Here is a 144,179-nt window from a genome sequence, read left to right on the forward strand (position 1 = left end):
AACCAACAATTTTGGGTTCTAGCATTCCGCAAGCAGAATTCCCCATTTAGTCACCAAGAAATGTTTATATTATTTTGGGATTGTTCATAGGTGGCATTTTGGTCAAGTGGCAATGACTTCTTTTGATTTTCAATAATTTTCTTGTTTGTTAGCATGCGTGCCAAGTGGTGTCTTGACATTGTTCTAAGTTGCTCTCTTTTATTGCTCAAAGTTGAGAGAATGTGGAGCTACCGCGTGGCTCAAGTTTTTATCTCGGTGTATGCTTCTTAGCCCCACCATCCATCATGTAAAGATGGTGGCACTTGGTGCCCCTGTGTTGCATGATCCGGTTCTCTTTTCACGCTCGACTTCGGGTCTCCTTCGAGTTGCTGCATGTCTTCCATGGTAGTTCATGAACCAAAATGCGGTTTGCATCGCAGTTTTCTTGTTGGGTAGGTGCAGGGGCCACCATGACATGGTTGGGATAACAACTTCGAAGGTCATTTCGCTAGGTAGCGTCTCGTAGAGTGCCACACTGGGAGTTTCCTGTCAGAAGTGGTCGCTAGGATGTTGTTAATGTTGCATACTGTTGGTTAAGAGCCAAGGGCTCTATATATGCTTTCTTTTCCTTGCTTTAAGGGGTTCATAATTTTAGAGAGATTTTTAGACTTTGGCTCATTGAAGAGGCCTTTATGTTAATTAAATTTGGTGAATAATAGACATGTCAGATTGTGCCTATGGCCTTTGTGATTGTTTTATTTGAAGCTTAATATACTGACTTCTGTGTTGTTTTCAAATTCAATAACTTCTATGGTATTTGTTGTGAGACTGCACAGATTAAACTATTTTTGGAGACTTGTTATCTATTGGATGAATGGTTAATGTCATTTTATGTTGAATGAGCTTTGTTGAATTACTCTATCAAATGGTTCTGAGCATGTAGATTGTTGAATAAGCTTTAAAGCCACATGTACCTTGGTTTTATATGTTGTTAATGCTTTTCCAAAATATTTCGGTGTATCACCTAAGTAGTGTAGATCATTTTTTTAAAGTTTCCTTCTTCCCCCTTTCTCCCCCCAATTGTATGAAGAGCCGACTTCTCAAACCCGAAAGTCATTTAGTGAGTTTTGTGCAAAAGGTTCCCCATCAGTATACTCATAAGGCTGTTAGCATTTAAGGTAAAATTAAGAGTCAACAGAAACCAAAACATCAAATCAAGTTTTCTATCCTTGTTCTATTATTATTCATTTTATATGACTTCAAAACTTGTTAAGGTGTACCATTGGGAATACCCTTTTGAATCTAAGTTGAGCTCAAAGTGTAAGAGATATTCTCCACTCTTATAGAGTTGGTCTTCAATCCTCCATGGTCTATTGATGAGCTGATTTCACTTTCATGATGACAACGCTATTCTTGTGAGTGAGGTTTTGTTCTGGGGTAAGTGCAAAAATATGGGGGACCAAACTTTGGCCATGCCACCTTTTGGCCCCTATTAAACATAATGTGATCATGCTATAAAACACTCATGTTAATTAAGGTCTCTTTAAAAGAAAAAATAGTTGAGGTTGAGACCCTAAAGTCCATTAGCTTTCTCACTCACACCCTTTTATAACACACTAGGAATCTAGCATAGGGTGATGTGGGAAAGTCTACTAGGCCTTGAAGTTCACTTCAAATTTGTCAAATTGTAGGTCTCTTTGTGTTTATGGGTCTGAGGATGATTAGGATGCATATGGTCAGTATGAGACACATCTATATTGCATTGGATGGCCACGAGAGATGAGATTCCAAATCAAACAAATGACATTGATAGCTAGATAAATTTGAATAAGATCAAATATAATTTATTATATTTCATTTTAAATGTAAGATTAACTACATTATTATATTGATTATATGAAATAACCCCCTTAGTTTTTTCCATTTTTTTAACACAACACTAGCCCCCATCAGCGTTAGCAATAAGCAAAGTATACCATCTCAACCACTTGTGTAGTGGGAGGATAAGATATAACATGGAAATAGCACTACATTTGGTAGTATGACTAGTTACTTCCACTTATTTAGTGAGGACTACAAGATTAACTGAAGGCTTATTGAAAGCAAGACTTTGTGGTGTAACCAACCACTTTCGCTTCTCAGTGGGAAAAACAAAAACTAAACTCAACCACTTATTCAGCGAGAGTGCTAATAACAAATGTTGGAAAGTAATGAAATTAGAAATTGGCAGTGAACCAACCACTTCCACTTGTTTAGTGGGTAACAATATTAGCTTCAAAATCTGAAAATCAAAGAAAGTTGTTTAGTACTACTAAATCAATGAATAACAATAAGGCTATCATTGAAGCATCATGGAAAAACATTGCTACTATGATTTAAGAAGTTAGAGAAACAAATCCAAACTCAATGCTAATAAATTATGATGATAAACAAGAGTTTAGAACAATGATACCCAATCTGATATGCAATAGCTGCAACCTGATTTTTTCAACTAGCAATCTAAGAAAGCTTCAAATGATCATATCTCCCTTGATTCTTCTCTGAAAGAGCTCAAACTGAAAGAAAAGACACCATAAAGGCTAGGTGTCCAACCTCCAAACAATCCCAAGTTCCAACCAACAACTATGGAGATGGAATGAATCCCAATGCAACCTAGGTAAGATGGTATGGCTAGCTAAAAGGTACGACCAACAACAAAATCAATGTCCTCATAACAAATCATGAAACCTTGGTCATAGGAGCACCCAAATCTTTGGAAACGAATGAGCCAGTACCCACAAAAATCAGGCCAAACCTCAAGACAATATGAATACAAACTTGAATCAACAACTAGGGTTTTTACACTCCAAAATCAAACGCCACTCACACACCAACTAAAAAATATCAAATCCACTCAAACTAAAATCTCCATTAGAATACCCTGACAACCTCTAGATGAAGCTACACCATAATCAGCTAGGATTTATCTTTCGAACTCAAAATTGGAAGAAGCTAGGAGGCACACAACCTCGAAGCAAGAGTTTCTAAAAATATTTTAGTAGCACTTCGTTATCAAAATAATAGCATACCAAATGAGCCTCTCAAACTTTCTTTTATAGCTTTTCTTAAGGAATCAACCCTCTTCTCTGGGCCATGTGGGATTAAAAGTTTTAACTTTATTATATTTCCCTTTTTGCGTGCACCAATAACTTAATAAAAATTATTAATAATTCCCAACTAGGAGGACCACATGAGAACATATTTTAAAAACAACTTAAAGTCATTGAGCCTAGGCATGGGGGTCAAAAAGCAAGTTGGAATTATAAAATCACTTTAGATATTACCTTCCAAAAATGGACTCCAAGAGAACCGAATGAGCCACTCCTCAAACTGAACTGCAAGAAATTGAAACCAAGTGATGTATTGTATTGCTAAAAATAGTAAGTGATTCCAAACACCTTTTAAGCATAATTCGGGTAGCCCTCAAAATTTACTAAAAATAGTAAGTTAAAATATATCCTCTGATGGAAATGCATGTCATATCACTTTGAAGCTCTCAAGAAACCTAGAAAAACCCAGAAGGCAAACTTCCAAACTCCTACAAACACCCTTCTAAAATCCAATTAGAAAGAAATATCCTGTAATGGGAATGCATGCCATACCACTCTGAAGCTATAGTGTCTCTCCTAGACTTATATTTTGATTCATGATTCAATAGACTTATCTAGACTTATGATGATGGCTATGAATTTATTCCTATGCAGTAGACATTTATGATGCTATATGGACATATGATATATTGATGACTTTTGATGATCTATGTGATGGGTGACATGTTATGATTACTCGATGGATAATATTTCTTGATGGCTTATATGTATTCAAGATTCTTATGCGATTTATATGATTTCATGATATATGATGATGATACTAACCCTACTTCATGATGATGATTTTCTGAGATGTGTTTTTATTGGGTGACTGTCTTTGTGAAAGGGATGATGCCTTATCACTCATTGCGAGCATGATAAGGTGTTGTGATTCTCTTTCACTTGCCTTCTACTATGATGTTGTATATATATATGCTTTGTTGTGTTTATCGGTGGATGCAGGATTGCAGGTACCATACATCGACTTCACCTGGTCTCACAGGTCTGAGCATGTCCTAATCCCAATGGTAATTGTTGGAGATGACTTGGTTTTCCCTCACCTACTCATGGTCTATTATGTTCACCTTGTCAGTCTTGTCGGGTATAAGTGTTGTCCAGTCTTGAGTCGGTATCTCATTCTATCTTTGTGCAGTTGGTTATGTATGTGTATGGTTTATCATGGATTGGATTAATTATCCTTTGGTTGGATAATGCCTATTTAATTAATTAGTTAATAATGAGTAATAATTAATAAAGTTATAATTAATTAATTAATAGAGATTTGATTTATTATTATTGAATTTATTAATGTTTGTTACTAATCAATTGTTTTATTTTGGATTTAATTGATTGATTATTTATTTACTTGATTTATTGGCTATTGTTTTATTTCATCATTTTAATCCTTTGGTTCATTGATGATTGTTTAATTTTTATTTAGTTTAGACATTGTTATAAAGCTGATTTTATTATTAATAATAATAAAGGTATAAGCCTATTTCTTTTCTTACACTCCTAAAATAATAACAATATCATTATTATTGTTTTTACTATATAGGGAAATGTAAAAATAAAATAGATTTATTTTTACCTACCCTCTTATTTGATTGGGTGAAATTGAAATTGTTGGTAGGAAATATATTGAATATTCTACCTTGGAACTATACAAGGTAGGTAGGAAATTGTTGGGAAAAATGATGTCTCAACCTTGCATTTATGTGAGGTTACTATTTATAGTAAGTTTTCATTTGAGCATGAAATGGTGCGAAACTCTCCCTGAAGCTTCTGGTTGGCTAGATAAGCATTCCGGTAAAGTTGCGTCGCAAGGTCACAGCTAGTTTTGAAGATATTAAAGTTTTCGTCTTGGAGGGGTACAATAAAATGTTTAAACTTAATTTTGGGGACTTTAGAGGCTCCGAAACGCCTTGAAAAGTGGCCGTAACCGGCGAAGCGGGTTACGAGGTGATAGAGCACTTCGCGAGCTTTTCGGCGCTTCAAACGGTTCGTCAATCGGACACCCGGTTCTCAAGTTATGGCCTCCGAAAGTTTGTACTCCTGAAATAGGAAAAATAATTTGTATCGAACACATAAATGAGCTGTAAAAGGGAGCGACACGTGTTGATGTGTGCTTTAACATGTCATAGGGCATCTAGAAGGGAGATAAGGTCGGCTACACCTTATTGGGTGGTTTTAGCCCATGGTTTTGTAATACTGTTTGACGGTTTCTTGTATTGTATCTCCTATTTATGAGGTGTGTGAGATAGAGGTTGTGTGTAAGAGTCTTATGGCTATTGAGTTGCCTCTGAATCTCTGATTAGTGGTACTCCTGCGAAGAGCTTGCTCTGCAAGTATTTTGTAATCTGTTTTTGATTGCTGAATAAAATATTGAGCTGCTTTTGGAGGGTGGGGTTTTTCTCCCGAAAGGGTTTTCCCCACGTAAATCATTGTGTTGTGGTATGAATGCTATTATATCTATTTCTATTTTCTGTAACTGTTGTAATGATCTGAAAAAGTTTTGCATTACCCTCCTCTCAAGGTTAGTGTAGGAAGTTGTTTCCGCTACTTAACTTCCTTACAAGTGGTATCAGAGCCTGATCACCTTTGGTTTCAATTGTGGGCAGTTGGGTTTTTTGAACTAATCTAGATTTGAGTGGGAGCTTGTGCAGAAGACACTTTTTGATCTTGTTGCAGGAATATTCAGATGGCGAGTTCGTCAGGGAGAATAGAGGTGGAGAAATTTAATGGAAGTAATTTTGAGATGTGGAAGCTGAAGATGAAAGATCTGCTAATAGATCGAGATCTTTGGGATGCTGTTGATGCGAATGTCCAAAGACCCTCAGATCCTACTGCAGCAGCTCAGTATGATGTTATGGACCGAAAAGCCAAGGGTCTAATCAGACTGTGCCTGGCCGACTCTGTTCTAATCAATGTCCATGAAGAGAACTCTGCAAAGAAGCTATGGACTAAGCTTGGTGAGATGTATCAAGTGAAATCTTTATTAAATCAAATTTTCTTAAGAAAGAAATTGTATTCCTTGAAGATGGAAGAGGGTGGATGAATTGCAGACCACCTAGAAGCATTCAATATGATTGTGGCTCAATTAGTATCCGTCGGTGTTAAGATGGACGAGGAGGAGAAATGTCAGATCTTGCTTTGTTCTTTGCCTGATTCGTGGGATTCTCTTGTTATGGCTATCGGTAGTACTTCTGTTGTTTTGAAATCTGAAGACGTGGTGGGTGCCCTACTCGGTGAAGAGATGCGAAGGAAGGTATCCATCAGTTCAAAGGAAGCCCTAACCGTTCGTGGAAGACCTAAGGAGAAAGGCAAGAAGAATGAGAAGCGCGGCAAGTCCAAATCCAAAGGAAGATCGAAATCTCCTGGAAAGTCCAAAGTCATTTGCTGGAATTGCGGTAAACCGGGTCACATCCGTAAGGACTGCAAAGAAGAAAAGAAGAAGAAAAAGAAAAAGTTCGATTCTGATTCTGAGTCCGACAAGGAAGATGGCGATGCATTTATTGCGGCTTTGGCGACTCATGCAGGTAATGATGCCTGGCTAATTGACTCAGGTGCATCTTTTCATATGACTTCCAATAAAGATTGGTTTTCTGAATATGAAGGATTTAATGGAGGTAAGGTGTACTTGGGTGATGATTCACATCTAGACATTGTTGGTCGAGGTAAAGTTAGAATCAGGTTTTCTGATGGTAGAATAAAAAGGATTAATGGTGTGCTGCATATCCCTGGATTAAAACGAAACCTGTTATCTGTGAGCAAACTAATAGATGCAGGTGTGCAGGTAGTCTTTTCTGAAACAGGATGTAAGATGATTAAGGGTGCTATGGTAGTTGCTAGAGGTGTCAGGTTTGGCACTTTGTATAAGCTTGAAGCATACACTATTGAGTGTAATAGCACTTCTGTAAAAAGTAAATCTGCGGATACTTCACTAGAAGATTTGAAGGTTTCACCTTCAGCAGATGGAAATGGTTTTTGGGTACCTAAGGGTGCACTTTCATCTGAAGCAAAGTTACCTGCAGAGAAGACTATGTTATGGCACCAGAGACTCGGCCACATTGGAGAAAAGGGTCTAAGGACCTTGAAAAATAAAAATCTTGTTGAAGGTTTGAATGATTGTAATCTTGACTTTGATTTCTGTGAGCATTGCATTTATGGAAAACAAAACCGCGTTCAGTTTTACTCGAGTTCTCATAAAACTTGTGGTGTTTTGGACCTTATCCATTCTGATGTGTTTGGTCCAGTAGATGTCTCTTCGATTGGAAAATCCACATATTATGTTTCATTTATTGATGATTTTAGTAGAAGGACATGGGTATATTTTCTAAAGAGTAAATCTGAAGTTTTTAGTCGTTTTAAAGAATTTAAAGCAATGGTTGAGTTGCAGACTGGAAAGAAAATAAAATGTTTGAGAACTGATAATGGCGGTGAGTTTTGCTCTAATGATTTTGATAGATTCTGTAAAGACTGTGGAATTAACAGGCAGAAGACAACTCCGTATTCTCCACAGGAGAATGGAGTTGCAGAAAGAATGAATAGGACACTGATGGAGAAGGCTAGGAGTATGTTGAGTGGTGCTAGTCTTGAACAAAAGTTTTGGGCTGAAGCTGTTGCCACTGCTTGCTACCTGATTAACAAGTCTCCTACATCAGCTCTTGTTGATAAAACGCCTATGGAAGCATGGTCAGGTCACAAGCCTTCATTGAGACATCTTAGAGTTTTTGGTTGCGAGGCATATGCACATGTGCCAAAGGAGAAGCGAACAAAGTTGGAGAACAAGGCTGTGAAATGTATCTTCATCGGGTATAGTTATGGTGTGAAAGGATACAAGCTTTGGGATCCTGTTGCACAAAAGGTAATTCACAGTAGAAGTGTTATTTTTAGAGAAATTAAGTCTCCTTCTGTTACATTGCAGCCAGAACAGACTAAAAAAGAAGATGTGATTCAACTTCCTTCTACACCTGAAAGAGTTGAATCGAGACCCCTAGATAGGCAAGAATTTGAGGAGAGCTCGTCTAGCTCTGAATCTTCAGAAGAGGAGGAAGAACCTCCAACTCACCTTGTTCGAAGGTCTACAAGACATAGACAACCACCTGAAAGGTATTCACCTGATGATTGGAGATGTATTTTTGCTCTGAATACTAGTGTGGATGAACCAAAATCTATAGAAGAGGCATTAGGTATGAATGATGCAGAATCTTGGAAGATTGCTATGGAGGAAGAAATGGCAGCTTTGAGAAAGAATGATACATGGGATCTTGTACCATTGCCTGAAGGACGAAAACCTGTTGGTTGTAAATGGGTGTTCAAGAAAAAGATTGGTTCAGATGGAAGCATTGAGAAGTATAAAGCAAGGTTGGTTGCAAAAGGCTACTCTCAGGTTGAGGGTGTTGATTACGGTGAGATATTTTCTCCTGTTGCAAAAATGACGTCCATTAGATTTTTGCTTTCTATTGCTACTGCTTATGATTTAGAGGTTGAGCAAATGGATGTGAAAACTGCTTTCCTTCATGGTGATTTGGAGGAAGATATTTATATGACACAGCCGGAGCACTATGTGGTGAAAGGCAAAAGTAATTTGGTCTGTAAATTGAAGAAATCTTTGTATGGCCTCAAACAAAGTTCTAGGATGTGGTACCAGAAATTTGATACATATGTGTTGAGTTTGGGATTTGAACGTTCTAAATCAGATCACTGTGTTTATTATAAATCTTATGGTGATCATTTCTTATTCATTGCATTGTATGTTGATGATATGTTATTCATTGGTAAAGGGAAAGGTATGATTTCAGAACTGAAGTCTCAGCTCGCTGCTAAATTTGAAATGAAAGATCTTGGTGCAGCAAAACACATTCTTGGGATGGAAATTAGAAGAGATAGGGCGAACAGAAAGCTATGGCTAGGCCAGAGTAAGTATGTGAATTCAGTGTTACAGAGGTTCAACATGCAGAATTGTAGACCATTGAGTGTTCCTTTTACAGTTGGAATGAAACTATCTGTTTCAGATTGTCCTACATCCCCATTGGAGATGGAAGACATGAGCAAAGTGCCTTACCAGAGTGCAGTTGGAAGCTTGATGTATGCTATGGTCTGTACTAGACCAGATATTGCCCAAGCAGTGGGAGTACTTTCTAGATATATGTCTAATCCTGGTAGAGTTCATTGGGATGCAATCAAAAGAGTCTTCAGATATTTGAAGGGTACTTCAGAGTATTCTTTGTGTTATCATGGTAATTCAGTTGGAGACATGACTTCCCTTGATATCCATGGTTATGTGGATTCAGATTGGGCAGGTGATATTGATAGCAGAAGATCCACCAGTGCTTATGTGTTTACTTTGTTTGGTGGTGCAATTAGTTGGATGAGTAAGCGACAGGCTGTGGTTGCTTTATCCACTACTGAAGCAGAGTATATGGCAGCTACTCATGCTTGTAAAGAGGCCATTTGGCTTAAGAGACTGTGTTCGGATATTGGAATAAAACAAGGTACAGTGACAGTTTACTGTGACAGTCAGAGTGCAATTAGCCTAGCTAAGAACCCGACATTTCATGCCCGGACCAAACATATTGATGTTCAGTATCATTTTGTTAGAGATATGGTCGAAGATGGTAGGGTGAAGCTGGTTAAGGTGGACACTTTGATGAATGTTGCAGATGCTTTAACTAAGGCTGTGAGCACAGAGAAGTTCAGATGGTGTTCAGAGTCTATGGGCCTTATGGCCCCTAGCAATTGATTCATTGTGTTGACATTCCCTTCCGCTCATGCAAGGTGTTCGACAAGTGGGAGATTTGTTGGGAAAAATGATGTCTCAACCTTGCATTTATGTGAGGTTACTATTTATAGTAAGTTTTCATTTGAGCACGAAATGGTGCGAAACTCTCCCTGAAGCTTCTGGTTGGCTAGATAAGCATTCCGGTAAAGTTGCGTCGCAAGGTCACAGCTAGTTTTGAAGATATTAAAGTTTTCATCTTGGAGGGGTGCAATAAAATGTTTAAACTTAATTTTGGGGACTTTAGAGGCTCCGAAACACCCTGAAAAGTGGCCGTAACCGGCGAAGCGGGTTACGAGGTGATAGAGCACTTCGCGAGCTTTCCGACGCTTCAAACGGTTCGTCAATCGGACACCCGGTTCTCAAGTTATGGCCTCCGAAAGTTTGTACTCCTGAAATAGGAAAAATAATTTGTATCGAACACATAAATGAGCTGTAAAAGGGAGCGACACGTGTTGATGTGTGCTTTAACATGTCATAGGGCATCTAGAAGGGAGATAAGGTCGGCTACACCTTATTGGGTGGTTTTAGCCCATGGTTTTGTAATACCGTTTGACGGTTTCTTGTATTGTATCTCCTATTTATGAGGTGTGTGAGATAGAGGTTGTGTGTAAGAGTCTTATGGCTATTGAGTTGCCTCTGAATCTCTGATTAGTGGTACTCCTGCGAAGAGCTTGCTCTGCAAGTATTTTGTAATCTGTTTTTGATTGCTGAATAAAATATTGAGCTGCTTTTGGAGGGTGGGGTTTTTCTCCCGAAAGGGTTTTCCCCACGTAAATCATTGTGTTGTGGTATGAATGCTATTATATCTATTTCTATTTTCTGTAACTGTTGTAATGATCTGAAAAAGTTTTGCATTACCCTCCTCTCAAGGTTAGTGTAGGAAGTTGTTTCCGCTACTTAACTTCCTTACAGAAATATTATTTCTATGAATTTATTTGATTGATCGAGAGTTTTTGCTGCTTGGGGGTTACCAGGGGGAACTATTTTGGATTTTTTTATTTTATTTTGATTGAAGGTTTTGGAGTGGTTTTGGATTCAAAAATTCTTCCGCTTTGATTAAACTCTTTTGGATTGCGATTTGGAGGTCAGTGGATTTTTTAATTTTTACATTCTTGTTTACAGTGAATGCTTACTTCTTGTGAAAAATTTGTTTTTTGTGTCTCCAACTCAAAGAATTTTTGGTGATTAGTTTATTTTGGTTTGATATGGGAATGGTTAGATTTGTAGGAAAAGATTGATTCTCTTTTATGAATCATTATTGTGAATCTTCTCTGTAAAATTCCCTTGAGTGTGTTTTTCGGGAATGTTACTTTTATGCAATGTTGTTAAAATGAAAATGGATCCCATGCATATGAATGTTGATGTTTCCAATATGTTCTAAGAGTGTTTTGGATACCTATTTGTGTATTGTTCTCTTGTGAACTCCTGGTTGAGATAGGAGTTGTTTACTTTGATTTGAGTGTGTTTGTTGCATTGTAAGAGCTCCTAAAGCTCACAATAAAGTGTCCATGTCATGTTCAGGCATTTTTAATCTTTTTGTTGGAGTATTGGAAGGTTTGGAAATGTTTTGGTTCAGTTATTTTGGCCTATGCAAAGATTAGGTGCTCTCCTTTGCTCTTTGAATCTAAAATGCAGTTTTAGCCAAAATGCTTATCCACTGAGTTGTAAACTCATTTTTGTGAGTTGCATTTGATGCATAAACCTTGTGTACATCCCTTTCAATGCTTATCCAACCTCTTGGTCATGCTCTTGGGGTCGTTTTTGCCTTCCGAGTCAATTTGGGTAGCTACTTTACCTTCAGGATCCCTTAAACTTGTGATATTGCATACTTTACCAAAAACACCACCAAAACAACCAGAAATGCCATAAAAATAACCATGAACGCCAACCTATCTACCAGGAACACTGCTATGCATACCAGAAACACCATTGTTCAGATCTAGAGAGCTGACAAACTGACCAGGAGAGCTAACTTACAGATTGAGAGAGCTAACCTATGGACCCAGAACACTGACCAATGGATCAGAAATGATATGAAATGAACCAAAAATGCTATTCTAGGTACCAAAAATGATCCCCTACAAACCAGGAATGCCATTGTGCATACCAAGAGAGCTAAACTGCTCCAGAAGGCCCAAAAAAGTCAATTATAGTGTTGTAAAGTCCTAGTATGGATGGTGTAAGTTCCCAGAGGCATGTGTATTCTATGTTGAGAAATTTTAATTGGTTCATGATGTTCTATGATGTTTCATGATGTGTTTTATGCTCTGGTAAGTGCGATCATGCCCTACCGTTGAGGATTTTTCTTACATAGAAGTTGCTCCAGCAAGAGGTTGTTGCCTTGTTGTTTGAGGGTTGCTTATATGGCTCAAGTCGGATGTTTTGTACCTCGCTGGTGTGGATTTGCAGTAGTTTATGATGTGATTATGTTTCCTATTTTTTCTTTGGTACGATGCCTATGAGGCATTGGTGAAGGCCCTATGCTTTTGATGGTTCATATGTATGCTCTATGTGTAGTATGTGCTCAATGATGTTATGTGATCTTGGAGGCCTTCTTGTGAACATTCTTTCATGTGTTGTGATGTCATTTAATGTGTTACCCTATGGATTGGCATATGATTAGGGGGAGTGGGCTTCCTAGTGATGACCAAGGTCTCGCGAGTTAGGTTGCTTGGCACCTAGACCACCAGGGCACAATGGGATTTTTCCTTTTTGTAATTCAGTGATAACATTTAATAATTGATTGGGTTGGGTTTCAGCTAATAAGATAATTCTATTTGGTTGGGCCATATGATATGGAAACTCAATCTCCCTTGTACTCACATAGGTTAAGATGGATTCACATGTTTGTTAAGGGATTTTTTTCACCCTTCTTTTGTGAGGGTAGCATGTATGACTATTAGGAGTATGGATTGCTCTTCTTTGTGAGGATAATATACATGTCTACTAAGGGTGCATATTTACCTTCTTTGTGAGGCTAGCACATAGGAGTGTGGCTAGTAAGGATGGCCATATTCCCTTCTATATGAGGACAATATGTGATGACATTCCATTCCTACATGTGACCATGTCCATATGCCATGATTTTATTGTACACCTCTTGGAGAGTCTATTGTTGATTTCAGCCTTGTGTTGTCATGTGATTATTGTTATGTTGGGTTCATTATGTGCTATGTTGAGTCCCATGGTTGTTAGGTGTCATCCTAGGTCATGAGCGAGTATTGGAACCCCATGTTATCTCCTAGCATGGGGGGTGGTTCCTATTTGGTTCCACATGGTTGGGTGGTTTGATGCCTTCTTCCATTGGGATGTTCTTTGGATGTTGTGTGCGTGGACTTGGATTTTTATTATGTCTTCATGTGGACGTAAATTGGAACACAATCTATGTAATTATGATTTTTATCATGCGGTATGTAATTTAAAAGGATGTAATTGTAAAGGAAGCCATGTAACCAATATTTTGGAATATGTGTAATGAGACTTGTAGAAGATTGATTTCAAAAAGAGATACATAGGATAAGATTATTGTAGATGGATATTCATGATGAATGTAATTTCTAACTAGCAGGAATTAAATGATTGCAATGATTGTGTATATCTTGTGGATGGTAGTGAATATAATAATGATGATGTATGTCTTGATTTGAAGAATGTTAATCCTTAGTGTCAATTACTCTTGGGATATGCAAATGAATGATTAGTTTTATATTTGTATGGATTCAATGATTCTCTATTATGTGTTTGAGTTATGGAGCTGTTTTCTATCTATTATGGTTAATATTGTATCATGTTGATTTGCTAAATGTGGATACAAAATATGTGCTCTTGTGATTCATAATATCTTGTAATATGATGTTGAAAGATTATGACCTTGGAATGTATTAAGATAATGTTATGCCATGTGATCCATATTGTTGAAGTGTTCATTAGGAATGGGTTTGAGTTAGATTATTTATGTGTGAATCTTGGTGGTGTCATGTGTTAAGAAGAGTTATTACTTGTTGTTATGATTTGTGTATAAGCATGTGATTAGTAATCTTGATGTGGTGATATTTGTGTTTAACAAATTATCTAGTTCCACTTATAGAGTTGAATATGTGGTTTCATTGCAAGTAAGATGATTCTTGTAAGAATGTGAATGAGAAGCATTGTTAGTGTCATAAATGATCTTAGGGATTGAAGTTGAATGGAAATTGTAATAGTGTGTTGTTGACATTTCATATGGTATGTGCTAAGAGATGCTATTATGTATGGATTAGATGGAAATTATATAGGTATCTTAGGTTGCATCATGCACCTATAATAGTTAAGCATTGATGTTATACTTCATGTACTTGTATATGTTAGTAATCCTTTTGTTAGGCATCGTGAATCTTAGATTATGATCTAGTACTATCTTATGAGGGGATATACGTTTAGATTCATAATGAATAGAACATATGTGTAATGATGGGGATTAGGAACATTTCAATTGGTGTTCTAAAATGAACTTAGTCTATGGGATGTTAATCTTAAAAGTAGTGACATTGAGATACCCTAGGGGAAAGAATGATATGATGTGTTATTCCACTTGCGTAGTTGTGTTATGATGTTCTATGCTTTGTTGTAATTAGAAAAAGATGTAATTTGTAATGATGCATTTAGTAGATGATTATTTGATATGCATTAGATGGATGTTATAAATGTATGTGTTGTTTAGTATATGAGATTTTAAAAAAATGATCTCTATTTGTAGTTAGATTAGGTGTATTTCTCTAGGGTATTTTGGCGGGCAATACAAAATATCTCAAGAAACCCAAAAAAACCCAAGAGGCAAACTTCCAAACTCCTACAAACACCCCTCTAAAATCCACCCGGAAGATGGAAAAACTAATTTAGTCTCTGATTAGCCTATGAGTTTCCATAATAGGCTAAAGATCTATCTAACAGTCTAGAGCTGAGAAGGGGACATTACATTATAATAAAATTTCAAGGTCATGGTGTTCATCCCACATCTAACAGTCCTGCACCTCCCAATTACATAATGTTGTTTAGTCTAGATGAATGTAACTAATAAATAAATAATAAATATAGTGTTGAAATGTGGCGACTGATCAACAAAGTACTGTACACTCAGCACGTATCCTTGCTGGGGTCCGGGGCGGGGCTGGGCCCTGGGCGGGGGTTTGGGGGCGGCAACCCCCAAAGCAGGTGAAGCCCGCTACGGGGGTGGTAGCCCCCGAGAAATTTTTTTTTGCCGTTTTTTGTTGATGAAAACCGACATTATAATAAAACCCTAAAAAGGCCGACTTTGTTTGTTGCCCTAAAAACGCATGTTATAAGCGGCTAGGATGCTTAAGGCATGGTAATGTTGATGTACTATTTTTGCTAGATAATAAGAAAGATTGGACGGCTATGTATGGTGGACGTAACCCATTTTGGGTGAACCACATTAAATCTCTGTGTTATCTATGTCCTATTTTATTTCTTTATCTTTTGTATTTAAATCTGCATATAATTGTTAGTTCATATTTGCTTCAGATCTGCTTGAAACCCTAACATATAGTGAAAGTGAATAGATTAACCTTATATAAATGATAATATTATAACTGACATTGTATTTGAAAAGGTTAATGTTGGGCCTTCAACATTAGCATCTACCAATTAGAGTGGTCATGCAACTTTCAATGAGAAAGATTTGTAGGAAATTTTGTTGCCATTGAAGGCAAAGGGGAATTGATGTCAATATTATTTATTATTGATGTCAAAGGAGGCTTAAAATTAGAAAATATTTATTTATTTGCAAAGATAAATACTTGAGTTTTTAAGTCTAGTCGGCCTAAGTATTAATAACAAAATAAATTTATTGACATAAAAAATTTGGCCGACCTCCTTGGTAAAAATAATAATTGGGGAATTGAAATAAAGTTATTTATGTGCAAAATCTAATAATAAGTAACATATATAATGTTGATTAATCTTTGAAAAATTGATGATTTAAGAGATGTAGATGTTGATTCAATAGAGATTAATGTTGCAAAGTGTGCACCCTTGGTATCCTTGTGTTGTGCAATGCAACACTCATGTTTGCAACATGGCTTAACTGCCTCTCGTGGATTCATTAAGTCTCATGGTTGTATTAGGCATTAGCAGGTCAATCTTTTCGTACAATGACAACCATGTTTATAACAAGTGGTATCAGAGCCTAGGTCATGGGTTCAAAACACTCACTTGCATTGGGGGGATTGTTGCAAGGTGCGTGCCCTTGGTCTTGTGTTGTGCAACACAACACTCAAGTTTACAACATGGCTTAACCGCCTCCTGTGGAATCATTAAGTCTCATGTTTGTAACTAGAATTAATAGGTTGATATTTTGGTACAATGGCAACCATGTTTCTAACAATTAAGTCATCAAAAAATTCATCTAACATATCAAAATCATCACTACTAAGCAACTCATCAAATGCATGAAAACAAAGATCCAACATGGTTGGATAAGCTCACTTTCTCTAAAATATGTGTTGAAAAGGATGTTGTTTTCAAAGTTTTGGTTTTCTAATCTAAGAAAATAACAACTTTCTTTAACCAATGACCTTAAATGATGCAATCTAATGAAATAATAATACATTAAATAATTGAAGCAATTAATAAAACACCATAGAAGACATAAATAATGCATGTTACAAATGAGCTTGTTTCTTTTTAGAATAAAAAAGTATGTAAAAAACATCAAGTTCACCAAAATGTTCGATACGAAAAAGAGACAAACAAATCTAGCTATAATTTAACCAGAACATACCTCTCTTCCATAAATGCAAATGGACCAAAGGTGTTATGCTTGACTAACTCTATTCAAAGAGATTCAAGCAACCTAGGTTGTATTCCTTTGTTGCATAAAGATGGATTAATTGATTTAGATGCAAGCTAATTAGCTCTAAGAGCATCCATAAATGATAATATAAAAGATTGAAATAGAATGAAAAACATACAAAAAACCCTTGAAAGCTACAAAAATGGAGCAAAGACACAAGGGTGCACCTATGATAGTAAGTAGAGATTGAAAGTGTCAAACACAAGTGGAGGGTCCCCTAGTCCTAAGGGTATCCAAACTGATAAAAAGGTTTAGCAATGTAATCAAAAGGTCCTACCTCTATTTTGGGGTTTCCACTTCCATGGATAGCCAAATTTGATTTAAGATAAAAGTGTGTTCTCTAAAACTTAAGTGTGTCTAAGATTGTGGTGAGTAATAATATGCATAAACATAAAATAGAACCCTACTCAAGTGTGTTAGAGTGAACACTAGATGAGGCAATCAAAAGGTGGTGTGCAAACCAACTAAAGAATGCATGAACATGTAAATAACAATAAATGGATGATCTTCTAGTTATGTAAGCGAGTTTCGGGTCCCTTAAAACCTGATTTTCCTTAATCAAAAACAATAAACGGATGACAAATATTGACCCTGAAGACTCAAACTAAAAAATGTGATAATAACATGAAATCATACCAAACCCTTGAGGAAAGGTACAATCTAATGACCAATTAACTCAATTCCCTATCACCTCCACCATTCCTCGAAGCTTCAATCATCTTTGCAATCATAGTGAATGCAAAATGTTGGAGACTTGATGTTGTTGATTATCCTTTAGATTTGTAAACTTGGATGATCAATTTGACAGGTCTTCGCTATCATTAATATTTTATATCCAAATGAAGAAATTTGTTAGATGTTTAATAAACCACAAAGTTATTTTTGATCAAAATCCAACATAAAAAGATCATAAAAAAACATCGAGACTAAATTTTGTAATGTCAAGGTCTATACTTAAAATATTTTTGCGAGACATGGTTGGAGGGTGCCCCTATCCCACCAAAACAATCTCTTTGAAAGGGGGCTGCAAGAATCAAGGCCCGTGATATTAGATCTCATCCTAATTTTGGTTTTGATGACAATTAACTATGAAATAAGATAACTGAGTTTTAAAATGAGATAGGACACATCTCCTTGACTTGGGAGGTAAATTGAAGGCTAGAAATGGTCCTAAAACTATCTAGGGAAGTGGAAACTAAAGAAAGTTCCAAGATGGGTGTGAAACTGGGCTCACAATTAAGGTGTACAATTTACGACACTACAAAGTGAAAATTTCTCATGGTTTTACCATGCCTTTTAAGTGTTATCTAGGTGAAACTTTATAACGATTTAGCTCATTTTAGATGAAAGCAAAACTCTCAAGTGGCTTAAGTGTCATTGCCACATTTTAACAAATGCACGAACATGACAAAACTCCAATTTTTTTTACTATTGACTCAAAGGATGTATTGTTCAATTGAAGATGTGATAATTAAACCATGTCATAATATAAAATAAAGAAGAATGTATTGTTGGAATCCAAGAACACTGAGAGGGGTGGTGAATTAGTGTTCTACCAGAATGATCAATTTTAGCCTTATTAAAACATGCATACACCAACTGGTATACCGATACATACAAAACTGAAAGAAGTAAAGCAACCAATAAGGCAATCACATAAATGAACACCATAACACACAAAATTATATGTGGAAAACCTCAAAGAGGAAAAACCACGGTGGGATTTGTGACCCACAATGTCAATCCACTGGCCATATGAAGAGATATTACAAAATATAGGGGCCTGCACTTGTAGGAAGGCTTATAGCCTAGAGCACACTGCTCAATGACGAAAGGAGTCTTACTGACTACATATAAATCCAAACTACAATCTGGAGAAATAAATGAACTGCTAAGATAACATCTTCTATGCTTGAATACAGTTTTGGTTAAGCTCTGTCTGTTTCGGTCTGAAACCCTAAACCCTCTACCAGAATAACCCTTTACAAAAATATCCTCGCATACATGATCTCTCTGATATATTTCTCATTACTTAACATCCATATTCATATCCATACTGTTACATCGCAAAATGATCTATCCAACTGACCTATATACCCAATATAATTTATCATGCCTTATGTTTGCTTACAAAGATATTTATAATATCAAAATACATGTCGACTATATAACATAAACACATGAATATAAAAAACAATTGCTGATGCCGGATCCAAAAGATGTTGGCCTTCAATACCAATAACCTTATTCTAAACCATGTTAGCCTGCATTGTCGGTAAAAAGAAATCCTGCCAATGTCGATGCCAGTGTTGGTGAAGTGTCTGTCGGTACACAACTAACCCAAAACATGAAGCCAAAACAAGGTATCATGTTGCCATCAATGACAACATAGTGAAACCAACTAATTGAGTGTCAATTGCCAACAATCTCCCCCTTTGGCATTGATGGCAACACTCATGTGAAAAATGATCATGGTTTCATCTGTCGGTTTCATCCTGAACCTGCTCCCCCTGAGTTGAATATCCATCAATACAAAATACTCCATACTTCCATATCTCCATATCTACCCCTAATGTATACACATCCATTTTTATTTTTCACATCTATATCACTCCCCCTTTGACATCAATGCCACCAAAATTTCCAAAAAAGAATACCAAAAATCCAGAACCGGGACGAAGAATGAAATATACTATACAATGAATGTCCCAAAAATACCTTATCGGAGCTTAGTATATTTGAAAATATCCTAATATGCCTTCTCCAATAGCTCAAGATAAGTATCCCAACCAGTTTTGAAAGTGCCAGAAATAGATACAAGTCCATTTAGCATACGTGCAAATGACTCTTTCTCATTTCACTTTGTCGGTGTGGGCTTACCAACCATATCTATACACTCCTCCTTATGTACACTGAGTGAATCCAACTGAGGACTCACCAAACCTCTAAGACTTCTAGCTCTTCTAATGATTTTGTCTTTTTCTTTCTCAAGAACAGAAATTTGGGCTTCCAAAACCAAAATCTGGCCATCAATGGATGTAGTCAATGAATTCAATCCATCAAAAGAATTGGCTATACTTGCAATTTTCTCTTGAGATTCCTTAATCTTCTTATCCAAATTAAATGTAAGAATATTTGTTTTACAACATACTCTGTAAATATTTGTACACCGCTTTAATGAATTGTCTATCAATTTCAACCTTTCATTAATCTTCTTCCTCTCAGACTCAATCACTTGATCAAATGTATCTCTTTTTGCCTTTGTGAACCTCTCCAGTGCTTTCCGATTTGAAATCTACTGCAAGGATTGAAAATCCTTTGAAATGTGCTCTGTAATTGTCTTAAGATTGCCAAATGGGCTCGCTTCTCTATCAAACTTGCACTCCAGGACTAGTCTATGCAAAATAGTGATAGACTGATCAATAATCCCTTTATCCATAGATCCCTCCATCATTTTATATGCAATCATCATCATGAGTTCAGTAGAGCTCATCTCGGTTATGTTTTTATTTTCAACCTGTGAGGTGTCAATTAACAACAATGATGGAATCACTACTGGTTCCCTGCCAGATTCCCCTTTCTTCTCCTCTGGTGATTTATCCTTTATAGCTTCCTCACTTGCACCGGTGGCTTCACCACTTGGTGCAGTCTCAGTAACTGTCGGTTCCTCCCTATATATTTCTTCCAATCACTGGTGAAATCACTCAAGAAGATATCTGATCGCACTAAATCAACCTTAATCTCTCTTAATCTCTCTTAATCGCTTCTGAATGCAAGGTGATAAAAAATGAAGTAGATTCAACCCTTTATCCCCCAAGAAAAAGAAAAACCCTAATCTTTCATTGACATCAATGACTTCCAGTGGAAGATACTCGATCTCGATAAAACATCTCCGTACCGGATAAGCATCTCCAATGTCCGGAACATCTTCCAGAACCTCTTCCTGGGGCATATTCAGTATCTTGATGAATTTTGCCTACCCCTAAGGCATTTGCCTTAGTTAACGGATGAGCTTCCTGTCGGTGCAGGAGCAACTTCCTCTACCAGATAAGTAACCGAAGCATTCCCATCTGCTGATTGTTCTTTAGACTTCCTGACCCATCTCTGGGTATGATCTTGTCGGATTTCATTAACATTTTCTTTCCCTTTCTCATTTGATCCTCCATTACCAACCGATGGATTTATGCTTCTACAGAACTTAGCAATATGTCCAATTTCATTACATGCATAACATGTAACATTGTTCTTTTGAATTGCTTTGCTAAAACCGATATAATTGCTTGACCTGCACTAATTAGCCATATGTCCAAATTTTCCACATGCATAACATTTTACATTCATTCTGCAATCTTTTATCTTATGACCATACTTATTGCATTAGAGCATTGACCGGGAGCAGAATTATTGTTCTGATTTGCTTTATCTCTACATTGCCTAGCCATGTGACCAAATTTATTATAAACAAAACATCTACCATTAAATTTATAAGCATTAAACTGCCTTATGGTTTTGATCTTCATTTGCAGTACCGAAACTTTGTCCTTGTTCAAATCCAAGTCCACTGGAATCTCCATTCTGCCTTTGTCTCTTCAATAACTCGTCTAGTTGTGTTGAACTAATCTTGAATTTTTATTTATACTCACTTGCAATAGTCAGATCATCTCTCAAAATTATCATTTGTCTCTCAAGCTCTTGTTCATTACTCTGGGATTGTACTAAATCAGTTCTCAACATATCATTCTCATGAACCAACCTACCACATTCTTCAAATTTGTTCTTCAGAGATAGAACAAGATTTTCTTCCTTTTATTTCTGGTCCTCAATCTCTTTAGACATTCTCATAGTTATATCTTGCATTTCATTTCTCATAACCATGTTCTCTTTACTCAACTTCTGACAATGTTCCTTTAGTGCATCTTTCTCTTCATCATCCCGATTTTGCAAAAGTTCCTTCCTCCTAGCTTGAATAGATGACAACCTCTCCTGTAGGACAAGAATAAATTCCTTAGCATAATTAAATTCATCTTGTAGCTTTAATTTCTTCATCCTTTCAACATCATAATCTTCAAGTGCCATCTCAAGTTGCTTTTCCAAACCCATATCCATGGATTCTAGATTCAGGATCTTCCTCAAGCTGTTAAACTTCCTCCGAGGCACAAGGATCTGATACCAATTGTTGGAATCCAAGACCACTGAGTGGGAGGGGGGGGGGGGTAAATCAGTGTTCTATCAGAATGATCAATTTTAGCCTTATTAAAATATGCATACACCAACCGGTATACCAGTACATATAAAATTGAAAGAAGTAAAGCAACCAATAAGCCAGTAACATAAATGAACACCATAACACACATAATTATATGTGGAAAACCTCAAAGAGGAAAAACCATGGTGGGATTTGTGACCCACAATATCAATCCATTGGCCATATGAAGAGATATTACAATATATGGGGGCCTACACTTCCAGGAAGGCTTACAACCTAGAGCACACTGCTCAATCACAAAAGGAGCCTCACTGACTACATATAAATCCATATTACAATCTGGAGAAATGAATGAACTGCTAAGATAGCATCTTCTATGCCTGAATACAATTCTGATTAAGCTCTGTCTGTTCCGGTTTGAAACCCTAAACCCTTTACCAGAATAACCCTTTACAAAAATATCCTCACATACATGATCTCTCTGATATATTTCACATTACTTAACATCCATATTTGCATCCATATCGTTACATCACAAAATGATCTATCCAGCTGACCTATATACCCTATATAATTTATCATGCCTTATGTCAGCTTACAAAGATATTTACAATATCAAAATACATGTCAGGTAGATAACATAAACACATTAATATCAAAAACAATTGTCGATGTCGGATCCAAAAGATGTCGGCCTTCAATACCGATAACCTTATTCTAAACCATGTCAGCCTGCATTACCGGTAAAAAGAAATCCTTCCATCCTGTCGGTGCCAGTGCCGGTGCCGGTGAAGTGCCTGTTGGTACACAACTAACCCAAAATATGAAGCCAAAACAAGATGTCATGTTGCCATCAATGACAACATAGTGAAACCAACCAATTGAGTGTCAATTGCCAACATGTATTCCATAGTTCCACTCACTAACGTGCACAAAATGGATTTAACCTTTAATTAATCAGAGATATTATTATATGGCTCTGATTAATTAAAGGATAAATCCATTTTGTGCACGTTAGTGAGTGGAACTATAGTATACACTCTTCTTATTTTATATTATGAAGTGGTTTAATTTTCACATCTTCAATTGAACAATACATCGTTTGAGTCAATAGTAAAAAAAATTGGAGTTGTGTCATGTTCACATATGTTAAAATGTGGGCATGACATTAAGCATTTTTTAAATATTGGTTAGACCTTATTATGGTCTCTCTTAATATTAATGCATGTGTTTAGCCATGTTAAGGTGTATTGCATGATTTAGATGAAATTTTTTGAGTAATTAATTTGTTGATTAGATACACGAAAAGATGAATTTTTTAAAAGAATAATCAATGATATCTTTGCGAATGTATTTCTAATTATGTTTTTACTATGCTTGAAAAAATTGATTATAACATGTTGGCTATTTGTTTTGGTTCTTGAAGATGTTTAAATAATTTTGGAGGATATGATGCATTGATTTTTATTTTAAATGCAAGATGATGTATGGATATTTTCTAATTCATGATTATGACTTGAAAAAATTTTATGGGCTAAGTATTGTGTTATAGCCATGACTTGTGGATGCAAGGATAGATTCCCTCTTTTGTCTGAAGAGGAAGAGCATCATCTAAGAGAGAGTGCTAGATAAAAGGTAAGAGACCTTAATACCATGGTTCCAAGTGCACATGTACTATTGCACATACCATATATCATGTGTATTGTGAGTGCATATAATCATTATATATGCATATAAATCTATATAAATATGTATTTAATATATAGCTAAGATTAGTAGTTGTATAGATATGCTTGATAAGTGTTTTAATACTAAACTATGCTAAAGTGAGTGAATGAATTATATATATATTGATGAGTATTCGATGATAATATATATGATGGTATAAAACAACTTATCTATTGTATTTTATATCATTATGTGACTGGATATGTCAAATATATTTTATATAATTGAATATTTACTTCTCATTGCTACATATTCCATTTGATGAGTAAATCATTGAGTTTAAACAACTAAATATATTTAAGAACAACATTATTATATAAAAGATAGATAGTGAAATGTGAAATTGATTATTCAAAATGATTATTTGATTATGCCATGGATTATATTTAAGAAACATATAGGTTGTAACTTGGATATTTTTCAATTTTGTATTCTAGCTAGTTATAATTTGAGGTCATTTTATTTCAAGTGAATATGTCTGTACATCAACATGTTTGTCAAATAAGCTGATGTAGAGTTGTCCACTTCAAATAGATTACTTTTTATGAAATTTTATGTGTCTAAAATGATGAAATTGTGTTATATGCTCAATTGATTGAAAACTAGTTAATATAAATGGGAAAATGAAACTTGTGACATTTTGAAGTGCATTTTATTTGTATTGTCTGGTATCATTTTATGAATATTGTGTGTTTCAAGTCAAGAAAGAGATAATAGTGTGTCAACATATGACACACATATCCATGTTAGGAATGTGATTATATTGAAAACTTTTGCCAATGCAATGCATTGATTGTCAGTTCACAAGTATCTACTAGTTTGCATATCAATCAAATGTCATGTAGCTATAGGGTATCTAGTGGATGCATGACAAATGTTACACCCCTCTTTATGACACTGATAATACTTTTTATTTTCACGGTATTATGTGGTAAAATTACACGTAGATTTTGTTTATTATCAGATGGATGATTTTAAATTAAGCAAATGTGTGTTTGATGCTTATCATTAATGTTCAATGATAATTATTATTATCTTCTTTTGATATATTTGAGCTTGATTAAATGTAATGGGCTAACTATAGTTGTGGTTCTAAGATGGATGAGTGATTATCCACCCTGCCCTCCAAGATAGAGAGGGAGAGCATCATTGGAGAGAGTGATATCGACATGGGAACAAGCAAATGATGTCATTTGAGTTTTGTCACACATACATGTGGGTTCATACCATTATTATCTTATGGTTGAGTCTCTAATTGAACACCTTGCATCATGTTAGGTATGTGTCGGTTGAATCTATGTTGACCTTAGTTGTCAAACCTAGATCTAAGCGTTGGTTGGATTTAACCTATATCTAGATTGTTGCCCTCTTGGTCAATTATTTATATATGTATTAATGTTGCTGATACTATTATTATTGTTAGCACAACATGCAAGTTTAGTTCTCTTGTTGTGTGTGCCTTGATTTACAGAGAACAAGTGCATGCTCCATTTTATCTTATGCTAACTAAGGAAGAGTGTGGTTCGACTCTTGATGTCACTTTTGTTACATTTCTCGTAATTTCAATCAAGACTTACAAATATTTATAAACGCTCATGCATTTCCTCCTTAATTTTTGTTTTTACGGGAGTTCATAATTTGTATAAAATCATGCTCTTCCATAATGTAATTGGTACAATGAATTAATACATTTCATTTTCTTAGCTACTCTTTGTTTTTCTTATGTGCATCAGATCTGCAAGTTTTGTTTAAATTATATTCCTAGCTAGATCTATCTTGTGCTATGCAACCACAACTACAAAAGCTTGCATGGTATCAGAGCAAGGTTGCTAGGAAGAAAAAGATAAACACTTTTATTTGTAGGCACTAAAGATAGAGTTGTTTTAGATTGGAATAACCATTGTATTGAAGGTTTTGTTTTTGTATCTTTTTGGAGATATTTTTAAGGAGTGAATGATGTATATGTATAAGGGTTGCAGATGCATGTATTGTGGGATCAATCAACATGGGCATGAATGGTGTCCCCATTTCTCACATAATGCCTTTCTATTCTTTTTTGGGAATGCATCAAAATCTCAAGCTGTCTCCACCTATAGAAATAGTTGATGTACCTTCACCTTCACTTACCAGTTTGACAAAGATCTTGGCTTCTCCTAAAGCTCCATCAAATTCTCTGTAGCAAGTTAATTCTTGTCTTCTTGATGAGCAAGATATGATTCAATCAGACATTGCCTTCTTGTTTGTAGAATCCCACATTGCAGATTCGGAGGACACCATTGATGATCTTCATATCCTCTTTTCTGATAGCACTTATAGAGTTGATTCAGCTTCATCTGTTGTTATGGGCACATCTTCAAACCCTCTTGCTCTCTCTTTGCCTATATTTGCTTCTATCGTGGCAATACCTGATTCACGTTGGTCCAACTATCACCATACATCCATGATCATTGTACTTGAATCTTCTGTGGTACCTGATTTATCTTATCAGCATTTATCATGCTTTGGCATTGGCTTAGAGACCTTTAAGTAGAATTGGGAGGGATCATCATTGCCTTTGGACTTTGATCTACATTGGTTTTTAGTCCTGAGATATTCCTTTCAAGATTTGGGAGACTCCATTCATACATCTTTGGTTTTGTTTCTTCCTAAGGGGAGGAATGTTGTTCGACGATCATGGACCATCTTTTGCATCCAGTTTCGATCATTCGAGCATCGACCATTGTCTGCATATTGTGGGGGGTACCTGGTCTTCCATGCCCCCTATCGTTACAGTTACACTCTCTTCGAGACCTTCTTGGGTTGAAGAACACGGTAGCATATTAAGTGTCATGCAGAGTTAGCATCTATTTTGAGGGGGGATTTTGTTCCCACTGGGTTTTCCCTCTTTCCTCTTTCCTTTCATTAGACTCTAGTCTCCTTAGTTAGACTTAAGGGGGGTGTTAGCGCAACATGCAAGTTCAGTTCTCTTGTTGTGTGTGCCTTGATTTACGGAGAACAAGTGCATGCTCCGTTTTATCTTACGCTAACTAAGGAAGAGTGTGGTTTGACTCTTGATGCCACTTTTGTTACGTTTCTCGTAATTTCAGTCAAGACTCTTACAATTCTTCAGAAATCCTCATGCATTTCCTCCTTAATTTTTGCTTTGACGGGAGTTCATAATTTGTATAAAATCATGCTTTGCCATAATGTAATTGGTACAATGAATTAATGTACATTTCATTTTCTTAGCTGCTCTTTCTTTTTCTTATGTGCATTAGATCTGCAAGTTTTGTTTTTATTTTCCTAGCTAGATCTATCCTATGCTATGCAGCCACAACTAAATTTTTTTACAATTATTAATACATATATATAGATGTATAGTTACAGACAATGTATATATGTATATGCATATGTATACAAAAATATACATATAAGTACACTATATATATATATATATATATATATATATATATATATATATATATATATATATATAAAAGTCAATGGAGACATATTTATGGAAATATATTGTACTATGGAATTAAATTCCATATGGCCTTATAGCCAAAATCAATAACTATCGAGGTTGTGATTTAATGTTATTATAAGCTGATTATAAATGGCTTCTTTTGACCCTGCCTCAGATTACACATCTATGTTTTTTAATACGTTTTCCAAGGTCGATAATGGTAGGCTACCATCGATATTTATATTGATGCTGCATATGAAATGACTTTGGATTGCAAGGACTTTAAGCCAAAACATCTTAACACTCACTATTATATGATATGAATATTGAAGCTATAGTTTCAGTCTTGTCATGGCTATAGCCGCCTTATAAGACACATTGGCAAGAAGTTTTGAAGTTAATGAAATCATTCCTTGAATAGAATCAGGTTATTGAAATCGTTGCTTAATTAGTTCGAAGTTTAGTATTGATACAGGGTATCTTATTTTGAACCGTTTCTTGGTTCTAATCGGGTTCATTATCTATTGAAGTCCGTAGGCTAGCTGATAATCGTTTTTGAGAAGGGTTTTATGCAATATGATAAGGCAAGGAGATAGCATTCTTCATTATTATTATAGAGAGGAGATTATTCTGGTTTTCTTTGGTGAGCATGATACAGTCTAAATAGAGGAGGAATATAGTAGTAAATTGAGAAGTTCAATTCAGTATTGAATGGATAGCTCGAAAAAGGAGAGACCAGCTAGTTAAGAATCTGTAAGAGCTTGATATATTGGTAGTAATTGCTAGTATAATTTTGGAGGAAGAGGCAACAACTGAACTTAAGTGGCCAAGTTGGTATTCAGACATTAAGAAAAAGAAAGAGCTTGATATTTAAGAAACTCCTTACAGTCCTGGTACTTCACAAATAAGAAAAAGTTTAGTTAGCTGAGTTTTAAGGAGACCAGTTTGAAGAAAGTTGCAGCTCCAAAAATGTCTCCATCGTATCATCATAAAGGATGTGGTATCTCCAACGAAAGTAGTAGAATGATTCATAAAAGATGTGTTATTATTCATTTTCAAAAAGTGTTTGATGGAGTTGTCAATGGCCTCATAACAAGAAAGCTCCTAAAAATGAAGAAGCATGTTGGAAAGACGAACCCACACTAGACACACATTGAGTAGTTCAGTAAGAGGGTTAAAAGAAGTTGACCAGGGTTTTATTGAGAGAGATTAATCTCTCTAGGCCCACAACTTGCTTAGCACCAAGTCATGATCATCAAAGGAAGCAAAAGAAGCAATAAAAAAACCTTTAGCACAAGGGTAAATCTCAATGGGACCAATAACCAAAGGTTTCCAAGAATCATTGACCCAACAGTGTAGATATGAGAGGGAAGACTAGAACCTAACGAATTTGTGCACACCAAGCCACAACATTGGTAGAAACCAAGATTCTCAACTAGAAACTACAATGGGGGAGGTCTTAGCACAAGGAAGAGGACAAACATTCTCCTTCGGGGGAAGAGTAGCAACAAATCTTGCCACACAAGCAAAGCTATATAAGCTATATGTATACATAAGGTGTGAAAGACATACTTTATGGACACATTTGTGTGTATGAAATTGTTTGAATTCTTATAATGTATTATAAATGGAGGAGCATTGAAATTTGAAATATGAACCATTAAGACAACAAGTAAGTTGTACCTAAATCTAGGCTCTTTCTTAAATAAGAATCATTCTTAATAAATAGTTTTTGTATGAAAACCCTTGTGGTATTTAATGTTTATGAACTCGATATGAGACACAAAACTTTAATCTAAAGCTAAACCTTGGACTAGTTGAAAACCAAATTTCAATAACCTTGAAGTGGTAAGTCTTCTTATTTTCCAATGGCTTATAAAACAACAAGTCATGAGTATGTGAAGGGACATAATGCACAACTCTCAACTTGAATTACTAGTTATGTTATGGTAATGTGGCTCGCTCTCTCTCTCTCTCTCTCTCTCTCTCTCTCTCTCTCTCTCTCTCTCTCTCTCTCTCTCTCTCTCTCTCTCTCTCTCTCTCTCTCTCTCTCTCTCTCTCTCTCTCTCTCTCTCTCATTTATTTGATTTTATCTTGCCATGGGAACTAGAGGTAGAAGTCAAGATTGATGAATGCGAGTACAAATGACTAGTGGTTTCGTGTCAACCTTGTTTGTTTGAGTCTATAAGTTTGAAACTTGAGGATGTTTGAAGTACCCAAGTCGAGTAAGGGTGTGTGAATGGTTGACTGCACTTCTTGATAAGTTATATTTGTATAAATCTTTGGACAAAGTGATGCAAAGGTCTGCTTGCATCCAGTTAGTTCACTGTGTCCCATTGTATAGTCCAATCAGTTGGTCATGCATAGCTAGAAAGTTGTCAATAGTTGTATGGTTGACTAGTACTATGTAGGATGCCACACCAAAATCAGATGGTGAACCTTTATTGATTCCCTTGTTTGTACCCTCACGAAGGATAGGGCCACTTACAATTAAAAGGTGTGCAAGGACTGTCAGGTCTGTGGTTGGAGGAAAAGAACTCGATTGATGATCTCCCTCTTGCAGATACACGTCGATGCTTGAGATACAAATCAATTATTCTAGTCACTAGTAGACTCTAAATTCTCTAGCCTTTGTTATGTTATTTCATTTACTTAACTTGAAACAAATGATATTATTGAAAGGAAAAGAATATGTTGTTATTCATAATGAGTTAATCATAGAATTTCAGTGTTTCTCTTATGCAATGCATTGACCTATAACATGACATGTTGAAAATTTATTTCAAATGTTATCTTTTGTATGCAAATTTACTTGCATCATTTTACTTTATCTTATGGTTTAAATTACAATTACATTTCCATGTAAGTTGAATTGATATGTTATGACAGATTGTATGTGATAGTGTAGTAATTATACACTTAGTTATTGGAGTGGGATGGTACCATGGTAGCTTGTAATTCCCTTCTCTAGATCTCAACATCTTTTTTCTGATTATGTATCAATTGGGATACATAGGTCATTCTTGTGCTTGTTTCTTTGGATGTTTATTGGTGTTTCAACTTCATCATTTTCACCACTAGTTTTCGCCATGACTCTTTTCTTGCTTTACGTGGCATGATTGGATCATACACATGTTTTAAAATGAGGTTCCTCAACATATCATTAATTAGTCTTTTGTATGCATTGAGGTGTGTGTTTGGTACTATGCCAAGTTCTTTGCAAATACTTGATGAATTTGGTTATTGTGGTAGTTCTTAATATGTATGTAATATTCTTATATGTTTGGGTTATCATAGCGCTTTAGTTCATAGATATGCATGTTATTATTGTGGTGGTGTGAATGAATGTTTCATGTTGCATGATACTATAGCGTCATAAATTGTACACCTTTTTATTAGGTGTGCAATTTTACACTCTTCTAACACTCAATTTAGTATTTTTTCATTTCTCTATGCATTATAGGACTTTCATTAATAATTAATTTAAAAATAAGATCCCTTTCTTAATTTAAAACGCATTACACTCTTATTTGGGCCTCTAATCATAGGTGTGCCCTTTATCTTTTAATTATTCCGACAAATTATAAATCCTACCCCATTTCAAATCTCAAAAAATGTTTCCCTCATCTAAAAATTATATATTTTTGTACAAATCTATTTTCCACATTAGGATCCTATTATTTCACATTTCTAAGAAGTTGGGCTAAAATTGTTGGGACAGGGTTGTCCCAAGCCACCTTATCTGATGCTATTTTCCTCGAATTGCAATTGGATAACTTGTAGATCCTATCCTATTCAAATCTAGCTCCGTGCAAAAAAAAAATCCATGTTGGCCTAAAGGTGACTTTATTATAAGATCCCTATATAAGGAATCCCTCTCAATTCATTCCATCATCTCTCATTATCATCTTATCTCTATGCTATCACTTCAATTCAAGAGAAAATTTAAGTTTGAGGAGCAACAAACTATATCTTGAGGAATCTTCAATTATGTTTTTAATTATGATTTCATGATGGATTGTATGGTGATTTATCATGTTGTTACATCAACACATTGAGGACTTATACTAAGGACATTCCATCATCAATTGAAAGTATAATCAATTCGATCAATCATTTCCATTCAAACTTCTACTTCCATTTCAATTTCAATTCAATCAAAGGGTTGATTCCAAACTCGAGGTTTGACTTAGGCAAACCCCTAGTAACAACACAATTTATCTTCTTATGTGTGCAGGTGACATGTTTAGAAGATACAACTGATAAATCGGGTAGAGTACATAGAGATAATTAGATCTATCTTTTGTAAGAGCAAAAAGTAGAGGACATGTTTGCTCAGAGTGTTAGTGTCCCAACTTATGGCATAGATTTTGGGCAACATTCTAATCTCAAAAAATAGCTTTGTTGTCCATATCTGACACCCTAAGAACAAGGTTGCTCAGAGTGCTATTTTCCTATGCACCAATGTACAAGCTTCAAACGTAGGTCCCTCTCTACATCCTCTTTCTAGATTTATATTTTGCATCTACATAATTGATTTGTAGCCACTTGTGTATGCCAATTCTTGTCAATTTCACATCATTTACCCTAGATTTTGCATTCACTTCACATCCAAGTTTAATAACTCATTTTCAATTCAATCAAAATAGGTGTAACTCAATCTACATTCAACCATATTCGTAATAGAATTGAGATTGAATCTATTGAGTTCATTCTCCTTTTAATGTAATCATTGTGAAATAGGTATTGTTCCTATATTTCATGTATAAGTTAGTGAACCCTATTTCCACCCATTACATTTTGGTGAGACCAACTCTTCTTACATTTGCATATCTTCTATTTTTAAATTTGATTTGCATAATTTTAATACACACATTGAGTGAATATTGACTTGGTTTCTTGATTAGAATCGCATGTCAGTATCTTGTTTGATCATTTGATTAAATGGAATTGTTATCTTCTTTTGCTTGTTCAATTTCAAGTTTTATTCAAGATGTCCATGATGTTCCATTCCATGCATATGATGATAACTTAGCTCTTCCTTTCATCCATAGCTATGATTTGCCCTCTCCCAAAATTGGTCCCACCCATGAGAACACTTTGGTGCAAGAAGAGAATATGAGCACTTATTTAAAACAACTCCTCCTAAGGATGAAGCTTTGAAGAATGATGTTAATCACCTCGCCTATTAAGGTAGGTCCCATTATTTTACCTACAACTATTTATGGCATGCCTAATACTCTCACATATAACTTTTTTCTAGGTAGACCTTAGATTCATGCTATGCAAGTAGTTCTTTCTACTCTTCATCACAATATTACATGATTACTTTAGAGGCTAATAAAAATTTGCAAATGGAAATAAAATCTCAATCTCTTCAATATTTTCTCCAATACAAACAAATACACCATCTCTTACTAAAGATGTTCCTAAAGAGGAACACTTGGGGGATGATTGGGGGTCTTTAGACTTCACACCCTTATTTCACAGTAAAAATAAAATACCTGAATTTGAGACTCAAACTCCTTATCAAAATGCATGTCTAGATGTTGATTGGGGTTCTTTAAATTTCAATCCAATTCAACCTAAAAGTGAACCCTCTCCTCTTGAAATTTCAACATCTATATCTGAATCTACGCATGGATACAATAAACATGATTTAGGATGTGTGTAACAAGTTTTGGAGGCCATGCAAAATATACATTACAACTTTCCAACAAAGGCTTAGGTTTCTAATCTCTTCCTTTGTTAGCGTCCCCTACTCCATTGTCTAGTGCATCCATGTCTTCTTATGTTTCATTTAAGCGAAATAGTATTTTTTCCGATCTTGTTTAAGCCAACTTGATTAATTAACCCAAACGAAGGAGAAAATCATGTTGCGAGTTACCAATAATTGCTTGATTTAATTAATGGTTTAATTTTTTCATTTTTCATAATTAAAATTTTTAGGAATGAAATAATTAAATATGTTGCCTAGTGAAATGTTTTGGTTTTTAAATTAGTTTCCAAAAATTCCTTGAGTTGGGAATGTATATTTATATTTGATTTATTTAATCTTTTTATTAATATATGACAAATGAATTATTATGGCATGTTTATATTTTACTTTAATGAAAATGAGAAAATGGAAAATAGGAAAATAGGAAAAGGCTAAAAGGAAAAATAGAAATATTTTGGCTCATTCATATTTTTTGGGAAGAAAATTTGCTCCAAAACCCTCCTTGAGTAAAAAATATTTAGGAGATTTTACTCATTTGGAATTAGGGTTGTTCCAAAACCCTATTGCACCTAAACATGATAATGAAGAGATTTTAGAAGTTATTTTTTCAATTTAAGAATGGGATTTTTAGGGTAAAGTGAAAAAATTAGGAGGGCTCAATGTTTGTTTCTTAGGTGAAAAAGTGGAGCATTTAAGAAAGGATTTCCTACTCATTAATCTTGAGAAGATATCCATAATCTTGATATTCATTTGAAGGCTAGTCAAAAGTCTAAGATTATTTAAGGCTAGTCAGAAAGTCTTAAGATTATTGAAGGCTACTCAAAAGTCTAAGGATATCCTAGAATGGAAGCAAGATTCACTTCCTCATTAAAGTATGAGGTGGTTCTTGTTCTATGCTAAAGGAGAAAAGGTCATTAAGTATAAAATTTTGACCCATGTGGAAGTTGTAAATAATGTTGTGAAATTTCTTTGTAATGTTCTCATAATCTTGTCAGATGATTAGCTGGTATTTGGAGCTAAAGTCACTACTAATGTTTATGTTGGTGGTCTAAGGCTAAGAGGTGTGTTACACCTATGTGTGATAAGACGATTCCTACGAGAGGAATTGGTGAATGGAAAAGGATTTGGTTAAAAAAGAAGTAGATTAACTTCTTAAACTTGAATTCTAAAGTTAGTAAGAATGATAAAGAAAGCATCCAAACTATTTTACAAGACTACACAAGAGCCCAAATCTCCCCCTAGTCCATTTGTTAAATCAATTCATAGTGTGTATGTTGGAATGCTTAAGGGTCTTGGGGTTGTTGAAATAAGAATAGTGGTGATAACATTTTGTAATTCTATTCACAATTCGAATTGTATGATGTTGTAAATAGTTAAATTTGTTGAATTTACTTCATAATTTTGATGTGCTTCAAAATTCAAGGTTTCACCTTATTTTTACATTGATTATAAGAAGGGTAGCAGAGTCAACTATTTTGTTGTCCCATTTAGTAATAGCTCCACCCCATATAACATATTAGTATGTTTTTTTCTCAAACATTTCAATTTGGTATGGTTTCTTTGTATGCATTGAATAACTATAGATAGGGATAGTTTATGGAAGTGGATAGCCAATTATATACCCAAGGTTCCTTAGATTTTTGGGTGAGATTTTAGTATGATTGAAGGATAAAGATGACAAATTTGGTGGGTTCAAGTTTAGATGTAAAGATAGTGAACTATTTCTTTAGCATTTACCCCTTTAAGTAATAATAATAGAGATACTAAAGGGATTTAGTTTACTTGGTGTAATAACCAAATTGGTAGAAGGAGATTGGATTTCATGTTGGATAGATTTTACATAAAGATGTATTTCTTTTTGTGTCCACCCTCTTTTTGTAAGAATATGGTCTTGGTTTCCCTTGTACTCTTTATGAATGTGATCTTATTGAAATCTTGCATGTACTCTATTGGACCTTTCACAACACTCTCTATTAGAAGAGGACCCTATTAGGATTGAGGAGAAGTTTCAAGATGATCTTTATAACAAGGATTTGTGAGAATGCTTATGACTTTCAACGTCACATGAGATGCTATAAGAATTTGTGTCTCAAGGGTCTAGAATTAAATCCAAGATGTCTAGGCTTAACATTAGGGATAAGGGTACTAGATATTTCTTTGGTGGAGCTTCATGTAATGATCCTAATGAGATTAAGACAACATCTTCACCTTTTTATAGGCCTTTGTTATGTTCTAACGGTTATGATGAGCAAACTAAGAGGTGCACAATTTTGTGTGGAAATATCATTTCTCAGAAAGTTTAATAGGAAACTACCTTAAGATTAGAAGCCAATCTTTCTCTTGTGGAGATGTGGTCCGTTATTAATTCCTTAAATTATGATTAATCTCCTAAAGCTTATGGTTTACCTATTGATTTTTGCAAGGCCAATAGGGACTATGAAAAGCCATTAAATTTGGTTTAAAGTCAAAACACTGATAAATGCATCATTAAGCTTCTTTCTAAAGATGGGATAGGTTTTTGATTAAAAATTAAAGTCCTATTACTCTTGTGAGTGTTTTAAATGTAAGATCATGGCTAAGGTATCAATAGTGAGGTTGCCAAAGTTTCCGTTTAAGATAATTTATTACTCTCAAATTGGTTAAATGTACGAGGTCATTAGTTACTTGACAACTTTATTATAAGTTGGGCAAGTATGAAGTGGGCTAAAATATTTGCTCAAAAGGTATGCATATCCTTGCTAGATTTTGAGAATGTATATGATCGAATTGAGCTTTTTTTAATTTTGTTGGCTCTTACGAACCTAGATTTGAGTTTTTTTAATTTTGTTGGCTCTTACGAACCTAGATTTCAAAGAGAGGTTTTCTAGGATGGAGAAAGTTTCTGTTTAAATAGCTCTTACTCATGGTGAGATAAGTAGTTCCCTTACTAATTCCTTCCACAAGCAAGGTTGTCACCTTGTATCTTCTTTGTTTTGCATGGTAGCTAAAGCTTTTTATTATTTTCGTAGAGATGCTTTGATTGGTCCAATGATATGAGGTACCGAGCTCCCAAATGGCTCTAAGTTGTTATATCACCAATTTGGCTCTAAGTTGTCATATCTCCAATTTGCTAATGGTATTTCTTTGTTCCTAGTCTAGAGACAAAAGCTTTCTATTATTTTCTTAGAGGTACTTCGACTCGTTCAATGATGTGAGGTACCATGCTCTCGTATGGCTCTAAGTTGTTATATCTCCAACTTGCTAATGGTACTCCTTTGTTCCTAGACTAGAGAAAAGAAAAAAAACGAACTTCCCACATCTACTATTGAAGCTTGATTTGCATTATTTTTCTTCACGTTCTTAAATATTCTCGCAAAATTCAATTATGTTGAGTTTGTTGGACATTTTGGGCAGGGCTTGGAAGAGCCCTACAAAATATGATTAAACAATTGTAAAAATAGATCATATTTAACATCATGTACGTGAATAAATTGAATACCATTATGGTAAACACGCCAGGGCCAACTAAGAGTAACTAAATCTCTTAAATGAAAACCAATTCTTCGGGAGATAGTGATCTTCACTTCCAAATAAACTTTTCGTCTATCATATATATTAAAAAAAAAGGTAGATGTCCCTTTTATAATTACTGTTTTATTTTCTACTTCTCAAAAGTAGTCATCCCTTTTTTAAAATTTGTTTTTTATTTTTCAATATTTAATTTGTAAAATAAAAACAGGTAATTTTAAATATTCTTTGATATAAAATTGAATTAAAATATTAAATTTAAAGTCAAAATAATGATCTAAATTTGATACAAGATAATTTTAAACACTTTTTTAAAATAAAGATAATAATTTTTTTTTTCATGAGAATAAAAAGCTGAAAGAAAATGTAAAAAAGAACATTTACTTAGAGAATAAAGCTAAAACAAAATATAAAAAGAATATTTACTATTTTTTAGTTTTAATTTTTTCTTTTTAAGAAAAAAAAGACTATTAGTTAAAATGTGCAGGCATGCGTAAATGTATAAATCACAAGAACAAATTGATATTACCAATGTTTCACTGAATTTCACAGATACACGGACCGGAAACAGGCTTTGGAGATACCAAAAACATTCAGAATTATGTGTATCGAATAAACTTAATCTTTGAGTTTTTAAATATAAATAAATAAAAAATACCCCAAAATAACATTATAAACCAAATGAAACTGAAATTTAAACAGTATAATAACAAAGCATTTGATAGAATGATGATCATAGAAAAATGTGAAGCATGATTTATATTTATAGACGCCCAAAAAAAGAAATGTGGTATCATGTATAATACAGAGGTATAGTGAGCAAGAAGCTCAAAAATCAGAGTTATCATTTGATTGACCTCAGAAATTGCCATGAGTGTCCTGACACTAACAAGGGTACTAGAAAAATTCTTTAACTGTCATGTGGACAAAACAGGATGGCAGAAAAAACACATTATATCAAAGGATTCAACCCCACTTGGAAGCATGGCGAAAAAGCCTATTTGAGGGCTGCAATTAAGAGGAGGCTAAGGCTAAAATTTTGATAGTGCAGCTGAGGACTGGTTCTCATCACCTTAGATGTGAAAGGGGTGGATGGTCTGTCCCTAAAGAAAAGTGGGAAGAAAGAGCTTGCATCTTTTGTAGCAAAGATATGGTTGAAACTGAGTGATACTTCATCATAGAGTGTGCAGCATATGAGGATATCCTAAGCAGTTTGAAAAGCCTTTGAAGGTGGGCAGTCTAAACAAGCTTCTTAAAGAGACAAGGCATCACAAGGTGGCAAGCTTCTTGGTTTAGATCATAATACAAGAGCTGACATAGAAAGAAATCTGAAAATGTGTTAATTCTGTGGCTTTTGGTCCCTAGGCTGCTTTGTTATTAAAATTCATTTATTCATTCTTCCTTTCTTTCCCTATTCTTTTTTATTCTATTTCTCCCTCTTCAGATGGATGCAAAACAGCATTTGGCATGGGTTTTCGAAGTTTTTTGGGTTGAGAGCCTTTGGTAGCCTTCCAAGATTTTATTTGTTTTAGAATGCTATTTTAATCTTAGTTTTTATGCATTTACTGAGGGGGGTTCAGCCTGATGTCCCCAGGACAGACTGTAGGCATCGGGAAATCTAGCAATGCCAGAGAGTCCCCAAAACGACCAATAAAACGGAGGCATCCCCATATTTATGGGACATCTCCTCCAAATCCCGAGGACATCCAAGATGTCACCCAGATCTACAGGGACATATTCCACTGGACACAAGATGCTACTGAAAAGCAACTAGCATGGCAGAATTATCACGTGATCCCAAAAGAACTGTCAACACAAAAAAAAACTATATCCAATTTAAAACCCAAATGACAGTGGATAGAGCATTAAGAAACTCAAGGCCAACAATAGAATCACACGGAAAAATTACAAGCATAAAAAACTACTTTCTTAAATGCAGAGCTTGTATATATACAACAGAAAAGAAGAAATAAATGGGTCCCTGGAGAGGGATGAAAATGAAAATTTTGACTGAACTAAATTAATTTGAAATAACAGAGCCCGTGAAATTTTACAACACAAAATCATTACCCAATAGAAATGCCTTCTAGAAGGTACATTATATCATGGTTGCATTTGTAAATTAAACACCCAATAGAAAGCTTTATTAAAAAACATTATATATTGCCTTCTTTGTCCACAAATTACAGGACGGGTATATCCAAATGAAAAGCAGATGTAAAGAATCAGAACATGCAATGCAAGTTGACTTCTTTGTATTTCTATGTACAACCTAAGTTATATCCTTCAGTGAAAGCCACAAAGCATTGACGATGTCCCACAAATGTTAAAATTACTGGGACTATCATCTGTAGGAATTGGTCGTGGCCACCTCTCGTAATTGGTCCAAGTTATCTCACCTTACGGTTTGCTCTGAACTTGAATTTCCAGTCATCGGTACCACAGAAGCAGCACCCCCTGTCCCATTTTCAGCAGATGTACTGATCCACATGCCCTGTAAATCTAAAGGTTCCAATACCTGCACGGTTCCATCTGACAATCCAAGGGCAAATTGGTTTGGCTCTGTAGGGTGAGCAGCAACAACAAGAGGGTATACAACAGAGCTGCAGAACATATAAATATTAGACATGAGATCTACACATTTGAAATAAACTGTCCTAGCTATGGAGAGTCCACAAAACTCACCTAATATTTGAAGGAATATAAGCAGATGGAGCAATTCGGCATCTAGGCCTCAATGTTTGAGCATGGAATATGCCAACAGCACCATCAGAGAAACTAGCAAATATTAGTTGACTGTCACAGGAGTAGGTGGCATTAGATATTGCAGCAGGAAGTGAGTCAGACGGTACCCACTGCAAAAAAATCATCAAAATGCAAACTGCTAGTTAGGCAAATTCACAAGCAGGAACAACTAATACAAAACCAGACAGAGGAAGTGTATCCACAGGACTCCGAATTCCTTACAACACAGTAAGAAAAGTTATGTATACCTGGATAAGGGGCTCCAGTTTTGTTGCTTCGTACATGGCCAGCTGAGTTTCATGTATAACCAGAAACTGAATTTGGTCTTGATGAAACTGAACTCGAGTATCAGCCAAGAGTGATGGCACTCTACCTGCTGGAATTTGCAAGAATTTGCTCTTCTGCTTTTCCCATCCATCTATTCCCCACACACAAATCTGCAGTGTATATAATCATAAAATTACATATACTAGTAGTAGCCAGGTTTGTCTGCAATTTCAAAATTACAAAACCAAAAATGTAATTGACAACTTTCCTAACATTCAATAACACAAAACACACCTGTGCATCTGCTCCAGATGACACGAGAACATTTAATACTTGTGAAAATGCAAGACCGGTTATTCTCTTTTGATGACCCTTGAGTTTAATTTTTACCTGCACCCAAACAGCCCATACAAGAATTTTGAGATTTATAGCATAACAAAAATTAGTACTACAATAACAACTTTTGTAATTGGGAAACTTTCACCAATAATTGGAACTACAGGACCTCATCCACCCGAACATTATAGATTTGAACTGTTGAGTCTTCCATGCCAATAGCAATTATGTTGTTGTCCTGAGGATGAAAAGCAAGATATGCTGCAGCTGGTGGTGGTGACATGAATGTTGTCATCGTCTGTTGTCGAGATATCAGCAGAGTTAAATCACTCAAAGAAAACAGAAAAAATGCTTTTGTAAAGTTAGAAAAATTGAACAAATATTGTAAGTATTACCTTGAATGTCATCATATTAAACAAGGAAACCTTCCCACCAGACGCTGACATGACATAAGAATCATTCTTTGATAATGCAAAGCATGGAATAGCTTCTTCAGGATCAGTCTCACCTATGTCATTAGCCATCACGATGCCACTTGGTGGTTGCCATAACTGTGGAAGAATGCTTGCAGTTGCCTGAAAAGAGATTTTGTTTTTACTACCAGGCCTTTGCTATTACAAAAGAAAATCCATGAAATTTCTCAAACATAAACCAAATAATTAGATTCAAGCAAGCCTGAGAATGGCAAGAAAGTACTGAATTCGAACACAACCTTGCCACTGGGATGGCTGTCATTTCGTGGCCACTTCCAAAGCTTATGGATAGCGTTGGAAGCCAAAGCCAGAAGTGCAACTCCTGAATTGGTGTATATCAATCTTAAAATCTGCAATTAATAAGAAAATATGATATTAAAATTAAATAGCCAAAATAATATACTGTTCCAAATTTTTTGGTGCATCCTTTAGTTTCTCAAAATAAGACCCTATAGCTTTAAAACTACACATGAAAAAGAGCCTCTTGTTAAAAATTCATCCATTCAATGCTTCAAAATTTCTGAGAATGCAATTAACAGGTTCAATGAGCTGGAATATCACGTAGGAGAGATTTACATTCAGTAATACAATCATAGTTGTTAGCACCTCCATTCCAGAATAAAATTCATTGTAGACATGAACATCTTATTTGATTTAAACATGAAATTATTTTAGTGTCTCAAATATTCAGCAAGAGATTTTGAGGCTAACAAGTAAACACACCTTGCTTGTCGATCGAGTATCAGGGAGACTTAGTGATCGGCATTGAGTGGGCTCTATTATGTCGTTCAACTTCCATATTCTACTTTTTTCAACTGATTCATCATCTACCTTGACTTTGACTTCCCCAAGACTTCTATTATCAACACCACTCTAAAGAAAACTATATGTCAATAAACAGAATATCATAACTTGACTTGAATGAACTCAATAAGAACAGGTCAACAAGAACATATTAAGCACTTGCAAGACAAAGAAATACCCATTGATATAAATCTAACATGGAGAATTATGGGTAGCTTCCTTAATTTCATAAATCATAGTGAACCCATCAACACCTTCAAGACAAGTAAAATATTTGCATCACTCTCGTTTCTCTAACATATTCATGACATTATGCATTCACAGGACGTCTGTCAAGAAAGCTTTTCTATATCCATTTTCACCGTCTATAAACCTCAGAAAAAATCCTGGGCAACATGACCAATCTAAAGTTATGCAAGCTACCCGGCACCAAAATGTATTTCACAAATCATATGACAAGTTCAAATATAGACTCTTTTGCATTGAAAAATCTAAGAACACGGGAAATGAGGAATGCCATTTTGTTCACATACAATTCAGAAAAGGTTATCCGTTATAACCATCCAGCAGATCAACTTCATGATACCCTCAGCCATTGGAAGTCCAAATTAATTATTATCCTTAAATAGAACTTTGAACTTCCTTTTAATACAAACATGTTCAAGCATTTCACATTAGATGTCCAGTCCAAAAGATGAAAGGCAATTTTTTCTTGAGTTGAAGGTCTCCTAATTGGCTACTCTGTCATATACTCTGTAGCAGTATTCAGTATTATTGACCTGAGCTTGCAGAAAAGTGTCATATTTAATACTCAACGCCTGTAATAATCTCAAGGAAATTTACTGCAACAACATATGGTCATTGTCAAAACAAGAGTGAATAAGGTGCCCCTTCAATGATGCCCAAATTGTTTCATACCACCTGAAGCTCAAACTCATAAACATTTAGATCTGCGACAACCAGAAAGCAATTTTCAACAAGCATATACAAGAAAAGCCATATTATTCAACTCTACATCATCACAACCACTCTAAGAAATCTATTTGTTCTTTTCCAAATAACAATCTATGGAAGATATAGAAGCTTTCCCAATTCCACATTAAAAAATCCATGGACATCAACGTCTCCAGTTTTCCAAGGTCAAACTTCCAAACTCTGCTAACATTTCTGCAACAGAATCAGAAATGAATACCATAAGTAAAACATGGTCAACTAGGAACTCTCATCAACTCAATCTGAATCCAGATTCGCTCCACATTTCAAAATTCAGACACAACGCCCAACAATGTCAAAAAGAAATGCAAAATACTTGGAATTCAATGGACATTGAAGAGAAACTCAAAATCCAGAAATTAAAAGAACAAGTAATGTGAATCTGGACTCAAAAGCTTGCTACGATAACACAGGGAGGTTGATGAAGAGCTCACTGAAGGAATGAACAGTACTGAATTGCAGATGCAATCCACGAATTTCCTACCCAATGAAGATTCTCTATTGAAACTTTAAGGTGCTGAAATCTCCCATAAAGCAACTCTTCCTCAAATACTTGATCAAAGCTCAGCAGGCTGATAAGGTTCTTCTGCAAGAAACCCATAGAGATTTTCATCATTAACCATGTTATGTAGGTAAATGGGGATAAAAGGTAGCTCTCCAATCATCATTAACCATTCTATGCTTGATGGCTGTGGATTGGAAATTAAGCTGGGCCCTAGATGACCAAATTGTGAGTCCGTAGGGTCTTTGGGATCTTCTCATTAATTTGTACCCCTACGAATTCCAAAACTCCTGTCAATTCTAAATTAAAAAAATTGTATATACATCCACATGAAAATCAGAGAATAGAGGCTCTCCAGCGACTCATTGTTTAGATCATTAACACCTCTCCCACAGATTTGATAACCATGGGCAACTTCAATTATTATCTGTCTCTCTAAAGAAAAAAGGGAGTGTCAGATTCATTCTTTGAGCTGCAGAGGCTCTTGATCAGCTTGAAACCAATACTATGAGTGAAAAGATTGGGGAAATGGCTAGCTTCTAATTGGGATATTTGTCATCTATGAGTAAAAAATAGTAGACCCTTCATTGTAAACTTATGATTTCTTTTGGTTCTCAGGACATGCAGTTTCTGGGTGCCAACATAATGATATGTGCTTGCATGCAATGTTGCCTTGTTTGCTGCAAATTTCCTTGTTTACGAGTTATCAAACAACCTTTGAAACATCTTGTATGAGTGCAAACTGGTATGACTACCAAGGCTTTGCAACAGAAAAAATATAGCGTGGAAAGATTTATCTCCATTTTTAGTATAGGAAGCTTCCTGAAGCATCATGGAATAAAACAGATTTGGCTAAATACAAAGTTAATCTCATATAAAGGTTTTTACTACCACATAATAAGCTTCCATATCAACCAATAATGATAAAAAAGCAAGATGTTGTCTAAAACTAAAACATTGGGGTTTACCAGTTGACCCACAGATGCTGCCGGAGAACCTTGCCTTGGAGGCCCAACAGAAAGTCCCCCAGCTGAGGCAATAGGTACCACTGCATTTACTGCAGATGCCTGCACAGTAAATTCCTACATAATTAATATTCTCAAAAGTTAAAACATTAAGATGCCATGCATAGAAAAGGATAGATAAAATCTTGCCTTTGTCACTGGTTCTAGAGGAACTCTAGCAGATTCTATAGAGCGGTTATCATACATGTGCAGCAAACGTTGCCCATCAGAGTTTGCTAGAATTTTGATGCTATTGTCATTTGTTGAAACAGCGAGTAAGGATCCTTCCTTGTTGAAACGAAGACGAGGGCTAGCCTGTAAATAGTGTTACAGTAAAGAATCAAGATACAAGGCTACAATATATTTTTGCCAGTTCAAATGGGATAAAATACCATCTTTAAAAAAAGCTGCTTTGACTTATACCAGTAGTCCACCATCCGCATCCACAGTAGTCAGAAGATTAAGATTGTCCATGTCCCAATACTTGATCATAAATTCATCTCCAGCAGCCAAAAATCGATTTTTTATTATGTCAAATTGTACAACACCCAGTGAGCGCTTTTGGAAACCTTGATAAGTTCGTTTTATTGCTCCTTCACTTTCATTCCATTCAACAAGATACGATTCACCCTCCTTGCTTGTTCCACAAGAGAAAAGTCTACAAAAATACAATACAATCTCCTTCAAATGGTAATGAATAATTCAGAATAAATGGAAAGATATCTTCAAACAGAGAGTATGAATTGCTGAAAACAACTGAACCTTGTTCCATCAGCACTATAGGCCATTGTTGTACACCAACGTCCAGGAGCATCATAATCAACCCTTGGTCCCCCTTGTTCATATAACCAAGCCTTTATCTTTCCATCAATAGATGTTGAAAAGACAAACTGATACATGAAAAGTAAACACCAGTAAAGACTCAATTGGACAAAAGGATGACACTTGTAGATCATCTTTGTATGCTTCTGCAAAAAGTTATCAACCACCAAATGAGACATCTTTACCTGAATATTTTCTTTATGATGAGGGCATACTGAATATATAGGTGCCTGGTGACCTTCAAATGTGTATTGCTTACGACCAGTTAGTGCATCCCAAACCTGGAAGGATCATTTATATTTTATTATCCTTAAAACTATAAAAATATTATGTTTGCCAGAAACTAGGAGGTAAAATTATTAAACCTTTATCATTTTGTCATCTCCTCCAGTCACTATATAAAGTTGATTGTTGGGATTTGAAAATGCAAGATCATTGACGCCACCAGTATGAGCATCTATCTGCCAAGAGTAAAATGGGTATACTGTAAATAAAGACTCAGACTTTATGAAACTAGCATCTTAAGATTTAGAAGCAATTCCAGCAAGCTGCGATTCCCTCACTCAAGTAACATACTCGTGCTGTGCCCTGAACTCCAATTCTTAAGCACAAAATATAACTGTGAGATCTTGGACATGTACCTCTAAGTGCTGTCGCAACCCCCCCTTTGGATTACCATAGATATGTACTATGTGCTTTGAATAAGCAACTCCTGTTCAAGACAGAAGACCATAGAATAAGATGTTTCAATTTGTCCAACTTTGCGTGAAGATAAGCATTTCATTCCAAAATGTCAATAAATAACACATACAGGAGAAAATTCCAAGGTCCTGCTATAGTGGCATACCAAAAAAGATGCCATCCGAACTCCACACAACACGATTTACAGAAACACTAGGATCCCTGACAAGTGTTGTCTGCTACCCCAGAATAAAGTATTAAGAAACTTTTAAGGATTTTCAATATGAAATGCAAGAAACACATGATAATTTACAAAACTTGAAAACATAGATAGCCAGGTCTGTACCTGCAAAGTAAGAGTGCATACTCCCAAATCCCACACCTTGAAATTTCTATGGGCCAATCTCTCCCGTGAACCTACATCCCATAAACCTATATCGCCAACATTTGTACCAACTGTATTCATATATACACTGTATATTAGCAGCAGCATAGAATTTCAATTTTTATTTTTGAGAGAAAATATATGGAATATATGAATTAAAAGTCCAGAATTCTCAGGATGTTCATACCATCTTACCTAAGAGTATAGTCTGCTGTGTGGGGTGAAAATCCATACTCATAATGGAAGACCCCTGATTCAATGTTCGTACAACAGTCTTGGGAAGATCATCTTGTGAATATAAGCCTTGGGGTTGACTCTGGCCAGGATAGGTTACCTGCAAAATATTCTTACTAAATGAAACATATTTCTCAATAATGCCAGGTTACTCTCATAGTTGAGCTGAAGATATTAAAAGAGGCTTTAAATTTTAAACTAGTTTATCCTACCTTTTAATTATGTAATAACTTTGTACCTAACAAGCTTAGCAAGAAGAAAAATTCATAAGCAGATAAAAGGAAGAACATGATAGCAGGGAGAAGAAAAGGCATTAAGCAGACAAACCAAGGAGGAGATGTGCAGATTTTAACAGAGACGACTTCAGGAGAAGAAAAATTCATAAGCAGATAAAAGAAAGAACATGATAGCAGGGAGAAGAGAAGGCATTAAGCAGACAAACCAAGGAGGAGATGTGCAGGTTTTTAAAAGAGACACCTTCAGGAGAAGGCAGAGTAGATGGTTAATCACAGGGCATCCATAGTATCAGTAGAAAATCAACTCACATTAGTTTTCAATCACAATCCGATAAAAGAGGAATTGGCAAACAAGCCCTGATTTATAAGTTTTCAGGTCTATAAATTTTATCCGGAACCGTAATGGAATGAGAGACTGCTGGGCATACAATTATCGTAAAGGGCCTTCATCCTAGCCATTTTTCCATTAGATGAATGCTAAAATCAGGTGATTTTTCCATTTTGACTCAGCTAATATAGTGGATCTGACAACAGTGTATGAGTTAGTCACATTAGTTCACATAGGTCACTGAGTAGGAGATTATATATCAATTAATGAGGAAATTCAAAACCAAGAGTACTTTCACCTATGGTTGGATATGCAATATGGATGATATATTTAATCTCTTAACAAGATATATCAACCTCAGAACCAGGTTAAGGTAGTGTAACTGTAATTGACACTTTGAGGAAATTGTTTTTCGAACTTCAGATGCTACAAGTGCAATTGGTATGGTTATTTAAAGTAACATTGCCCTAATATCCAAATTTCCAAACGAAGGCAAATATTATAGAGGAAAAAAAAGGTGACTGGGAAAAGGCAGTAAAAATAATTTCAAGGAAAATCATCTCAGGTTCTTCACAGAGGAGAGGATTAATGGACTAGTGTTTCTAAACGAGAAGAAGAGATCTAAGGCAGTCTCAAAGAGGAAGAAGAGAAGAAGAAATTGAACAAGCGAGAAGTATGGAAGAAAAGCTGTCAGAAGTAAAGGATGAACAGTAACACCCAGTCCTACGATGGCAAGTCAGAAAGAGCAAGCCAGAAATTGAACTGGTGAATGAGAAAGCAAAACAAAGGTAAATTGTTGCTCAAGGCCAAGAAGCTTTAGGCGAAGAGCACAATAGACCCTTACCAAAACACTTCCAAAGGATACGGGTAATATACAATGGATGTCAAGGAATGTTTGGCACATGAATGCTCCTTCCAAACAGAGACTGATCAAGCACCAGCACCAGCTCCAGCCCGAGAGTCTAGAACTCGTGTTCATAAAGAAATCATGGTCCATTTCTTAGTAGAAGAAAACATGGTAATTTGCACAAAGACAAGGTTTACTCGCCATATGGCATTCACCCTTTTACCAGGCATTTTGGGGCACTATAGGGAAAGATATAAGTGCATGAATCTAGGAAATCCTGGAATTTAGAAAATTCTATTGAATGTAAACTACACCTTCATCTCACTCATTCTGAAGGTACAAGATCAGAGCTCATTTCCTGACTTTGACCTGTACAAAATTAATGAAGCCAATGGCAGAAACAGAGAATATGCTTCTTCCCTACATCGTCTCACAACAAGAAGGTGGCTTTATTACAAGAAAACAAAGTATGGATGGATTTTTGAAGGAAATAAGTTTACTCTCCTATTTGATAAAATGTATACTTGAAATAATGAACAAAATTAATAATGCATACCAAATACAATAAAAGTCCATCTTTACTAGCACATGAAGTTATTACGAAAGTAGACAAAAGAACCAAAGATCAAAGTTGATTTGACTAGATCATGCTACTTTCCTTGACAATACAAAATCTATTTAATGGACCAGACAGTTGCCAAGAGGAACAAAACCATCGACCAACCAATGCTTATAACTACTCAAAATCGACAAACAATTAATAAATAGTCGGATAAACCATATTATCAAAACATATCAATAAGCATTGAACACAAACTACAAGAAGACTTTCCAAGCTAATGACGATATTGTAGAAAAATCTATAGGTAAACTTGGAAGAATAGTTTGCAAACACAGACTTAAGTACCCCTTGCAGTGCCCCTTGCAACATTCCTTGTCACAGTACAAGGTGAGGTCAAGAGGTGAAGCCCATGCCACCAAGCCCAAATGAAGATCTTCAAAACCATACAAACCTTCATAGTGCAGACCATTTTCATAACTTTAAAAAAGGCAGAAAACAATGCTTACAAAGCCAAAAGGAGAAGTTTTTGGAGGGTTTAACCAACGTATGCCAATATATGAATTATGCTTAGGACCAACCAGCCAAGGGACCTCATCTCATTGCATACTAGAGGTTGAGGATGCTACACCCAAACAATCACTAAACCCAAATACTACTACAAGCACTTTGGAATCATTCTAATAATAAAAATATTGCCCATTTTCCAAGGACGTACTTTCACCCAATTCCACACCTGTATGAAAAACCAAAGTCATAGTCAGAGGAAGAGCAGACTATAAAGTCTTTAGTCAAATTTTACGAACAACCCTAATTTTGTCCAAGGCATAACTGCATTCCAATATGTTGTACATCGAATGATGGAGATACAAACTATAAAATGTAGTAATCAAAAGGTCATACTTGGAACCGTACAAAGTAATATGCAATAAGTCGTACCAAGAGTCATACATCACGCTTGTAAGGAAGGTAGTACAATGATGGATGAGGCGAGTTGTAGGTGTGCAGGCCTGTAAGGGTTGTATGGTGTACAGAGGCACCACTAATCAATGATTTAGTCTTATGCACGCAAAGATCTAGTGATAGGTCCATATGGTAGGAATAAAACTAGATCATACGATGTAAGGATAATTGTTCATAATTAACAAAGGATGTTTATATGGTTGGCAAGGGTTGTATGACATTGCAAAGGGAATCGCACAAGAGGGAATGGTATAGCAGATTGACAGGGAGATGGTAGGAAAATTGCATAAGGGAACATATGGTGGTAAGTGAAGACCATACGACAGATTTATATAAAGGTCATATGACAGGCAATGAGGACCATGTAATGATTCGCGAAAGTCATACAATAGGTTGGCAGAGAGATCATATATTACATGAGAGATAAGTACATACATAAATATTTATAGCCGGTTGTACAAATGCAGTAAGGAAAAATTGAGCACTGGTTAAATGTTGCAATAACAATGTACTAGCAAGCTGTATAGTGAAGGCAAAATTAAGTCGCATAGCAGGCAAAGACACGTGCTATACCACAGTATTAAATGGATCTTTAATATTTAATTTTTTGATATTTGACTTTTCCACCCACACAAGCTTGAACTTTTATTATTTTCACTTTTTTTTGTTCTTCTCATGTGGGGCCCACTTTGTCTTTTGCATTTTGGAGTGCAAAATTTTATGTTTGATACTTTTCCCTTTGTCATAATTTTGTTGCGAAGCCGATCTAGCTTGAAAAGAATTTGTATGCTCTGGATTAAAATTTACTAATAGTACTCCGTGACATCATCACTAATTTTGTGATCTTCGATTAAGTTGGGTGCCCTCTGCTAGAACTGAAAGTGTTATCTTTTGCAAACCTTGTACTACATTTGACACAAAAACTGTCCAACTTTTTGTTGATCTTAGTAGCTTCAATATAATTACAATTTGATAGAAACAGCTCATATTCCTCCATTTGCTAGTGAAATGAAGTGCAATGAGAATTTGTTTGATCTTTCAAACATGATTATAATTCTAAAATCCTTTCGTCGTTTGGTTCCATCAAACCCTGATCCTATTTCTCCAACCATTCTTTAGAATCCAAATTTGATGAATCCAAGGAAGCTCCTTCCTCAAGGATTGCTTGGTTCTTCAAATTGTATATATGCTTCCAATCTGTCACGAGGTACATTGAGTTTTCAACTTCAAGTTCAAAATTTGGCGAACTTAGTAAAAATGCATGAAATTCGTTAAAATTTATTTGAAAATTCATATGGAATAAGGGCAACTTAAATTTTATTAAACAAAAAATTCATAAAGCATTTTTTAGGGTTTTTTGCTATTTTTATAAGAAATAATGTCTGACCTCACAAAACATAATGTCTATTGAAGACGAGTTTTATGTCACTTGCAACTAGGACAACAAATTTCTTCTATCCACATGATAGAGGACTAGGGTTTGAAGGCATGTGTTTGTATTTTGCGATGGGAAGGCTAGAAAACTTGCGGAACAAGGCAAGAAAAAATGTATTTAGCGTTGTCCTCTCTACAATAATTATCATCCTTTCTAGTTTATGCCACAGGAAGACCTTTGCACGAACCTACATCATGAAATAGCATAACAATCTCTATATGAACCTTCATCGCCAAAATCGCATTGTGACCTCTATTGATTGGGAGTCTCCAAGGTGGGTTGCCACCTCATTTATAGTTTAACTTTAGGGCTTTCCTTTTTTAGGATTTTCTTTAAATTTTTCTATATTTTATAAAATTTCAAACAATGATTTTATATTTTAAAAATGACAATATATAATATTATTTATATTAAAAAATATTATTTGATATATTTAAATTTACTATTATTTTAATTTGCTTATTAATCATATAATTTTTTAAATAGAATTAATTTGGAGGGCAAGTTGATGAAAAATAGATTTTGGCTCTGCAACTTGGCCTGCAACTAGGGTTTGCCGTCAAGGGTGGCACGAAGTTGCAGGGGTCGTAGCCGTTGACGTGGGGGAGTGCATTTGTCCTCCTCCACGTAGGTAAGTGTCCATTTGGCCTCTTTGCTTCTCTATTTTCCTTGTTCTTTGTGCAAGTGTTATTACTCCTCGTCCTTCTCCGTCGTCGACCTCATTCCTCCTTGTGGGAGTAGTTAATGTGCCTCGATGGAAAGCTCGTCTGGAGGCACCGGAAAACCTAACGATAGAGCGATAGCAGATGAAGTAAAGAAGAAAACCTTCAAGGACGTGGTTCATCAATCGCCATTCTCCGTCGCTGAGGGTGCTAGGTTTGTGTATAGTGATAATGGCAGCCCCCATGGAGAAGGTAAGGGCCCTAACTGTGCACTGGAATCCATCTCCATTTCCCCCAATGAGTTAATGTGCAATGAAATTAACATGAAAAAAGATAGGTTAAAAGATATTGCTATTTTCTTTGCGGCCGTTGATGTCGATAAATGTCCTACTCGTAAATTTCTTGATGATTGGTTCAAAAATGTTTGGAATACTAAATTAGGATATCTTGTTTCATTCTGTAGACTTATTCAAAAAGGTTTATTTGTAGTCTTCTTTAAAGATCATAAAATGCAAAAAGAGGTTCTTAATAAACAATATTGGACTGTGGGAAAATGCACATTTCATGCCCTAGGTTGGCCGCCTGAAGCAGTCAATGAGGAAATCTTGGCACTTTCGTGCCTTAGATGGATTTTGATTAAAAATGTGCCTTCATTGTTATGGAGATTTATACCGCAAATAGTTGAACCGATAGGCAAGACTATCCGAGTGGATAATTCGGCCTCTCTTATTCCTCATCTGGACGCTAGGGTTCTGATTTCAATCAACCCTGGCCGTGATCTCCCCAATTTGGTTAACATTAACTTAGGAACTGAACTTGTTTCTTGCCCGATTGAAGTCCTCGGAGGGGTTAATGCTTGTTTCCTTTGCAGAAAAGAGGGTCATCTTCGTAAGAATTGCCCCATCGTTAATCGATTCAAGGGCATGGAGAAACCCCGTAGTGAACCAAGCAACCTGCCTCCTGTGCACGGGAATCATATCCCGAACATAGAAAATCTTAATTCCATTAGCAAAAAAATCAATGGTATAATAAATGGAGAAAACAATAAAGCCATGAAGTCTGGTAAAAATGCTAACTCTGGTATCTCCGGTATTGACTCCACAACTCATTCTGCTATATCAGATGCCCTAAAACAGATGAGTGAAGATCTGCAGGATGGTTTTCAAGTTGTGGGAAAAAACCCTAGGAAAAGAAGGAGAAAAAACGCCCAACAATTGGCTCTGGAGAAGATCAGAGTGAATAACCCTAATAATTTGATCTCTAATAGGAATAAACTCTCTGTGGAGAACAACGTGATATCGCCTATGGATGACGATGTGCAAGAGATTCCCCTAGAAGTGAGATTCTCAATTTTAGCATTTGGCTTGGATAAGCTTGTTACTCAGAGTTTCGAATGGAGAGATGGTGTGAGTGGTGAGTTGGGTAAGGGAGGGAGTATTGCTAGGATTGTGAGTTCAAAAGCTTCTCACAAGAACTCAGCAGACATAGATGTCTCCTTTGATCTTGCCCCATCATGTGTCTCGAACATTGCAAAGGACCCTCCCTCCCCCCCTTGCAGAATTCACCCGCATGGTCACTGCCCTTCCTCCTAAGAAGTTTGTAGAAATCGAGGACAACTGTGTGATTGAGGTCATTGTTGCTGACCCTAAAACTTTTGATGCCAAAAACATAGCAAGTGAGGTAGAAACCCTAGACTCCTCTAGTAGCTTGAAGGCACTCGAACCCTGTTCTGAGAGCGGTGAGGCCCCCAGTCAGGGTGTCATCAAGAAGGCACTTGAGTTTGAGGAGGATTCTCAGAATGATGACTTCGCAGGGGAAGAAAGGGAATGGATAACGAATAGTGAGAATCTTGAGGCTCTACCCAGAAGAAGAAGAGGTAGACCACTCGGATCTAAGAACAAGGGCTCAACTAGTAGAAGGAATAACGATGATAAGAAAGAGCTCCCTAGGTGCTTTAACAAGTTTAAGGCCCCTAAAGAGTAAAGATTTCGCATTTTGTCATGATGAAGTGCATCTCATGGAATATTAGGGGTCTGGAGTCACCAGACAGGAAGCAGATAGTCAGGAAGTTTGTCAATCAGCATAAGGATGCAGATATTGTTATGTTTCAAGAACTCAAAGCAGTTAAGTTTACGTTGGAAGTCAACTTAGAGTTTATCTAGAAAGACTCTATTAAGGTTTGTTCAAATCATGATAAAGGTAGAGGAGGTGTTGGGATACTCATCAATCCCAAGTGGAAGGACCATGTAGTGGACCAAGGATGCTCACCGTGTAACAGGGTGGTTTGGGCCTCTTTAGACATTAACAAAACCATCATCGGCATATGCTCAATCTATGCCCCCAATGACTAGAGGGAAAGGACTGCTTTGTGGGACTGGATTGCATCCCCCCTTGATATACCATGGATAATTGGGGGAGACTTTAATATGATTGAAGGTCATGAGGATAAATGTGGTGGTGCTCCTATGGAGTGGAAAGGATCAGAGAAACTACACTGGGAGAGAATGAAGAGTTGAAAAAAACTTTTTGCCCCCCTATTAAGCAATAAGGAGGTCACAGGAATTTGGTTCACATGGTGCAACTACCAGAGAGGAAAACATAGAATCTACTGTAGGCTGGACAGGTTCTACGCTGACAGAGAGCAATTCTCCTTTGAACCAGATAAGGATGGTAACATTATGACAGTTTGGCCGACCTCACTCTCGGACCATCACCCGATCATCTATCAGATTAGATTCAGAGACTCATCAGAGAGGCAAGGAAATGAAGGAGAGAAATTCTTCCTAAACACCAATTTACTAAAGGACCCGGATGTGTTGATTGCATTAAAAATTGTTAGATTGTTCAACAAAGGCAATAAAGAGTTGAGTTCTAACATAAGCAGATGGAACCAAAATGTCAAAAGTTGGCGGGCACTTCTTCAAACTATAGGGCAAAAGAAAGCTAAAGACTATAGGTGGAAGGAGAAAGCATTGTTTGATAAACTACACCAATGTGAGGCAGAGATCCAAGATAGTCTTAACAAGATACAACTGTTAGACAAAGTAGCCCAAGCAAGGGACACTCTGAGGAAGCACCAACAATCTAAGATTAGAGGGGCCATGATCAGGGCTCGAGCCCAATGGATGCAATTCGGTGACAAAGGATCTAAATTCTTCTTCAATATGTTGAAGCAAAAGCAGTTTAGAGAGCAAACTGATAGGATTTGGATAGATAACAAAGAAGTTGTGGTACTGGATGATATTAAGGAGGCTTTTTATCAGTATTACAGAGGACTCTTCCCTCGGAAGACTCCATTAATTCTCGGGATGCTAGAGAGAAGTGCAGAGTGATTATTCCCACTAAGATTACCGCAGAGGACGCTCAAGCGTTGAGGGGTTCCATCTCAGTGGAAGAGCTGAAAGTTGCTATTAGAAACCTAAGCAATGACAAAACCTCGGGCCCGGATAGTCTGCCTGTTGAATTTTATAAAGCTAATAAGGAATGGATTTGTCAAGACCTTCATGAACTTTATTCAGAGGCCTTTGAGAATGGTTCCCTAGGTGAACGTTTTAACAAAGGTTCTATTAAGTTGCTACCCAAAGAAGGAGACAAGTCTCTTATTAAGAACTGGAGACCAATAACGCTCCTCAATGTTTCCTATAAAATATTGGCTAAAACTCTTGCTATTAGGTTAGAGACTTTACTGCCTAAGTTCATTTGTCCCATGCAAATAGGGTTCATCAAGGGAAGATACATCCTTGAAAATTTAATCACCAGCTGGGAGGCCATGGAGTGGGTAAAGATATCAGGCTAGAATGCGGCCATGTTCTTTCTAGACTTCGAGAAGACATATGATAGGGTGGAATGGGGGTTCATTCTAATGATGTTAGAAGCATTTGGTTTTCCAGCGGAATTATGCAAATGGGTGAAGATTCTCCTCAAAGATGCATCGGCCCAGGTGGAAATTAATGGTTCCCTCTCGCAGATTATCACTCTTAGCTGCCCTCTAGCCCCTGCCCTCTTTGGTATTGCCTGGATGCCCTCTACTATATCCTAAGAGACTTTACCATCTCCCCTAAAGTAGAAGGTGTCAAACTTCCTAATGGAGATGAGCTGATTAATGCTCAATTTGCTATTGACACGAGACTCTTTATCGAACTCAACAAACCAAATATGGAGGCTTTGGAGTGCAAAATTAAGTTTTTAGGGGAGATTTCAGGAGCTAAAATTTCTCAGGTCAAATCTACCATGCTTGGTTGGGAGGATTAGTCGCCAGAGTGGTTGTAGTAGTTTGGGGTCCAATGGGGGGGGCCAAATAGGATTGTCAGATATCTGGGAATTCCCTTTGCCATCTCACCATCTCTCAAGGAGATGTGGTTATGGGTCAGAAGCAAGATTGACAAGAAGCTCAATAAGTGGAATAATAGGTATCTCTCGCTCGCCGGAAGAGTGCAGGTGTGTCAAAAAATCTTATCTTCCTACAACATATATTACTCCTGGGTGTGGATGTTCTCCAACTATCAAATCCTGGAAAGTCAAAAAACTATCAGGAACTTCCTTTGGTCCGATGGGAAAGGAAATAAAAAGGTTCATTATGTTAAATGGGAGTGGTGTCACAGAGAAAAGAGTTTGGGAGGACTAGGGTTAAAAGATTTGAGAATCCAAGGGACTACTCTTGCGGCAAAATGGATCTTCCAGGCATTTGATGGCAATGAACCTTGGAAAATTCTGGTAAAAAATAACATCCTGAGAGCTGTCCTAAAAAAGGCCAAATCTTGGAAATCCCTACCCTTTTATGACCTAGTGGCTGGAGACTTTGTAGTCTCAGTGCAGGGCTCGAGTGTCTTTAAGTCTATTTGGAAGGCCTGGGAAATTATTAGGCCTTTCATCAGCAATAATAGGGTCAGCAACAATGATTTCATCCATGGGGGTAGATCCATTTGGTGGAACCTCCTTCACTCTTCTAGACCTCTTGCCCTTACGCAAGAGTGCTCTGCTAAAGCCTGGGCCGCTAAAGGCATTTGCTGCTTTAGAGATATTATCGAGGATGACAAGCTCCTTAGCTGGGAAACCCTTAGAGGTAGATTTGATTTGCAAGATTCCCACAAGCGAACCTATAACCTGATGAAAAAAGCATGCGCAAACCTTCAATTGCCCAAAAAATGCAAGAATAGTAATGATAATTGTAAGGATTTTATGTGGAATAATACTATCCATGTGTCTAATATCAAAGCTATCAATATTTGTAATACTCTAACTTATGATGAATCCATTATACTATATATTAACAAGCTCTGGTTAGCAGAATTTTCAGTGAAACAATGGCAGAAGGTGTTTTCAGGATTATGGAGTAGTCTTGTTACACCCAAGGAAAATGTTTTAAACGGCTTATGATTATCAACAGGCTGCCTTTCAGAAAAGATCATAATAATTGTGATGTTTGTAATGCATGCAGGGTTCCTGAATCTATTAGACACATTTTCTTTGAATGTAGTATTGCTAGAGAAATATGGTTGTTATTTGGTATTTCTATTCCTAACCAATTTACTGTGCTTGATGTTCTAATTGGGTATATTAAGGGTTTAAAAAAAGACACTAATTTATTTTGGCATATTCTTTCCACTGAAATTTTATGGTATATATGGAAAATCAAAAATGAAGACAAATTTCAAGGTATAGGTAGGGCCCTTATTGATTCTTTTCGTGGACTCACCCTTCACCGCCTTTTTTTGCAGGTCTCTGTGACAATGAATATTGAGAAGCATAAATTCCTTAGGTTCATTAAGGATGGAAATGCAAAGATGTACCTTCATGAGACGGAGAAGGGATACAAATGGAGGCAGGCAGCATGAGGAAAACAAGATGTTGACCTAGCAATGGAGAGCCTTGGACTAGAGGTTGCCAAAGTCAAAGACCCAATTAAAGACCAGATTCAAATGCTCTCACAAGTACTCGAAGGCAAGCAAGCTGTGTGGATGGAGGGTCCCCTGGGGTGGACTACATGGATGGAAGTAGATCAAGAACAGACGCTGCTGTGATCTGGACCTAGCATTTCAGTTCTTCGATTATGAGCATTTTGTAAATTTTGTACTGAAAATATGCTTTCTAGTCATATATACATAACTCTATGCATTTTTGTATATAGTCCAAAGTAATCTTCTAGACCTGCGTAGTTTGTTACTGGACCTGCGGTCCATGTAGAAAAGCTCTATATGTCATGTAGAAAACTCTGATCATTTTGTAACAGTCTTTTTCCCTTATATGCAATATTAAAAAAAAAAAAAATTAATTTGTATTTTTTATTTTGTTTTTTAGGGTAAAAATAATTAATATATATTTTTATTTTATGTTATTAAAAATAAATTTTAGTGTTTTTATTTTATTTTTAAAGTTAAAATACAAATATTTTTAATTTTATGTTTTTAAAATAGAATTTAGTATTTTCTTTTACAATTTAAAATTAAAAATATATATTTTATTATTGGTTTTACTCTAAGTTACCGGTTTGGGTTCAAATTCGCGGATTCAGCCAAAAAAAATAAAATCTTGGGTACGGGTACAGGTTCATCCGTACACACACACAGACACATATATACACATAAACATATATATATTTTTAATTATATATATACACATATATTATATATATGTTCAATATATACAATCCATACAAAAATAAAATATACAATGTGACTTTCCATACATAAATGGTAAATCATAAATCCATAATTGCCAATGCCAATAAATATTCATATATCGCAAATGTAATCAGTAAACTAATAACTAAAGTCTAATATCATATTCATAATTTGCAAAAAAGATAATATTCAAGTTTCAAGTCTTTTTAAAAAAGTCATAAAGGGGAGAATTAGGGTTCTATTATTAAAAAAATATTTTAAAAAGTTCTTTTTTATTGTTTTTTTGACCCGTGGGCCCTGTTTTTGGGAACCCACGGGTCCACCTGGGAAGGACTCGCGTCGAACCCAGGTCGAACTCGGGCCGAACCAGGACCCGAACCAAGTGCATTTTCACGAGAACCAGTAACTTAGGTTTTACTGTTTTTTAAAATAAAATTTAGTGATTATTTTATTCTATTCTTTTGGTAATTAACTTTTTTAATGGTAAGAACAAAAATTTATTATTTAAATATAATCTAGTATCAATTTTGATTTTTAAATAAAACTTCGTATTTTTTATTTTGTTTTTTAAGTTAAAAATAAAAAAATAATATAGTTTTATTTTTACTTTGAATACAAAATAAGTAAAGTTTAATGTTTTTATTATGTTTCTAAAAGTTTAATGTTTTTATTATGTTTCTAAAGTTAAAAATAAAAAATTAATTTTAAACTTTATTAAAATAGAATTTCGTATTTTTTATTTTTTTAGAGTTAATAAAAATGTATATATTCTATTTTAATTTTTTTTAATTAAATTTAGTATGTTTTGAATATTAGCTATTATTTTTCTTTTGAAACATGCATATTGTAATTTAATGGCTCCCAAAAAATCAATTGTTGAGGCATGGAAATATGTGACCCACAATGGTGCAAATCTCAAATGTAACAAGTGTCAAAAACCTTTTACTAGAACTTTAACAAGGGGCATAAATCACTTACTTGATGTTGCAAGGGGTCCAAGAGGATGTGTTATTGCATGTCCAGGTGTGACTCCAAAAATTAGACCTAGTTTAGAAAAAAACCAATCCTCTTCGATTGTAGGAAAGATGAAGAACACAAAAAAAAAATAGAGAATTGAAGAGGGTTTTTTAGGATCACAACATCTACTATGTCTTCCTCTTCTAGTATGCCTAAGGTCACAGGTGTACACACTTCCATCTTCATAGGCCCTTAGAACAACTCTTTCAGAGAGGTCAAAAGACAAAGTGACTAAGAAATCAGTTGAGATCAAAGCCTCTTAAAAGGAAAATGTTGCTCTATATTGAGTGTTTGATGGTCAAATACATGTTAGAGGCCATTGTTTAATGTGTTGGTGGTTTATCATCAAGGAGTTGTGTTCTTGAAGGTGATTGACACCATGACCCAAAAGAAAACTTCAAGGTATATTTTTCAAATATCAGAGGAAGTTGTTCTTAAAGGAGAGGTGGAAAATGTGGTTCAAGTGGTAAATGATAGTGCAGCAAATTGTGTGGGAGCTCGGAAGCAAATTGTAGAGATGCATCCACAAATATATTGGAGCCCATGTGCAACCCGTTGTCTAGATTTGTTGCTTCATGACTTGATTAAATTCACATGGATACATGATGCAATTCATAGAGAGAGAGCAATTGTAAATTTCATAAGAAATCATCATCTCACATTGAACCTTTATAGGTAGCATGGATCTAATGAGTTGTTGAGGCCTTGTGACACAAGGTTTACTTAATTTTACATCACTTTGACAGAAGTGGTTGATGAGAAAGCAGCTTTGAGGTTTATTATTTGTTCCAATGAGTGGGAAAATTGTTAAAACGTACCGTTATTATGGGTCATACTCTTATAACATTTATATATTGTTTTAATATAAGGTTATAAAACCTTATGTATTATTATTTATATGCTTTGTATAACATGGAGATATGGAGATATGTGCCATAGCATTGTCGACTTTGGACCTCAATTCAAGAATCCTTTGTATGTGGGTTCAAGTACATACCCTTCTTTTCTTGGGCGTGATTAATGGCCAATACATCATTATGCCTTAACATTTGATGTCTTCATGGTCTCCAAGTCCACACCATTTGCACAATAGTTGCAATTTGTCTTGCATATGTTGGTAGTCTCTAGCAAAGTGTCTCCATTCACTAAATTGTAAGCATTGTATGATCGGACATCCTTTGGGGTCATACTATATTTGGACCTCTTTTTTTCTTTCGATAACCACCTAGAGATGCATTATGTGGCTTCAATGGAGTAGACTGCCCTCCGTGTGTGAAGAGTACTTGTATACTCTTGGCCTTCAAATTCTACGGGCATTCTTTTATTGAAAGACCCATATCTTGGCAACTCTCACATAACATTCTTCTAGGATGGTTACCTTTCGTGTGACCTTCATTTACGCACTCAACATACCATAGTTCATTAGTTTCCTTGCTAGCTTCTTTCTCTTCCTTAAATTCTTCCATTATTTGGAGCATGACCCTCTTGAGTACAGTTCTCGATTCATATCGCTATTATCAACAAAACTTCCATCTTCCTTTGTTTTTCTTTTACCATGGGAGGACATTTTGTCTTCACTTTTTGTGTGCATTGCTCAATTGTAGGCTTTTGCATAGGAAGAGTGTGGTACTAATTTCGTTTTTTTCTTAATGATGGATGTAGGCCCTTGACAAACTATCTTTTCTTGAGACCATTGACTAGTTCTTTTCCCAACTTTATAAGCAATTTGTTAAGTTTACAATTATAAGCTTGTACATTTTCGTGCTTACCTTGTCGAAGCAACTTAAACTCTTTCTCAAAGGCCGCCTTTAATCTCTCCCATGTGTTTCTAGAGGCATGGTCAAATTTTATATACTAGTCAACTGCTACACTTCGCAAGATGGCAAGAAAAGGCCATAGCCAAATTGTCTTATCATCTTACTCAAATGCTGCGCAAATTGTTTCTCAAGTCTTATTGTGTTGCACAGGATCATTTAATCCATTTCTTGTAAACTTGGGTAACTTTTTCTTTTCAATACCATGGTTCTATTTTGCTAGGGAAGTTCCATTCGGACATTTTGATGCTTCTCTCACACTCTCAGCTAAACATCTACTCTGCACTTGTTTCACCTTTAGATTTTCTTTTATTCCCCCTTGGTTTGTCTTCTTCTACTTCAATTGACAACCTTTTAAAGCCTCAAAGGTTACACTCATACAATTCTATGAAGAAATTTAACTTCGTATCCCAACTTATCTCGTCTATAGAAAGTTGTCTTGATTTTCCACTCAATTGGAAATTAACCCATGCTTCGTCAAGTAGTGGTAAGTGCATGGCTATCTCCTCCAATTCTCACTTCGTATGTTGTCTTTAGTGGAAATTTTTTTGTTTCTCCAAGTATTGCACTGACTTCATTCTTGAGATGGGCTCCAACCTTCAACCTGTATTGGTTTCATGGGTTATTAACCCATAGTTTTCTTCTCCATTCTCTTTGCTCTATGATCCTTAAAGATCATCTAATTTCTTGGTCTTGACCACCTTGTGGTCTCCTCCCATCTTTTCTAGGGTCAAAGGGCATGAATCTCTCAAATTTGACCCAATTTATTTTCTAGAAACATGACCAATGTTTCCTCTCCCATCTAATAAAATGAATACTTGAAATAATGAACATAATTAATAATGAATGCTAAATAGAGGCATAAAAGTATATCTTTATTTGCACATGAAATTTATTACAAAAGTAGACCAAAGATGGTTAGCCAAGGATCAAAGTTGATCGAACTAGATCACACTACTTTCCTTGACAATACAAAATCTATTTTAAGGACCTAATAATTGCCAAGAAGAATGGAACCTTTGACCAACCAACACCTATAACTACCCAAAGTAGACAAACAATTAATACACAGTCAGATAAACCATGTTATCGAAACATAATAATAGGCATTGAATACTAATAAAAAATGTATGCCATATTTGATGTTTCATATCAGGCCAAATATACTCAATCTTAAATTCTAATGTATGATAACCCCACAAGTTTTTTTGAAAGCTCAAGGGGAATCTATGATCAAATATCCTTGGATATCATTGTGATATTGATGGAGGCAATAAGAAGAATATTATGTTAATCCTATGAGGATCCGGTTAATACTGAGAGGGGGGGTGAATCAATATTAATACCAATTTAAAACTTTAAACCCAAATCAAATTTACAACAAATCTAACTTCATTTACCACAAATGCCAATTCATTAAACAGTACCGATAATCTCTGATAAATTGCTATAACCGGTGTATTCAGAAATAATGAATAACCTAAGATAATCAATAACATCACATGAAAATCATTCCACACATAAACACCATATTTTTTACATATATATTTTTCTTTTCTAGCAGATGAACTGGTAACAGAAGCTTTAAAGGCAAATTTAGTAGATTTTGTCACACTATTGTCAAAACTATTTAACCCAAAAGTTGTGAGCTTACCAATCAATGAATCAACAGTTACCTTATCCTTTGAAATAGATCTAAGTTCTTGGATTGCAGATACTCTTATAGCATACTGAAGTTGAAGAGTTCTAAGCATTTTACTTACTATTGCGTCATCATCCATTTTACCTCCAGCACTCTTTATGCCACCAACAACTTTTTTGATTCTCTAACCATACTGTGCAATATTTTCTCCTTCAAGCATTCTCATATCATCGAACCTTCCTCTTTGGCTCTTTGTACATGCTCATCTCCTCCATAGATTATATTTGACTTTTCCCAAACCTCACTTGCAGTTTCCAATCCTTGAACATCAATATATTCTGAATGAGATAAAGTACTAACAATAGCTTTTAAGGCTTGCATGTTATCTTGTTGCTCTTTGAGTTCATCCGGTGTCAAGGGAGTAGTAGTAGGAGCAACATATTTTGTTTCAACTTGCTTCCAATATTGTGCACCAAGACCTTTGATGTAGATCTTCATTCTATCTTTCCAGATCTTGTAGTTATCCTTGTTGAACTTAGGACCCTCTTTCTTCATCATCTTGACTTCCTCAGAATCTTTCCCTCAAGCGGTTAGGCTTTCTGCACACAGAGGACCAATGCTCTGATACCAATTGTTAATCCTATGAGGATCCAATTAATATTGAGAGGGGGGGAGGCGGGGGGGGGTGAATCAATATTAATACCAATTTAGAACTTTAAACCCAAATCAAACTTACAACAAATCTAACTTCATTTACCACGTATGCCAATTCATTAAACAGTACCGGTAATCTCTGATCAATTGCTATAATCGGTGTATTCAAAAATAATGAATAAACTAAAGATAATCAATAACATCACATGAAAATTGTTGTTTATAACTAGGGAAAGATGGGTTCGGATTGCCTTAAGGCAACATCCGAACCCATTTAGGACTGGGTCCTATCCTTAAGGGGTAGCGTGGCCCCAAGACAAGTCCAGCCCCATCCTCCACGCTACACCAAAAAGGACTCACACCACAAAATATAAATTGACGCCAAAAAGGATTGAGGCCAACTTTGGTCAAAAGATCCATATAAATAAAGTTAAAGTGCGAACACAATTCAATCATCAATGCAATCGGCGAATTAGCTCTGCTAATAAAAGTGCGAATTTATCCGAGGATTATGCGAACTTGTCAAGGATTGTGCGAACTTGTCCAAGAGGATATAGGCCTCTTTTGGTGCAGACTTGAAGTGCTTAGAAGTGCAGATCTGACATACAAAAGGGATCAGATCTGGAGAAGCCAGCTAAGTATTGTATTTGTGCAATTAAGAGAGAATATATAATCTAACCTGTGGGTCTTTAATGCTGGGTTTTTCCTCCTTGGAGGTTTTCCTAGGGTATTTGCGTTTGTCTCTTATTTACTTGTTTCATTTCTGAGTTTACTGAATTATGGTTTAACAAAATATTACAAATTTGATTAACAAACTAGGGCATAATTATATGACATAAATCTGATTATTGATCTAGGGCACAAAATTAACAAAAATCATTCCACACATGAGCATATTTTTGACGTAGAAACACAAATAGGGAAAAACCACGGTGGGAGTTAGTACCCAAAAAGATTTGCACTCTTTTGAAGTACGCCCTGTTAGGAGCAGACCCTGTTAGGAATCACCCGGTTAAGGGATTTGGATGTGCAACCCGATTAGAAGCTTAATGACCTATTAGGATCAACCTCGTGAGAGGATTTACCACTCTTTATGAGAGCTACCCTATTAGGGGTTTTACAATATTCACTCATGAATTCTCTCTTCACACACATACCGACTTTATACCTCATCACACTTTTTATAAACATTTACATTTAGTCGGCTACAACCTTGGAACAATTTCCAAGGTTCAATGAATCTAGACAATCTTACATCATACACTTTACATATGTCGGCCACCGACATAACAAATTGAAACTTGTGTCATCTTATTGATTAAGTGACTAAATCACTACTGGTTAAGTGTTCTATTAGTTTGTTTGTTCTGTAAATCAAATCTCGCTCATCCAGTTGAATCTGGCAATGCGGTTGTGAACATAGCTTCAAATACCTGTCACCATCATCGTTGTGAAACCGCATCATCCAACTCTTCATGAATTGCCTGTACTGGTTGTCAGAATGCAACTCTGTCTTAGTTTATCGATTGAGATCCTAATTACCGGCTCTCTGTAAAACTGTCTTTTGTACCGGTTAACCCTTACCGGTTGGCTTCTAAGACTTAGATGACTACAAAAACATTGTTGCCATCAATGACAACACAAAACTTAGTCATCAAACATAAATCTCAATCTCTTCATCACAATTACTAACTAATCATATACCCATTGCATAACAACAACAATCTTTATGTCATGTCCCCCAAATAAATGTATCAGATATAATTACATATAATGGTGTATATCCTAATTTTCAGATATTAATGAGAATATATGTTTCTGATTAATAGTATCTAAATAATAATTAATTAATTATTAAATGAAATCAATTATATTAATGAAAATATATGTCTTTGTTCATAATATCCTAGAACCCTAAATAATAATTAATTAATTATTTAACGGTTATATGTTCAATTTATATAAATCACGTATCAAGTTGTGGCGGCTATTTTATGTAGCTAATTAAGTGTATTTAACGAAGGGGTGCACTGGGCGTGCACATTCGTTTGTTGGTTGCAACCCAATCAAAAAGACGTGATTCAGAATACAAGTCGCGTCTCTCCTAAGACGTGACTTCTTATTGATGGCGGTAAGTATAAAAGGATCGGGTGTTTAGTTTAGGAGGACACACGAGATAAAAAAAGGAATACTGCGATATAAATCGGAAAGCATACACAGCAGAAAAAATCAGGTATGATTGCATACTCAGAAACTATATAAGAATTAAGCCTAACTATGACATGAAGTATGTAATTCGAATCCTATTAAGACCAGCATAATACGATATCATTGTGAATAGGTTCTAATATATGAAATTACGGATAATTCAGATTGTTCCTTGTTTCAGTAAGAAGTTCTATAATTATCTATTTGGGTTATCTAAGTAATGCTAAGTTAAGTCTCTGCGAATTCTGAAATATTAATAATTCTGAGTATGTTTGCATAACTCAGATTATCTGGAGATGGATTACTAAATGTCGAAATTATATCTGCAAATATTCTAGTTTAAGCGAATTAATTTTCTGCAAATTACAATACTCAATATGCATGAACTTAATGGTCAAAGAATCACGTTTAATTAGATTTGGACAGGGTCAAACATTATGTGAAATTAAACTCCGAATAACATTAAGTAATAGCTAATTAAAATAAAACTGTACATTTCATGTATTCCTTAATTAATCAATCTATGCCTGTTCCTGAACACTTCCGTTTTTCTGTAGATTATCTCTTGTAGTTGTATTATCTCACACTGTTAGATGAACAATAATAATTCGCTGTATGAATAATGAAATCTGGTAAATCAATCTATAATGAATGAATTAATGAATATCACTGAATAATTCAGAGGGATGTGGGGATATGCAGGAGGGGAGTTTGCCCACCCAAGAAGTTAACTACTGAGTTATGTCAGTAGCCCAGGGGGGCAAGTGACTGCTCCTGGGCTTGGGTCTGGCACAGTATGACCGCCCCTGACATGTCCTAACCCTCTGAGTTAAAGATAATGATAAACAAAAAGGAAAGACCCACGCCACTTGGGCAGGAGGGCACATGACTGCTTCTGGACCACTATGGACGGTTGGGAAATTCCACAACTGTTCTTTACCAAATGAACAAAACCTGTCTTTAATAATGGTAATCATTAGATTATATAAATAATGGCAATCATTTGTTTAAACTGCTGTCTAAGTTAGTATATTGATCTCATGCAATTGCCTTTGGATGATATTAACTGTGTTCCAAGTAAAGTGCTTTTCTTGTTATTCTGATTTACACGCAGAATTACTGTTCTCAGTAGGGGACATCACACTTTACCAGTTCAGTCAAATGCCAACAATCTCAAAGGACTTTAACCGGTATATGCAGACATGTTTTACTTGAAGCGGATGATTGGTGATGATTGGTGATTTGTGGTTTGGAATATAAGCTTTTATCATGGTAATGAGTATCTGACCGGAACCGCATCTTGTGATGACTATCGGAGGGCATGTTTCTAATTTTTTATGAAGTTTTGCTAGGGTTTAAGAAGGGTTTTAGAACTGGTGAAGAAATTAGTCTTTAACTATATCACCTCATCTGCATCAGTTATGCCAATCATGCCAACATATTATCAATAGTAACAAGAGATATTCAGAGTAGTAGAGGACCTACAAAACAAATAGTGCAATGTACAAAAAGCATAGACATCATATGCAAAACCATAGCATATAATCTTCACATGTCAAGGGAAGGCAAGGCATTCTTCCATTGAGATATTAAATATTGTTTCCTACATATTGAGACTTCTACTATACCACCCTTCCGGAAATACATCAGCATCTGCACCAAATAATCAATAGCACTAGAACACATAAATAGTCTTTCTTGCATATTGCAACTTCCACTTCATCATCATACTCGAACCCATAAGTACTCTTTCTTGCATATTGGAACTTCCATTATATCATCCTTACTTCAACATCTATGACAACTTAAGACAGGTTTAACATCAATGAGAACACAAGATAGGTTGACATCAATGACATCACAACACCACAACTCAAGTTTCCAAATTCCAACTTAATGTTGAATAGTGAACTTGAGTCTCTTTTCATCTTTTTTTTCTGTATAAAAAAAGTTTGAATTTTCTTGTCATTTTGGATGTATTGTGGGAGAGGTTTACTGCTAAGATGTCAAACCTTCAGAGGATTATCATATATGTCTTGAGCCAACTATGCAATACTTCAAGATTCAAGCACAATTGGAGTAGATTTGAACACAATGACAAAAGCACAATAGACTAACGGTGCAAAGGTTTAACAACATCATCTATGTTCACTACAACCTTTGCCTTCATCACAAGGAAGATACAAGCTTCAATATATCTCTTCCTAGATTTAAGGAGATTAATCTAGTTTTAGATTGGATCAACAACGTTGAGGATGCTATGTTTAGAGAGAAGAATCACGCATGGCTTATTAGGCCTAGCTAGAGGCAGAGGCAACGACAATGCAAAGAATGATGAAAAAGTACAAGGAAACCTTACTGTTATCGGGAGGAGTATCTTTGCCTACCTGAGACACATCTAGGAGACAAAGACGCGTCTTTGGTGCTTTTCCCGCATCCCGAAATGTCAAACCATGTTATAGATTCTTCTCACCCCATGTCTCCCACTATCTCCATGTCTCCCACTGGCTAAAAAGTCAACAAAACAACATTAAAACTCTTTTTTGTATATTTTTTTGACACCCTAAACCTAGCCGTTGCCATGAAAGCCCAAAACATGCCCAAACAAGATGAAAATGACCCCAAGCGAGAGGAAAACACTACTAGACGACAGGAAAATGTGCATTGACGATAGGAAAACGTGCCCAGATGAGAGGAAAACACTGCCAGGTTAGAAATCGGACACATTTTTGGAACATTTTAAAAAAAAATTGCTTCCATATTTTGCATACAGATTTCACTTTTTTATCAATTCTTAGTTTATGTGCCTAGTGAATGTATGCAAAATGTGGAAGCATTCACAAAGCATGTAAACTAATGGAATGCTTCCAGATTTTGCATACATGTGTACTAGCACAGTTGCATAGAAACTATGTTGGTAGACATGTATGCAAAATCTGGAAGCATTCAAAATGTTAACTGCAACTGTGTTAGTGTCCACTATCCTTCAACTATGTTTGCCAATTTGGTCTCATGACTCTCATCGAATGCCATGATTGCAAATTACTTCAACAAATCCATTTTGTGCAAACTACAACTGCAAACTAAAACAAGCATTGTAAATTTGTACCCCTTGTAATATATTTTTTTTCATGTAGAATGTCAAGTGGAGAAAAACAAGCATTGTACCCCTTGTGGAAGTATTGTGAATGTACTCTGGGGCCAAAAGGTACAGGTGGAACAACCACAATTAAATGTAAACTTTGTCCAATGAAATGGCATGGTACTTACATGAGGGTGAAGGCTCATTTCCTTCACCAACCTAGAAAAGGTGTTGAACCTTGTACAAATGAGAGAAGGATATGAGGTTGTGAGGGATCAAGAAAGGGCTGATGGGAAAGTTTATTATATGAGCTCCTCTCATGCTTCAACGATAGGGACAATTGTTGCAACTAGTAATTAAAACAAAGAGATAGAGGTAGATGTGTCTTTTAGAAATTTAGTAGCACAACAGTCTCACAAGATACCACATACTAGTAGCTCAAACCCCATTGGAGGGCTATTTGATGTGCAAGGTAGAGAAGCAGTTAATGTAGTAATTGCACGCTTCAATTATGCAAATAGAATACCATTTAATACTGCTCGGTACCATTCTATGGAGAGATGGTCCAAGCTATCAATAATTTATCAAGTTGGGTATGAACCATTTGGGTTTGAAAAGCTTGGCACAACTCTAATTGATAAAGAAAAAATTCAATTAGAGCAACAAACTGCACTAATGAAAAGAGTTTGGTCTATAAAAGGATGCAATATTGTTATGGATGGGTGGACAAATGCTAGAAATCATCCACTTCTTAATGTCATGGTAACATGCAGCAAAGGGCCTTATTTTTTAAGGGAATAGACTTAGGGCAAGAAAAGAATGTAGATTTTCTTCATAACCAACTATGTGACAACATTGAGGAGGTGGAGGCATCACATGCAGTCCAAGTTGTTACCGATGCTGCCCCTGTTTGTAAAGCAGCAAGTATGACGGTGCAAAAAAAGTACAAGCATATATTTTGGACACCAAGCTGTGTGCATTCATTGAACAATGCACTCAAAGATATTGGCAAGTTCTAGTTGGTTTCAGATCTCATAGAAAAGGGTAGAAAAATACAGATGTTCATATGTAACCATCACCACACACAAGCCATTTGTGGTAAGTTTGCCAAGGTGGAACTTCTCAAACGACCTGATACATGGTTTGCTTCTTACTTTATTCTTCTTGACTACCTTTGTGAAGTCAAAGGAGCTTTGTGTTCCACAATTGTTAGTGATGCATGGGCAGCTTGGAGGCAATCTACATTAGATATTGTAGTTGAGGCGAGAGGTTTGGTTCTTGATAACAATTTTTGGGCTGATGTGAAGATTTGTTGTGGACTTTATTAGGCCCATATGTTAAGTGACTAAATTTACAAACTCGGACAAGCAACGTTTGGGGGAAGTTTATGAAAAAATAAATTCCACGTGCGAAAGAGTCAAGAAAACAACTGATGCAAAAGATCTTCCTTTATATCCTTTGATAGAAGAAAAGTTGCATGGAAGAAACTTAACACACCCCTTCATTGTGCTGTCCATGCCTTAAATCCTAAATGGCATAATACATAAGAGACCAGTAAGAGAGCAACACATAAGGATAGAGATAATGAAGGGATTTTGGGGTACAATAAAGAAGATTTATGGTCAAGGTGAGGATGCCTTAGTTATAAGGAGTCAATGGAATAAGTTTTCACAAGGGCAAGGTGATTTTTCTTCAGTGGAAGCTTTATATGATATGCGGGTAAAGAAAGATCCTTTAGAGTGGTGGTGGAACCATGGAGGTGAAACCCTTGAATTGCTCTTCATCTTATGAGAGAAATTGGAGTACTTATGATTTTATTCATTAAAAGAGGAAACAATTAAGGTCAAAGAAAGCAAAGAACTCGATCTACATTCATAACTCACTTCATCTTCTCTCGTGTTGATCCTTGGCACGTGGAGGGTTCTTCAACAAAATGGGACCAAATTGCACCTGTTGGAGAAGTTGCAACCATGGGGGATGAAGTGTTTGACCCAAATGGCCTTAATAAATTGCCCCCAGTTCTACTACCATCAGAGGAACCCGAGTTAGAGAGTGATGACTATCTAGAGACCATCCTAGCTGAGGACCTTGATATGGATGATTATAACATAGAAGAGTAGATGCTAGATTTCTGATTTCTGTTTTTAGTTTGCGTATCAGCATCAAACTATCAATATTTTTGGATTTCAATATGTAATGGTAAATCTAATATCAAATATCAAATATGTCATGAAAGTTTTGAATTCTTTAACACAATGACATTTGACATTTGTGTATTTAAACTTGAAAGTTAATATTGATTTGTTAAACTTTGCCACTGTTCTTGTTTTCAAAGTCCTATGTTTTTTATATTTTCTGAAAATTATAAAATTATATTAAAAAAAATTGCCGTCTCCAAGTATCCTAGTCTCCTATTTTTGAAAATTTGTCGTACCTGTACCACTACCCATCTCCGAAGTCTCCCAGTACCCCATCTCCTAGTAACCTTGGGAAATCTCAATGATGTTGTTGACATACATGCAAGTATTATAGTTGTGGCAGCATAAAGGACCTATTTGAGACGAGCACAAAAGGCACCATATAGCTAGTAGGGCTGAGCTAAGTGATGTAGGTTACTCTCTATCTTAGTCAATGTTGTACTTTTTTTGTTTCTGATGCCATGGATATCCTAATCTATGATTTTTGTATATCAAAAATGCTTCCAAACTTATATTTAAAAATCTAGTTTCCTTCAGCTGAAATCCACTTTTCTAGTCACTTTTTTAATGTATCCTTCTCTATGTAAGCAAAGTAACTGTCATTGATTATTTTTATTTATCTTTAAAGTTGATCTAGATAAGAGTGCATAAAAACATATGTTTCCTTTAAAATCTCTATAAATCATTTTTTTCTCAAGTTATTGGGTTTGTCTCAGGATTTTTTGGCATCCAAGTCGAAGCCAAAAATCAGTATGTTGAGTTAGTACCAAGTCCAAGACCAGTAACGAGGCCATTAGCTCAGTGGTAAAGCCCCCTGGCATGCAAATAGGAGGTGCTAGGTTCAATTCCTAGCTGATACATGCATAAAACTATTCAAAATACTCTCAGTTATCCTCTTAGGCACGATTATAGCACAAAGTTGAGTGATAAAAATGGCTAAGAGACTATGAAAAAAAATATATTTAGCACACTAGGTCTGTGTAGGTCAATTTATAAGGATTTTTAACATCAAAATTTAGTCTGTGCTGTTATAAACCTGGTTTTTCAGTAATATAATACAAGATTAATTCCACTATTAATGTTTAGTTGGCACTTTGAGTTTGAATTCAGGTTCTTGTATTTTAACCTATTTTCATATTATGTCTTCTGTATTAGTAACACCGTAAAGCCCTCTTATATCAAATAAAACAAAAACAATAATAAGGATATTGATGGTTGAAAAGAGGTAAAAATAAAATTAAAAAATACACAAAAAATGGATACTACATATGCATGTAGGAAGAAAAAAATATTGAGATATACCATAAAAGTAATTTTACTATTAGATGCTAGACATCAGGAGTTATGATCTTGGAATTGTATCGAGGCTTATAAATTAACAAGTTCTTGCTAAACCACCTTGATTGGGTCATCAAACAGTAACTATATTAATTGAAATAATTATAAACTTTTTAAATAACATCTTTTAAATCCCATACATATCTATGCTCCACGCAGTTTTGAGGATGAGAATGGCAGGCAATGGCAGGATGTGTTTCCAGTATGGGGTCCTTTGGGCCAGGTTTTAGGGGACAACAGGGGATGGCTGCTAAAAAATAGGGAAATTTTAAAAATATAGAGAAATTTCAAAATTTAATATCATAACGTTGATAAAGCATTCATCATAGAATTATAAAACCTTTGTGAGCATGGGTAATTGAATAGGAATCATGGGTATTTATTTTACCATTTTACTAGTTTTGCATTATGAAAATGGCATTTCTTGCCAACTATGACTTAACTTGTATTCAACAGTTTAATGAGCATTGAATATAGCATGCCAACTTTGTCTATGGTAGTCCTTGTATACTAAACAAGTTGTCCACTATATGAAACAAGATAATCCTTGATTGAGGCTTTGACTGTGAAGATGTAGAGATTAGCAATAGGGGATATGTATTTTGCAGATTTTGTGATCATAATTTAGCATTGATCTAATACTTGCTTAGACTTAAAGTTTGATGGGAGTTTGTGGGCATTGCCCCCAATGGGGTCAAGGGGCAGCATCCCTCGTGGGGTTCGAGGGCAGAGCCCCCACCACCAAGCACAAATTAAAACATTCAGAACCACACAAACCTTCATGGCGAACACCATTTTAATATTTTTTTGTAAATCCTAGTGGGCATCTCATAAACCAAACAAGCATTGAAAGTTCGTAAGTCTTTTTTTTAAATTACATAAAATTGTGCCTGGGTATGCCAGGGGACTGCTAGCCGTCCCCGAGATAAATGTGGGATGTTTGGATGTCCCCTGGTCGTCTTGGGGACAGCTAGCCATCCCCTATGTCCCTTGCTTGTTTCCTGGTCATCCTGAAACCTTTCTGATTTTTGGCTGAAAATGGGGACAGGGAGGAGATATTTCCTGGCTGTCCCTGATTCCCCGAAATGTTTCTGGTATGGGTACAAGGGTACCAAGTCAGGGGTTGCGACCCCATGGAGCATAGATATATATAGATATTGGATGTCATGGTTATAAAGGGGTGAGCCTCCTATTCTTATAATTTCTTTTTATTTTGCCACTGTCTGATAAAAGAATTTCTCCATTTTCCTCATCTTATTGTTTTGTTTGTAGCTCCCATGTCCTTGTAATTTGGCTTGTTTTCATATTACTTTTTCCAGTTGAGGGGCCTCTATACAACGATCAACCCTCTTTTATCGAACAAAAGAAATGGATAGGAATATTAAAGGGTAAGGAGAAGTAAAGATAAATACATAGAAATATACATGTAGGAAGCAAAAAAAATATAAACATATCCATAAAAGTGCTTTTTTATTTTAGATGCTACAGTCATCTAGGAATCTTGATCATGAAATTGTATTAAGACTCTATCAATGGAAAGGTTCTTGCTAAATCGCATTGGAAATTTGGATCTTTAAACTATATTAGTAATAATAATTTTAAAATTTTAAATGAAACCTTTTAAATCTCATATATAAGGCATTGAATATCGCAGTTACCAAAGGGTTACCCTCTGTCCTTACAATTTCTTCTCATCTTTTTCTCTGTCTGATAAACAATTTTCTCTATCCTGTCATTCTGTCTGTAGTTCCTGTGCCCATTAAGATGTTTCAGGTTGCAAAACACCTCCATAGATCTGTTTTCAGCTAACAATTTCACAATCCAGTGCCTCTATATACCCAAGTTCATCATTCATTGATTACAGATCACAAGGTGTTAACCAGAAATGTTGCTCTTTTTCGAACTTTTTATGTACTTTAATCCAGAAATTTCCTCTTTTAAATAATTATGTAACTCCGAAGCTTGAATTTCTTCCTCTAGACCTCTAAAGTATATATACCTGTTTTCAGCTCACATCTTCACAATCTAGTACCTCCATATAACCAAACTCATCGTCCATCACAGATGGGTTAGAAAGTATGACTCAGAAATGTTGCTCTTTTTCATGCTCTTTATGCAGGTTTATCACAAAAATTCTTTCTTTCAAAACTTATGGACTACAGAAGCTTGAAGGCCCTAACCTTTCTTCATTAGAAGCAAGATTGAATTAATATAAGAAAACAAAGGATTTGATAAACAAAATGATACTATACAGCCTTAAACGTTACCAAATAAACAAATTAGTATAAGTTAGTGGCCTTTGCATAAATTTTCTTTTTAAAGAAGAAAAACAATGTTCCAGCCATAAAAAATGAATGCTACAACTCATGTTTCATTATATTAATGACAAAATCTCAGGGTACCTCATCACCAGGTTGAGTGCCTGGCCTTACTCGTTTCAAAAGATGCTCAGAATCAGCTGATTGATAATCTACAGACAGGCCATTGATTGGAGGGGGCCGCTTGAGCAAGGCAACTACAAATAACAAGAACCATTCAAGCAGTGCGACCAATTTTCAAATTAAATGAACATTACAATGATGACAAGCAACATGAAACAAAACAATGACTCAGCAACTACTATTTGTATCAATCAACATTATATTTCCCAAAAATAGACAATATAAAATAACAAATTACCATTTAAGTGACATGATACATGCAGAGACATACAAACACACCACCAAGAAATAAACAATATTACCAAACTAACAAAAAATGGTTTACCAGTATTCGTTGATGTGTTTATTCCAGCAGGCCCTGCAGGCACAGCTACATGAGATCCAGGGGTGGCATTTGCCATCCAGCCAGCAAGGGCAGTTGTAGCAGAGGCAGGTCCTGGTGTAAATGCCTGAAGGAGAAATCAAGAGTACATGGCACACTTGAACTATTGTTAATGCCATACACATCACTTCAAAAGTCCCCTTGAAAAATAAAAAAATGCAAACTAAGCTTACCCCGTGACCACCCAATTGTGGGAAACCTCCCCCTTTGGGTATCACTCCCATTATAGAATTGTTTGTTGGTGAAGCACGAGCTCCATTTGGTTGTCCACAGTTGTGATCAACGAAAAGGCTCTTTATATCAGGATTGGGCCTTGGATTTTTGCATAATTGATGCTGCCAATTCAAACTGGAAGAAATTCCAAAATCCAATCATTCAGGAAAAAGGTAATCAACTCTAATAGACTGACTAAAGTTATGTGTCTCACAAACTAATCAGATTAGAATGATTTCATCAATCACATCCTATGAAATTCATTTGCATACATAATGATATGGTAGAACTCCCTGGACGATAAATTTCAATGGAGAGGCATTGATGAGTGGGAGCAATTTAGCAACATGTTAAATTTAGTTCAACAAACCCAACAATGCAAAATCAACAACCATGTGAGGTGGTGAACATCACTTCTTTGAGAAATATTTGAATGCTAATAGCCAAGATTCTTGAAATGAATCTTTTTATTGGGGAATAAAGAACAATGGTCCCAAAATGCAACTTGTCACATATGATTTCTCTTTTTCTACATTGGACACATGAAATTGGCACAATATCTACATTGAATCTTGAAAAATAGAGTATGTAGTAAAAACAACAGTAATGACCATAGGAAATAATAGGAGATTAATTTTCATGATAAATTTATTAAGTGGTGTATAGAGAGAGATGTTAACCGAAGCACTAGACAAAGAACCTTGCAAACCAACAAATTCCTCACTACTAGAGTCAAGGTTGAATAACATGGATTTAAGGGATTATTGGCAGTGACTTTGTGTTTATGGCTCAAAATCCACTATGGAGTTGACTTGAAAGAAGCTGTTATAGAAGTGTTCCCCTCTACTGACTTTGATAGCCATTTGAACAAGCATTAAGGTGACAAAGGTCAGGTTGAGCACATCAACAGGAATTTGCTCAACAGAAGAAATTTTACTATTTTTGAACTTGCATCAAAAGCAGGAGTGAAGGGGTGGACGCTCTTCAAGGTATTTCTATTCCACAGGAGATTAAAATAGAAAATATCACTTACATCTGTAAGTGCAACTGTGAACTGGAGGGGTGTTCTTGAAAATCACAATCTATCCAAGTCAGACTTTGTTATCAACCTGCAAGGAGATCCTTCTTTGTTTAAATCCAGCAACCATTTTCAACTAGGCAAATTCAATAGGGACTTCTCAGTCGATGAAGACATCAAGGCTTCAAGCACGTTGGTGAGCATCTAAAGAGGAGCTTATCCTCAATTTTATAAAAAATGACCCTTGAAAGACATTTCTATAGATTGGACTCTGAGAATTGGTACCCTTCAGGCTAGATAGTGTAAAGATTATGTTTGGATGATGCAAGAAACAACAGGAAAAGTAAAAAAATATGGTATTTCTCCATTCTTTATAGCATCATATTCTATTATTCTCTATTCTTTACAGCATCATATGTTTTTTCAGCTGCCCTGTCCATGTCATCATTGGCACTGGAGGCCAAAAGATTATAATTTCAAATGATACAATGAAATGCCTATATCTTGCGATGGAGGCAGACCCACAAGCTCACTCCTTTGAGTTGTGCCAGTAAGGAAGAGAATTCAGTGTGAAACCCCAATGCACATTCAAGTATGGTATTGGACCTGTTGATGGTGGTTTTACGCACCATACAACACAGAATAAAATACTAAGTATTCTATCCTCTCTTGAACAAAGACTCCCAAATGCTAAGTTGTGTGATTAAGTGGGACGACTCCAAGGTTCTCAAATGTCAGGTCTTGATGTGCTCTTGGATAGACTCAGTTGTATATGATGTGATATTACTAGGATCACAAGGTGGACTTACATTGAATGCTTTGAATGTCGCTAGAACATGGAATTTCACTTAATCAAAAAAACAAAGAGAAAACAGATAGGGTTTGAGGCAGACTAATGTTATCCTAGGAATGTAAGAGCAATGGACAATCTTTGATGAAACTCAACAAAGTCTTTCTTTGACATGCAACGAACATCTCTACACGGCTAGTGTAATCTTCTAAGGATAGCTAATACAGATGCAAAAGCATATGGATTTCAAAGAATCAATGTTGTTCAATTAATCAAGGAGACAAAGCTCCTTTAAATAGAGTTACAAAGATGATGTTTCTAAAAGAAACAATCATTAACTACAGGCGAAATTAGAAACAACTTAAATGACCATTAATAACACAAAGAGAAAGATATTATTCTAATACCCTCCCTTAATGGTCATCGTTCTAACTACCAAGAGAAATAACAGAGAAGGTTGCCTCCTTCTCAGAACACACTGCAACAGAAGAAAAGAGCCTGCCACTAACTCTGCCACTTGAGATGAGTCTGCCACCAACCCTCCCAGAAACTGCAAAACTTTTGGAGATACCCAAAACAACACCAACCGTCCAACCTGATGTCGGAGAACTATTCCTCCCTGTAACTAGAGACACACCAAGAACAGTTGTCACAATTATGAGGAAAAAATTGACAAACCCTCCAAACTATTGCAGATGAGCAAGATGCCCGAAAATAGATTGCAAACAAGAGACTAGTGCAGATGTTCGCACAACAACTCCAAGTGCGACTAAAAATAGATTGCAACCAAGTACAATTTTTGAGGAAAAAATCATATACCCTCCCATGATTTTTTTTTTATAGGGACAAAAAATATTTAAAAACCCAGAGACTTTTTTAAGAGAAAAAAATATTAAAACCCATTAGAATTTTTTTCAAGTAAAAAAATATTAAAAACCGAAACAAACATCGATGCCCATAAGCCATCTTCATGCTTTGCGAGGCACGAAAAACGAGGTGCACAAAACCTGACTGCCTTCCAACATCAAGTTGGTCAATGACGCCATCTTGCACGTTTCCTAATGCACGGAAAATGAAAAAACTGAGAAGAGGAGATGGCACGGAATTCAAAAAATTCAAATCCCAATGCAAGAACAGAGGCAGATGCAAGTACAAACTTCAAAAATGAAGTACAGCGGGCACAAATTTCAAGAAAAAAATTCCGGCTGACCCGGAAATCCTTGTGAAAACCCAAAAAAACTCTGCTGTCGGAATCTAGATCCGCTGGCTCGAAAATCGAGGCACCCAGAATATGATGACGACAACCCAGTTGAGATCTCAAAAAACCCACCAAGAATCTGCAGTCGGAAAAAAATTTTGACTTGATTTGAAGGGTAAAAACCCTAATCGAAAATGCAGATTTTCGTCCAAAACATGGCTGAAAAAATTTGCAGGCGGGAAAAAAATCGCGTCACTGTTCATGAGCAGAAAGAAAAACCCTTGACCAATCCACATGAACCAGTAGCAATTTCGAATAAACAAAGAAATTTTTCAAAAAAAACTGTTTAAAAATTCGTGATGAATTTTTAATTGAAAAATTATTTCGAAAATAACCAGTGCTCTGATACCATAATACAGATGCAAAAGCATATGGATTTCAAAGAATCGATGTTGTTCAATTAATCAAGGAGACAAAGCTCCTTTAAATAGAGTTACAAAGATGATGTTTGTAAAAGAAACAATCATTAACTATAGGCGAAATTAGAAACAACTTAAATGACCATTAATAACACAAAGAGAAAGATATTATTCTAATAATAGCTTTATGATTTTCAAATCACCACTACAAGCATAGACACCATCAAGTTGATGCATATCAATGAAGAAGTGATAATTGAAGTTAAGCTTGGCTAAGATGGGTCCAGTTGACTACGCAAGGCACTTTACCATCGCAAGGTGTTAGTAGTATGGATGTACGAATTTCACCATTGATCATGCACAAACCCTTTCATTCATCTAAACAACATGAAAATCAAATGAGAAGTAGAGACCATACAAATCGTCGAATCAACACATAGAATTCACCATATCTTCAATGAAGTTTACATGCCTTTTGCAACAATGTCTTGGCAACAATCTTTGCCTTCTCTTCCTACTCTACTCTAGCTATTTGCTTGCTACTTTCTACTAACTATTGAGCTACTATCTCTTATTATTTACAAATGAAGAAGTGGAGCCTTATTTAGTGCTCTCATTACAATTGAGTGGCTCAGATTGATTCTTGATCAATGGCCAAGATTGAAAGATAGAAACCCTAATTAGAGTTTGTTACACCCATTACAAAACATTTAATGCTTGACCAATGATAAAATTGCAATCGATGGGACACATGTCCTTTGGAAATTCGCCCAATAGATGGTGATGGTAGGTACATCGAACTTTGTGCCCACATGTGGTAGTTATCTTCTTGGATGGATGAGTTAGGTACATAGAATTTGGATGCCTTATCTTGAAATGATGTGATTGGCTAAGTGATGACTAGATGCCACCTAAGCTTGCTCAACCTTTGTAACTCATCACAAGTTGTGTGAATGAATGAGGCATATCTCTTGATACTCAACATTTCCAAGCTCTTGATGTGATAATGACTTTGCTCATGCCGATCTTCTAACTTTGATTAACTCTTCTGAAACTATCTCTTGTCTTGATCACTTGCATTCTTGAGCTTTCATCTGGCTATACTGACGATGATTCTTGGATTTTCAAAGGAAATTCAAAATTGTGAAAATTTCCACCCTTGAATGCTTGACGTTGATTGCTATCCTTTGCCTTGATGTTGCTTTTCCATCATTTCTCATACTGATGCTTGTATCAGACCTGTAAATGAGTTTAGAACAGACTGATTATATTAACCTGATTGCTCTTTTGACAAGATCGCCTTCTCTCAAATTATTACGCCCTTGATCAATCACAGAATTTTATCAAATCTTGCTGATGTGAAATTGACAACTCTTTTCCAGGATTTAATGACTCAAGAGGTTCGCTTGATGTGGATAATGATTGGGCTCGATGCCTTACACTTCTTTGCCTCAGTCTAGGCAAAATTTCATTTAATGAATAGGTGGATTTGCTGTGGTTTGCAATAATGATCATGCCAATGTCTGATCAGAATTGGGATCGCTACGCCTGGAAACAAATTCGCTGTAGATGTTGATCAATTCCCTGTGTTTAGTTATCAAATTTGTCCCCTTGAACAACTTCGCTCTTATTCCAATCTGAGTTGCCTGTGAGAAAGTTGCTGTGTTTCTAAATCGCTTTCAGCTCTGGGACAAATTCGCTACATCTCCAAATTTGAATCGCTGTCATTCTTTATTACCTAGACTGGAAATCGCAGCTTCTGAAGATGGGATTGCTTCCTTTCAATAACGATTTTAAGCTGATTGCTTTATCATGGAATTGCTGTACCTGTTAGCTGTTAATATCAACTGTATGTGTTTGATCCACTGAAAGGATCAAACACATGTGATGAGGTACAATTTTCACCAAAGGCCAACTTCATTTAATGATTGGTATTCAAGGCAAGAGGCCAGCTTGGATCACATTTTAATAACTTGCAACTCAGAATTGAATAAAAGTTTCCTACATCATTGAAAGATCCAATTTAAAATGGCATCCTAAAGATACCCTTCATCTTAATCCAATCAAGCTTACCCAAATTAAATGCTTTGTGATAATTCATGAGGCCAAGCGACTTGCATTAAATGTCATGCAACTAACCCCTAGGTCGATTTTGGTCTTAGATGAAATGGCCATCTTGGCTTTAGAAGACCTTAAATGTTTGCATCGCACCTTACACACATTCAAATGATTTCACCTCTCTCATCGTGTCCATTAAATGAATTACTCATGCTTGCTTATATATTAAATCATCTTGTCTAGCATAGAATTCTCCTAGGACGTTCTTTGCTTTTGCTAGGAGAGACTTTAAATGTCAAATTATAGATGGACCTAAGGACGGGATGTGTTTGGTCAAAGGACGAGATGCCTTATCCTAGTGATAGCGTCCCTAGCCAAGGACAAAACGTCCTTGGCTCAGGGACGAAATGTCCCTTGATTTCCATGCCTTAGCCAAATTTTGATGGCCATGCCCAGCTGGAAATTATTAAAACCTTAAGTTGCACATTGCCTAATGCAAAGGAAATCATTCTCATCCTTAATTTGCTGATTTGACTCAGTTAGGGACATCTTGAAATGCTCAAGTCATGTCTTTGACGCCCAGCTGGAAGTCGCTAAGTCTTAGTTCACTGTTTGGAGTGATCAAAGAAAATGTGATTCATGTCCTAATTTGTGCCTTAAAAGCATCAAAGGAAGTCCTCAATCCTTTATTCGTGTTTTGGAATGGTCAAAGGAAGTGATATGGCGGTGGTTTGTGAAGTGGCATTGTTAATGCCTTTGAAACTTTGTATATCTCCATTGTAAAGTTTGTGGGACCCAAGCATTGCTACAGTAGTGGAAAGGGTGTAACAGAAATGTGGTGGACGGGGTGCGATGAAAAAAGGATGTCGTGGAAAAGGGAAGATGAGGGGAGGTGATAAAGAGATGCTATGGAGGTAAGGAAGGGACGTGGGGGTAAGTTAAGTGACGTGGGGGGGTAGAATAAGAGCTACAATGGGGTCATAAGGAGTTAGGAAAAGGAAGATATGGGGGGTTATAAGGGAGATGCCTTGACATGGGTAGTTATAAGGGGATAGCAAGGGGTTTACGGTGGATTATGATAGGATGGGATCGGGGTATGGTAAGGACGGTAAGGGAGTATGGGTAGGTTAAGGGGAGTAAAGCTAGTAAGGAATATGAGATGAGGGTTGGAGGGTGTAAGAAATGGAAGATATAAGAAGTGGAAGGAAGGCATGAAGTGGGAATGAAGGAAGGTGAAGGATAGGATCGGGGTAGGAGGTGGGTAGGCTAAGGGGATAAATGGTATGAGGTGTGGGTTAGAGAATGTAGGGAGTGGTAGTTATGAGAGGTTAAGAAAGATGGGAAGTGGGATGATGGAAGGTAGGAATGGTAAATGGAGGAAAAGAAGGGAATGGAAAGTTAGAAAGTGGGAGGTATTGAGGGATGAAGAGATAGAAGATATAGGTGAGCTAGTAATGATAGGGGAGGGTAGGAAAGGGAAATGGAAGAGGTGAAATGAGGGAAGGGATAGAAGATGTAGGAAAGGAAAGTATGAAATGTAGGATGGATGGAGAATGGGAGAAGGTGAAGTGGAAGGATGAAAAGATGGAAGGAAATGGAAATGACGGGAGATGGAAATGGGGGTGATTGGGCTTGGGCACTGTTGTGACCATTTCACACATCGCCCCATCAAAATGACCCTCTCTCTTTTTTGTTCTTGCTTTCTCTTTGCTCAGCTTTTTCTCTGCTTGTTAGGTGTTTTGAGTGAGTTAGTGGTCGCCTAGGCCGGGTAAGTTAGGGTTTCCTTCACAGAGCTTGTCTAGGGTTCCTTTCAAAGCCAAATTTGGCCTAAGCTTGGGCAAGTCATTTGTTTTGTGCCTAGAACCCTGATGTAATTTTAGCAAGATCTTGCCTTAGAAAGATGGAAAATGTATATTTTGCAAAGAAGTTGAAAAGTTTGAGTCAGGATGAGTCAAGGTTGTGAGTTGTTAAGCCAAAGTCTTGTCTTCTGTCGAGCCAGAGTCAATTGAATGAAGCCAGTGATCAAAGTATAGGCTCGAAAGGCGAATGCTAGCAGGAGCAAGCTTGGAGAGATGTAATTATAAGGAGTTGGCTTGAAAATTTGAAGAAAAAGTTAAGGATGCGAGCTAAAACACAAATTTCGCTCCTGACCCTTCCAAAGGGTCTAGAGCGAAATTTCTAGAATCTCTATTTTGCTCCATGTTTGAAACCAAGATTTTTGTTCCTATGGCATGGATGAAGGAGGACGGATACATTCTTGCCTTAGGAAGTGATTTGAGACAATGAAGTGATGAAATTTGAACTAAAATGAAAATTTCGCTCTTGACCCTTCCAAAGCGTCCAAAGCGAAATTTCCCAAAGGACCTAATTCTTCAACTAAGTCATTGAATGGTTGGGCAAATTTGCAAGATTATGGAAGAAAAGAGATCAAGAATCAAGTTTAGAACAAATGCAAGTGAAAAAGAATGAGGATTGAGCCTAGAAGAAGAAAATCGCTCCTGACCCTTCCAAAGGGTCCAAAGCGAATTCCTTCATAAGGCATCCTACCTTGCCAAAACCTGCGAACTAATCCTTGTCCCATGCATTTTTGAAGGCAAAGCACTTGTTTTGATAAGGAAAGAATGGAAATGAGGTCAATTTGAGCCTAAAACATGAATTTCGCTCCTGACCCTTTCAAAGGGTCTAGAGCGAAATCCTTAAGATAGCTCATTTCCTCACCAAAAACGTTGAAAGAACATCATCTTAGAGCAAGTTGGCTTGAGTATGATGAAGTAAAAGACAAAGGGACGAGTCCAAGGGAAATTGAGTGTGAATTGAGTCAAGAAAAGAGAAAATCGCTCCTGAACCTTCCAAAGGGTCCAGAGCGAAATTCATCCAAGCTCCTGACCCTCTCAAAGGATCTAGAGCGAAATCCTTAGCTAGACTCTCAATTTCACCTAGGTGCACTAAGGTAACCTTATTTTGATGAGAAATTGACTTGATTATGGTGAGAGAGATTGGATAAGACAAGTTTAAGATGATTTGAGAGAAAAGGAAATGTAAAACAAACCTAAACAAGAAAATCACTCCTGACCCTTTCCAAAGGGTCCAGAGCGAAATTCTTAAAAACATCTAATTTGCTCATATTTGAGATCTAGATTTGGTTTCCTAAGGCATTGGTGGAGAGAAGATTAATATATACTTGCCTTGAGAAGCAATTTGGAGCAAGGAAGTGATGGAATTGAGTCTTAATCATGAATTTCACTCCTGACCCTTCAAAAGGGTCCACAGTGATATTCTTTGAACTCCCTATTTTCACCTTGTTTTGAGCTAAGCAAGAGGCTAGTTGTGAGATCATGATGGCAAGAGGTTTGGAAGGTTAAGTTCAAGGTTGTGAAATGATGAAAATATGAGGTAAATTGAGCAAAATAGCAAAAATTGCTCCTGACCCTTCCAAAGGGTCCAGAGTGAATTTTCATAAGATCCTCCTCCTTGCTTCAAATTTGGACCAATTTTGTGCCTTGGAGCCTTAGTTAGAACGTTATCATGCCTTGGAAGCAACTGAAGATTGAAAGAGTGGAAGATTTGAATCTAAAAGCAAAAAATCGCTCCTAACCCTTGCAAAGGGTCCAAAGCGAAATCCTAAGATGGCCTAATTTCTTGCCAAAACACTTTGAAATGGACATCACTTTGAGGGTGGATGAACAAGACTGAGATGGGGGAGAGAACCTAAAAGCCAAGCTAGAAGTAAAGTTGAAGGAAATGGTCAAGATTTGTGCAAATAACAATTTCGCTCCTGACCCTTCCAAAGGGTCCAGAGCGAAATTCCCAATAGGGCATGTCCTTCAAAGGGTTCACAAGCGAATTTCTTCAAGACACATTACTCCTCTCCTAAATCGCTCATCAAACCTCATTTTGAATAACTAAGCAAAATTCGCCTTGATTAAACGCTTATCAAATTTAAAATTCAAAATTTCACCCTTTGGCGCCAAAGTTTTTTGTATAATTTTAACAAAGTCGGCCAGCCCAAGAGGGTGAGTAAATGATTTTTTTTAGTTATTATAACAAAGTCGGCCTCTTGAAGGAGAAGGTGAAAGCGCCTATAAAGGGAGATGGATTTTGAAAACATTAATCATTCATTCACACATTCTTTTCTAAGAGCAAATTCAAGGGGCAGACCTAGGAGGCGAATTTTATCAGCAGATTTCATCAAGTGTCAAAGAAGTCTATTTCAGACCTGAAGATGGAAGATTAGTAATCTTCATGAGCTGGATTAGACAAAGAACAAGCTAGAAAGAAAGCGAGTTCCAGCAGATGGTGGGCGAATTTCAAGTTTGAGAAGGCGAAAGACATATCCTATAAAGGCAGGTCAAGGCAGATTTAACCTTTCAAATCTCAGACCTGATCCTCTCAAGGACAATTCAGAAGATCAGCAAAGGCGAACTTGAGGTGCAGACCTGAAGCTTTTAGCAGAATAAACTTCTTTGAACATCACTTGGAAAGAAGGCGAATCCAAAAGCAATTTCCCCTTTTATCCATCTTTTTTAGGTTGATAGCTAAAGATCAAGATTAAGGTATGTGCAATCTGATTTATTTGAAGAAGTCTTAATGAAGATCTGATTCAGTTACTTTATAGGTCTTCGTGATTTGGCTTGATTCATAGGTGATATCAATTTGAAAATTCCTAATTTTAAAGGTTTATCATTTTATTTTCGAATTAAAGTTCAATTATTCCTTTTAAAATCTCGAATCACCTATCTAGGTTACTATACCTAAACCTAACTTAAGCCTTTTTGTAGGTAACAAATGGCCGCCCCCAAGGCAAGTGGATCCTCTACCCGGCAAGCTCTCATTAAAGAGGATCAAAAGAATGACGATTTGGAGACAAGGATAGTATCCAAATGGAGCAATATTGGAGACACCAACTTAGGAAACTTCAATATGAAGAAGTTTCGAGAAGCACCCTACATCGGCAAACCATCACCCATAGCCAAGAAGATAATTGAGAGTGGGATCATCAAGGCCGCAGGCTTCCCTCCCGCAGTCAGATGTCATGAGCTAATGATCGAATGTGCCAGGCACTATGATTCACATTCAAGGACAATTGTAGCCAAAGATGGAACTATCCTCGCCTATCTCTCAGAAGGAGCTATAAGTGAAGCTTTTCATCTTCCGGAACAGAGGGATATGATCTACAAGAGCCTAGAAGGAGCAAAGTCTATCTATGAAGATGACCCTGATACCTGTCTGAACTTCATCAATAAGAATTGGTTACTCAAGAGTAGGCCTCGCCTAAATAAGATACCCAATACGACTCACAGAATTGACTTCCAAGAGGAATTCGGGGACTTGATAACCATGCTCAATCGAATTGTAAGTGCCTCTCAAGCCTTCTTTTTCGACAAGTGGATGTTCTTCTTTATATAGGTGATCATTCAAGGAAAATGAATGTTTAATTGGGCCAGGATTATTAGCAACAACCTAGATGTGCAGTTGAGGAGGCTAGTCCCTACTAAGTCATTCCACATGAGTTCATATGATATATATTCTTTAGCCAAATGTTTCGAGTATGTAGGGCTACCACATAGAGGAGTTGTTGGGAGAGGGTTTGGAGAGATAAGAATATGTGATTCTTATGCTCAATTGCATCATCCGCCTAAGAATTACTACAAGCTAGTCAATGACACCTTCACAATGCATATCACCAGGACATTACAAGGAGGGATTCACCATCGACTGTGTCCGGAAGCACAAGAGCTCGTGAAGAAACATGGTGCATGGTTCATTCAATTTCCCAAATTCACCTACATCAAGATCCATGGATGTCCTTCACCTCCTTATATGTTGCCAAGGTATCCTACGGATAGAATAGTACTACTCTAAGTCACCAAGTTCGGCCGAATTTCATCCTTGAAGTTCGAAATTCGTCGAACTTCAAAAAAAAAAAAAAAAAAAAAAATTTCTTTATAAATTTTTGGCCTTCTTTTGTTAATATTTTTTAAACACATCTTTAGTCTGTCGTGAGTCGCGGCTTGCAGGAGAAGTAGTCGCGGACCCGTGATAGTCGCAGCCTGCAAGAGAAGTTCGCCTGCAATTTTTGCCTGTCGTTCGTGCCCTAGAATATGTTTCCTATGGTTTATATTTTATAAATATGTCATCTTTTTGTAACGATTTCAAATCTATTTATCAATGTTAAACTATTTAGGCAGTTTTATAGATATATTACATATATTTATTAAAACAACTTAAAAATTACATATGGTGAATTTAATTCGAATTTTATACATTTTGAATTTTTCCCTCATCGAACTTCATTCGAATTTCAAAGTTGTCAAACTTCGAATTCGAATTCAAACCTGGTGACTTAGGTACTACTTGAAGTGACTAGACAGTTGGCAGCTTGTGCTAAGGCATCGAGACATAAGCATGGGAATGGTATCCCCATACCTATTTCATTGAGAAATTCAACTGAGGTATGTCCTAATTCTCAAGCAACCGAAGATGCAGAAAAGGAACCATCTCTATACTCATTCACATCTTTTGCCTCGAGAGAAAATTTTGATCCTAATGGTCATATGGAAGAAACAATTGGGAAGAAGTACAGGCACGTGTTTCAAGTAGAGGACTTCTAGATGAATGTTCAGGATGATGTAGAGGTAAAAAGAAAGATGCACTCTAGATTACCTTTGGATCTTATCAGGAAATGTAAAGTTTATAGAGTAGCAGATCAAGCACAGGACAGTGGTAGATATCTTCAATCCTCCTATGAGAAGGAAGACAAGGAAGTGAAGATAGATTGGTATGAGCAAGAAGTCACAAACTTAAGAGCATTGATGGACCCAGTCTTGAGTTGTACTCGCAGATGGGTGGATGTCCAACATCAAAAGTTGAAGGAACAAAATATAGCCATGACATTCAGCCTAGAAGCAAGAACAGAAGGAGGAGAAGCGAGTGCAAGTGAGAACACTTCTCATTCTAAGGGGTCAAAGAGAAAGGAGGGACCTGAAAAGAGAGAATCGTCCAAGAAGAGACAAAAGGTGAATCCTGATCATCCATCGAGTACTTCTTCTAGACATGAAAATGAGATAAGTCAAGGAGAGGATCAAAGAGAGAAGGTGTATGAGATAGATGAGTCTATGGAATCCACAATACAGAATGATAAACAATACAAAGGACGGACACCTCAACACTCATCAAGTCAGTCTCTTCCTCTCCAAGTTGGTGCTAAAGAGCAACAAGAAGAAAGAAATGATCATGAAGCAACATCTCCTTCTAGAGCCGAGAGGCCTTTGCCTGAGGAAGTACAGGTAAGGGAAGGAAAGTCTTCCATTCCAGATTGGCTTAGAGAAAGACTTACAAAGGTAGTTGTGGTTGAAGATGAAGAGCAAGTATTTGATTTGGAAAGTCTTCTAGGAAACTCTCAGGAGGAGATTGAAAGGAAGAAAGCTACAAAGATGTCTAAGGTAATCAAAGATGATACATGATCCAGAAGGATACAAATAGCTACATCAGCAGTGGACAAGTACGATGATGAGATTATGGCAGAAGAATATGATTTAGAGACATTTGACCTTGGTCCACTTACCTCTGAGCAAGCCATGTAAGATGCGACTGATTTAGTAAGGGCAGTTAATGATAAACTAAAGGAAGAAATGGAAAAGAATAAAAGGTTGGAAAAGGAGATTAACGCTTGGAGGAATTATTTTAGCCACCTTAACCAATCGTTATGGCGACGGGATCCAGTAGTCTCACCCTTGCAGGAACTCCCTCTTGAGTCAATAAATCAGGCAGAAAAGATGAAGAACTTAGCCCAACTCATGGATTCATGGATTGATAGATCCTACGAGGTAGCCAAGGAATTTGTAGCAAGAATGATGAAAACAGTCCACAGAGCTATCCAACTCCTTGAGATCATTCATAATCTAGTGGTAACTGTTGATGCATTCACTCACACTAGAGACATTGTCATCCCAGTATTGCAAGTGGTAAGAAGGACATCAAGACAAGTTTTAGCACAAGAGAGGATAATTGATGGAGGAACCCATAATCTTCTACAATGGTCAACTTTGCTCCAAATGAAGGAAGTTCTATTCAAGGACATAAATAGTAGATGCAGCCGAGTTGAGGACACTATCCATCCTATTCAGGATAAGGTGTTTGATGTATTATGTACAATCCTTGACAGAAGGATAGAGATCAAAACAAATGTGGATGTCCAAGAATTGGAAGATAGGATCAAGGTCATTTTTTGTAGAGAGGAAGACATGATCATAGAAGAGCAGCGAGATCAGATGTATGCTACCATGTTCCTGATCGAGAAAGAAAAAGAGCTAGAGCATGGGTGGGAGATGACTCTTCTTGCGGCCTTTGATGAGGTCCTTCATTTAGAAGAGCGAATGAAGAACCTCCCTGAGATTCCCATTGCAGAGATCGAAGGGATTACGTCCAGATTCATTGAATATGCCAGAAAGAAACATGGAAAAGGGAACAAAATTCTAGATGAGAAGTTGTTATGAAATGATGTGGCAATTCAATTCCTATTGGACGATGTTTCCTCGTTATTTGTGCCAATTTCTATTGGCTATGGTGTAATAATACTTATCTAAATAGGTTCATTTTTGTAACAAACCCAAATTAGGGTTTAGGTGTCAAAATCTCAGCCTTTGATCGGCTTTAAATCCAGGCCATTCATTGTATTTGAGAGTGCTATATAAGCCCTCACTCAATTCATTTTAGAAGTTACGAGAAGAAGAATAAGATTATTAGCAGCAGAGATAAAAGTAGTGAAGAGAGAAAGTTGAACAATTGTTGTTATATTTTGCTATGAGATCAATGAAATATTGAAGTTATGGTGTTTTATTGCAATCTCTGTGGCTTCTTACATGGTTGTTTATCTTCTTGAATCACTCTTAGTGAAGTTAGTACTTAGATTTTGGAATTAGATTGAGTGATAAATGTTGTGTTTGGTCTTTTGGTAAAGCTCATAGTCCAAACCACTAGCCCCTTACTGATTGTAAGCGTGCCTTGTGTGGTCAACTAGAGATATTGAAATTGTTTAGAGTTCAATCATTATTTGAAATATTGATATGTATCTCATTGATAGTATCTATTTTCATTAATGATTCAAAAATCATTGAATTCCCTTAGAAGATCGCACCAATTCCAGTAGAGTTGTTGTTCTTTGGCAATACTGAGATTGGTAGAGTTTCACCAAGATCGCTCTCCATTTAGTCATTCTTAGGCCTAGTTTAGCAAAGCCCTCTAGAATCTCCTATCTTTTGGCCTTTTTTTTGAAACATCGGTTAGTATTAGGAAAATCCAGTCCCTCATTGGTAAAGTAGTTGCAAGAACCAGCTTTCATAGAAAGTACGTAAGGCCCCTTGATGAAACAACAAACACAACGAACACTGGTGCTTATCCACAAGTAGAGAACCTACATATTAGAACCTTGGAGTTGCTCCAATTGATCCTTAGGCAAAATCTTCGGCATTCAGGGAAGCTTTATTCAAGAGAGGATAAGGTACCTTTGGATATTTTATTCTGCGTTTGATTGTGTATAAAAGACACATCAACAGGCACCCACTGGCAATGCTAGGATAGGCAAGTCGGAAAGGGCAAAGTGTTGTGCTCGGCTTCATCCTAAAGAGAGAGAACCTTAACTTGATCAACTCCTAGCCACCTGAGATACTACACTTCTTCCAAATGAAAGGCAAATAGCCAAAGACAAAACTAACCTAGAAAGCAGGAAAAAGTGGGGGTCCCCATTTGCAATGGGGTGAAGTGTGAAAACGTCACAACAAGACCCACGCATGGTTTCACTGCATTACTTGAGATCTGTGATATTGTTCTTGGTAAGCCATATTTGTATGACCAAGACGCTACCTATCGAATTGAAAAATTACAAATCGGTCCACCAAGCTGCACAATAGTTTCTCATATTTTGAAGTCTCTTTCAAAGACCAACATCAATTGTATTGGTAAAACAATGCAAAAAGCTTGATTCTCATGCCAATTTTATTTTGCCATTCATTGGTCCAACCATTGCACAAAGCGCTACAAAGAAGCATTTTCTTGCAACTCAGCCAGTCACATTTGCCTACTTGACAAACTGCTCTAACAATATGAAGATGTCTTTGAAGGACACCCAAATAAATCTTGTCATATTGCTCCGTTAAGCATCAAATAAATGTCATTCCAAACTGACTATTTTCAACCAGTCCTCACCATTGCAGATTAGTATGGGTGCATTACCAAATGTAGACAGTAATTGAAGACTCGTTGACCAAGGAAAAATGCAGCAAAACTTTTCATCTTGTCATAGTCCAGTCATCCTCACACCAAAGAAGGATGCTTCATGGTATCTATGACATCAACTCACATGACCTCTACAAAATCACAAGGTAAAACATGTATCCTCTACCTTGCATAGGTCATCTTTTGAACCAGCTCTAATGTTCACAATAATTCACAAAAATAGACTTGTAGTCAAGCTATCAAATCAAAGTCAAACTAGAAGATGTGTAGAAGACTACATTCAAGACAAAGCAAGGCTTGTGTGAGTAACCCATAATGCATTTTGGCTTAACCAGTGCGCCATCAACATATTGCGAGCCTTTGCTGACAGCTTCAACATTGTCTACTTAAATGGCATCTTCATTTACAATAGGACTTGGAAAAAAAATTACAACTGTTTAGAAGGTTATACACACACTAGCAATCATAAGTTGCAAGCCAATATAGGCTTGTTATTACTCAAGGCTAGCATTTGGGTTACATCATTAACCAAGAAAGTATCCATGTAAATCTGGAGAGGTTGAGATCCTCATAAATTGCAGTGCTCCTCCCAATCTCACATAATTATTGAATTTCCTCTCACAAATCTCAATCATTAGTTTATATTGGGATTCTATCACATCTCTAGGCCAATGAACCAAAAAAGCAAGCAAAAAAAATAATGGACAGCAATACAACAATGCACATTCAAAGAAATCAAGACAAGACTTTGTTTTGCACCTCTCCTCATAATGCTTGACATCAAACAGCCTTGATCCTTGCAAATGTGGTAGCAAGCCAAGTGATCTTGGTCTTGGGGAGACTCTATGGTTAAGTGTGCTTGAGTTGGAATAGTATTGGGGTGGGTGACCTCCTAGGATGTCCTGATGCTTCCCTGCAAGCATAACCTAGATGCAATGACTGCAAAGCAGACCATTTGCTCATGAGAGATGGGTTCTTGTAAACCACTACAAATGACTTTGACTAAAAATGTACACAGTTTAATCCTGATAAAACATCACATAATCAAACAGCCCTTCAAAATTGATACCAATTCATCTGACTCTTCAGTCAAGAGTCCACATAGACTTCAGCTAACATCGACACCGTGTTACATTACACTCTACAACATTCAATGATGATGTACATAGTTATTCTACCTATAAAAAAGAATTGCATGTCATCATTCAAGCTATGAAGCAATGGTGAGATTATATCTTAGGTAAGGAGATCATCATCCAGTCTAATCATAAGCCTCTTCAATGCTAGAACAATGAAAAATGGGATACATATGAAATGGATGATGTGTTTTCCATCTCATTATCAAACACAATGAGAGAGAAAGACAACAGAACATCTAATGGGTTGATAACACTCTAGTCACAACCATTTTTACAATGATCCATACTCAAGGTCCCAATATTGTGGAATCATCTATAATGTCATTCTTCAAGGTAAACAAGTTAAATAATTCTATCTTGCTAGCAATTCTTATCTAGAAGCTTGGAGATCTATGTGTTCCCTAGATACATAGCTTGTAAAAATCTTATCTAGAAAGGTATGCTACTTCAAATCAGCAAGGCACTTGGAGATCTGTGTTCCCTAGATACATAGCTTGTAAAAATCTTATCTAGAAAGGTATGCTACTTCAAATAAGCAAAGCATTGAGGTTCACCTCAAGGCTGTGTCCCTTCCAGCATTTTGAAACCAACTAATCACAAACTAAGGATTTGTATACCACTTCTATTTCTATCCCAGCCATGGGAATCTATTAGCATGAATATCCTAGCAAGTCCATGTGTGACCATGCATCAACACAATTTTGTGTTTGTAATTTCACTAGATTCTAGCTTGTTGATGTGGTAATTGAAAAAAAAAATCTCTAGAAAGCAATTGGCTGCCTCCTCAAGAAGGGGTTTTAAAGCTCAATTTTGATGTAAATATGAAAGCAACCTCAGTCCAGCTGAGGCAGGAGTGGTGTTACATTGTCATTCAAGTTCTTTTGTTAAGGGAAGCTTTTTCTTTTTTGGTTCTAAATCAAACAATGAAGCAGCAGAGTTACCGCTTCTTGAAAATTTGAAATCAGACAAATCTTTAAATTGACAGCTTTTGGATGTAGGAGTTGATTCTTGAGTCATAATTAATGATTGTGTCAAAGACTGCTTGAAAGATTGAAAATTAAACAGCATTATTGACAAAGTAAAGTTGATTAACAGGAGCTTTCAAGTCATGAAGTTCAGCCATTGTTTCAGAGAGAACAATTGGATACCAATAGCAGACTGTTTTGTAAATGCCGGCGTCTCCCAACATCCATTTTTGGCAAAGGATAGTGTAGATCCAAGAGAATAACAAAATTGGTATCATTCTTGAGATAGAAAAGCAACATATTTTTCTGTCACCACCTCCTGATTTTTGCTCTCCTTCACAATAATGTTCTTGTTTTAACATAGCCAGAGTTATTAATGTGTGGCCACCAGTTTGTACTTCCCATTTGGCTTTGTGTGGTATTCCATTGTTTACACAGAAAGCATTAATTGCTCTTCTGCATGAGATGCATGAACAAGTCTTTTTATAGGGTGAGAATTGTTAACTTCTATCATAACATTGTGGGTACTTTGCAGGTATGTCCTAAGGAGAGTTTGTTAAGCTTGGCTTTGTGTTGGAAGGAAAAATGCCAAGGAGTAAGCAATGGCACGATGTTGCATGCAATGGTGTTGTTTCCTGCTTCCATTTGAAACACACCCTCCAACTCAAAGATTATGCATTGCTGACTTTTGCGACTTTGTCAAGGATGTGCTAGGTGCGGACAATTTGGGAAGGACTTGTATCATGCACACCAGGGCATCTATAGCTGACAATTTTGTTACCAAATTGAAGGCTCGAGATGCTGATCAAGTGGTTAGGGAGTGAATTCTTCATTCCTCACTCCTTTCTTGGAGATTTTGAGTGTGGAAGACTCAGGAGAGTTTGGAGGGGTAAATGCCACAACTTGGCCTTTTGGTTCTCTTGGTTGTCTTTCTAATACCTGTAGGCTGTATCTATGTCTAGGCAATTGCTGGTCTTATATCAGGTTTTCTTTCGCTTAAATTGACTTATAGCCTTATTGTAATCGTTTATCTTCCACAGGTGTGCGCCCCTATAGAACCCACAACTAAATTATCAAAAAAAAATGTTCAATAGATTCTAAAAGATAACAAATGGCAGCATTCAAGGAGTCCATCAGTATTCCTAAAACAACCAAACTCTTCTTCCACAATGTTTGGCTACACATTAAGTTTGGAATCCATCCATTATTAATGATCATGACCTCAAGTTTGTTAGTCAATTTTAGCTTCCCTTGTGGAAGATGTTAGTCGCTCAAACCAACAGGTAAACTACATTCCATCTTCAAACCAATTGGCGGACTAAAATTATCAACAGAACACTCATTCAGGTTGCAAATGTAAAACAATGGCCATCCTCACCCAGAGTATAAGAACATAACATATATCTATCATGCCTACAGAAAATATCTTAGCAACTCTTGACATATATTTCCATGCACCCATGATCTCTAAATCAACTGCACAAGCCGAGGAACTAGACAACTCTTTGGGGAAGCTAGGGCTGTTATTACATTATTATTTGATAAACAGAATGTAGATTTAATGAAGATTTCTGGCGCTTGGCAGAATTTCATGAACTAAGGTAGGATGCAATTTGGGTTGGGAGATATTTTGCTGCAAGCGGAGGGTTTCAATAATATGGACCACACTATTTTCATTATTTCCACGCTACGTTACCCCAAGTTTCCGGGACGGGGGGACGGGGGGACAGGGGGACGAGTTTCCGGGACGGCAAAGGGGACGGCTATATAAAATATAGGGAAAATTTAAAATATATAGGAAAATTCTAAATGTTCATATGAAAACATGGATAAAGCATGAATCTATACATTATATTCATATGAAAACATGGATATAGCATGTGTATGATACTATGAAAACATTTTAGAATGCAAACATCGAAGATGCAACATTATCAATAGACTCAATACTCAATATGCACTCATAATTCAGAATTTCAATTCATTCACATTGTCAATATGCATATCATAATAGATATTAAAGAAATAACATACAAAATGCCCAAAGGCCACACTGCTGCCATATTGTTTCATTGTCAATTGCGATATGGAAATCAAAATAGTACTAAGTAAATACTAAAAAGCAAAGTATAATATTTATTATTTAATATTTTATTATTTAATTTATTTTCTATTTATAAATTTTAAAATTTATAATATGAATTAATTTAAAATTATAAATATTTGATATGAATTAATAAATTTAACGTTGCCTTTTAATGATAGAGGGCCCATGTTAGAAAAATAATAAAATATAGATAGTCGTAATTTGATTTCATAACTATTCAAATTCAATAATAAAAAAAATGATAGTCGTTTTTTAAATTTTTTCAATATAGAGGGCCCATGTTAGAAAAATGAAAAAAGAATTGAAAATACTTTTTTTTTTTTTTTTTCCCTAGCTCTAGATGTGGGGGACGTCTAGCTGTCCCCAATCCGTCCCCAGCCGTCCCCGGGACGTACGGACATCCCCCACAGCTAGGGAAGTCGTCCCCCCCGTTTCGAGGACATCCCCTCAAAATTCTGACAATTTGGGGATTGGGGGGGGACGTCCCCTGGCCGTCCCCAAGTCCCCGAAACGTCCCCGGGACTGGGACAGGGGTTTTCAGGTAGGGGACGCATCCCCGGGTTTCATAGTTTCCACAGCCTACAATCAGAGGAATAGAGTTGAAGATAACCACGATATGCTACAAGTACAAATGGCTCCTAAGGAGATCCACAACATAATTGGAAATCTCAGACTCTGCACAGACTTGGCATCCCAAAATTTTGAATTGGACTCGGGGTTCAGCAAAAATCACAACAAGACTAGGACAAAAAAAAAAGTGAAAACAAATGTCTGAAAACTCAAAATGGGCACAAGTGTTATTTTATGGCTGCAGCAAAGTCCAACGCGGGAACTTGGGACGACAGCTAATTCTGTGCAAAACTCAGATTAGATGTAGAGAGAACTCGGACTTGAGTTGGCACGCAAAACTTGCAATGAGTTGGCACGCAAAACTTGCAATACTCAGCAAAGAGTGGCTGTGTTGATCAGTTTTTATATTCTAGAGCTTTGGAAGCCAAATTGCTCAATTATCCCAAGGTATGACATGATAAGCATCATTGACAAGCTTCTCATGACTCTTGATTGAAGAAATCCTGTCCGTAGAAACCACACGAAAATCGCAATTAAACGTGACCCTAAAAATCATGAATCTCAGAAAAATGCCCATTCCAATTTTTTGCCAATTTATTCCTGATTTATCACAAGTTAATTAATTGAGAATTGCATATACCAATTAAATGTTGATTTTATCTGATTTTGTGACTAGTGATTTTTTCTTTTTTTGAAAACCTTAACCCTGAGCCTAGTTTTTCATTTTCTATAAACCCTAACACAATTTTTTCCCAACCAAATCACAATTTCTCAAAAATATTCATCTTTTGGTTTGCCAATTTACTCCCACAAACATATATTGCTGCTATGATCTCAACCATGATAATGATTTGGAGCTAAATGCTTCATGGAGACCCATTTTCCATTTTCTAAAAGCACATAACTGTTGAAATCATTTAATTTTGGGTCTATTCAATACTTTTGTATTCATTAAATATTTTTCAAAGTCATTCATTATTAAATGATGTATGTTATTGAATTCATGAAGCTTCCACAGTCCATAATGATTTGAATGTTAATCTTTTGGATTTGACCGTGTAGATTTTTGCATTGCCAACATTTTGGATCAAACATCATGATCCATCATAAGGGCAAAAAAGAAAGAGAGAGAGCAAGAGAGCAGAATATGAGGATGTTAGCAGACCTAGAAGATTAAAAAAGATGGAAGGTCAAATACAAGAGGCACAAAAATCAAGAGGAGCCAATATAAATAAAAATGACACCCAAAAAAGAGACAAACCAAACAAATGAAACACAAGAAAAAAGAAAAAGAACAGGAAGAAAGAAGCATAAGAACCAACAAGAGCAGAATGACATCAGTGTATTGTTATCGTGGTGAAATCAGAATGTATTGTTATGTTGAAATCAGTGTTCGCTTATCTTCATTGTAATTTGGATTATCTATAACGAGCCCAATATGGTTTTGCAATCAATCATCCTAATGATGAACCACTATGCAATGCCAACTTTTCCAATTTTGGTGCATGCAATTATTATAGAAGCTGTTCTCTATAATGTCCCCTATTTATTGGCTGTCGATTCCCAAAGGGAAACATACATTACTTATAATGCTACATTAATTACATATTAAATAATAAGGTTTCTCATAGTACAATAGGTATTGTCCCTATTCAGGCCTAATCTTAATCCCCTCCCAATTTCTAGTCTTGGATGGGAGACTTGCTTGTCTAGGGTGCAATGATACCATCTCCCTAATGCAGCTTAGATTACCGAAACCTCAGTCCATTCACCCTTGGGGCTCATCTATCATGAGATAGTTTTACTCCACCTCTCCCTAACAGCATCACACCACTCTTCAGGAAAAAGGAATTAGAACTGGTTAAGAGCTTGGGACTGTAAAAATGTCAATATCTTGTTGTACTATGAATGTATATAAAATTAAGTATGACTGTCATACATATTACAGTCCATATTAATATTACTATTAAATTCTGCATAAGAGCATTATCAGGCTTTATATATTAAGCATACATATTAAGCACATCCCCATGCATACCACCAAGAACAAGGATGTTACTGCCTGTAACTTAATAACAGTTCTGGTCTGATCTGATCCATGGTGACATCACTGGATGGTTTTGATTCCTTTCCTTTATATCTCTCAATGTGAGGGAGAGGTCGCACCTCTTCATAATGTATGCCCTTTGGCAAGAGACACAACCTTTCAGCATTAGCACCCTTTGAAAGAATGCAACTCTTCATTATTTCTGCCCTTTGAAAGGGACACAACCTTTCACAATCAGATCTGCACTTCTTATTTAAATCAGATCTGCACTTCTGGTTCCCAAATTATTCCCCCTTCAAATGAGTTCTCCTCTCCCTTTTATACCTCATATTTGGGGGAGTCACAATTTATCATTTCATGCCTTTTGACCATTCATTAACTTTAATCAAATTTTAATTATATTTAATTATATTCTTCTATATTTTAATTTAATTTTTATATTTATTCTTTTGTATTTTAATTTTATTATTATTATTCATTATTAAATTAAATTTTAAAGTGGGGACAATACATTCTCTTAGCATTAACCATGTTTGTGTATCTTAAAAACATAGTCTATGCATATCCCAGTGCATATAAAAGGTGGCCCATAACCTTACCCACAATTTTACCAAGTGAAAAAAAAATATAGCTTATCTAAAACTAGCTTTAACCAAACTCAAGCAATTAAAAGAATATAAAAAATGTTAAAACAAGAACTTGAGAAGCAGGTTCAAAGAGGCAATTTTCCCTATTTCTATCCTTTTTCTAAATCACAAAAAGAAATGATGTCATCAACATCTGTACTTCCTAATCTAGATACCTTCCAAAATTTTAAGTGGACATCCAAGTAACCAAACTAGCCAGCAAACCTGTAACCTGATTCTGAAAAATCTGTAAGCATAGTTCCTATCCATCATAAAAATATTATCCCAGTGGTTATCTTGCTGCCAGCTGGCAGAAAGTGGCTAAGCCATTTTAATAATAGCTATATACCTTATTTGATAATAGCAAAATACCATGAGTCTAAATAAGTCAATAACAGGAGCATTAACTTGAGGATTCAATCACTGAGTAACAATTTAACTTGAAATAAGAAAATAACCTGCATTGGACTACCTCCATCATCATCAGCATCAGATTTACAGGTAACAAAATTGGGAATAGGGGTTGCAGCTTTGGAGTTTCACCCCCCCTTTCTCACCCTTACTCCCATGTGCACATAGTTCAATGGCACAGGCTGATGGCAGCATTTGGTTACCAACCCCATTAAGCCAGGGATTCACATAAGTCAACTACCATCATTATCTGGTTCTCATGCAAGCTCTATAATCCCAGCTCTCCTCACATATTTCAGAAAAAAAAAAAATCTTATTTTCTTTACCAGGCACCCATCATTTCTAATGGTAAGAGATTTAAGAAACAAAACACAAAGGGCATAATGATAGATGAAAGCAAACCTTGAAGGAGGCAGCCACATATCACTAAAGCTCTCTCTCAGTATTGAAGTAAACTTGGCATTGATGCATAAATATTAAATTGTAAGTCATAAACTGGAGTATCATTTGTACTTTTTTTGGCATTTTCAATACTAACACAACATTGACAATTGAGTCAGCATAATTTGATGCATGCATGTTTTGGTTGGCTGACCTCCTACATGTGTGTGTCCATATATGTCTGCTTACCCGCCCATATAATCTTCAAATTTTTCACATTCCACAATTTACTGTATTTTTATAAAGCCATTTATTTCCAAACAAAAGAGAATCCAATTTAACATACTCAGAAAGTGAAACCAAGTAAGTTTATTATCAACCCTATCTCTTGCCAATGCAGTAACCAGTCTAAATATAATTACAGTATAATATTTGTTTAAGTTGAATCCAGACAAAAAAATTAAAACTGAGCAATAGTAAGGCAACCACAACAATACAATTCCTTCATATATATTTCTTTTTAAATGTGACTCAAACAGAAAGCTCAAAGGAAAACCTTTGATTAATCAGTGTCCGCAAACGAGAAGCCTTCAATGAGGGAAATTGCAACTTGTCTCGAAAAAGAGGATTTGCTTCTATAAGTTTCTTGAGCTCCAGTAACATTATATTCCTAGCTGCCTTGGTATCTGCATACTTGGAAAGCTGTTCATTTTCTCTGTTGTTTATGGCAACAAAATTTTAGCATACAATAACACAGTACAAAACATAAAATTAACCATGAAAATTTATTTTGATAGAGAAAGTGGTTCATTGCTGCAAACCTGAAATTATCTAGAGTGAGAAGTTGCGTAATCTCCTTGAAGAGCTCCTCATTGAAGGAAGAAAAAACTCTCAAATCTTTCACTAGTATTTCTACTGCTTTAGCTCGGTCTTGTCTGAAGGAAAGGCATGAAAGTAAGGGTACCCATTAACAGATTGGCCTTAAAGTCTTCAGTAAAGACATTTATTTATATAGTAATTTTTACAATTCTATCATAGGACATTAGGAGTAGCAAAAAGTGATCCCACTGACAATAAGAAGGCTGAGAACATAATTTCCCTTTATATTTTTCTGAAACTAAATTCATAATGCTTCTCCAAGAAAATAAAGTTCAAAAATACAATTGGATCATATCTAACTATAGACTCGTCAAATCTGCTGACACAAATTATATTTCCAATGATAGGGCTGCCAAGGCCTAGTATTTGTGACTAAGTCACTAAAATGTGGAGTATGCACCTAATGCAATTTGCAATGTCAAGTAGGGTGCAAATAACCAAAAGCAAAAGAAAACAGCGGTTATTACAAAACATTTGAGTAAATGATAAAATTGCATTCCACAGTTTCACCCATTTAGTAGTAAAACCATACCTAGAGCATACAGAAATTAATAGTAAGAAGAAAAATATGAAATCAAAGTGAACATATATTTAGTATAAATCCATGTCACAGCATGATTTTTTGCCAAAGCAAATCTGATCAAAAACTCCAAATTTTTGTGGCTTAAATTGTAAGACACCTCTCACATTTCAAATACCTCTAATGAGAAACAAAGAACCTTATCTCTCTTGTGCTATTACCAAAAAATTGGCTCCCCATACTGTCTCATTTTGCATTTCAAACGAATTACTAAAACTTGATCCAATTCTTGGGCTCTGCACCCCAAGAGTGCAAGCAATATGCACTGACATACAGGAATTGAATGCATCTAAAGTGCATGCTCACAGGGCATAGACCATATGCTTAAGCTGTTGAAAGACACCGATAATGGTCACAGGTTTGAATCCCTGGCTTTAGCCAGCGCATGAGTAAGGACAGCTCATGTGACCAGAGCTTATAAAGGCCACGTTATTAAAACCCCACAAATGAGTAGTTGGCTAGTGCCAATTCCTCCATATCAAAAAACAAAATACATCTAATGTGCACCAGATCAATACCTGGAAATTGTAACTGAATGAAAGAAAACAATGACAATTTTTCAAACATTGATATGATAAACATAGGGTGGAGTAATGTCCTATTTGCCCCTGCATGGGGATCCCAAGAATTAGAAAACCTATTACAGAGTATTCCTTATGTATAATTGATATATTGTTGAGAGTAGCTGTCATCAATTCTTTAAAATTAAGGATTTAAATTTTTGGTATCATACTTACCATATAATTCTAAGCATCAATCTCTTTGGAATTAGGTTATTAACTTTGGTATTATGTTATTAATAAGTTTGGTAAACGTTGAAAACGGACCCACGTGCCATTTAATTGGTTTTTTTCTTCTTTGAAATTACTACTATTGTATTCTGACAATGCCAAGTTCATTAATAATTAGTGACATCTTTAAAGTATCAAAATCTTGATGATACTAAATTAACTAATAGTTATTGGCACCTCTAAAAAATCATAAAAAACTATGTAAATGTCTCAGGCTAGAGGAATTATGATGTATGTATGTTTGCACAATGGCATTTGTATGTCAGAACATATTAACATAGCCCATGTGTTCTTTAACACAAGAAATGCTAGTAAATTGGAAAGATTTGGCTTTGCAACCAAGCTTGGCAATGAGGTTGAAACCTTAGGGTTAAGCACTTATGCCCATTTACACAACAAATGCAGAGGCACTGGCAAAAATTTGACATTGCGCCCATGAATGATGACAATGTCAAAACCTAAAAGTATGGCGCTAACAATCACTTACAGAACAAATGCAAGTGGATTGCCCTGGTTTGACTTGCTGCTCAAACTTGATGACAGGATCGCAACCAAAGGTTATAGTGTTTGTGTTCTTTTACACAACAATGGAAGCAGATTGGCAAGGTTTGACTTTAAGCTCAACCTTGGCAATGCAGTCAAAACCTAAGGATATCAAGTTTGAATAATATATTAAGAAAGAAATCTCATTTTGGGCCTCCCTCTACCTGTTACCACTTTGTCGATGCAATATGATTTAAAGGTAACAAGAGAGGATAAAGAAAAGAAAAGAAAATAAAGGGTAAGAGGATTCACTCTGTTATAGAGACCCGCGCTCAATTCTCATTGTGTACATGTAAAACCGAGTTCCATCCCTCGAAGGTGCTTTATAGGGAAAATTATAACCATCCTTTTGGTTTCTATCTTCCTCAAGTAGAAACATTTTTTGTTTTAATCTCATTTCACTAGGAATATCAGGCAAAAACAAAATTATACGGTATATAAAAAATTCTCGAAAATTTTTCCAATTTCCACCAATTTTCCCTACAACAAACTTAATTCACGGAAAAAATAGCAGTCAATGCAACCCCTATAAATCGGAATGTGGTGTTTGTCAAAATAGTTCTAGGCATGCATGCTTAAGTCAAGAGCGCCCATACAAAGACCTTAAAGAAGCAGCCAAACAAAAAATTAAGCAAGAGGATTTACTTACTTATCGAGAGCCTCTAAATATTTCTGCTTCCGAATTTCAAAATAGATCTTCATGGAGTAACGATTGTCCTCCACCTTGGTAAACCCCGAAAGATATCTCTCCACCTCCTCCCACTGTCCATTCTGCACTTGGTCCTCAAAGTGCTTCATGTTGAAATAAAACCCTGATTCCTGCTCCAGTCTGACAGAACCCCCAACCAGAAATAATAATAATTCAAAACCTTTAAAAAAACGCCTTAAGGTTACATTAAAAAGCATAAACTCCTTCCCCTTATTCCTCCCTTTTACAAGGAGAAACTTTTTCCTCGTAAATATTTCGCTTAATTGATATAAATTCCCTGTTCGACAAAGGATACATTTTTCAGAAGAATTAAAGAAAAACATTAACTTACTTGTGAACAGTTTCTTTAAACTTTTCTTCATCCAGAAACTGCAAAATAAGGATCACCAGCTCCCGGCTGAGAGACGTCATGTTAGCGTTTCGGCTCTCCTCTGGGTCAGAATATTCACAAAAAAAACTCTAAACCTACGTAGCTCTCGCTTGCAGAGCTTTACAGCTCGACGAAAATAGCTTAAATTTTCTTTTATCTTCTCTCTGAGCCGCTATAAAAAGCGCGGATCCAACGACATCGGTAAGCCGGCCTGAATATCGACCTCAGAAGAAAGCGCGGCGAGATTTTCTATGGCTCGCCTTCCAAGCAGGGCAAAGGTTTGCGTTTCGAATCTCGTGCGACTTCAAAATAGACGTGCCGGATGTATTGGGGCGAGCATTTTGTCAAACACTACGTGAGAGGGAAGGAAATTAAAGGAAAGGGTCCAGAAATGGAGCTTTCAATTCACTGGAAAAGATTTACGACCAGACAAAACAACCAACTGGCCAACGTCGGTGCCATCCTGCTTATCGTATGATAACCTAACCTACTTATATAGTTGATGCGGATATTGAACTGTACTTATCTGCCGTTGCTGTCGGACGGAGAGTCGAGACCTATTTAGGCGGTCAACGGACGTGGCCGTTAAATGACGTCGTACGGAGTCTCGTGACTTGAGAGTTTGCGCATTAATTCTCGTTCCATTGGGAAGCGCTGAAATAGTTGGCTTTTAATGCCCGAATTTAACCCCGGGTCAGGCTGGGGTTACCACGTGTGGTTAGTTAGTTGATTCTTGTTTTCTTCCTTGTTTTGTTCTGTACTAGGTGAGGATCAAGGGAATATTGGTGGCAATTGCTTGTGTGAGCTAAAAACAAAACATCACCTACTACTTGGTTGGTGCATTGGGAGGATGATTATTAGTAGTCCACCTTGATGAGAGGAAAAATGGGGAAAAACACACATAAAATCTAGGGAGGAAAATGGGGAAAAACACACATAAAATCTAGGGAAGTTATTAAATGATTAGAGCAATTGGATGAATAGTTGATTTTGGTATTGAATGGTGTAATAAATGTGAAAATTGATTAAATGTAAGTATATTTAATTTTGATTATGATAGGGGAAATGTCTTGTTTTTTTTTTTAAATTATGAAAATATTTTATTTAGCATTGTATAAATTCAAAGAAAAGAGTACAATATTCCAAAAAAAGTGGACGGAGATAAAAACGTATATTCATGAGTTTTAACATAAGGATCTGTTTAGCTTTGAAATATAAAAAGTTTTATTTATTTATTTTTAAAAGGAGTAAATGCTTTTGACCCAGAGCTATGCACTAGTGAAGTCACAAACAAAGGACCTCATCCTCATTTAGACATTCAACAATAGCACCCTTGTGGGGTTTAACCTTGATGGCAAGAACAACAACACCACAACTTAACCATCACCATGTCAATATCGGCTTGAAACATAAAAATTAAAAACATAGGACTGAATAATATAAATTAAGCAGCCATGGCTATGTTAGGCAGAGGAGGATCATTATCTTTCAGGTTCCTCCAAACATCACCAAGGGTAGAGTCATCAATTTCCTCCCAACTAGTGAGTGTGTCATCTTAACAATTATCCTCAAGGAGTTTTTATATCAATCTAGATAGGCTAAAACCTCTTTGGTTGAGAGCCAAGGATAATGGAGTATCCAATCTGTCAAAGTTGTCTAGGCAATGATCCCAACCTCATCCCTTATGATGTTGGGGACTTGCATTCAACAAGACTTGATTGTTGATGGGTTCATCCTAAACCATTCAACTTCACCAATAGACCAAGGACCCATTGATAAGAAATATAGTTTTGATTATGATGGATGGGAATATTATTGGGCAAATTTCAAAAAAAAAATCATTGGACAGTTTTTTAGAAAGAGCTTTTATATCAATCTAGATAGGCTAAAACCTCTTTGGTTGAGAATTGAGGATAATGAGATATTCATTATGCCAAAGTTGTACGGGGCAACAATCCTGAACTCATCCCTTATGATGTTGGGACCTTGCATTCAACAAGATTTGATCCTTGATGGGCTCATTTTGAACCATTCAACTCACCAGCAAACCAAGGGCCCATTAACAAGAAATATAATTTTTATTATGATGGATGAGAATATTATTGTACAAGTGTCAAAAGTTTAGTCACTATGATTAGAATTTTATAACTTTTTGTTAGATGATTAACAATGATTTGGTCCTTTAATCCTTCATGATACTTGAAGTTTGGAATATCTCAAATGATTATAGTTGATCTTGAGTTTTGATTGTGAAACTCATTGGGTCACTTACATGACTGCGATAGTGATCTTTATGAGTGTGGATCTGAATTGATGTACAAATTAAACTTGTGATTCACACATATGATCTAGCCAATTTCTACTAACAAAAACTTGTTTACCTTTATGCAAGTGCTTTGAATAGTAAGGAACATGTAATATTTACCAATATTTACAAACACTTTTGGAGAATTTATTGAATCACGAGTGTCATATTCTCCACAATCAAAATCTTGGATGGATTGATTTAACAATATGGAATACAGATCGAGAATAGCACGTAACCATGTAATGGACATGGGATTAAGAATGATTATTTAATACTCAAATGTATTCCCTTTGCAAAAAAAGAGTAGATGTGCTCACTAAATTTTTAAGTGATTTCAAAATAAATGAATGATTGTCTTTAAATTCAACAACTTGTCACAAAAATTAACACAAATGTATGCTAGGCCAATTCATTAATAGCTAGTAAAAAGTTACTTAGCATGTAAATTTGAATCTTGAATTTTAAATTTTAAGGTTCAAATCTATAGCTATGTATATGACATGACTCAAATCTACACTTGTGAATCGTGTTTAGGGTGATAAATGAGAGGATTTGGGATTGAGGATCAAGCCTCTAGGGATGACTAATGTCACATGAGTTGAATTCATGCAAGAATATGCCACATGTAGACTAGTTCGTGTGCTATGGATAGTCTAATTGTAAGGTTCATCCCTTAAACTTTATCTCACAAATAAATAAATACTCATAATTATAATAATTTAAAAACAAGAGATAATAACTCAATATTCATATTAAATGTCAAATACGTCTCAATAAAGTAGTGCTTAATCTAGGTATTAGCACATGAAAATGATATAAATAATAGTATAATTCATACATCTCAAGCCTTATGTACAAGTCAATACCATATTAGGTACAATACAAAAGATATATATATCCAACAACCATCCACTAGCTCGAAAGATGAGAACTTGGCTTAGGTGATTTTCCACCCAACCATGAAGCTTACACTCTCCCAAAATATTTCATGACGAAAGATACTCGACACTACATAAAATGTGTAGCTACCTAGAAACAATGAGCAAGAGGGAAACCCCAATGAAATTTGACATATCTACATGCATTTGTAATAATGAAATGCAAAGTCCTACTATCAAGATATGGTAGAAAAGCATAACTTATAATTTGTCAAGCTAGTTCATCTATTTCAATGAATACATGAATTTTATCAAGGTACTTTCAATATATCAAGAGGATCGACCTTCTTTGTTCACCCATATTCGGCTCCCATTTTCAAAAACGTAAACCCAAAACACACAAGGAAAATAAATCTATTTTCCTTAAATAGAAAAACTCATGCAACATGCATATACTTAAATGGATTCAACTATTTCTATTTTCATGCATATTATAGACACCATGAATTTACATGAAATCATTCCTACTTCATGAAATCATACATTTTAATATAATCACATATTCTCTAATACAATTTTTCTCTCTATATGAGCCATTGTGCATATGAATGTATATAAGCATGAATAGTCGATATTGATCATGCAAATTGAACTTCATTAATTTCTAAATTATTTCTTTTGAAATAGGTAAGAAAGAAATTTCTAATGCAGAGTGAGATAGAACAAGTAATTTGTCTAAAGATGGCATTTATATGAAGGTATACATATAACTATGGCATAAGCCTCCAAATTATCAGGAAGAAACTTATTTAATGCATTTGTACTCTTAAAACAATTGGTTTTGTAAGCAAAATTTCTTTCTATTAGAAATTTCAAACTCAAAATAGTATTGGTTCTATTCTATAGTCACAAAAGATCAAAAGAAAAGGTTTGGAGATAAAATATTTCATAATTTCAGTTTATAAAATGCATACATACATATACATGTACATATGCATATGCATATGCACGCACGCGCACACACACACACACACACACACACACACACACACACACACACACACACACACACACACACACACACACACACACACACACACACACACACACACACACACACACACACACACACATGTGCACATACATACATATATAAGTAAATATGTTTTAGTTTATAATATAAATGTTGATTTTATGTTAATCTTAGCAATCAGATTGACAGTAAATAATAGAAAACATAAGAGAGACGCATAACACAGTGATACCCTGGGAAAACCTCCCTCTTGGAGGAAAAACCTAGCAACAATAAATGTAGATCTAATTAGATTATTCATAGTATCTTAATACATCTTCACCCAGCTAGGGCACAACACATAACTTATCTGATATAATGCACATCAGATATCCAAACTTGATAATGATGCCCAACCTGTGATTCAGTGGTCCTAGTTGAGGTTTGCTTGTCCTTGAGAGGGATCGCACAACAAGCACACGTATTTGACATTATAGAAGGTTCAACAGCCTAGGAACAACTTCAACAGACTTAGAATGATATTCGCCCAGCCTTATACAAATTCGATGGCCCAAAAATGTCTTCGCTCAACCTTGAGATGATGTTTCTAGCAGTAACATAAAGTCGCTTTCCTTTAGATGAACTCTTTATAGAAGAACCTCAATTTGCTGACTTTGCAAGTGTTTGTTGCCATAGGGTGATTCAGAGGTACAAATATTAGATGCATATGAGTGTGATAGATCTTACGTTTGATGTTCGCTAATCTCTAATCACACTTTGTTGATCACTGAAGTAATTCACTTATGGAAGATAGGAATGTGTTTGTTGAATGTGTATTGGAACAATGAAGTTTGCATTACATATATATGTGACACTAGCCCTCCAAATTGCCTTAGGTCAGCCTTGTCAATATTCCCGCCAAGAAGAATAGGTCTAGGTTAAATACAAGTTACACAATGAATAGGTCTTGCTCCATAACCATTATAAGTTACATAAGTTGAGTGCCCAAATAGGGCCTGCCCTTAACATTCACAAGTTACATTTATATCTATTTGGGCCCAACCCAATTACAAGCTATCCAAATTGGGGCTCAACCCTAAACATTACTCAATTATATCAATACAATTAATTTTAAGGCCAAGGGCCACATTAAAATTAATTATGTTAGGAAATCGACCTAGCTATATTTCAACAATACATACATATATATAAGTAAATGTATATGCATACATTTATACATGGCCAAAAACCCTTCTTATGTATGATAGTTTACAATAGTCACATCACAACATATTCTGCCAGCAATTTCAACAATAAAGGGCCTCAACAAATAATCATGAAATCCAAGAAGAAAATCTTAAATGAAACAAATTTAATAAAGTAAAACTTAGGAGTGACCACATTAGAAAATTTTAATTTAGATGAGTAAAATAAGTCCTCGAGGCAAAGGGGACTATCAAATGTGTCAAATGGTTAAGTCGCACAACAACCAATTTTTTTATACTTTTGGCAATATCAAGAAAAGAAAAAGAACATTTATTAAATAAATTACCAATAATCCACATTGTATCAACAATATACACATTACCATCACAACCACCTTAATAAAACCACCTTATCACCCCATAACATAAAATGTAATGCCTCTCTAACCCTCCTATGGGTAAGAAGGTATTATAATACTGCATCTTTTCTCAAATGCTATGAAGTAAGTATATTTGATATTAAATGGCAGTCATGTCATTAGAGATATATGCTAGATCTAGTTGATTACTATGATGATGATGACGATCATGATGATGTTATGGTGTTGACCCCATTCACATAGCATTTATCTAATTACCATAGCAATAGAATAATATTGATGTTGTTATGAATGCAATTAATTATTTGAGAGTATTATTGTTATATTTCAATGGATATTTAAATGGGAAAGGGATGATACCACATCATTCGAATATATGAGAATGCATGTGATGTTAAAATCCCCTTATGATGATTTTAGTACTTTGATTGATTATATGTATATGCATGTGCATGAGTAGCACACTTGATCGGTGAATGTTTCATTGAATACAAGTACAGGGCATCAAATCCATCTGGTTTCACAAGTTTAAGCATGCTCATATCCTTGATTGTGGTTATTAGGAGATGACACATTAGCCAATTCCCTTAAGCCTTGTTCATCGTACTCAGTTGAGTGTGATTTTCCCTTCTTAAGATTTGTGTTATACCCCAACAACCTAATTGGTAATGTCTAGTGATCCCGACCCTCTGTGGGAGCCTCATAAAGAGTGTCTTTGTACTTTTAGGCATTTCATATGAATGTCACTGCTTATATGAGTTTATGCTTTAAATAGTGATCTTCATGATTTAATGATTAATTATGATCAAGTGAGTTTAATTGAATAATATGTGATTTTGTATCATGAAATAATGTATCAAAGACTATTTTTGAGTTTCAGGCTCAATTGGGGTTGAAAAGGAAGTGATTGTGATTTTTAAATTGTGATTTAATGAAAATTATATTTTAAAGTGTAAATGCTTATTATATAATTAAAAAGAGACTATTTGATAGTTAAAAAGAGCTTTATAGGACATATTTGTGCTTATTTTTATAGGCCTTGCATGATTAGAGTAAACTGGGCCATTTGAGATTTAGGAAAAGCATTTTAGTTATTTGTTTGTTTAATTATTTCAAAAAAACTGAATAGTAATGTTCTTTTAAAGGAAAATGGAAGGCATTTTGATAATTAGCCAATTGTGAGAGGAAGAAACCCTCTCCTTTCTTTTTTTAAAAATATGGATTGGATTGGTTTGTGGATGATTTCTTGTGAGAATGGATGCATTGGAATATGAATTTGAAGAGCTTCAAGTTGTCCAATGGATTCTCAAATTCGTTTGGCATGCGTGAAGTTCAATGCATTTTCATTTTGAAGAAAAATGAGGTAGGGCATCACATAACTCATTCATTTATTCATCTTTTGGCTTAAAATCGTTTGCAAATGTATCGTAGGATGTATTGGAGCATGTTTCCTCTTTGTAGAACTTTATTTGATTAAGTATTTAATTTGTATGCTCCAAATTTGTAAAGCATGGGTTTTTAAAAGGAAATGTTGCCAAAATTTTATTGGATCATGGGAAGGGCATTTTAAATGCATTTTTGTGCTTTTGGATGCATAAAGACCAATGGGTTTTCTCATTTTTTTTCATTTGGAGCACTTTTGTTTTTTAAGCATTTTGAAGGTCCATCAATGAAGGATGGCCTCTTGGACTAGTTTTTGTCCAAAAATAAGTGTTGGCATTTCAATAGAAGGAGATTGTTGATATTCATTAAGGATATTGAGAAGGTTGTTGGAGATTATTGATATAACTAAAGAAGGATGATAACTATCTTTATAACATTATTTTGTCATTGATGTCAAGAAATTGATTTTCTGATTCAGTATGATGTTGCCATATCTTGAGAAGATTGATTTGAAGAGAATTAAGATGTCGGTAAAAGACACAGAAAGAATGTGATGAATAAGGGGAGAAATAAGATATTCAATGGGCAACTATTACCGAGTTAGACAATGATGAGATCATGATGTTTAGATTGTTTTGATATCCTACATATGTTGTTGATTGTAAGGTTAATACTATACTTTGTCACCGAGCAAAGAACCTAGTCGGTAAACCCTAAGGAACCTAGTTGGTAAACCCTAAGGTTATTGATATCCGTTAATGAAGGCGAAATGTCTACCGAGTAAAGTTTAGTATTTACCGAGTTGCTACTGAGTTATGACAGAGCACATTGGATGGATAAAAGCATTATTTAATGAAGGATGCTTATGAGCTGGAGATGAATAAATGATTGGTATGTCGCGCATGAAGTTTGTTAAGGATCTACGACAATGGAAAATCAAGAGGAAGATCTACAACACAGATTGAACCGTAATAACCTAGCACAGGCTCCTAGGAAGGAATGCAAGTTCCAAGGTGAGGTAAAACGTTTCCAGATCGAAGGATACATTGAACCTAGTCAAGATTGAAGATCTGATGGCTATGATTGATCATGGGAAATGTGATCAAGGAGATTAAGCGGTTAGCAATTGTTTATAAATAAGAAATTATTGATGAACCAAGAATGCGGGCAAGTGTAAGCACAGGGATGCTACATGGTGATTACCGAGCACAGAAGCTTGAAGACCTGTTTGAAAAATAGAGTAAGGAACCTAGCAGAGGGACAAGATAAGTCCTATGACAAGATTTTTTTGAGCAAATAGAATCTGCTTTAGCATTTTAGATGTGAAGTTGCAGATATATTTTTATTACTGTTATTTTGTAAGTAACAGAAAATCTCTTAACCGAGTGGACTTAACAGTCTTATTTGTAAACCCTCTAGCAAGGTAACATTCTAAATGAGTGTTTGAAATCCTTTGACAAGGTCACTTCTAACAAAGTGAAGATCCTAACAGATCTTAGGGAAATCCCTTAACCGGGTCACATCTAGTAATGTGTTTGTAATCTTTAATAGGATTTGCTTTTAACCGAGCATACTCTAGAAGAGTATATTTCTTAGTGGGTCCGAAATCCCACAGTGGTTTTTTCCTATTTGGGTTTCCACGTTAAATCTGGTGTTATATGTGTTATGATGATTATGTGTTTATGAGTTAGCATGTTTAGCAGTTTTTGGTTATATTGTTGAAGTATAAGTTATCGAGGTTGAATCTATTGATTTTATGGAAGATTAAGTTTGTATGATTCACCACCACCCCCCCCCCCCCCCCCCCTCTCATCTTGTTAGCTATTGGCATCAGAACTTTACAATAAGTTTTATTAAAAAGTGGAATTTAGGTGTTTTGATGTCATGGTATTATGTGGGGTGATAAATTAATATTATAGAGTTTCTTATTTAACTCATTTTGAGTCTGTTTTCATATAGTTATGGCCACTTGAAGATTGGATGTGTAGGTGAATAGTGACATTGAAATGTGAATGAGTCCATAGACGTATAAATCTGACCACATAATTAATAAAATATTTAATGTTTATTTAATCCATTAAATCAATTCTTCTATTAATTAAATTATATTTAATTAACTCTCCCCACATTCTTCTATTAATTAAATAAATTATTCAATTTATTTAATTTAATTCATCTAGCCACATTCTAGCCTTTAATTAAATGAATCATTTTTATTTAATTAAACCCCCTTTCCATTTAGTTAAATTTATAATTAATTAAAATCTCTCTCTCATTTAAATAAATCAATATTTATTTAATTATCTTTTCAAATGCAAGTTGGCATCCACCTTTTTGAAATAAATCATTTTATTTCAAAATTAAATCCAAAAATATCCTCCCACTTGCATTCTCCTAACAAATCCATTTGCATGACTAATTATCTTCTAGATTCTTCTAAACCATCCTAATTAGCCTAATTCCCCCTTAAGCATTTGCACATTCCTAAACAAGAGGAGGTCACTTCTCAAAAGCCTCTAAAGTCTTCAATAACCATTAAAGGCTTTATGTCTTCAAATGGTTAACCTTCAAAGTCTTCTAAACCATTAAAGGCTCTTACATAGCTATTAATGGTTAACTCAAACTCAACCATGGGTTAGATACTTTCTCTCTAACTTAACCATCATTTTAACCCAGGGGTCTCTTCAAGCATTCATTGCTTTGACCATGGTTATCCTTTGACTTTTGCACAAGAGTTTATCCTTTGGACAAACGGATTATCCAAGAACTCAACCCTAACCTTACCCCCTTGGGTGACCACCATGTCTCTTCACGCATTTAATGCCTCTTCTCTCTCCTCTCAAGCCATCTCACATTGACAATTGTCACCATTCATTGGTAAAAATTGTAAACATGGATTGAAGATCATTCAATCCTAGCCCTTGTTAAGATTACTCAATCTTAACCATCCAATTGCATATTTCTTCTATAAATAGGCCTCATTTCTCTCATTATTGATATCCAAGTCCTCATGCATCTAAATTATAGGCTCATTTTATCAAGAATTTTAGCCTCTCTTTGATAATCAAACATTTTAATCATTTAGGAGCATATTAACATAGTATTTTAATTATGAATCATGTTAACATAGTTTGTTAGTTTCTTTATCATATCATCATCTTCATCATAGCATAATATCATATCTTAGCAAGCTTTGTTAATCCATGTAGATCTAAAATACATTGCATATAGATCATTTTCATCCCATATCACTCGTTCTAGGAGTTGTCAGCCTAAAGGTCAGTTGCTCAATGATCTGAGAGCAACCATTGACTAGAAGAATCCTTGGAGATAGAGAACAGTAGAACGGTTTGGAAAGATTGTTATTTGAACTTGTTTTCTTTGTTATATCTTTTCATATAATGTTTTATTGGTGTGCTTGTTTGTCTTATTCTTAAATGATCACTAATACCATTTTAGGCATACAGAGACAATGTATATTGGGTGGTGGAACTCAATGCGAAATGGTTTATTTAGCATGTTGAATTGATTGAAGTTGATCTTGATATTTGATTCATGATTTCTTGAGTGCGGATGAAATGATGCCTTATGATATGAATGCAAATATGTTTGTTGGAAAAATAATTATGATTGTTATATTAAGCTCACCCTTATGATTGAAATTGAGAATCCATTCTCATGAAGAGAATGATAAGCCTTAGGTATAGTTGATAGGGGTGGTTGAGAAGTGGCTTTCAATGTGACTCATTGGGAGTAATTGTGAACAAGGGATTGAGATAAATATGTGACAATGAACTATGTATCATTTAGTAAGTGTATTACCCCTCATTTCTAAGTTCTTGTTGAGGCTTAGGATGAGTTGGGAGTTTGATACCATCTATGAGAGATGGATTATTGGTAGTGGAATCCTCTTCTTCATTATAGGACTATCGATGTCACGCATGATCTATTAGTTCTTTGTGATGAAACTTCCCTATTATTTCCCCTTTCACCTATCCCCAATATATTTTAAGTAGTACCCTTGATGTATTGTATTCTATATGTGTATATGTTATTTTTATTATGTTCAAGTTCTTGGCGTGTTTACTCATGGTTGATTTGTATGTGATACTCCTTCCCTAAGTGTCTTATTTGCTTGTTGTGTTTGGGCCATGTGATCATATCCACATCCACGGTGGGGTGTACCTAAGGATACCACATGGTTGGGTGGTCTTGTAAACCATCATTGGGGACATAAGACTCGACATCTGATTCCATCTTCTCCTCTCTTCCACACCTTCTCTCATGTACTTAGTAATATTACATTATGCTTATGTATATCTCAGGGACACATCCTATGCATTGTAATCATGTTTAGTGGATCCTCACTATAAAGGGAAATGTAATATTGGAGTGATACATATGATTAAGTGGATTTGTGTGTGTTGATGTTGGTGTCAAGCACGAAGAGCATTGTATTATCTACCTTGTGAATTCAATGTTGTATCTTGGTTATCATAGGAACATTTCAATTGGTGCACTAAAATGAACGCACATTCTCTAGGCTAGATTCAAAGATTTATTTAGTCATCTCCTTTGTGGTCATAAGATATTGACTAATTTTTTAGTAGTTTTGAGCCCTTTGGAGACAATCTGGGCTTAATTGGCATCACCCAATGAGGCTTTCTTGGAGTCCAATTGTGGACTCTAGTTTTTTTAGGTTCTCTTGTATGTGTTTGTGTTAGTTTTAAGTGCCTTGGGTAGAGTTGAGTCCAATCGGACTCTACCTAGTCTAATAGGTGCAATTCAGTGACCCGGTGTCACTCTTTTTTAGCCAATTCTACACCTTTTAATCCATTTCTCTGAATTCTTAGACCTTATGTGAATTATGACTTCACCAAGGGGTTTGAGGTGTGTGAGATATTGTATAGTCTGATTGAGAAGCTCTATGGTTTTGGATGAACATGCGTCTCAGGGATGTTAGCGTAGATTACTAGTCTTGGGGATGCTAGTGCATCCTAGGGACACTAGTGCACTGTGATAGTGTCCATTTGGAATTCTAGTGTAAAGTGGAAAATTGGGAGCTCAACAAATACACCATGGGGAAAGTGTTGAAATGTGGTGGCTGATCAACAAAGTACACTCAGCACGTATCCTCGTCGGGGATAACGAATTTTTTTTTTTGCCGTTTTTGTTGATGAAAATCGACATTGTAATAAAACCCTAAAAAGGACGACTTTGTTTGTTGCCCTAAAAATGCATGTTATAAGCGGCTGGGATGCTTAAGGCATTGTAAGGTTGATGTACTATTTTTTCTGGATAATAAGAAAGATTGGACGGCTGTGTATAGTGGACGTAACCCATTCTAGGTGAACCACGTTAAATCTCTATGTTATATGTGTCCTGTTTTATTTCTTTATCTTTTGTATTTAAATCTGCATATAATTGTCAGTTCATATTTGCTTCGGATCTGCTTGAAACCCTAACAATTGGTATCGGAGCGAGCTTTTTTGTAAATTGGCAGGACTTTCAGATTTGAGTGGGAGCAATGGAGGATTCCAAATTCAAGGTCGAAAAGTTTAATGGCCAGAATTATTAGTTATGGAAAATGCAGATGGAGGATTACCTGTATCAAAAGGATTTGTGGCGGCCATTAGAAGGAAAGGCAAAGAAAGCAACCACAATGTCAGATGAAGAATGGGACATTTTAGATAGAAAGGCACTGGGATCCATTCGATTGTGCCTTGCACCGTTTGTAGCTTTCAATATAATAGAAGCAAAAACGGCTGTAGATTTGATGGCGACATTGGCTAAGTTGTATGAGAAACCGTCGGCTTCGAATAAGGTATTTCTTATGAAGTGTTTGTTTAATTTGAAAATGAGTGAGGGAGGATCTGTAGCGGAGCACTTAAATGAATTTAATACAATTACCAGTCAATTGTCTTCGGTAAAAATTACTTTTGCAGAAGAGGTTAGGGCTCTCTTGATTTTATGTTCTTTGCTAGAAAGCTGGAATAGCTTGGTTATGGCTGTAAGTAACTCTGTCTCTGAAAAAAATACTTTGGTATTTGATGATATTGTTGGTGTTATCCTAAGCGAGAAAATGCGAAGGAAAAGCACAGGTGAGACTCCAACATCATCAAGTAGTGTTTTGAATGTGGAAAACAGAGGAAGATCAAAGGAAAGAGGAAAAGGCCCTTGGAATGAGAAGTCACAAGGGAAGTCAAAGAAAGGACGCTCTCAATCTAGAGGAAAGAAAGATTGCTGGTACTGCGGAAAGCTTGGTCATCTAAAGAAAGATTGTTGGTCTCGGAAAAACAAAGAAGGAGACAAAAATGAAAACGACAGTAAGGAAGCTAATATTGCAAGTAATACTTTACAAGATGCTTTAATCTTATGTTTGGATAATGTTAATGATTCCTGGGTAATAGATTCTAGGGCTTCATTTCATGCTACACCCCATAGAAAATATTTTCTAGATTATGTTCAAGGTGATTTTGGACAGGTATATTTGGGTGATGATGAGCCCTGTCAAATTGTTGGAAAAGGAAAGATAAAGATCAAGTTGCAGAATGGTAATGACTGGTTTCTACAGGAGGTAAGACATGTTCCTAACTTAAGAAGAAATTTAATTTCTGCAGGGCAACTAGGTAGTGAAGGTTGCATAGTTACCTTCTTAGACAGTATCTGGAAGGTCAGTAAAGGATCATTAGTAGTAGTTAAAGGTGCAAAGGTAGGCACATTATATCTATGTATTGGTAACACTTACTCTACCTTAGTTGCTATAGATAAAGTTACTGCAGGGACAACAACAATAGATGTTGCAAGAATAGATTCGATAATATGGCACCATAGGCTTGGGCACATGAGTGAGAAAGGGATGAAAATCCTTCACTCCAAAAATCTATTGCCAGGACTAAAGAAGATTGATTTAGAGTTATGTGAAAACTGTGTTTATGGCAAATAGAAAAGAGTCAGATTTCTCAAGGTTGGGAAAGAGAAGAAGAGTGAGAAGTTAGAGCTTGTGCATTCAGATGTATGGGGACCGGCTCAGGTATCATCTCTTGGTGGCTCTTGTTATTATGTTATTTTTATTGATGACTCAACTAGAAAAACATGGGTATATTTCCTAAAACAAAAATCAAATCTTTTTGGAACTTTTAAGAAATGGAAAGCTTTGGTTAAGAATGAGACATGAAAAAGGTTGAAGTGTCTCAGATCGGATAATGGAGGTGAGTACTGCAGCAAGGCATTTGAAGATTACTGCTCCTTAAATGGGATTAGAAAGCAGAAGACAGTTCCAGGAACTCCATAGGAAAATGGTGTGTTAGAGAGAATGAATAGAACTATCATGGAATGCGCAAGGAGCATGAGATTGCATGCTGGATTGCCCTTACATTTTTGGGTAGATGTTGTACATACTGTTGTCTATTTGATAAATAGAGGACCTTCAACCCCTTTGCATGGTGGTATTCCAGAGGAGGCATGGACTAGTAAAAAGGTAAATTATTCTTTTATGAAAACCTTTGGTTGTAAAGCTTTTGTCCATGTTGATAAAGAAAACAGAACCAAGCTTGATGCTAAATCTCAGAAATGTACCTTCATTGGATATGAGATAGATGAATATGGTTATCGGTTATGGGATTTTGAAAATAAGAAAATAACTAGAAGTAGAGATGTTATATTCAATGAGAAGGTTATGTATAAAGAACAAATTCAGGAAAAGAAGCATGAACAGGATAAGCAAGAATGTGTGGTGTTGGATGAGATTCCTAAAAATGAAATGCCACAGGTACGTGATGCTCAGCAACAACAGAATGTCCCACAAACTCCTGCAAGTGTTAGACATTCTATGAGGTCAAGTAGACCCCCTGAAAGATTTTCTCCTTCTTTGTATTCTATATTATTAACTGACTCTGGTGAACTAGAAGAATATGAAGAAGCAATGCAGGTGGATACCAAACAACAGTGGGAGCTAGGCATGAAAGAGGAGATGGACTCCTTGATGAAAAATAAGACTTGGGACTTAGTCCCTTTACCTGCAGAAAAAGAGCCTTGCCTAACAAATGGGTTTATCGGCTGAAGGAGGAGGAAGGAGGTCAGAAAAGATATAAGGCCAGACTTGTGGTAAAAGGTTTTGCACAGAAAAAGGGTATAGATTATGATGAAATATTTTCTCTAGTTGTAAAAATGACTTCAATTAGAACTGTACTTAGTCTTGTGGCTGCAGATGATTTACATCTTGAACAATTAGATGTGAAAACAACTTTTCTCCATGGAGATTTGGAGGAGGAAATTTACATGTTGCAACCATAGGGATATGAGGTCAAAGGTAAGGAGAACTTGGTGTGCAAGTTGAAGAAAAGTTTGTATGGCCTAAAGCAAGCACCCTGACAATGGTATTTAAAATTTGATAGTTTCATGGCTGAACACAGTTATCATAGATGTCATTCTGATCATTGTGTATATTTTAAGAGATTGGATAATGACAGTTATATTATCCTGTTGCTTTATGTTGATGACATGCTTGTTGCTGGGTCTAACATGGAACACATAAATGATCTTAAAGATAAATTAGCCAGGTCATTTGCTATGAAGGATTTGGGTGCATCTAAGCAAATTCTGGGTATGAGGATTACACAGGACAGAAAAAATAGAACCTTGAATTTGTCCCAAAGTGAGTATATAAAGAAGGTGTTGAAAAAATTTAACATGTAGGATGCAAAATCAGTTAGTACATCTTTGGCTAGTCATTTCAAATTGACTAAGGAGATGTGCCCAAAGGCACAGGAAGAGGTAAAGAAAATGTCTAACATCTCGTATTCATCAACTGTTGGCAGTTTGATGTATGCAATGGTATGCACAAGGCCAGATATTGCACATGCAGTGGGAGTTGTGAGCAGGTTAATGAGTAATCCAGGTATGGAACATTGGAATGTTGTGAAATGGATCCTTTGGTATTTGAAAGGAACCACTACGAAGGCATTATGTTTCAAAGGATCTAATGCTTCTTTGAGTGGATTTGTTGACTCTGATCTGGCAAGTGATATTGATTCACGGAGGAGCACTACAGGGTATGTTTTTACTATAAGGGGAACTCCAGTTAGTTGGATTTCTAGGCTGCAAAAGGTTGTTGCACTTTCAACCACTGAAGCTGAGTATGTTGCTACTACAGAAGCCAGCAAAGAGATGATTTGGTTACAATGTTTTCTGGAGGAATTGGGTCAAACACAGGAGGATCGCCCATTGTATACTAATAGCCAGAGTGCCATTCATCTTGCAAAGAACTCTGCTTCTCATTCAAGGACAAAGCACATTCAGCTGAGGTAACACTTCATCGGAACTATTTTGGAGGAGGGTCAGTTATGGCTTGAGAAGATTCACATAAGTGAGAATCCTACCGATATGTTCACAAAGGTAGTTCCACAGGAGAAGCTGATTTCTTCATCAGTTTTTGTTGGTCTTCTTGATTGATAATTATGGAATTTATACTAGTCGAGTCCTAGTGTTTTATCCAGCAAATGTTGCATGTACAGTGGTGTCGTGTAGTATCAGTCTCCAAGTGGGAGATTGTTCGGTGTGGAGCCTGATCAGTCTCCAAGTGGGAGATTGTTGAAATGTGGCGACTGATCAACAAAGTACTGTACACTCAACACATATCCTCATCGGGGTTCGGGGCCGGGTCGGGCCTCAGGCGGGGGTTTGGGGGTGGCAGCCCCCAAAGCAGGCGAAGCTCGCTACCAGGGTTTGGGGGTGGCAGTCCCCAAAGCGGGCGAAGCCCGCTATGGGGGTTTAGGGGTGGTAGCCCCCGAGAAATTATTTTTTGCCATTTTTTGTTGATGAAAACCGACATTGTAATAAAACCCTAAAAATGCCGACTTTGTTTGTTGCCCTAAAAACGCATGTTATAAGCGGCTGGGATGCTTAAGGCATTGTAAGGTTGATGTACTATTTTTGCTGGATAATAAGAAAGATTGGACGGTTGTGTATGGTGGACGTAACCCATTCTAGGTGAACCACGTTAAATCTTTGTGTTATCTGTGTCCTGTTTTATTTCTTTATCTTTTGTATTTAAATCTACATATAATTGTTAGTTCATATTTGCTTCGGATCTACTTGAAACCCTAACAGAAAGGAGGATCCACTAAGCTCAATTTTCACTTGGGAGGGACTTTACATTCAAAAGAGGGGGATGAATCCACTAGATTCAATCCTAAATGATCTTAGGACTAAATACTAAGTAGATTGGTTGTGTTTGGAATGTTTTTGAACCTCTTTTATAATTTGACTAGTTGAATTAAGACTAAGTTTTATAAGTGAAGAGAAAGTATGATAAAACAATGAGGTACATATTCAATATTCAGTTGTGCACCTAGATTTGAGAAGTTTGAGATGATTCAGAGTTTCTCTCCAAAATCTGCCAAAAGTTGCAGGGATTGTGTGTCTGGACCAGGTCACCCCGTCACCCTCCTATCAGTCCTCTGAACTTTCCATGCGTCGAAGAGGGTTTTTGCATCTCTTGAAATAAACCTTAACTCCAAAAGTATAGTTGCGCACCTACTTTTTGCACATAGAAGGAAAGGGAAATGTGTTGGGAATGGGGTTTGCCTTTAGGTCAAACCCCGGTTTTGGAATTAACCAAGCGGTTAAAATAATGCAATTGAAATAACTAAAATTAGAAATCCTCCTCTTTGAGGGGATGTTGAATTGCTTGGAAATGAAATGCTTATACCTCCTTGTGAATTTTTGCTTGTCTCCACATGAAATTATGATTTCATGAATTAAAATGATGATCTCCTCTTCAATTCTTGAAATCTTGACTCTATTGCTGATCCAAAGCTTGAAGGAATATAAAAAATTCTCAATTTATCTTGAATGGTTGAATGCTTGATCTCTTGAACGCTCATATGCTTGATTTAATTTCATGATCTTGTCAAATGAGAGGGGAAATCCCTCTTACATACTTGTTCATAGGATTAATTGACTGATTTTCTGACATGAGCCAACATAGAGGGGATTTTTCCGCTTCAAATTTGAGATAGGAGAAGGAGAGGGGTCCAATATAGGTCCCCATTAAGGGGGACTAGGACGCCATACCCTGGTCCTGCCCTAATTTGGGGCAAGATCAAGGTGTAGACAGGGTGCATTACTGAGTTGCATGAGGCTTTTAATATGTGTGAGCATAATCAAGTCTCTGATCAGGCCGAGGGGCATAAAGACTAAGGTGAAGACCCAAATGCAGTCGAAAATTGCAAGGGGTGTAATTTTAGGACGTTACATATAGCCCCCACTTTAGTGGGAGTATGAGCTTATGCAAATACTTGTGGTAAAGTACAAGGAATTCAGATTGAAATACTTTCACCATGTCAAAGAGGAAAGATTCACCAAGCCCCTAGTGGAATTCATGATCTTATGACTTAAATGATAAGGTAAAAGGGAAGATCATGAGAGAAAACCATGACTACGACTAGTAAGGTTCTCTTACTATGAGTCCTGAAAAGAAAAAGAAAGCACCAAAAATTACAAAGCAAAGACAAATTTCACTAAGTAACTTTAAGTATCAAGAGAGAGAATCATGAGCGAAGTGTATGCCCTCACATTAAAGCGATTGCACATGCCTTATCGGGAACAATTGCTTTAAGGTAGGATACACCCAAAGAAGATAAGCATGCTATCGCAATAATTTAGCCCCCAAGAAAGGACAAATCAAAGGATAATTATCACAAAACACAAAGCACGAGGTGGTTTCACCTAACTTTGGAGTCAGTATGCTTTTTATGATAACTCATGTATATTATGTATATATATGCATAGAATCATCCCCATCCCCCAAAGAAAGGAAACCACCATGGAAGAAGGGAGCACATGTGTCTTTTGAGTCAACATGGGAGAGACCAAAAGAGATCTCAATGCTTTGTATCATCCTCAAGTAGACAACACTAGGGACAACAAATAGAAGAATAGGGGAAACAAATAGAAGATTGTCACAAATAAGCAAGAAAGAGGAGGGAAGGAGAATCTACGATGCTAATGAAGCTAATCAAGCACATCATCCTCCCCCTGATCTTGTTGATCATTATTTCAGTAAGGTGGACAACATGCAAGAGGGGCCACATCGAACATAGTAGATGGAGCTATCACAAGTTCCAAACAAGGATCATGCTCTAATGATGAGTCACTTTGTTCGTTACTAGGAGCTAGGATTAATGCTTTTGAAAATTTTGTAGATAAATCATTGTCAACATCAACAATATTCATATTCATCATCAAAAATATTAGGATCAACATTTTCATCATTAACAACATTTTCACCTATTTCTTTATCAAGATTAACAAGAATAGGAGCTCTAATAGGAATAGAACTTGAAGCATCATTTGTCTTAAGCATTTTGCGTCTTGGAGAATTAGGTTGAACATATTGTTTAGGAGAAAATGGAATCATGTTAACAGTTGGTGTTTTAGGAGAAGAAATGGTTTGGGAAACAGCTTCATGAGTTCTAGCACAACATCTCCATCAGTGTTCTCTTGCACAATGGTTTCGTCTAGTTTTGGTTGAAGGTTAAGGAAGGTTAGGTTCATCATGTATAGGCTTCGTTTCTTCTTTTAGGGAAGGATGAATGGGTTGAGGTCTTTTAGGTTGGAAAATAGGAGAGGTCAGTAGCTTCTCTCTATAAGATGAAGGAGGAGGAACCACACCATGTAAAAGGAGGAATGGGAGGTGTAGGAAGGAGATTGGGTCCATCATGAGGAGGAGGGATAGGTCTAACCTTAGGAGGAAGAGTTTTTATACCTTTGGGAGGAAGAGTGGAATCATCCATGGGAGAAGGAATAGATTTTTATTTAGGAAGAAGGATATCTCTTTTCTTAGGAGAAAGGATACTCTTCTCTTAGGAGAAAGGATACTCTTCTCTTTAGGAGAAGGAATGGGTGCCTCTTTGGGAAGAAGACTATTTCTTTCCTTAGGGGGAAGAATAATCTTATCCTCAAGAAGGGGTATATGATCATCAAGAATAATTATAAGTGTTGGATTTCTAGGTTTAATCAAGATAAAATCATTTCATTTTTTCAGTTTTTATATGATCTAAAGAGAGCATCACTTCTAGGTTGAAGAGGCTGGAATCATTCGAACCAAAATTAATCAAGACAAATATCTTCATGCCTCATTTTAGGTTGAAATATGCTATGGTTTATAGTTATTGTTTCACCGTTATGAGGGAATTTCAAACACTTATGAATAGTAGAAGCGACCACTTTCATGGAAGAGAGCCAAGGATGTCCCAACTTTACATGAAATTGATCGGATGTAGGAATGATAGCAAAATGAACATCTAAGCATTTAGTGCCAACATCAATTTAGGAAGTGTTATAGAACCAATAGTAGGATAAGAGAATCCATCAAAAACTTTAACTACCACATCAGTGTCATCATATATCACTTGATGCAATTGTAAAGTATAAAGAAATTCTTCAATTATCAAATTAACTATGCAAGAAGGATCAATAAGCACTCCTCTACCTGAGGTATACCTTTGATTTTTGCACTTATGTATAATGGGCCATCAGGTGCTTTAATAGTCTCACTATAATCAAATGTGATACACAAATCCTTAAGAGGTTCTTGTTGATCTACAAGGTTCACCACATTATTAGATTGAATGGTCACATCATTGGGAGAGAAAGCAAGATTATTATTGTCAATCACATAAGTGGAATGGGATGGTAAAGGATCAGTGAAAATCTGAAGGTTTTGATGAGGAGGAGATACACATTTGTTTCCTTTATCATTCACACCTGCCACATATATGGTATGGCTATCAATCAATTCTTGAATCTTACTTCTCAATGAAAAACATTTTTCAGTATCATGACTAGGCCGACGATGGTATTGACAAAAATATTTAGCATCAAAGTAAGGTGAAGTTGTCTTAGATGGATCAATCGATTTGATTTGGGGAAGTTTTAACACATTCCTTTGTATTAACTGAGACATAATGCTATGCAAAGATTCATTCAAAGGAGTAAATTCTTTTTCTCTTTTAAAGTATTTAGACAAAGGAGGCACACCTGTAGTGGCTACCAGTTGATTGTTGTTGCTGTCATTGAATTTGATGAATCCTTTGTTTGGTTTGAAATTTGCAAACGGTTGTTGACCCTTATCACTTAGAGCCATGGAAGGAGATGATTGTTCCAATAGACTCATAGTCGGTTGATAATTGTGAAGTACTGTGCACAACTACGGAAAGGAAGTAAACTAAGTTAAGAGAAGTTTATCTCTAATATATTTTTGTAAATTAGCAATAAAAATCTTTTGTATATCTTGATCAGGTATAGGAAAAGAAATCCGATAATACAAATGCTTATATCTACCAATAAAATCAGTCACTTTTCCTTGTTTACAATGCATCAAATCAGTCAAAGTAACTTTAGGACCAATGTTATTGTGAAATTGTTGAATGAAAGCATTAGCTAGTTGTTGAAAAGAAGTAATAGAATAAGGAGGCAAAGAAAAATACCATTGCAAAGCTCTATCCCTTAATGTTCTAGTAAACAATTTCGTTAACAATCTTTGATCATGAGCAAAGTCACTACACAAAGTTTGGAATTTTAAATCAAATTGAGGGACTTCTACATGTTTAGGAGGGATGGCTCTAACAATATCATTGGATAATGGGCTCACTACATCAAATGTGGGCACATTATACTTGGATTGATTCATAGAAGCTATTTGTTGTTGTAAGAAAGGCACTGTTTGGTCTAGACTATTGGTTTTAGCTTTGGTAAAAGGGTTGAAATTAGACATGTTGGATTGAGAGGGAGGAGTAACATTGTTGAATGAAGGAAGAGATTGAGAATAAGGAGGTGGGACACTATGATAAATAGGTAATGGAGAGGGTTGAGTAACACATGGAAGACTCATAGTAGGAATGAAGGAATTGCGAGTGAAGGAGTTGCCCCCTTGACTAACATTTATAGGTGGTGAGTGTGATTGGGTAACAAGGGGAACACTCATGATAGGAGAAATGAAAGAAGAGGTATCGCCCCCATGGCTAACATTTGCAAGTATGACATTTTGTGTAGAGGTAGCCATGATGTTTGATGTGATGGTAGGAACACTAGTCATAGGAGTTGTCAAAGGATTGGAATGATTGACTTGACTAGGAGGTTGTGTATAACCTAGGTTTTCAACACAACTCTTCAAAGGCATGATATTAGAAAATTAACAATATGAGAAATACCATGCAAGATATCAACACCATGTTTATCATTTTGAATCATTCTTTTTAATCCTTCAATCAATGGGAGAGCTTCACTGTTTGGGTATTCTTGACTCATCCATTGTTGAAGATTGTCAAATTGATTGTCCATCTTTGCCAATTGATCAATGGATACCCTAGTTAGTGACTCCTCCTCATTATGAAAATTATCAAGAGGATAAACGGGAATATCTGTAGGATTGGAAGAACCACCAATATCCTCATTGAAAAAGCTATCCAAATTAGGCTCCATTTCTGCAGTAATTAAACCTTGGGCAACCTTAATTCTACAACTTCTTGTAACGGGGATACTATAGGTAGGACTAATAGTAGTAAAAATCATGCACTAAGGGAGGGAAATTGGAAATTTGAATTTGAAATTTAAAATTAGGGCTTTGTTAAAATAACCTCTTAATTTAAATTTGAAATTATCCCTTTGAAGATAGAAATTTAAAATTAGGGCTGAAAATGACCTTTTAATTTTTAAAAATTTGAAAGGAGGGAAAACCTAAATTAAAATTAGGGTTGTCCAAATCTAACCTCTTAATTTTGAAAATTTGGAATGTTGAAGAAATCAATTTAATTTTAAAAATTAGGGTATATGTAATTAACCACTTAATTTTAAAATTTAAATTGAAAATTGAAATGTTGAAATTCAGATTTGTTTTCGACCTTAGGGTGACCTAAAATCAATAAAATTTCACAAATCTTTATAATTGTGCAGTAAAATATAGACATAACAAACTCCCAAAATTTGAGGAGAAAAAGTCAGGACCAAGTAGGTAGCGACTTGGTTCAAACACACGGTCTGACCAAATTTTTACCAATTTTTTTGGGATGCAAGATATTGTGATTTTAATGTAAATTCGAGAAGGATATGGGAATTGGAGATGTCAAGATATGCGAAAACAACCATTGTAGGCCGAAATAGGACACACTTAGGATGTTTGATAAAACGATTAATTGAAAGAACAACAAAAAGGGCACACCTAAGGGCCGACTTTTATGACGTTTAGAAGTAATACAAGAATATTTAGACTTAATTGGGTCAATTAAATGCTTAAAGGAAACTTTGAATTTGCACAAGATTAATTTAATTTTAAAAATTAGGGTTTGTTGCATAAACTGCTTAATTTTAAATTTTTGAATTTCAAAATTTGGATGTTGCAAGGAGGGAAAGTGAATTTTGAAATTGAAGCAAGGACCCAAATCTAAAAATTAATTCAAGATCTACACAATCCACAACTTCAATTTTAGAATTAAAAATTAGGGTTTATTTATTTAACCACTTAATTTTAATTTTTTTGAAAAATTGAACATACAAATGAAAACTTGAATTGTAAAATTGAAGAGTTCTCAAATCTGAAACAATCAATCCAATTTAAACAAATCATAAGCTCAATTTTGATTTTAGGGTTTTTGTGAATTTAACCTCTTAAGTTTTGAAAATTGCAAGGAAATTAAGCTTGTAATTGAAAATTTGAATTTTAAATTGCATACACTCAGATTTGGAAATAAAAAATCAGAATTAAGGGTGTTCACGTGGCATTCACCAAAATGTAAAGTGGAGAATTGGGAGCTTAGCAAATCCACCACGGGGAAAGGAGGATCCACTAAGCTCAATTTTCACTTGGGAGGGACTTTACATTCAAAGGAGGGGGATGAATATACTAGATTCAATCTTAAATGATGCAAGGATTGAATACTAAGTAGATTGGTTGTGTTTGGAATGTTTTTGACCCTCTTTTGTAAGTTGACTAGTTGAATTAAAATTAAGTGTTGGAAGTGAAGACAAAGTATGAGAAAACAACGATCTACAAATTCGAGATTCATTCGTGCACCTAGATTTGAGAAGTTTGAGATGATTCATAGCTGCTCTATGAAATGTGTCAAAAGTTGCAAGGATTGTGTGTCCAAACCAGGTCGCCCTCCTATCGGTCCTCCAAACTTTATGCACATTGAAGAGGGTTTTTTGTCTCTGTAAATAAAGCTTAACTCTAGAAGTATAGCTACGCACCTGCTTTCTACACACAGAAGGAAAGGGAAATGTGTTGGGAATAGGGGTTTGCCTTTAGGTCAAACCTCGGCTTTGGAATTATTCAAGTGGTTGAAATAATGTAATTGAAATGACTGAAAATAGAAATTCGCCTCTTTGAGAGGATGTTTAATTTCTTAGAAATGAAATGCTTATACCTCCTTGTGAAGTTTTTCTTGCCTCCACATGGAATTATGATTTCATGAATTAGAATGATGATCTCCTCTTCAATGCTTGAAATATTGACTCTATTATTTCTCCAAAGATTGAAGGAAGATTGAAAATGCTCAATTTCTCTTGAGTTCTTGAATGCTTGATCTCTTGAATGCTCAGATGCTTGATTGAATTTCATGATCTTGTCAAATGAGAGGGTAAATCCCTCTTATATACTTGCTTGTAGGATTAATTGACTGATTTTCTGACATGAGTCGACATAGAGGGGATTTTCCCACTTCAAATTTGAGATAGGAGAGGGAGAGGGGTCCAAGATAGCTCCCCATTAAGGTGGACTAGGGTGCCATGCCCTAGTCTTGCCCTAATTTGGGGCAAGATCAAGGTGCATGCATGGTGCATTATTGAGTTGCATGAAGTTTTTGATATGTGTGAGCATAATCAGGTCTCCGATCAAGCTGAGGGGTGCAAACACTAAGGTGAAGACCCAAATGTAGTCAAAAATTACAAGGGGTGCAATTTTAGGACATTACAACTAGTGTCCATTTGTGACACTTGTTTTCAATTCGAAAGCCTGTGCATTTTTGTTCAATTTGGAGATGATTTTGGGAGCTAGCAATGTCTATTTGACCCATTTTAGATGCATTGCAAAGGTAATGGTTCTTGGGAACCCTTAGAGGTGTCTTGTGTGGGTTTTGAGTAGGATTGGTTGGTTTTGGTGGCATCCAATTGCAACTAGGGTATTGTAGGAGTCATCTGTGACACCTAGGACCTAAATGGTGGTCCTATTGGTTGAACCAAGTATTGTAACTCTGGGGATGGCCTTGTGTGACCTAAATATAATTAGTAACTTTGTCTTATGGTTAAAGAGACATTTCCTCATTTTCTATTGGTGTTTCTTGTGTTTATTAGTTGTGTTGCGTGCGTGGAACTTGTTTACTTCAAAAAAAAAAAATCCATGTATTTCTAGTGTTTTTTGCTCATCCTCTAGGGTTTCTTGGTGGGTAATTAAACAAAACCACCTTATCACCCCTTTTCACAAGGCCACCTTATCACCCCCTTGCACAAAACCACCTTATCACACCCTTGCACAAAAACACCTTATCACTCGTAGCACAAAACCACCTTTTCACCCATAGCACAAAACCACCTTATCACCCCCTAGCACAAAACCACATAAAGAATAAGGACATTGGTCTCACACAACTCAAGACATAATAAAAATGAATCCATGGTATCATATATCTAAAATTTCAATATAATTATTCTTATTTTCTATATTAACCATGTATCACTGTCATATTAGGGTCCATCCTCAGCCCATGGGTAAACACATCAAAGGTTAGGTTTCCACTATGAGATGACAAGTGTGGCTCTCCATGAGTGGGTAGTAATTGTGGACAACATCCTTCAAAGTCTTACACCCAATAAATGTTTGTAAGGCTTCAATGGAGGTCCTAGCTCTCAACCCTTGATTAACATGGTATGCTATCAACCTGGCAAATGGGATGATGACATCATAAAACATAACCACTAATACAATGAACACTTCCACCATAACACATACATATAGAACATACACAAAACTTTTCACAAAGGGTTCTATTCGGTGAATCGCCATTGATGTCCACCTTACCCTTGTCCAAGTTAGATGCACAAGGTCACTAGCTTGGGGCACATCACATCTACTAACAGAAAAAAAAATCAACCATCAGACTCATACATAAAGTTTTCATGAAAGCTACCCTTAGGTAGCAATTTTTCTGAAAAAAAAAATATTTTTTTTTTCATGAAGGGTGCACTTTGATAGATTTCCTATGATGTCCATCTCACCCTTACCCAAGTTAGGTAGACAAGGTCGCCTACTTGGGACACATTACATTTACTGGTTACTACATATGCCACTACACATATGTTTTCATGGTATCCACAAAATTGCTTTACACACAAAAATTCACTTCATGTAACACTTCACAAGTATATCACATTATATCACAAGATGACATGTATGCAAGATTACAAAATACTACAACACAACAAGGTATAAACAAATTTTAGTAAGAGGGTAAGGTATACACATACATTTCACTTATTCAAATAAGATTTGTTTCATTACTCAATTATGTCCATATTTACAAGTATCTTGTATTTATAAACTTTACCATGAATTACACTTAAATTATATCTTTGGGATTGACCCACTAGTATTTTACACATCAATGTATCACACTCTCTATATTTTCACTAGATCAATGCTCAACATCATATACCTGATCAAAATTGAGTTCTTCAATCAATTATGTTTTGTATGTTTACATTTATATTAAATATATGCAACTCCAATCTATAATTTCCACATCATGATGTATAAATTTCCTCTTTCCATGGTAGTTTTCTATCCCTACTCATTTTAAAAAATCAATTGATGCATAACACCCTTAATAAAATATGGAGTTGTAGATTTATGACTTATTAACCTTTACACACATGATTTTGCATCTTTATTAAGTAAATTTTCCTTAGCAAGCTAACCACTTATCAATCCCCTCATTATAATCATGTGCACAAAGTTCTACTAAATCAACACTAGAAAATGCATTAATATCAAATACTCTTGCTTATTTTAATGTTTCTTATTTGCATGCATTCAAATTGTAATACCCCTCTAACCCTACTATAGATACATAGGTATTATGGTATTGAACCTTTACTTATATGCAATGAAGTGTATTTTCTATTAAATTCTAATTAATGTAGTTAGAGGTATATGCTAGATCTAGTTCACTACTATGATTTTGTTATGATGTTGACCCCATTCAAGTAATAGTTATATGCTCATTGTAGTAGTAGAGTAATATGGATGTCATTACATAATGTAGTTAATCTGATTAGCATGTAAAGGGGAAAATTTGATTTGACAATTTGCAACATAGAAGGAGAAATCACCAAATCAATTTTCGCTTTGAGGGAGGAATTCCTTTACATTCAAAAGGGAAAGAATCCACTAGATTCAATCATAAATCAGATAAGGAGTGGATGCTAAGTGGATTGATTGATTATGATGTGTTTTCCCTCTTTTGTAAGTTGAAATGCCGATTTAGGGTAAAGTGTTGAAATTGAAGACAAAACTGAGAAAATAATGAGCTACAAGTTCGAGATTTTGTCGTGCACCTGGATCTGAGTAATATAAGATGATTTGGATTTGCCCTGTGAAAATGCCCTGAAAAAGCAGGGACTGTGACGCGGCAACACAGTCCTCTGAATTTTCTGCACACCAAAAAGGGTTGCTTTGTGTCTGTGTTTGAAGCTTATTTCCAGAAGTACAACTACACACTTGTCACCCGCACACAGAAAGAAAAGTACATAGGTTGGGAATAGGGGCTTGCCTTAGGTCAAACCCCGATATTGGAATTAACCATGAAATTGAGATAAATGTAATTGAAATGTGTAGTGCCCCTCCTAGACTTGCATTTGGATTTACATATCGATAGACTTATTTAGACATATGGTTGATGCTTAAATGGTTACTTATGACTCTATTGCTATCTTAGATGGTATCAATAATGCTAGTTACTCTATGTGGATTTATGTTATTTGATAAGGTTCATCATGTTTGAAGATTTATATGGTTTATGATGTTATTATGGTACTTACCCTATTTCATGATCATGATTTTATGTGATGTCTTGATGATATATGGTGTGACTATTTTTGTGAGTAGAGACTCAGATGATGTCATATCACCATAGCGAGTATGATACGACGTTTCGATTCTCTATCACTTGTCTAATTAGTATGATGTATATGTATTGTATATGTATGTTGAGTGGTGGTTGCAGGATTGCAGGTACTAGACATCGACTCCACCTAGCTTCATAGGTATAAGCATGTTTCTATCCCAATGGCAAGTTGTCGGAGATGACATAGTTTTCCTCATACACTCTAGGTTTAAGTTGTATACCTTGTTAGTCACGTCACAACACAAGTTGATGTTAGAGTCTTGAGTTGTTGATCGTCCCCTTTGTTGACGTAAGGTGATGTGAGTCTATAATATTTATATTTAGAGATGTGTGATTGTTTAATCATTTAATTTTATTTTTTTGATTTATTGTTTAATAAGAGCTTGACTATTATTTATTGATTGTTATTATTATTTATTGTCAAATGGTTTTTATTTATTTATATTTTAATTGAGTTTCATTAAATTTTTTAATTTTTTTTGGATCGGTAATCACTTTTGACTGGAGCTACGAACCAGTGGGGACACATATAAGGGGACCCCATCCCCGAGAATATTTTTTGATAGATGAGGTATTAAAACCTCCAATTTGTTATCTGGACTCAACCTTATCACTCCAAACATCCTTATCTCTCCATGCACACCTTTATCACTCCGCATCCTTTTTCTATTCCTTATCGCTTCGCTTATCACACCTTATCACTCCATACACACCTTATTGCTCCACTCCTTATCACTCCATACATCTCCACTCCTTATATCTCCCCCTTCGCTGCATCAGTTACCTCTGCTCCTTGCAAACTACTCCCCCAACACCGCCATGTGTCTTACCACCAACTTCATGGGCCGCCGAGCACAAACAACCACCCAATGCATCCTATCTACCTGCGTGGACAAACCAACCCTCACCTGCGTACGGAAATGGATGGGTATAAACACCCCCAAATCTGCACAACCAGCTCGAGAATGCCTGGGTACGAAATCTACATGGGCCACCAGAGATGTCACGGGGACACAAGCAATGTTCGAGAGTTTCGAACCTGGGACCTCCGTATTAACACGGAGTTGCAACTTTCATTGCACTACGGGGTCATCCCCAAAAATTTAAGGTTTGAACCAAGGATGTAAGCACTACAGGCAAGAAGCCCCACTATTTCTCCATGGTTCTCTCCAGGGTAATACTCCATTTTTTACATGGTAGAGATGAACCCGTGGGGGTTTGAACCTAGGTTGTAGGCACTACAGGCAAGAAGCCCCACCATTTCACCAAAGGGTCATCCCCTAAAATTTAAGGTTTGAACCAAGGATGTAAGCACTACAGGCAAGAAGCCCCATTATTTCTCCAAGGTTCTCCCCAGGGTAATACTCCATTTTTTACATGGTAGAGACGAACCCGCGGGGGTTTGAACCTAGGTTGTAGGCACTACAAGCAAGAAGCCCCACCATTTCACCAAAGGGCCATCCCCAAAATTTAAGGTTTGAACCAAGGATGTAAGCACTACAGGAAATAAGCCCCACTATTTCTCCAAGGTTCTCCCTAGGGTAATACTCCATTTTTTACACGGTAGAGATGAACCCGTGGGCGTTTGAACCTAGGTTGTAGGCACTACATGCAAGAAGCCCCACCATTTCACCAAAGGGTCATCCCCTAAAATTTAAGGTTTGAACCAAGGATGTAAGCACTACAGGCAAGAAGCCCCACTATTTCTCCAAGGTTCTCCCTAGGGTAATACTCCTTTTTTTACACAGTAGAAACGAACCCGTGGGGGTTTGAACCTAGGTTGTAGGCACTACAGGCAAGAAGCCCCACCATTTCACCAAAGGGTCATCCCCCAAAAGGGTTTATGGTAACCAGTGAGAATCGAACCGAAGTTGATGCATAGCACCAGGATCATTAGCCTAACACTATGCCTCATGACTCGCCTTCACACCAACTCGGCTACTCATGCACCCTTAAAATTTAAGGTTTGAACCAAGGATGTAAGAACTACAGGCAAGAAGCCCCACTATTTCTCCAAGGTTCTCCCTAGGGTAATACTCCACTTTTTACACGGTAGAGACGAACCCGTGGGGGTTTGAACCTAGGTTGTAGGCACTACAAGCAAGAAGCCCCACCATTTCACCAAAGGGTCATCCCCTTAAATTTAAGGTTTGAACCAAGGATGTAAGCACTACAGGCAAGAAGCCCCACTATTTCTCCAAGGTTCTCCCCAGGGTAATACTCCATTTTTTACATGGTAGAGACGAACCAGTGGGGGTTTGAACCTAGGTTGTAGGCACTACAGGCAAGAAGCCCCACCATTTCACCAAAGGGTCATCCCCCAAAATTTAAGGTTTGAACCAAGGATGTAAGCACTACAGGCAAGAAGCCCCACTATTTCTCCAAGGTTCTCCCTAGGGTAATACTCCATTTTTTACATGGTAGAGACGAACCCGTGGGGGTTTGAACCTAGGTTGTAGGCACTACAGGAAAGAAGCCCCACCATTTCACCAAAGGGTCATCCCCCAAAATTTAAGGTTTGAACCAAGGATGTAAGCACTACAGGCAAGAAGCCCCACTATTTCTCCAAGGTTCTCCCCAGGGTAATACTCCATTTTTTACATGGTAGAGACGAACCTGTGGGGGTTTGAACCTAGGTTGTAGGCACTACAGGCAAGAAGCCCCACCATTTCACCAAAGGGTCATCCCCAAAATTTAAGGTTTGAACCAAGGATGTAAGCACTATAAGCAAGAAGCCCCACTATTTCTCCAAGGTTCTCCCTAGGGTAATACTCCATTTTTTACACGATAGAGACGAACCCGTGGGGGTTTGAACCTAGGTTGTAGGCACTACAGGCAAGAAGCCCCACCATTTCACCAAAGGGTCATCCCCCAAAAGGGTTTATGGTAACCAGTGAGAATCGAATCGGAGTTGATGCGTAGCACCGGGATCATTAGCCTAACACTACGCCTCACGACTCGCCTTCACACCAACTCGACTACTCATGCACCCTTAAAAGGGTTTATGGTAACTAGTGAGAATCGAACCGGAGTTGATACGTAGCACCGGGATCATTAGCCTAACACTACACCTCACGACTCGCCTTCACACCAACTCGGCTACTCATGCACCCTTGTTTCATTAATTGTTAATTGTTGGATTTTATATTTATTTAATTTATTTTATTTTAATGATGCCTTTTTGGATTTTCTATTGTTATTATTTATTTGTGGCTATTTATTCAATTATTGGTATTTAATTAATTAATATTATTTAAACAAGGCATTAATATTTTATTAATTGATAAATATTATTATCCATGGTTATTTATTTAATTTATGTTGTGGTTTATCATTTATTGGGTGAATAAATAATATTTGTTGGGTGAATAAATAATATTTGTTGGGTGAATAAATAATATTTATCGTGAATAATATTTTATCTTGGGTATGCAAGTTATTATTTTAATTAAACCTACCTACCCTCTTATTTAATTGGTCGAATGGTGGGAGGTAGATAAATATAATATTTATTTATTATTTTTGTTGAACTTTGTGAGGGTTGGTATAATATATGGTTTTTGGGATTAATCTAATTGGTCGGCTTTTAATTAAGTTTTGGGTTTAATTTTTTTTATATATTTTGGTTTTATGTGCATTCATGGGAAGTTGGCTGGGAGAAATTTTCAGATTGCTTGAGGGATTTAGATTTTGGTTTTTGATTTTGGATTGCACTTGGGAGCTTGTTGGATTTGGAGTTCTTCATCAGATTTTCTTTGCCCTTGCTTTGTTTTCCAGGTTGGATTTGATTGCCCTATTCTCAGATTTTGATTTACAAGAAAGATTGTTTGTTGAAAGATTGTCTTGGGAATTTTTTGGGGAATGAATTAGTTGTTATTATTGGTTCAAGATTGAAAGGAATGATTTTGACAAAGATTGCATTCAAAATAGAAATATGATTTTGTGTAGTGTTGGGAATGGGTATGAATAATTTATGATTTGCATTGTTATACTCTCCTGTGAGAGTATTATGTGTTGATCCTTAATTTTTGAGGCTTTATTTGCCCTATCTTATCTTATTTCAGGGTCTCTTAAGGTCTGAAGTCTTTTTGGTGTGATTTGATTAAGTATGGTTGTGTCTACAACTCTTCCTATGCACATGTTTTCTTATTAAAGCTTAAATTCTTGGATGATTGGACTATTTGCTATGCAAACCCTATTTTGCTCTCTTGTTGACTTTTGATGACTACTGGGTTGGTTTTGGACCCTGATTGAGCATGTGCCCAAATTTGGGCAAGCTTAAACACCTCTCCATCCCATTTTTTCAAAAGTTGCAACTTAGATACCAAAGCGCTAAAACTAATTGCAAAAGTGCCACTCTAGGCTGTAAAAGTGCCACTCTAGGCTGTAAAAGTGCCAAAGTAGTGTTACCATGTTTTTGGGTCAGTTTTGAGGTCCTCAATTGGTCTTTTTGGCTTGATCTTCATTCTAGAGGCTTGTTCTATCATTTTTGGTAGTTTTTGTGCATTATTCTATTCATTTGTGATATGTATGAATCCATTTTGGCTTAGTCAAGTGGTTTTGTGCTTGATTGTTGAGGTATTGATATGTTGCTCCAACAAGTTGAGTGTGTCCTTGCTATTGAGGAAGGGTAATTTGCAGCTCTGGTGAGAGGATATGTTGTGCCTCATTATGGAGGATTATTCCATGTTATCGGATTCATCTGTTGCCACTTTTATGTTCATTTGACATTCTTGAGGCTCTCTTTCTTTATTGTTGCAATTTGGCATTTTGAGCTTATGGCTTGGTTCTTGATAGTGGTTGTTGGATTTCATGTTGATGATTACCTTTGAGATTTATGTGTATCATATTTGTAATGAGTTTTGGATGCATTCCATGTTGAGCTTCATGTTGTTATTGTGATGTATCTTGTTATGTTTTACCCTATGGTTTTGGTCCATGGTAGGGAGAGTGGGCTCTTGCATGTGTAGGACCAAGGTCATGAGCATTAGATCTCTATGAGGGGTTCTAGACCTATGGAACCACATGAAGAGTTTTATTGTAAATGCAAATGATAATCTTTAATAAAATTGATTAGTGGGTTTGGGTATTTATGAGTTCACTAAACAAGATAATAATTGGTTTTGTGGCCCCACCTTATAGCCCTAGAATCAGCGTATGCTCAGGATGAGATTAGGAAGATCGTTGGAGGGGTAAACCAATCTCCCTTGAATGAATCCAAGGTGGATATGGTTCCATATTTCTATCAGGGTGAGGCTTGGCCCCTTCTTTGTGAGGATAGCATGTGATGACACTTATTCCCTACATGTGTCCATTATCCATATTCCTTGATTTGTTGATTATGCCTTTGGGAGTTTGGTTGCTTTGTTTTAGCCATGCGATGTGATTGGATGTTGGATTGTTATGTTGGACTCTTGTGATGTCATTTTGTATCCCTTGGTTGTCAGGTGTCAACTTAGGTCTCAAGTGTGAGTTGGAACCTTAGTCATCTCCTAGCACGGGGGGTGGTTCCTATTTGGTTCCACATGGTCAGGTGGTTTGATGCCTTCTTCCATTTGAATTTTCTTCTTTGGATGTTAGCGTGCATAGATATGGATTCTTTGGAGCATATTCTATGTAATTAGAATTGACATTACGTGTTATGAAAGATGCAAATGTAAAGAAGACTATGTAATTAGTGTATTGAGAACATTTATAATAGTGTTTGAATCCAATAACACTGAGAGGGGGGGTGAATTAGTATTATACCAGAATGATTAAAATTAGCCTTATTAAAACATGCATACATCAACCAGTATATTGGTATATACAGAATTGAAAGAAGTAAAGAAACCAATAAGCCAATCACATAAATGAGAATCATAACACACAAAATTATACGTGGAAAAGCTCAAAGAGGAAAAACCACGGTGGGATTTGTAACCCACAATATCAATCCACTAGCCATATAAATAGATATTACAGAATATGAGGGGCACGCACTTGCAAGAAGGCTTACAACCTAGAGAACACTGCTCAATCACAAAAGGAGCCTCACTGACTACATAAAAATCCAAACTACAATCTGGAGAAGTGTTGAACTACCAAGATAGCATCTTCTATGCCAGAAAACAGTTCCAGTTTAAGCTTTGTTTGTTCCAGTCTGAAACCCTAAACCCTTTACCGGAATAACCCTTACATGATTTTCCTCACATACATAATCTCTCTGATATATTTTACATCATATAATATTCACATATCCATAATCTCCCATTTCATGTGTCTCTCAAAATGATCTAATCCAACTGACCTATATACCCTATACAAATTATCATGCCTAATGTCGACTTATAAAGATATATACAATATCAAATTACATGTCAGCCAGATAACATAAATGCATAAACATTAAAAACAATTGCCGATGTCAGATCCAAGAGATGTCAACCTCCAATACCGATAACCATATTCTAAACCATGTTGGCCTGCATTGTCGGTAACCAAAGTAATCCTTCTGTCCTATCGGTTCTGGTGTAGTGTCTGTGAAGTGCCTGCCGGTATACAACTGAACCAAAACATGAAGCCAAAACACAATACCATGTTGCCATCAATGAAAACATAGTGAAACCAATCAATTGAGTGTCAATTTCCAACAATCTCCCCCTTTGGCATTGATGGCAACACTCACGTGACAAATGATCAAGGTTTCATCTGTCGGTTTCATGCTGCCTGCTCCCCCTGAGCTGAATATGCAAAATACTCCACATCTCCATAACTCCATAACTCATAACTCTATAACTCCCCCTAATGTGGACAACTCCTTCTATATTTCACATTTATACCACTCCCCCTTTGACATCAATGCCATCAAACAATCTAAAAAGAATGTCAAAGATTTAAAAAAAAACTATACAATTAATATACCAAAAATATCTTACCAGAGCTGAACAAATTTCAAAATTTCTGGATAAGCCTTCTTGAGTAGCTCAAGATAGGTATCCCAACCTATTTTGAATGTGCTGGAAATAGATACAAGTCCATTTAGTATATGTGCAACTGACTCTTTCTCATTTACCTTTGCCGGTGTGGGCTTTCTCACCATATCCATACATTCTTTCTTATGTACACTGAGTGAATCCAACCGGGGACTCACCAAGCCTCTCAGACTTCTGGCCCTTCTTATAATTTTGTCTCTTTCCTTCTCAAGAACAAAAATTTGGTTTTCCAAAATCAAATTTTAACCATCAATGGATGTAGTCAATGAAGTCAGTCTGTCAAAAGAGTTAGCTATATTTGCAATTTTCTCTTGAAGTTATTTTTTCTTCTTATCCACATTAGCTGTAAGTATATCAGTGTTGCAACATACCCTATAAATATTTGTACATTGTTTCAAAGAGTTATCTATCAGTTTCAGCTTCTCATAAATCTTTTTCTTCTTTGATTCAATCCCCTGATCAAATGCAACACTCTTAGTCTGAGTGAATCTCTCTAGTGCTTGCCAGTTTGAAATCTACTGTAAGGATTGAAAATCCTTTGAAATATGCTCAGTAATTATTTTAAACTTATCGGATGGGCTTGCTTCATTTTCAATCTTGCACTCTGGGACTACTCTGTGTAAAATAGTGATTGATTGATCAATAATCCCTTTATCTGTAGATCCATCCTTCATTAGTTTTTGTGCTGCCATCATCATGAGTTTAGTAAGACTCATCTTTGTTATGTTTTACTTTTCAACCTGTGATGTGTCAATTGATAACAATGATGGACCAACTACCGGTTCCCTGTCGGTTTCCCCTTTCTTCTCCTTTGATGATTTAGCCTTTATAACCTTCTCACTTGCACCAGTGGCTTCACCACTTGGTGCAGTCTGTGTAACTATCGGTTCCATTGTAGGAACTATAACCTCAACCTGTACATTTGTATCCAGAGGACAGTTATCCTCAATATTAGTATCCTGTACAACATCAACTTGTTCACTCTCTATGTTAACCAGTATCTCAATATTTGTTTGTACATTTGTATCAACCGGGGGCTTAATTTCTACTATCTTAATATTTTTCAAAATTGAGGGTGAAGTACCCGTAATCCCCTTTCCTTTTCCTTCAGTCGGGGTGTCAATAGTGTCTGTCTTAGATTCCAGTGAAGTAAAGAATCCTTTGTTCTCTCCAAAGAACTTAACCCATACCTTTTGAGTTTCTTTTATTATTTCATTTACCCTTCCTAGCATCAGACTGGTTATTCTATGTTTTATATTAAAAAAATTTCTATCTACCACCTCTAGTGTCCTTTCCATTTTTTCTAGGGCAATAGTAACACAAACAAATAATAGCTCTTGAATTTTAATATGCTTATCTTCTTGCATAGCTAACAGTCTTCTAGCATCTAACATATTATACAACTCAACCGATATTTGATTTTTAATTTCTATTAAGGCTTTCTCATAAATATCCAAGTATAACAAGACTGCTTCCTCTACCTCTCTTTGTTCATCCTCTTCTAAATGATCATAGTGTAGCGTCCTAAAATTGTGACACTTGCAATTTCGACCGCGTTTGGATCTTCACGATGGCGATGCAACACTGAACCTGAATGGAGACCCCGAAACTTGCTCATGACACCAAAAACTGCATTTTTCAAGCACCCTGGCCTGATCCTCCTTGCACCCTGCTGTCCCGGGAGGTGGGACCAGAGCGCCCAGTGCCCTGGTCCTTCAGGACTAGGGCGCCTAGCGCCCTGGTCCCCCAGGACCATGGCGCCCAGCGCCCTGGTCCCTGGCCCTATTTTGTGCCCGGTCTCCTATGGGACTTCGGGCCTTTTTGTTTGCAAATTGGAAAATAATATTTCCTGGTCGGCCTAAGGTCAGGAAAATCAGTCTTTTAACCCTAATTGGCAAGTATATGAACTACATTTCCTCTCTCAAAAAAGGAAGGAGATATGGGTACAAGGCGTGGAAACGATATTCAAACATTCAAGCATTCAAGCATTCAAGCATTCCTTCAAGCAATTGATCATTCTAAGTCTCCATTCAAGGCTAAGTGTTGCATTCAAGACAAGGATTCAACCATTGAAGAGGAGATCACATACTACAACATACAACATACAACATACAACAAACAACAACATCTATACCTTCGCATATAAGGATACAAACATCCTTACAACAAGGTATTAGTACTTGTTTTACATTACATTTACAACATTTCTCATTTCTTGGTTAATTCCAAAACCGGGGTTTGACCTAAGGGCAAACCCCTAATCCCTAACTCCCCAATCGTCTTCGCTTTTCTGTGTGTAGGTTGCAGGTACGCGGCTGAAATTGAAGATCTGGAATCCTTGTGCAGAGACGAACAGATCCCCCTTCGTTTCGCGGATTTTTCGGAGGACCGTGTGCACGCCAAGCGCCTCGTCCCGTCAACTTTTGCTCAAATTTGCAGGACAGCGCCGTCTCGACATTTTACTGCTAATTCCAGGTCTGCAGCTTCATATCATATCCCTATCTCTGTTTATAAGTGAATCTTTCTTGCTTCTACATGCATTCCTAGTTCAATTTTTCTAACTACATTCTTTACAAAAGAGGGTATCCTTGCTATCACAACCCTTAAAACTCATTTAGGATCCAATCTTGCATTGTGTGGGATTGGATCTTGTGGGTTTCAACCCCTCTTTTGAATGTAAAGTCCCTCCTAAGTGAAAACCATCAACCCTAGTGACTCTCCCTTCTCTCTCCTTGGAGGTGGGGAGGGGAGAACGACTAGGGTTTGATTTTTTCGCTTTACATTTTGGTGAACCTGACGTGAACATCTTTTCTGATTATTGATAGTTAGATCTGAAAATTGGATTCCTTGATTACATTTCCATGTTTGATCTTTAGCAAAATTTTAGAGGTTAATTGCGTAAAAACCCTAAATTTTCTTTTTAAGTAATTAAGCTTGTGAAATGTTTAATTGTTAATGCTTGTTTCAGATCTGCCCTTCTATTACAAATTATCAATTCATATTTGTGCGTTAATTTTGAAAATTAAGTGGTTAAGTGTCAAAACCCTGATTTTTGAAACCCTCTTGATTCAACCTTTGTCCGACAATTTCACTGATCAAAACATCTCCAAATCAGCTGTAACTTTGGATTCCGCAATAAAATCATAATATCTTTTATCCCTGAAAATTTGGAAAAAAGTTGCAAGGACTGTGTGCACCCCGAGCGCCATCGTCCCCGATATTTTTTCTGAAATTTCGGGAGCTCGATCTTACTGTATTTTTCTGCTAAAATCCAGAATTTTGGCTGATTTTATCAATTTTAACACCTTCAAAATTACAGTCAAAGTTGGTCTAGCGATTGCTTGGATTGAGGCTTCTAATCATTCAAAAATTGTTGAAATTGAAATTTGTGTCAAAATTATGTTTCTTACTGTCCTAAATCTGAAAAGTGTGTTATCATTCATTCGAAATTTCAGTGATTTATTCAAATTTTTGCAATTTGTGACTTTTGAAATTAAGTGCTTAATTACAACAACTTTGATTTCCGCTTTCAAAATTGAATTTTGCGTGAAATTGAGTCAACTTTTAAATTTCAAAACTTGCATTGCTTTTGGTATTCCCTCTAAAATCATAAAATTCAAAATTTCAGTTTCCCTCTCTTCTTCAAAATTCAAATTTTGCATTTTTCGACAATCTTGGTAGGGTTCAATTTTGAGATTGCAACTTTAATTTGGCCTATTTACAGATCGTAAAATCACTCAATTTTTTCAGGTTAGCTGTAAAATCATCATAACTTTCATTCCTGCAAATTTCAAAAAAAGTTGCGAGGACCGTGTGCACCCCGAGCGCCACAGTCCCAGACATTTTTTCCAAAATTTCGGGAGATTGTCCTGATTGTATTTAACAGCTTAAATCTGGAAGATTGGTTGGTTTTACTGAAATTTGCTACCTCTAAAATTCAAAATCTTCTCTCTCTCCTTAGTGCATGAGTTTTACAACAATAAGCCCTACTTACACTATTCCCGTTAGACGAAGCCTTAGAATTAAGTCCTTCCAAGGTTTAATTACTGAGGAGATGGAACCTAATTTGAATGGCCTTTTTAACCAGGACATGGGTAATTCCTCTAATCCTCTTAATGATGAAGAAGCTCTCCATGAGGTTTCTGAAGAACAACTTTCGAAGTTGGATAACCAATTTGATGATTTTCGACAATGGATGTCTCAAGAATACCCCAATAGTCAAGCTCTTTCATTAATTGAGGGTCTAAAACGTATGGTTCAAAGTGATAAGAATGGAATTGATATTTTGCGTGGTATTGCACACATTGTGGATTCAAATGTGATGCCTATGAAGAGTTGTGCTGAAACTTTGGGTTATACACAACCTCCTACTCAAGACAATCATTCTATTCCTTTGACGACTCCTATTGCTAGTATACCTACTTTTACATCAAACATAATGACTACTTCAATACAAGACATTCCTCCTATGATCACTAGTCATGGGGGCAATCCTTCTTCTTCAATCAACCCTCTTCCTTCATTCAATCCGACTTCTTCATTCATTCCTTCAATGAGTGTTCCTATTATATCTCCACAAATGAACATGACACAAGGGGGCAATTCGTTTTCCATTCCTCCTTGTAGTGTTCCTCCTGTCCAATCATCTCCTATGACTAACTATCATAGTGTCCCACCACCTTACTCTCTACCTTCTTTCAATAACATAACACCTCCATCACAATCTAACACGTCTAATATGAACTCTTCGACTGAAGCAACCATTAACAATCTTGCACAAACTGTCTCTTCTTTATAGCAACAAATTGCCTCTATGAATCAATCTAAGTTTAGTGTGCCCACATTTGATGTTGCGAGCCCAATTTCTCTTGATATTGTTCGAGCTATTCCCCCTAAACATGTTGAAATTCCGCATTTGGAGCTTTATAATGGTAAGGGTGATCCTCTAACACATGTTAAGACCTTTCAAACAATATGTACTGATTTTGCTTATGACCAAAGGTTGCTTGCAAAATTGTTTACTAGAACATTAAGAGAGAAAGCCCTACAATGGTATTGCTCGTTGCCTTCCTATTCTATTACTTCTTTCGAACAACTTGCAGATGCTTTCATTCAACAATTTCAAAACAATATAAGTCCTAAAGTTACTTTGATTGATTTAATGCATTGTAAACAAGGTGTTAAAGAAAAAGTGACTGATTTCATTGGTAGATATAAGCATTTGTATGCTCAAATTTCCTTTCCAGTGCCCGACAATGATATTCAAAGAATCTTTATTTCTAATTTACAAAAAGACATTAGAGAAAAACTCCTATTTTCTGAGTTTACTTCTTTCCAACAGTTGTGTGCAACTCTTCACAATTATCAACTGACTGTGAGTCAAATGGAACAATCACATCCTATGGCTCCGAGTGATAAGGGTGATAGTAGTCAACAACCATTTGGGAAGTTTAAACCGAACAGAGAGTCCATTAAATTCAATGAAAACATCATCAACAACAATGTGAATGCAGCATCAAGTGTGTCTCCTATTTCTAAGTTTTTCAAGAGAGAAAGAAAGTTTACTCCTTTGAATGAATCATTGCATAGTATTATGAATAAGTTATTGGAACAAAATGTGCTTACTCTTCCTCCTATAAGGCAAATTGATCCTGCAAATATTAATTCACCTTATTTTGATAACAAATCTTTTTGTCAGTTTCATCGCATGATACTGAAAAATGTTTTGCTTTAAAGGGGAAAATTCAAGATTTGATTGATAATAATACTATCTCTGTTTCTGGAGTGAATGATAAAGGCAATACATCTGTAGCTCCTCCTAACCAAAATCTTCAGATTTTCACTGATCCATTACCTTCTCATACCTCTAATGTGATTGATACTACTGATTCCTCTGTCTCACCTGATGATCTTGTGTCTATGACTCCTAATGTGATTAACTTTGTGGAGCAGCAGAAAATCCCTAAAGAACTTTCCATCACCTTTGATTCTAGTGAAACTATCAGGGCACCTGATGGTCCTTTATACATAGTTGCAAAAGTAAAAAATACACCTTGCCGTGGAGTGCTTATTGATCCTTCTTGCATGGTTAATATCATTACTGAAGAATTTCTTTTTACTTTGCAATTGAATCAAGTGATCTATGACAAAACAGATGTGGTTGTGAAATTATTTGATGCATTTTCTTCTCCTACAATTGGTTCTATTACATTACCTATTGAGGTCCATAACAAATCCCTTGATGTGGACTTTGCTATTATTCCATCATCCGAACAATTTCGTGTGAAGCTAGGCTATCCTTGGCTGTCTTCCATGAAAGCTATTGCTTCTCCTATTCACAAGTGTTTGAAATTTCCCCATAATGGTGAAGTTGTTACTGTCAATCATAGTCTCTTTAAACTAGCTGAAAGAACTTCTAGCGTTCCTATTGATTATTTTTGGCCTAAACAATTCCAATCTCTTCCTCTGCGAAGTGATCATCTTTTCAAATCTTATCAAAAGTGGAAAAAGGATATGATCCTTTCTCTAAGTGAACCTAGAACACCCAAACTTGATATTCCTATCATTCTTGAGAGGGAAGTTCTTCCTTTGAAAGATAAAACTAATGTCTTTCCTCAAGAAGATTCCCAACCCATCCCTATGGATGTGACTATGTCTATGTCTGATAAACTTCCTAAAAGTAGACCTATACCTCCTCGTCATGATGGACTTGGCCTCCTTCCTAAACCAAATATTCCTCCCTTATATGGAGCAGTTCCTCCTCCTTCCTCTTATGGAGAGAAGAGACCTTTC

At 36.2% G+C, this 144,179-nt stretch overlaps 1 protein-coding gene across 2 annotated transcripts; it reads right to left on the bottom strand.

Annotated features, from left to right (window-relative positions):
- Positions 1–38,341: 38,341 nt before the first annotated feature.
- On the bottom strand, positions 38,342–102,471 carry LOC131040113 (protein TPR3). 2 transcript variants are annotated; one of them, XM_057972974.2, is made up of 25 exons: positions 102,030–102,471; positions 101,639–101,818; positions 99,018–99,131; positions 98,753–98,911; positions 74,195–74,369; positions 73,965–74,088; positions 73,631–73,713; positions 45,557–45,695; positions 45,323–45,432; positions 45,143–45,212; positions 44,937–45,007; positions 44,661–44,756; positions 44,481–44,576; positions 44,236–44,363; positions 43,897–44,131; positions 43,624–43,788; positions 43,438–43,536; positions 40,894–41,043; positions 40,410–40,520; positions 40,093–40,272; positions 39,867–39,995; positions 39,656–39,751; positions 39,343–39,531; positions 39,035–39,204; positions 38,342–38,952 (listed from the first exon to the last, which is right to left on the bottom strand). In XM_057972974.2, the coding sequence occupies exons 1-25, from the start codon at positions 102,107–102,109 to the stop codon at positions 38,745–38,747; spliced, it is 3,357 nt and encodes a 1,118-aa protein (XP_057828957.1). In that variant the 5' UTR covers positions 102,110–102,471; the 3' UTR covers positions 38,342–38,744. The 2 variants fall into 2 exon arrangements, with proteins under 2 accessions (XP_057828957.1, XP_057828956.1); XM_057972973.2 differs by having other exon boundaries at positions 73,601–73,713.
- Positions 102,472–144,179: the final 41,708 nt, after the last annotated feature.

The sequence above is a fragment of the Cryptomeria japonica genome, chromosome 11 (genome assembly GCF_030272615.1).
Source record: "Cryptomeria japonica chromosome 11, Sugi_1.0, whole genome shotgun sequence".
Lineage (NCBI taxonomy): Eukaryota > Viridiplantae > Streptophyta > Pinopsida > Cupressales > Cupressaceae > Cryptomeria > Cryptomeria japonica.

What these genes read in the sequence shown, in the direction of transcription:
- LOC131040113 (XM_057972973.2), bottom strand. Translation starts at nt 102,109, where the DNA reads ATGACGTCTCTCAGCCGGGAGCTGGTGATCCTTATTTTGCAGTTTCTG. An exon ending in AAACACATCAACGAATACTG is followed by an intron (nt 73,714 to 73,964) that starts GTAAACCATTTT and finishes TGTTATTTGTAG; the next exon opens with TTGCCTTGCTCAAGCGGCCC. An exon ending in ACAGCCATCCCAGTGGCAAG is followed by an intron (nt 40,273 to 40,409) that starts GTTGTGTTCGAA and finishes ATCTCTTTTCAG; the next exon opens with GCAACTGCAAGCATTCTTCC.